The 144,179-nt window shown below is 32.4% G+C and overlaps 4 protein-coding genes and 1 long non-coding RNA gene across 5 annotated transcripts in view; 1 reads left to right on the top strand and 4 right to left on the bottom strand.

Annotated features, from left to right (window-relative positions):
- Positions 1 to 12,671: 12,671 nt before the first annotated feature.
- LOC115885142 lies at positions 12,672 to 13,880 on the bottom strand. Its single transcript, XM_030903939.1, has one exon. It carries the CDS (start codon positions 13,878 to 13,880, stop codon positions 12,672 to 12,674), a length of 1,209 nt encoding a protein of 402 aa, XP_030759799.1.
- A 2,019-nt stretch (positions 13,881 to 15,899) lies between these two features.
- Positions 15,900 to 23,505, bottom strand: LOC115885149. Its single transcript, XR_004050691.1, has 2 exons — positions 23,472 to 23,505; positions 15,900 to 16,258 (listed from the first exon to the last, which is right to left on the bottom strand). It is a non-coding gene; the product is annotated as an uncharacterized LOC115885149 (long non-coding RNA).
- Positions 23,506 to 30,109: 6,604 nt separating this feature from the next.
- LOC115885143 (puromycin-sensitive aminopeptidase) lies at positions 30,110 to 97,708 on the bottom strand. The gene is made up of 12 exons (XM_030903940.1): positions 97,297 to 97,708; positions 84,622 to 84,808; positions 84,272 to 84,380; positions 80,890 to 81,140; positions 78,662 to 78,824; positions 57,498 to 57,643; positions 57,331 to 57,439; positions 50,818 to 50,955; positions 45,147 to 45,801; positions 39,532 to 39,711; positions 39,284 to 39,475; positions 30,110 to 30,561 (listed from the first exon to the last, which is right to left on the bottom strand). Exons 1-12 carry the CDS (start codon positions 97,651 to 97,653, stop codon positions 30,238 to 30,240), a joined length of 2,811 nt encoding a protein of 936 aa, XP_030759800.1. The 5' UTR covers positions 97,654 to 97,708; the 3' UTR covers positions 30,110 to 30,237.
- Positions 97,709 to 100,264: 2,556 nt separating this feature from the next.
- On the top strand, positions 100,265 to 102,623 carry LOC115885147. The gene is made up of 2 exons (XM_030903943.1): positions 100,265 to 100,434; positions 100,576 to 102,623. The coding sequence occupies exons 1-2, from the start codon at positions 100,432 to 100,434 to the stop codon at positions 101,188 to 101,190; spliced, it is 618 nt and encodes a 205-aa protein (XP_030759803.1). The 5' UTR covers positions 100,265 to 100,431; the 3' UTR covers positions 101,191 to 102,623.
- A 15,279-nt stretch (positions 102,624 to 117,902) lies between these two features.
- Positions 117,903 to 144,179, bottom strand: part of LOC115885144 (cyclin-dependent kinase 14) — a 36,143-nt gene continuing 9,866 nt past the window's right edge. Inside the window, exons 3-8 of the mRNA XM_030903941.1 lie at positions 135,683 to 135,774; positions 134,624 to 134,798; positions 128,291 to 128,692; positions 125,193 to 125,401; positions 121,368 to 121,411; positions 117,903 to 118,661 (exon numbers count right to left, since the gene is read on the bottom strand). Coding sequence (XP_030759801.1) covers positions 118,597 to 118,661; positions 121,368 to 121,411; positions 125,193 to 125,401; positions 128,291 to 128,692; positions 134,624 to 134,798; positions 135,683 to 135,774 — 987 coding nt within the window. The 3' untranslated portion in view covers positions 117,903 to 118,596. The remainder of the gene's footprint in view (positions 118,662 to 121,367; positions 121,412 to 125,192; positions 125,402 to 128,290; positions 128,693 to 134,623; positions 134,799 to 135,682; positions 135,775 to 144,179) is intronic.

Here is a 144,179-nt window from a genome sequence, read left to right on the forward strand (position 1 = left end):
AAACGGATGAATTATATCTTTTATTAGAAGAGCTCAATTTTCCAGAAATTGTTGCCATAACTGAACATTGATTAAATATGGATGAGCCTGTATTTGTCAAAAATTACACTACAGTAGCATTTAGATTCAATAGAAATAACTCATCTCATGGAGGTACTATGATAATGTCTACTAACAACGACTTTTCGGCAGTAACTAAGTTCGATACTCTAATATCCGAAAAAAAAAATTGAATTTTCCGTCGTTTATCATAATGCTTTTGACCTCTATATTATTTGTATTTACAGAACACCTGACGCTGACGTGCATATTTTCAGTCAAAAACTGCTAAGCTCGCTTGAATCCCTACCTATAAAAAGTAAATTAATTTTGTGTGGCGACCTAAATATTGACACTTGACGACGTGTGTGTGGTGTGCAGCTAGGGAGTCTCTCCAGTCCATTTTTGTGTGATTCTTTTGGTATACTCATGCATATTGACTAACCAACTAGAATAACTAAAACTGGTTCTAGTACTACCGTATGATCGAAAAAAAACGGCGTCCAGTTGGCTGGGAAATGACAATCGATGACATTTCCCATATAAATTTACATATAAAATGACAGCGATCTTCATTTCATAGCCAACGCTGACGCCATTTTTTCTCGATCATACGGTATATAGACTATGCCGTGTTGTCTTTTGACCCGGAATTCGTTGACTGTAGAGTCCTTCACCCAGATTTCTCTGATCATGAAGCCGTATTAACAAAGTTTTTGCCAAAATCCAAATATCGGTGGTTATGGTAACCACCCGGCCGGATACTGGCAAGCACTGTCCGACTACTAACAAAGAGCACTTTTATCACTTAAAAAAGCATAATTAAAATTATTGGTAGGTTTATAAAAAAATCTGTTATATTTAACGTGAAGCCATTGGGAAATGAAATTTTATGAAATAGATAATGTGGTTATTGAACCACACTATTTCATAAAATTTAATTTCCATGCCACCAAAAAGAAAATTTAATCAACTATTTAAACTCAGCTTTTTCAAAACTGTCCGACCTCTGGCTAATTTACCCTATTTTAACAAATTATAGTTCATATATCGCTGCTGTTATATTTATTAAATTTACCTGTTATTTGGAGAACAAATTATTGTAGTTAAAATCTCAAAGAAAAAAACATATACAAATTTGACCCAGTTCAAACGAAACAAGGCAATTTAGTTGGTATTATTGGTGTGATTTAAACTAAATTTCTTATTTTAGACCTATTTCGATTCCTGTACAATTAATCAAATATCAAAGCATCATCAATTTATGAAAAGTTTATTTTCAGCTGATTCCACAAATGTGACAAAAACTCAAGCGAGACGGCGAAAAGAGGCTTTAATAACCTTCCAAATGGTGTGCTACTCGACCCCTCGTGGATGTCGTGGGTGTCATTGGGTTTCAGTGGGGGCTTCAAAATAGTCGCATCTTATTTCCCCTTCAGAAAATAAAGGATTGACGTGTTTCACCGTTTTGTCCTTTACACACCAGAAATGCCTTTAAATTGTCTTGTTTCGTTTGAACTGGAACACCCTGTAGATCTTTTTACGGATAGGTGATTTACTCTATATGATATAAATTACTACAAGATCATTTAATTAAACAGTTGTTTAGTTATAACATAGGGTGAATTAACCAGTAGTCGTACATATACGAGTGGTCCGACAAAACGTATTTATTGGGAAATAAATTAAAAATATTCTATAACATTTTCTTTGCCTAAATTTCACCCTGAAACCGTTAAAAATTCGGGAAAGTGACTTAGTTTGTGCTTACGAATTTTTGCCTGTTAAAGATGGAGATGCGATAGTTTGTAAGTTTTGTAAGGTAAGTTAAAAATTGGCGCCGAGAGGCACGTATAGCCGCCCATAATAAAATATGTTAATATCTCGAAAACTGCGACTTTGACTGATTTTGATGTTATTATAAACTAGGTTTTTCCCGCGACTATGTTCGCGTTAAGGTGCGTATTCATTATCCGAACGAACGAACGAACGAACGAACGAATGTTTGCTAGTGGTATGGACGGGGACCGTACGATAGAACCGCACGAGAAGACCGGAGGCATTTGTTGGCGAACGCCTTTGATGTACCGACTCGAAACGGATGGTCGAGCGAACGAACGCACGAACGGCCGCATGCGTTCGGTCCCCGTCTAAATATACCTCACTTTCATTCGTTCGTTCTGATAATGAATACGCACCTTTACACCTCGAATAGTTCATGCATTGACTTAAATGATTTACTTTGTATATAGAGCTAGTGACTCTAGTAAGCCTTACAAATGCCCTATTTAAACTATGTTTTTAAGAGTTTTAGAGCTACTCGTATTTCATATGAAAGTTATCAATTGTCGATTTTCTGGGTATTATACAGGGCAAGTCTTGAATAAGTGCAAATATTTTCAGGGCTGGTAGATCTCGATAAAAAACCATATTTTCTCTTTACCGTTTTTCAAATAACTCCAAAATAACTGAGTTATTTTACTTTTAAAATTTCCAAAAAAAAAAAATATTTTTTGCTTAAATTTTGAGAACCACTGCAGGTTTTCGGGTTTTCCTGTCTTGTAAATTTAATCTACTACCTATCTATGTTGCCATATTATCCAGAAATTATGGTTCTTAACTAAAACATAAAAAAAATCCAAAAGGTTTTTCAAAAAATTCCAAATTTTCAAAAAAAAATTCGCGAAAAAACTCATAATCGTGTTTCTGGGGTCAAATATACCTACTACCGCTAAGAATAATTGTACTTATTTAAGACTCGCTCGACAAAAAATCGATATTGTTATTTTTGACTTATTACATATTTTTTACTTAAAATTTATAAAAAGCCGTCAATATTCCAATTTCGAGAGCATTTTTATTCTCTTTAAATATTATTATGTACTTAAGAAACTTCGAAAATTTAAAAACCTTTTTCTTTATTTTTTCAACGCCTGTATATGACTTTATGACACACTTTGTATACCAAAAATAAAACTTTTGATTAGAGCCGGCTGAAATAAAAAAGTAAGAAGTATTTCAAAGAAGTTCAATTTTGGCCACAAAATGTTTTTGATATCTTGCTTTTTTAACACTTTTTTTCAATTTTTTCTAACTACTTCCATTGACTGAAACTAATTATGTATGGTTGGATAGAGGGTGGATGGCGATCTTCCAGGGCGGTTTTTTATTTCTTATTTATATATAGATTATTTTCGAAATCGAACCAAAGTTAAATTCAAAGAAATTTTGCAAAATCTGAAAAAATAAAATCTCTCCAAAATAATAAATAGTGAAATGATTATTTACTCTCTACAGATAGAGCATGGATAGAACCCATACCTATGGTCCCATATAAACTGTATTACTAAAATAAATAGTTTAGAAATATGAAGTTTTCAAATGAATATTTGAAATTTTCAATTGTCACTTTACTTAATATACTCCCTTGATATTTTTTTTATTTTTCATTTCTTTTTTTGGTTTATTAAGAGCACTAATACTCTATTTATAGTTAGTTTTAATTCCTTGAAGAAGAAATATTTCGTTTATATTATTGATGTGTCACTAAATAAACCCTTGTATAAAATTTTATACTGCTAGATGTTATAGTAATGCATTTTCGTACAGCAAACTTTCATTCGCTATTCTACTCCCTAAGATTACAAATTTCATAAAATCGCTTTATCCAAATAATTAACTCATGTCTTTTAAATGATCCTTTGTGCCAATTTTTATGTGTATAATCCAGAGGTCACCAAGTTTTATATAAATTTTTACTAACTTTACCCATTTGGTTGATGAATTTCAAAAATCTCTTCTAATTCTTTTTGTAGGATTTCATTCTTCTAGACCACATAGTAAGGAATTTTCATACAATAAATTGTTCCGACATAATTTTACTCTCTAAGAGGATGAATTTGCTAAAATCGCTTTGTGTAGCTAATTCACTAATGTCGTTTAAACGAACCTTTGTTCTAATATTTATGTATCTAAAACTGGCTGTATGAACTGATCCCTAAAATATCTAAAAACTTGATATATAATCTAACTGACAAACCACTGACAATGACAAATAATTTATTTCTGGAGGTATTGTGTGTAGATGTTTTTCAGGTATGTTTTAATATTTAGTCGATATACACAAAGAAATAGCCATTCAACAATTTAAAAATACTTCATAACAAATCTAGACATATATACCTTTCATTTAAAAAAAGAATGATCAAGATTGGTAAAGAAGTTTCGGCGGGATGGATGTAACAAAAAAACCCTTTGAGCTTTTTATATATATATATATATATATATATATATATATATATATATATATATATATATATATATATATATATATATATATATATATATATATATATATATATATATATATATATATATATATATATGGATTTTGTTGCAAATATTATTCTAATCTTAATTTGAAAACCGCGTTTCGCTAGCTACTGTAATTTTGGAGTTACGATTTTTTAAAATTTTTAACCCCTTCCATACCCCTTACCAACCTCCCACCCCCACCAAAACTAATAGCTAGATTCTCGGGTCTCACAATATTTTTGTGCCAAATTTGGTTAAAATCGGTTCAGCGGTTTTTGAGTTATCGTGTTACAGACGGACAAACGGACAGACAGAGAGACAGAATCCATCTCGACAGTTGTTTGTTTTTGCATCGTGTATTATTCAGTTCTTTGATTTAGTGAAATTCGAGGTGAATTCGGTCGTTTGTCGATATCGAATGGGCTTAAAAATGACTGAAACTAATAAAACTGTTAGGGTTTGACTTAGTTTTTTCTTATACTCATAGTTCTAGCCTTGTTCTAGCAGAAATTCTATCCTAACCTCAACTAATGTCGAAAAACGACGAACGACTCAGGGTCTCACAATGAAAAATTTGTGACAAAATTATGGGTGAAAATTTTTTGAAAAGCGCTTGTTCTTTATCCCTAAACCCATTTTCATGTTTGATCTATTCGAACAGAAATCCTATTTTTGTGTTTAAATTGTGAGTTTCTGGAATGTGTGGTGTTAGAAATTATACGTATATCCTGTGTGCCACTGTGTCACAACTGTGTGATAACTTTAATGTAAACTGTTGCTGCTAGACATAAACTGCTAGACTCCATAAAGGGTAGTATAATCTGGTATAATACCATACGATCGAAAAAAACGGCGTCAGAGGTGGCTTGGAAATGAAGATTGCTGTTATTTTGTATGTAAAATTATATGGGGAATATCATCGATCGTAATTTTCAAGCCAATTGAACGCCGTTTTTTTTCGATGGTACAGTATAAACTGAAAGCTCTTAACCTTAACTCATACAAATAAACTTCTAAATTTTGACGCAAAATTCATTGACATAATATGTAGGTATATTTTAGAGCTATTAATAAAAATATCCAATGAATAACGTCAAAATGTGGCTAAATAAAACTAAATCGCGAACGTTTTTACTATAAACTACGGATGAAGTAAGTATTGTCAAATAAAAGTCCTCATATAATGTCATGATAATGTTCTAAAATATTCTATAATGCTCCCAACATCATCCTTGTATTTCCTATAAATATCCCAAATAATCGTAAATGGCATGCCTAGGCATGTCTTGAAGATGACTTTTTTTGTCCCATCTGGATATCCCATAAATATCCTCCTCTGGTTTTTGGATATCCCTAAGATATTTACTATATCCTTGGTGGATATCCTCAAGATATCTATAGGATTGTGTTGTGTTATATGGGTTGGTTTGGCAGTCTAGCGAGACGGTCGTGTTTTCGTTCGCTGGCGCTACCTGTATTGAGTGTTTGAAACCTTACAACGTAACGACGTGCTAGTTTGCGTGTTCTTGTTTGTTTTAAATATCGACTTGGTATTGATACCATTAACCTTTATTTATAACTATTGAACTTGAGCCTTACGGCGTGCTAAGTTTCCAACAAAACTGGTTGAGTTTGACTTAGTTTTTTCTTATACTCATAGTTCTAGCCTTGTTCTAGCAGAAATTCTATCCTAACCTCAATTAATGTCGAAAAACGACGAACGACTCAGGGTCTCACAATGAAAAATTTGTGACAAAATTATAGGTGAAAATTTGTTGAAAAGCGCTTGTTCTTTATCCCTAAACCCATTTTCGTGTTTGATCTATTCAAAAAGAAATTTTATTTTTGTGTTTAAATTGTGAGTTTCTGGAATGTGTGGTGTTTTTGGTTTGGAAATTATACCTGGATCCTGTATGCTAACTTTAATGTAAACTGTTGCTGCTAGACATAAACTGCTAGACTCCATAAAGGGTAGTATAATCTGGTATAATACCATACGATCGAAAAAAACGGCGTCAGGGGTGGCTTGGAAATGAAGATTGCTGTTATTTTGTATGTAAAATTATATGGGGAATATCATCGATCGTAATTTTCAAGCCAATTGAACGCCGTTTTTTTTTTCGATGGTACAGTATAAATTGAAAGCTCTTAACCTTAACTCATACAAATAACTTCTAAATTTTGACGCAAAATTCATTGACATAATATGTAGGTATATTTTTACTAAATCGTTGCGCGTGTGTTTACTAAATCCGTTTAATTTACCTAATCTCTTTTCCGTTCCGCTGTCATTGACTTTTATTTAAAATCGTTCATTGTTACTACCTAAATGGCTGAGTTTAAGTATGGTTTAAGTGTGATTCCTGACAGAAGGTCGTCTCGGAAAAGGACAAATATAAACTTTACTGTAATGGAGAATGTCGCCGGAACTTTTATTCAAATTCGTTTAAATTTCTATTTTGTCCTGTACTGGGTTAAGTACAGGACAAGTTATAAGACAACAATAAAAATATTCTGCCAACAAAAGTACAGCAATATCAGATTTTTCTGCAGTATCTGTGATTCACCCACGTTAAAATATCTTCATGACAAAGTAACTCAAGTTCAAAAATCGCAAGCCTCTCTAGACACTGTCGAAGCTCTGGGAACCTGTCTAAAGAAGAACAATGATCTCCTTCCGGTCATTACTGAGATGTACGATATTTTAAGTTACCATGACTCCAACTGGAAGAGCTTGTGCAAGAAAGTGGATGACATTCACAGTCTCCATACCAGTTTGTCCGATGGTGGACATGAATTTTTATTCCATTCCATCAGGGACATGAAGCAAGATATTACTTGTCTATTTTACTGAACAAACATGATGAGTCTATTAAGGTCCAAATTCATGACTCATCAAAGGAAGACTTATCAAAAGAGTTGAGTGATTTGCGTTTGAGTGTAAATAGAATGGCACTCATGTTGGAAAAGTTGGCCTCCAGTGAAAAGACATCCAAGAATATTCCTCCAAAGAACATTAAAAGTAACCCACAAATAGAAAAAGTCTAGTTCGACGCAGACTGACCATTCGGATAACAAGGACACAGTAGGTATTACTTCTCCAAAAACCATTACATCCACACCTCACGGATTCTCCAGGAAGGAAGACTGGCATTACGTGATAGAGTCCAAAATCCCACCTCCTTATTCAGCAAACCAGCTTGCACACTATGCCAAGGAAAAGCTTGGAACTACTGTCTTTATCCGATGTTTTCCCTTACTGAAAAATAAGGACAGTTCACACTCTGACTTCAAAATTGGTGTAAGAACAAAAGCCACCTTGAGCAGCTGAAGGACAAAGGTATGTGACAGCCAGGTACTGAAATAGTCACTGCCAATTCTTTTACAAGACCTTTAAAGTTATCGCCGCCAGCACCAGGTACTTCATCCACAGGCTCTAAACACATCTTATCAAACACTGTTGACATCCAAAGTCTACCACCTTGCTCTGACTCGACATCCGTATATATACCGGGGGAGGTCAAATCTGCTAAGATTTGTTCTGACAAGGAGGCTATTGCTGCCTGTAAGTCTCTTGGTCTGAAAAATATGGAAATTGTTGTGGAAGAGAGTGCGACGAAAGATGGTGGGCTACATATGGACCCGTTGACTCCGCCTGTGGTTCGGATGAGGCAAATGGGCGCTATTTGCTATCTAGACTGAGGGATCCTTCCATATTAAAACCTATTGGGTTATTCCTCGCTTATCTCCATGATTAACCCTCAAGTGTGTGTTTTGAAGGGCACACCAACACCAGCATCAAATTATTTATGGCCTCAGAGGGACTTCCTAGTAACGCGGATTCCCTGCGTAGGCTATATTATCGCTTCCACAACGTCTATGGTATTGACTCAGCTAAAGTGGATGCGGATTTTTCTGCCTTCAGGTCCTTCTTTTCGACGAAAAAACTTCAACAGCTTCAGATAATTAGGGACAGTCATACCAAGTATTTCTCCAATGGCTCTCCAAATAAAAATATGTTTTTTAGGTGAAATGACGCTAGCAGAGGATCAAGCACCTCTAGAAAGACTAGAAAAACTAGACGATAGCAAGCTTAGTGTTTTTTTTAATTAATATTCAGTCCTTAAGACATAAAACGGATGAATTATATTTTTTATTAGAAGAGCTCAATTTTCCAGAAATTGTTGCCATAAATGAACATTGGTTAAATATGGATGAGCCTGTATTTGTCAAAAATTACACTACAGTAGCATTTAGATTCAATAGAAGTAACTCATCTCATGGAGGTACTATGTCTACTAAAAACGACTTTTCGACAAGTTCGATACTCTAATATCCGAAAAAAAAATTGAATTTTCCGTCGTTTATCATAATGCTTTTGACCTCTATATTATTTGTATTTACAGAACACCTGACGCTGACGTGCATATTTTCAGTCAAAAACTGCTAAGCTTGCTTGAATCCCTACCTATAAAAAGTAAATTAATTTTGTGTGGCGACCTAAATATTGACTTTGCAGTGTGTGTGGTGTGCAGCTAGGGAGTCTCTCCAGTCCATTTTTGTGTGATTTTTTTGGTATACTCATGCATAATTGACTAACCAACTAGAATAACTAAAACTGGTTCTAGTACTATATAGACTATGTCGTGTTGTTTTTTGACCCGGAATTCGTTGACTGTAGAGTCCTTCGCCCAGATTTCTCTGATCATGAGGCAGTATTGACAAAGTTTTTGCCAAAATCCAAATATCGGTGGTTATGGTAACCACCTGGCCGGACACTGGCAAGCACTGTCCGACTACTAACAAAGAGCACTTTTATCACTTAAAAAAGCATAATTAAAATTATTGGTAGGTTTATGAAAAAATCTGTTATATTTAACGTGAAGCCATTGGGAAATGAAATTTTATGAAATAGATAATGTGGTTATTAAACCACACTATTTCATAAAATTTAATTTCCATGCCACCAAAAAGAAAATTTAATCAACTATTTAAACTCAGCTTTTTCAAAACTGTCCGACCTCTGGCTAATTTACCCTATTTTAACAAATTATAGTTCATATATCGCTGCTGTTATATTTATTAAATTTACCTGTTATTTGGAGAACAAATATATTCAGAAACTTTTGCCAAGGAGTAGTAATAAATTTTAGTGTAGAACTGGATTGTGTCATTTATTATGTTGATTATGTTGTATTTATGTTGAACAAAGAATCATCAATGAACAATAATTGCTTTTTTAAATCTAAGTAAATATTAAAAGTATCCAGAAATTAATAACTACTTTATATATACTTTTTGGAGACTCTTTTTAAGATTGACAAATTAAGAACACAATTTTACGTTATTTTTCAAACTCATATTTTGATCTATGCAAAAAGGTTTACAAGTTACTTCATTATCCTTTTACTAATAACCTACTACAACTCAAACAGTTTCATTTAGATAAATTATTGGAAAATTAAAAAATCCATTTCATATAAGATTCTACATCAAAGCTTAGTATTCAATTGTAATAGATTAGTATTTGAAAATAAATTACATTGTAGGGCTTAACTATGTCATTAAAATTCAATTTTGATATCAAAGAAATATTTTCTCCAAAATTAAGAATATTGTTTGCAATCATATACTTATCTAAAAATTCTGTTTTTAGATAATGGTTGATAGTAGAAGGGTGAAAATTTAGGGTTGTATGTATTTTTAATGCCACATCATAAAAAAATAAAAATAAAAAATTGTGTCCAAAAATAAAAGAAAAAATTGGAGTAACTTAACACTTAAATGTATAAAAATAGATAACAACACTTTTATCAACTGCTTTTATACAGGGTGTCCCAGAAAGAAGTGCAAATATTAAGGGGTGGTAGATCTCGATAAAAGAAACATATTTTCTCTTTATCGTTTTTCAAATAAGTCCAAAGTAACGGAGTTATTTTACTTTGAAAATTTCCAAAAAAAAATATTTTTTGCTAAAATTTTGAGAACCACTGGATTTTTTCTGGATTTTCTTTCTTGTAAATTTAATCTAATACTCATGTTGCCATATTATCAAGACATTATGGTTTTTAACTAAAAACTAAAAAAAATTCCAAAAAATTTTTCAAAAAATTTCGAATTTTGAACGCGTGTTTCTGGGGTTGAACTATACTACCAGTTAAAATATTTGCACTTATTTCTGGGACACCCTGTATAGCCAAGGATGCAAGTGTATTCAGTGAGAAATTAATTTTAAGTTTGGGCACACACACAATTATGTATTTTCTACTTTTTTTCGTTGGACTTTCTAAATAGTCGTAAAAATAACTAGAAAGTGTTTGGTTTGGTTTGGTAATATAAAGGTCCCTGAATTATCTTTTCATAGGCAAGTAAAGTATTCAGTTGTTCTTTTATGTATATTAAACCACATGCATACTTTCTGGTTAGATTTCCTAAGAATTTATTTAGCAAAAAAGTAAAATCACCGCGTATGCAACAAAAAAAGAAGATAAATGGAAGTCGTTGATATTATGTTTGCGACCACTTAAAAAAAATATAGACTACACTATTTACATCTAAACGCGGTCAAATCATTTTTGTACAAATGTTTACTTCTGGGTACATGTTTTGTTCTAAGATTATTAGTGGACTGTAATAGGTATGAGTTTAAAGAGGTTTTGAACTTTTGACACTTTTATTTATTATTTTTCAACGGCGATCGGGCGGCCTTGTGTCTTACTTGAGTTTTGTCTATAAACTGATACTTTCGTCAGCTGAGCGCGGTTGCCTAATTGCTTGATTGTCTGGTAGATGTCGTTAAATCAATTTAAAATAATTTACAATAAAAATACAGAAACTAGACATGCCGCCGACCTTGAAATAATACATTGTTTCAACAAAATACAAACTAAATTATAATCTGATACATTAACATGAATAGAGATCATGAATTCCAACAAATACAAAATAATGCTTATTGCTAATCATATTCCATAGGTAAAGGAACGACCTTTGTTATCGCACGTTTAAAAATGCCATTTTTGGTGCGCACTGACACAACACGCACTAAATTATCACTTCCGGGATGAACAGACACTATACGTCCCAATGGCCAACGCATAGGAGGCTCGTTGTTGTCTTTCAGCAACACTAGGATGCCTTCCTTAACGTTTTTCTTGGCGAGTTTGCCATTTGGGCCTCTGTTGTAATGAATTCAAATAGTCTTTACTCCATAAAGACCAAAAACGCTGTACGAGCTGTTGTAGGTGCTTGAAGTGACGTAATCGATTGGCAGGAATATCAATGTCGTTCGATTGAGGGACTGCGATTAAACTTTCGCCGATTAGAAAATGTTCGGGCGTAAGAGCTTCGAGGTCGGAGAGGTCATTAGTGAGGGGTAAAATTGGGCGGGAGTTTAAGATTGCCTCTATTTGAGTTAGTAGTGTGTAAAAATTTTCAAAATTTAAATGATTATCGCCGAGAACACGCTTTAAGTGATGTTTAAACGAACGAACTGCAGACTCCCAAGTACCACCATGATGAGGCGATTTGGGTGGAATAAAAATACCACGTTATTCTATGCTCTGAGAAATAATTCGGGTATTTTTCGTTAACTGAATCTCGCACAACCTGGCATAATTTAAGCAATTCGTTATTCGAACCTACGAAGTTAGTCGCGTTGTCGCTAAATACATGACCACACAAACCACGACGAGAGACAAATCTTTTAAAGGCATTCAAAAAACCTTCTGTGCTAAGGTCGGTCACGAGCTCAGCATGAACGGCACGCGTACTAAGGCAAATAAAAATACACACATAAGCCTTAATTTTAACTCTATTCCGAGTTTTACCATCTTTTAGTAAATAAGGCCCAGCGTAATCGACACCACAATAATAAAAAGGGCGAGAAGGTACGACTCTTGGTTTAGGTAAAGACCCCATTAATTGATTAATGTCGACTGGTTTGACGCGGAAACAAATTAGACATTTTCTTACTATCTTTCGGACCTCATTTCTTCCGTTGACTATCCAAAATTTGTCTCGAATTTGGTTTAATACAAACTGCGGGCCTGCGTGTAAAAATATAACATGGTAATAATTAATAATTAAATCGACAAAACAATGTTTAGCGGGTAATAAAATAGGGTGTTTTCGGTCATATTTTAAGTCCGAATTTTTCAATCGACCGCCTACACGTAAAATACCTTTATTGTCTATAAAAGGATCAAGACTTATAAGTTTGCTATTTTTTGACAAGATTTTATTGTTTTTTAAAGCCTTAATTTCTTCTGAAAATCGTTCCGATTGAATAATTCTACAAAGAGTTAATAAAGCCTCATCTAATTCTGAAAAGTAAGAATTCCGGTTAACTTGCTATTAGATTTTAAATTATGAAAAAATCGGTAAATATAAGCGACGATACGGATTAGTTTCGGATACGAAGAACATCTAGAAAATATTTCGTTTTCGAGAACACTTTTAACAGCGGCGAAAGAAACCTCTATGTTTTCTTTTCTTACATCGGAAATTGATATTTTGATTTTCTTGGTATCAGGCCATGTTTCGGGCGCTGTTTTCAAAAACGACGGTCCGTACCACCAAAGTGCTTGGTTTTTTAATTCAAGTGGGTCGGCACCCCGAGAAACTATGTCTGCTGGATTGATTTCTGTATTTATGTGGCTCCAGGTAATATCGGCGGTAAGACGTTGGATTTCCGCTACCCGGTTACAAATAAAAATAAAAGTTTTCCACTGGCTAGGCTCTGCATTAAGCCAGTCCAATACGATGGTTGAGTCGGTAAACAGGACAGTATCGTTTACAGGGAAATCTAAAGCTTTTATTGTTTTTTCTAATAAACGAGCTAGTAAAAGTGCACCGCACAGTTCTAATCGAGGTAGGCTCATGGAACTTGACGTTAAAGGAGCTAACCGAGATTTCGCGCATATTAAGTGTGACTCGATTTCGTCACCGATTTCGCTAACTAAATAAATACATGCTCCATACGCAAGTTGTGAAGCATCGGAAAATCCGTAAAGCCTTTTGGGGTTTTTGAAAGACTGGCCTTTTAATACACAACGCGGGATTTGCAACGACTTTAAATTTGGTAATTTACTAACGAAATCTAACCATTCGATCGAAATATCTTCTGGAACATCGGTGTCCCAGTTCACTTTGGAAATCCAAATCTTTTGTAAAATCAATTTAGCTTTAACGATTACAGGACTAATTAAACCCAAGATATCAAAAAGCTGTCCTATCGCGGCTAAAACCGTTCTTTTCGTAATTTTGAAAGTATCGATTTTTATATTATAATTATATCCGATGGTATCCATACTAGGATTCCAAACTGTGCCTAACGTTTTCGTTTCGCCTTCTCCTGGTATACAAAAGTCTTCGTTTGGCGTATAGCCGGAAATTTCTAGAACGCGGTGATCATTGGAAATCCATTTTCGCAAATTAAATCCGAATTTCGATAAAATTTTGTTGATTTTTATTTTTAAGTCAATAGCTTTATCAAGGTCATGATGACCAAAAATTAAGTCGTCCATGTAAAAATTTCATGAAGTGCGCGAGTAGCCAAAAAAGATGCGCTAGCGGTGCCGTAAGTCACCGTATTTAACTGATAATGGATTATTTCCTTAGTTTCATTATCTCTCCAAAGTATACGCTGTAAACTACGTTGTGACTCGTCGATCAATATCATTCGATACATTTTTTCTATATCCGCGACGATTAATATTGGATAAGTACGCATTCTTAATACGACGTCAAAAACATCCCGTTGAACTTTCGGTCCGACTTTTTAACACGTCATTTAAACTAAGCCCAGAATCAGTTTTTTAAACTAGCGTTGAAGACAACTCGTACCTTTGTAGTACTACTACTCCTTTACGACAGCGTGATGGCTCAAGCATACGCACACCTTTCCAGGTTGATCTAATTCCCGGATTAATTTTCGACATGTGTCCTAACTGCTTATATATCTGCTTAAAAATCCGCGTATTGTTGTTGTAAATCGGGGTTTTTTGCTAAACGTCGCTCTAAAGATAATAAACAATTTACGGCAATAGAGTAGGAATCGCCCAATGTTAAATAATTGTCTTTTAGCGGAAGTTTTACGATGAATCGCCCGTCGGAATCGATTTTGTAATTTTCCCGAAAATGTTTTTCACATTCTAATTCTTCGTTACTTAATTTATTTTGTTTATTTTCAATATTTTCTATTTGCCAAAATTGTTGAACGGGAAATTGAACGTTATTATGCAACATTTTATCGCGTTCTTGGTTTAAAGTTAAAAAACAATTAGTATTTGCGTTATTAGTGCGGTGGTTTGTCGTTAATTTATGTATATCTAAAGGTCCTACAAGAACCCAACCGAATTTGGTGTTCTGTAAAATCGGCGCGTTGTCTCCGAAGAGTATTTTTTCACTACTCAAACAACGGAAAAATATTTCGGTTCCTATTAAAATGTCTATAGGCTCTGAATTAAAAAAATTAGGATCGGCCAACGTAATATTTGCGGGCATATTTATTAAAGTAGGATCGAAAGAAACTTGCGGCAATTTTGTAGTAATCTGACTGATTACTAAGAATTCAATTTTAGCCTGGAACGCGTCATTTAACGATTTTATAGTTGTTTTAATTTTAGACGATACCCTACAGGACGCGTTATTTATACCTATAACCGGCATATTTATTTTGTTGCCTGGTAAATTTAATTTATTGCAAAGTTCTTCCGAACAAAAGTTTAATAGCGCGCCACACTTTACCGTCCTGCTGTTTGAATCTAAAATATTTACGTATGCTGTAGCAAGCAAAATCTGCTCGTCGTTTTCACCTTGGCTAGCAGCTGATGCCGTGGCGGGACTATACGGAGCATAGACTTAGAATAAAATATAGACTGAGCATCTCATTCATAAATAGCTGGAAGATGCGGACAGACAACGTCTTGTTATTGTTGTGTTATTGTTTTTGGCTCTAACGAGTGCGACACGAGCGATAGATAGGCTGTCTCCGTCGTAACGGTCGTTTCCTGACGGCTCTGCCGCCCAACGCAACACTGTCTTTTGTTTCTTCAGTGCACCTGCACTCTCCGTATCATAGGCGGGTATTTTTTTTAATTTTAATGAAGCTATAATTCAATTAAAAATATATCGTATTTAAACTTTTTTATATTATTAAGATTTAGGATAAAGAAAATAGTTTAATATAAAGCAAAGTTTAGGACTTAGAAAAAAAAATACGTCTTAGAGTCTAAAAACGATAAAAATAATAAAGTACGTGTTATAGAAGAAATTTTAATAATCGAAATTATTTAATTTTTGAAATTGATGATAAATTATTAATTTAATAAAATATTAATTTTAGTCAAACATTTACAACTCTAATATTAATCAAAACAGGATCTATTCTATAGATATAATAGAACAGAAAGAGAAAAAACTTTATAATTGTTTAATTTTTTTTTCCGGTAAAAGTGATGTCTTATTATGTAAATTAGAAAAAACAGGAATCTGTTCCATTAAAGCAAGCTTTTAGGAAGTGAATAAAATGAAAACTACATTTATTTAACTCGTTACTGTCTTTATTATAGAGTAAGTATAATAATGGTAATGGTGACTATACTTTATTCAATGGAAATATGCACCAAATTCAAACAAATATAAAAGGCATGAGTATAAACAGTATTACTACAGTAATATTGAACATTGGTTCAAAAATATTACATTAATATAATACAATATTACTGTAGGTATTACTGTCAACGTGCAAGCTTGTTTGAAGCTTGATGTATTTGTATGCGCTTGGTACATCTTGGCGTTGGAAAATGTATAGAAAATTATTAAGAAAAACTAGTACGTAATGGGGGATATCTTGATATACAGAGTGGTCGGAATTGTATTCAGGAAACTTTGGCAGCATAATCTGCAAATAAAATCAGTAAAAAAAATAGTATAAATTTATGTCCTAAAATGCTTCGTTTCAGAGATACAGAGTGTAGAAATTTCATTTTTATTTCGCTTTTTTCCAAATAATTTATGAAGAATGTATTGATTAATTCGTTTCCAAATATCTTGAGAACTATACTTGTGGCGAGTGTCAACAAGAGACCTTATTAAGTAAAAAACGTTGGAAATGTAAATTTTTCTCAGTAGTTTTATATAGATACAGACAAAAAGTATTACTCTTCAAATAACTTAAAAAATATGTAGGTGGCGCCCCCTATTAGTAAAAGTCAAATTGACATCTAAATCTAATTTTTCATGTCAAAAAACTCCCAAACGCCAATTTTCGTCCAAATATTGACGTCACTTCAGAAATTATTTGGAAAAAAATCGAAATAAAAATGAAACTTCTACACCCTGTATCTCCGAAACGAAGCATTTTAAAAACTTACAAGTTCATTTTTTTAGAAAGCCAATGCAACATTTCTGAGTTTCAAATAAAGATAAAAAACAGTAAAACATATAATAATAATATGTAAATTATTTTCTTGGATACATACATATATGGCAAATAATAACAGATTGTTTTATTAAAGATTTACGTTTTGGTTAATTCTAAAACTATCTTCAGATTATATGTGATATTACTTAAGTGATATTACATTATAAAAGAAAAAATGAAAATTATACCTTATAATCGAAAAAAAACGGCGTCAGCGATGGCTATGAAATGAAGATCGCTGTCATTTTATATGTAAAATTATATGGAGTATGTATCGATGGTTTTTTCCAAGCCAACTGGACGCCGTTTTTTTCGATCATACGGTATTACAAATTAATAATAGATTAACAGTCGAGAAAAAAAAAGAAAAAACTCTAGGTAAGTACTGGATAAATTTTAAAATGGCATATTTATTTTATCTTTGTTTAATATAAAAAAAACGAAATATCTACCTGGTTTACATAACCCTGTATAATTTGTGAAATAATAATGGACAAAAATGCAAGCGGTAAGAAAAATATTTACAAAAAATATGTACTTGTTTACATTTCTGGACCATTGTTCGTCATTTTTGTTATCATAATGGTGACCCTATCATAAAAACGTATGTTATCGACGCCTATGATCCTTATGATAGGCAGTCGTTTTCACGCCGTGCCTGCACCCCGTGTCCGCTGATGTTGGGAGTAGCGGAGTAGTAGGCTTTGGAAACAGTTGAATGTCAGAGGTTGTTGATTTCGGCCCAGAGAAGACATTGTTTGTCAAGCTAGTTAGAATTATATTTTTAAATATCAATTTCTGTTAAATATATTAATCTCCCGATTACATCAGAAGTGGCGATGAGTTTAATCCAGCGTTCTTAGGCCGTAACGGCGTATTTCTGACTTACTGACGACTATTGACTTGACTTTGACCTTTGAGACTATCGTTTAGTAAAGGCGTCGCGTCGCGTCGGTTTCGAGGATCTATTCGGTCGTCTCAGATACGGGTACCCGTCGCCGTCGGTTTTCGGATACCGACGTCGGATCGGCGAAGCGCGAAAAGAAAACCGGAGGGATCATTCTGCTAGTTCTAATGCTCGAAGATATTAGCGGAAAAAAATGGAATGCTGGAAAGAAGGGTCATATCACCCCTGCAAGTTACAGACTCCGGAAGATAACAGGAAAAGGTAGTGAGCCAACACATTATCTGAACAAATCTCTTCTAAAAGGCATTTTAAAAATGGCTAGAAAAAAAAATCGAGATAAATTAGGTAATTACGAGATAAATTCTAAGGTAGTATTTTTATACAGTAAAAATTGTTGCTATGGAGACAGATTTGAGTTTAAAGTAATTGTTCGGATTTTTCGATTTCGGATTTCGGTGATATAAATCGCCTTGTGGTTCAAGAGGTCTCGAAGAGAGGGCGCTACCGTAGTCGGTTGATAACAGGGGGGTGACAGTAAACCGGAAAATTGGAAACAGTTCTGGCGCGGTCTTACCCAGGCAGAAAGCATGGCCTTCTAGACTGTCCTAGACAAAAATCTGAATATTTCTATATGATTTCTGTCAATTTCAATTACGGAACATTTTTATGCACGTCGGCGTCCTCTTCTTTTGTCTGTGTGTCAGCCATGTGTCAACTCCCGAGGCCTCTGGCAAGGTCGAGCGCCATTTTAATTTTTGCCGTTTAGATTTGATTGGAAGTTTGTTTATGATATTTCGGCTGAAATTTATAAGTACAAAGATGTTTTTTGATATAAAGTTCCTTGTTAACACTTTAATAAAGTATATATGATATTAATTACATGAAGAAAATGATGAAATCGACGTTTCTGCGTGTAATAGGTATGGGCCATATTATATATGTAAAAATAGGTAATATATTAACTGTTTTTATATTTTTTTAGCTTTAAACCCAAGGATCTTGGGATATTCTTTGGCAAGGATTTTTCCGTATCTCTACTTTAAAGACTGATCGGTGATTTTGAGCAATTGAAAGCAAGTTATACAAGGTAAATTATGATTATTGAACTATTATTAGCCTACATTAATTTTCTACAACATGAAGAGAAATGCGTAATTACATATCACATAGGTACCTATTATGTATTTTCATAGCAATAATGCTATAAATCTATGTATGTAGATTATTTTTAAAATACAAATGAGGTATTAGATGTATATGTATCATATTTTTGATTCATTTTATTTTCATTCAAGTCCTGTTTGATTTAATTACAAAAGTCTTATGTACCTATATTTATGTTTTTTACATATTTTTTTTGATTCCAGGTTTTGTGTGGGTTCCGGTTGCCTTTTTCCTGCTTCCAGTTATTTAGTTTTATGCCCGTGAAGCTGTGAAAACATTTATGTATCTTCAAGTTTCTGTAAGTCAATGCACTGTTACTTTACTAATTCACTTTAACACAGCATCTCTGATATTATTTAAATATTCGATATTGATACAGTAGTTTATTGGTTTATAGCTCTTTAATTGTGTTGATTTGCATATTTACATTGTTCTAAATTCCAAATAAATATTTTTGAGTAATTTTGTTGTATTATTTACTACTAGAAAGAGTAAAAAGTATATTAACCCTCATTTAAACCTCCTGAACAGCCCGCCATTAAAAACCGGAAACGGAAATAAATTTCATAATATTGAAATTGTCATGTCTATGTCATGTCAAATGTCCCAGCCGCCATATCTGAAAATTAGTTACCCAGGCAGCCACGCTGTTTCCATAATTTAACATTGACTTGACACTTCTTCTTGTATTTATTATTTTATGGTTGATAAGGGTCGATTTCGCTTGCGAAAGAAGATGGATGCGAACCTCGGCATAAACAGACAGTTTTTCACGTAAAAAGTAAAATTTTATTGTTAAAATGTGGTTAAAATTAAAAGTTAAATAAATATCTATCTATGGTCCTCCTGAGGAATAAAATTTCTAGAGTTGTGTTATTTAGTATATTAGTTATGTTGAGTATGTGTTATTTTATTCTCATTAAACTTCTTGATCAAGTCGAAACGGAAAAGTGGTTTTCAAACATGATTTTTATTTTTGTGTGTTGAAATATTTTGTTGAGCTTTTTAATTAAAAATATTAAACAAGAGTCGAACAGTAATTTAATAATTTCTTATTGTTTATTAGGTAAATAAAAAATATATCAAGTATATACAGGTATATTCAAGATTTTATGTTGAAAGGTAAAAAAAAAAGTCTTCAAAAAGTTTTCAGTTTTTCAGAAATACCGACCATAGATTGTTTCATAAATACTATATAATTTATATTTTCTTCATATACATTTTTTAATTATACCCCATTTACTTATTACTTATTTTATTACTTTAAGTTTAGTTATAGATGTTATTAATATTTCAGCTATATTTTTAATTTTTCTTACATTTTACGGAAACTTTCAACTTTAGGTAGTCTATTATTGCTCTATCAGTGATATACTAGGTATTACATGAATGGTACTTCGTAATTATCTTTAGTGATTAGAAATACAAGAGAGAAATAGTAGATAATATGTAAAATTTAAACTTGAACATTTTTTATGAAAACAAACGTTTATTAAGACATATTAATTTATTATAAACACCTCATAATTCTTCAAGGTAAACACATTTTCGATCTAATATTTGAAAATTCAGTTTAAGATGCTGTTTTTAACGTAGTCTTTAAGAAAGTTATTTTGTTTTGTACCTATTTAGGTATGTAGTTGAATAAATACATGGTTGTAGAAAAGTTAAATAGGTTCCGAACTTCAGGCTTTGCAAATTCACTTGAGAATTATATAAAAAATTCACATAATTTATAAGTACCTATTACATTAGTTTTTCAATTATTATAGTATAATTTTAACCACCTCATTATATTTCAGAGTTTTTCAGTTTAATTCAGGTATTTCACTAGTATTTCAAGAACTTTATTCTTCGTATACGCCATATTTAATAGCAAATAACCCTTCGAGTAGTGTTGTAATATATTGACACATTGTGAATGTTAAAATAGTTGTGTAAAATTGTTAGAAGATGAGAACGATGCGTTTATTAAAGTATACAGGGCTACTTTTTAATAAAAGTGTAATTTCTTGTAATTAAAAAGTAAATGTAAACGTCCAGATGGGTAAAATTCTAGGCACAAGAGTACTATTATATAGTAATTTTCACAACACGCTGTAGATATTTTACAAACAAACTACTAAAGAACGACATAAAATAAATATTCTCGGAAATAACATATTGTTTCGGTAAAAATATGTATACGTATATAGTTAACAAAAATGTCTGATATTTAATATACAACTAGCAAATCCGATTATCTTAATCTTATATAAAATGCATACACTTTTCATATTATGCGTAAACAAAAATAAATAAAGCGGTAGGTACTATATTATTTTAATTTAAAATACATAAACTAAGCTACCTAGGTATGTACTTAAATCTTTATGCGACGTTAATATATGAGTTTTAAAACCCCGAATAAAGTAATCATTTAGGGATACCCTTTTACCTAAAGAAAACGAATACTTTCAATATAAACTAGCCATATCTCACTACCTGAATACTGTTGGACATCCACGTGGAATGGGACAAGTAGAGAGGCATAATCTCTAGTATGCGTAACAAGTTGCATTACGATATCTAGGTTGAAAATGTTTCAAACATGCAGTTTGGATTGTGTGGAATCTAAGCACTAGGAGCAAAATGAGCGTATCTGGATAAGTTGCGTTTATCCCTCCGGGCGTAAATGATAAAGTCGGCGTTAAATTAGTAGCGAATTATGCGAAATATCAAGCGGATTAAAAGAAAAATTGGATGCGTAGCGAACTATATTCAGCGTCAGATCTACTAAGGATCTGCTAAGGATCACTTCGACACAGCTAATAGGATCCAGTCAATCTCCATGGTAGACAGGTTCATTTAAATTTCTAAGCAGCTGAGGATTGGTTGATATGAAGTTAGAAACATCCAAGAATGGTATGCACGGTCAAAGAACAAGTATTGTGGAATAGCTAGGTTTGGCAAGCTATGGACTTGGTTATGGTAGATTCAGACGTGTATTAGGATAGGAAAAAGAAGGAGTAGGGTTAGTTCTACCCGGTACTCTCTTTTTCAAGGTATACGTTAGTATGATAGCTGGAAAAGGCGTGTGGTGGTTGCTAAGGTATGAGTTTACCACCTAGATGCTTTGTGAGTAGGGCGGACAAGACTTGCGAATAGGGATGAGTCCCGGTATTCGGTCTGGTTAGTTCGACCCGGATTGCTCTCTTTTCCAGTGGCTGGAATAGGCGTGGGCCCATAGTTAGATTTTAGGTTTTAGATTTAGAATTTACAATTTAGATTTAAGATTTTAGAGTTGAGATTTAACTTTATTTTGTTGCACGCAAGCTGCAGATTGCGTGTAACACCAATATATAATAAGTAATTCGTTTATTTTACCTTTTAAAATTGTCTTTTGTCCCTGAATAATTTATTTGTCCATCATGAGTTTTTGAGTATTGTTTCTGAGTGAGTTACGATATTTTATTTTTATTTATTTAAGTAGCAAATAAGACGTAGCTCCAGTATGAGCAGTGAACAATCTAACGATATTTTTATTTCAGCTTTTAAAAAATGTCCTTTAAACGATTCTGATTATGTTTCTCCTTTTAGTGTGTTGTAATAATGGTAACAATTGGCTGATAAGGTTTTGTCAATTGGTTTTGTATCAATTGTCTAGTATCAGCAGCAATCAATCTCTAACATATATGTTTATTTCAGCATTTAAAAATGTTTGCCTTTAAAAACGATTCTGATTATTTTTGTCCTTTTAGTGTGATGTAATAATGGTAGCAATTAGCTGATAAAGATATGGCTCAGCAGCAAACAAGCTAATAAATATTTTTATTTCAGCATTTAAAAATGCCATTTTAAAAGATTCTGATTATTTATGTCCTTTTAGTGTGATTCAGAGGAGTGAGGACACTCATAAGTCAGGAATGGCCGAATGTTATCGACGCCTATGATCCTTATGATAGGCAGTCGTTTTCACGCCGTGCCTGCACCCCGTGTCCGCTGATGTTGGGAGTAGCGGAGTAGTAGGCTTTGGAAACAGTTGAATGTCAGAGGTTGTTGATTTCGGCCCAGAGAAGACATTGTTTGTCAAGCTAGTTAGAATTATATTTTTAAATATCAATTTCTGTTAAATATATTAATCTCCCGATTACACGTAGTTATTTCTATACCTGATGTGAAACTATAGGGAAAAAGTAATGTTTATAAAATATTTTAGTCTTGAAAAAAAATAAGGAATGTTAGGTATTTTAAAATGTTTGGTAGCTTGTAATTTTTTCGACTTTCTCGATTGTTTATAGTTTATAATAAGCCTTAAAAATTGTTGTTTCATAATGAAATATCATTATGGAATTCCTGTATGTTATTTTAGATTCTAAGGATGGTTTTAGAATAAAAAGAAACACATTTTTAATAAAAAAAGCATTAAATTAACCGATGCCCAAGAAAATAATGTGTCTACTTATTATGTACTTAATAATGTATCTACTCGTTATATTAATAACGAGGTTAGTAGAAGAACGTACGTAAATGATAAATATAAAAATACAGATTTTCCAGGGTTTATAATTTACTAAATTATTATCTAAATAAGCGCCTTTCTACAACGCCACTGACGCCAAAATAGTAAATTTGACTTACCTGTGGAATGTTGTTCCAGGACTTAAATAGTCCATTTCTTACAAATTTGGCACTGACGAACCATGTTTTATAGTTTTTAAATAAAAAGTAATCAAAATAAACACTAAACCGACACTACACACTAAGAAAATCGAATCCAAAAAATACAAAATCAAAACATCCAATAAAAACAACAATAAATAGCCATGGAGAAACTGTGACAACAAGGTTTTACGACACGTGCTTTACTCTACTATGGCTCTACTACGAGAGAATAAAGAATGAACAGGCGACCCGGCGATTGATGCCGGTGTTGCCAAATTGTAAAGAATTTGTCATTTTTAAATAGTCTCCGACTTATAATTTAGTAGTATAGGGACTATTTAATACATCTTTCTACTATTAAACACTACTTTATTAAAAATACAGTTTTAATATCTCAATATATGTGTATAACAACAAAAAAAATATTAATAATATTTTAGACGTGACAACATAGGCTGGAGGCGAAAGACTCAGACGGCCGAGGTCAGCTGCACCCAGGAGTAAACATGTTTACAAAAATTAATATTGGACCGCGCTTAAATGTAAATAGTGTAGTCTATATTTTATTCTAAGTCTATGATACGGAGCCATGGTACAAAGAATACAAGGTATGATCGATAGCGGCTCCAATTTCGTTCAGTTCGCGCATACCACCTGTGACGTCACTAGGAAAATAATGAATAAATAAAAAATCAAGAAAGTTGACAGGAGATCTGCATTTTTTGGGCTTACGGTTAAGAATTGTTTATTTTTAAGACTTTTTAGTTCGTTTAATTTAATAATTACTAAAACCAGCAGTTTCAAAAATATATTTAAAAATAATAATTATCTATTAACATGGATTTGGACCATAATAGGTAAGAATACTAAATTTATTTCTATATTCGGTATAAAATTGTTTATTAGGTTTTTAGTTTGCGATGTTTATGGTAAATAATTTTTATGTTCATTGCCTCTGAATTCACATGAGGACAGAGATGAGGATATCTATGGAAAAGTAACCACAAGAGGAATTGTTACATCATTTAGAAAATGCCAATGCAGATGAATGTATTGTAATTGTGATAGAAGTAATTCCAAGGGTGAAGTTTATTATAATTAGTGGAAGTAATTCCAAGGGTGAAGTTTATTATAATTAGTGACCTGTGCTTTTCTTTTTATATGTAGATGTTTCTGGTTTTGAGAATAAATCCGTTGAACGACACCCAAAATTTAGAGGAAGTATTTGCATACCCAGAATATGCCCATCAAAGATTATATAGCTCAAATTTCCTTTAATGGTAGGCAATTATTCAATGCAAATTAACTTTTTAAGTGACTGAAATATTAAATAGTTTACAATATGGTATATCATTAAAAATATATTACTTTTAGGTACAATTAGGGCCTGATACATTTCAAAAAGTAGAATATTATTTTATATTAAATGAGGTATTGTACCAACAGTCAATTTATATTAATACCGGAGATGAAAAAATAACAGAATAAATAGTTCTTTTTTTATACTACAAAAATAAACTATAGAATACAACAGTATTTAAAAAAATAAATAAAAAGTTATGTCCCGGCCGAGATTCGAACTCCGGTCTCTCGCTTCCTAGCCCAACTCCTTACGCACTGCTCCACAGTAACTTGCTTAGCGATAATTCAATGACGGTATATAAACAAAAAAAACAGGTTTATAACAATACCTTGACGATTTGAACTGGCGCGCGGAGCGTGCTGACCAATAGCGCCTGTTATCACCTGTGACGTAGCGACCAACCTGCGCAATATCATACCTTGTATTCTTTGTACCATGATACGGAGCCGTCTGCATCTGTGGTCTGCATTTCACCGACAGCCGACCGAGTCTTCCTCAGTTTATGTTGTCACGTCTTTAATATTATCAATGTTTTTTTCTTATTATACACATATATTGAGATATTAATACGAGGGGGGGGGGGTCAGAAATTTTTTTATCTCGGAAAATGTTAAAAATCTGTCAAAAATGTATAACCATGTTTTTTTACATTTCCTACGCGATAACTCCAAAACTAATCAACTTATTCACATACTCTTTTTTTTAATCGATTGAGAACACATAGGCGGTGATAGCTGAAGTAATTAAAGTTCCATAGTGAGTGTATTTTTTTTGGAAAATGGATTAAACTTCAAACATTAACTTTATTGTATCATGATTTTCGGTAAGCGAGAAACTTTTTTATTTGAAGGAATTTTTACATAGTATCTGCGTATCTGCTTTATTTCTAAAGTAAAAATATTGAAAAAGTCTTTAAAACTTGGTACAATCTTCCATTGCTAATACTTTTCTAGTTATCCTAAATGAAATTTACGAAAAGGCCGCGCGCGAGACCGCTAGGGCCTCGCCGGCCGCCCCGAGATTCTTCAATTTTATTTGGTGGCACGGCGGACGCGAAGTTCCGTAAGCCTATTTCTGATTATGTGAATTGTACCTGCAGTTTGAAATTTAGTAAACTCTGTGCGTTTTAAAGTATTTAGTTATGAACTGTTTAATTTGCAAAAAAAACTATAAACCAAAATGATAAGTTTTTTATTAAAAATCCTACTATACGAGACTTAAAAACTATCATAAATGCTGCGAAAAAAAGGCAAGATGATGTTGCTGTGAATATTAAGCCAAAAAGATGATAATATCATCTTTTTAGCTTAATAATTAATAATTATTATATTAAGCCTACCTATATTATATTAACAATTATTAATTATATTAATATATTAATAATTGTTAATTAACAAAAAGGAAACTAGTCAAATATGAGGTTTTGATATTATAATAATGTGTTTGATATGTGATAAAATAGGAAAAAATGACTAACATCCAGAGTTTATATAGTTTATTTTGTACGAAAAGCTTTCTGGATATGACGATTTATTTGCATATGATGCTAAATACCACAACGATTGTTTATATAATCCCAAACAAATCAAGACTAAATTAACAACATTTTTAATTAAGAAAGCATACTATACATTGGATGAATTTTTCACTGACTTAGATAAGCATTTTTGTAATATCTCTTCCCGCTTTTATTGTTTGTGAAAAAAATGTTGTGCTGTTTTCTTGTGTGCTTTTTTTAAATAATTATAGTTTTTGTGTTATAGATAGCATTTATAGCATATTTCACATGTACTTTAATTTCTAATTCTATGTTAAAGTTACTTTTAGTAAATTTTTATGCATTTTAATTGAAAGTAAATTTATTTATAGTAAATATTTATTTAATATTAAATCTCGGACACGCGGTGGCATTTAGAAAAATAACCGGGACGCTGTAAAAAAAACGAGCCGGACGAGGGCAATTTAACAAAATCCCAAAGACGGATTTTTCGAAAAAAAATTAATTCCCGCGCACGATTTAAACTCGGACAATAAATTTGCGTCAATGTAGGGATGGCAATGTTTCAAAAATGTATCGATGTTTTAGAAAATCATACAAAAAAATCGAAATTCAACTATGCGAAGTAAAAAAGAAACTATGATAAAAAAATAGCGTCAAAGACGGCTGAGGAATAAGAGTCAATGATAATTTTAGCTAGGTCAAGCTCTAGACGATATTTACTAAAACTAGAAAGACAAAAAAATATTGTTTCTGGAATTTTAACCCTCCGGAGGTCGCGCGCGAAATTACAGTCCGGAGGTACCTATTTCTCCCGATAAATTGAAAATCTGGAAATATCAGATGCTGCGCCGGCTTAGTATCTTCCTGTCTCTGTATAGTTTATGAGAATTGTACGTTTGCACATCGTTTAGGGTAGTTAGTATCTTTTTATAGTCACATGAGGAGTCCGCGCGCGACCGTTTGTGATACTATTTTTTCATCAATCATTTTATAATGTCGAACAAGGTATGTTATTTTATTTACAACCAAATATGTAATACTGTCATTACTGACTTTTAAAAAAATTGAAAGTGTCAAATTATCTACATTTCTTCCGAGGTTCATAGTTTCTTAGTTGTCGATTTTCGAAAGAAATCAGTACCTAGTAGTTTATTGATTTTATGGAAAGCACTGTTCATTAAAATGTTGTATCCTATGTTATAGGGCTTGTTTTTCTCTACAAGTTCCTGTCTCACAATGTACCGTTTGTGTCCAGGAAGGGTTCATAGTTTCATAGATGTCGATTTTCGAAAGAAATCAGTACCTGTATATTATTTCCTATATTTTTCATTTTGGAATGCATTATTGTAATAAGGAATTTTGGTAATTGGTTTATTTCGTTTTTAAATCAATAACATGTTTTAAAAATCATGAAATTTTGATTTTTCAATTAATTATTTCATAACTACTTGGTCACTTTTGAACCGCTATAACTTTCATAAGTTTATGTTGATTAACCAATTAGCAACCCATCAGAGCAAACTCTTTGCCTTCAATTTTCTCGAAAACCATCGCTCTGGGCGATGTACAACAAGAGTACCTTTTTGTAGGAAAAGGGTGTGTAGTTTTCAAAAAATGAACCCACGTTGCAAAAAAAAATAACCTCAAAAAAGTTATTCACGAAATAACCCCCTACCCTGGCAAAAACTACCCTTTTCGCGTTCCCAAATAGTTTTTTAGTATTACCATTTGATTTAGGGTCAAAATTTATGGCAGAGGATTTTTTTTTCGAAATTTTGTCTCGTTTTTTAAGCCTACAATTTCAAACCAACCGTTTTTTAAATTCGCCCTTTCAGTGCCCCTAACTCCCTTAATATGCATTTTCCGCCCTATACTTATAGAAACTTTTTTTACTATTTTTAGGAGTACTATCACCCCCTGATTTTTTTTACACCATTTCAATGACACCCTGTATAAGCGCAAATATGACGATTGACAGGCGTGACAGTTATCTTCTGTGGTTGTGGTTGATGTTGATGTGAGGTTATGTGATCGAAAATCTCTGGAAAACCTCGCGGAAAATGTTTGTTCTTGTCGTCAAAAATCAAAACCGTTTAGCAAAGGGACGTGATATAAAGTTTCATCAGAGAATTTACCAAAATTTCATCATTAAAGCTGATCAAAGAAGTTAAAGCTGATATTGTAGGTAAGCCAGGTGAGTTTAACACATTTAGGTTGTTAGATATATTTGAACAATTATCTTATTTCTATGATTCATATTTTAGATGCGCATGATAACACATCTGTAGATGTCCCTCCAGTGGTTGTCCAAGAAGAAAATACCAATACATAACGTTTCGGTCAGATATATCACTATTATAAAATTTTAACTGTTCACTTCATATTGGTCAGTGTAACATCTGAGAGAAACATGCTTAATTTAAAAATTAAAGACAATGCCAGTCCAAGGAGGTGTTATATTTTATAATTCACCATTGTATCCCATTTTCATTCATATTAAAAGACATCTTAAGTGCATTGTTAAAATATATCTTAAAGACATTTTACTCAAGACGTCTTAAAGATGTTACGTTTTTTAACATCAGACGTTGGTAAGATGCCTTTAATACGTCTAAAGGCGAAAATAGACGTCTTTGATGTCAGTAATGTTGAAGCAAGTTGTCTTATAGATGTCTTTAAAATGTCACTGTGCTGTCTGGGTCGGGGTGATAACTAAAGACAAGTGGATAACTATTATAATTGATTTTTTTTCATATGGCTTGCGTTTCACAACGCCCTAACAAATCATTTGGTAAGAGATGGCAATCATATATCAGTGTATTGTATGGCATAGTAGATATACGATTGAAAAAAAAACATTAAAGACGGCTGGGGAATGATAATCGATAATAATTTCGGTCAAGGTCAAACCCTAAACATCATTACCTAGCTCATACTCTTCTTTATTTTTAATCGTGCTTACTACCAGTTGGTATTAAGAGTCTATTACGCTGTACTTTCGGGTCGCTCTCAGGGGTCGGGTACAGCGAGTGTGTGGCTGAAGGAAATATATATTATATTTCAGAAATCTGCCTAAGGCTTAGCTCGATCCTGTCGAGTTAAGCCACACCCAAAATTCCAAACACACGTGCCTTGATTTAGGTTCGCAGAGTTTCAGCATTTGCCATAAAATAGCGAGCAATTTGTTACAAACCCATATAAATTATATATCGCTGTAATCACAAGACTTCAATCTATTTCAGTATTGTAACGGAATTTTAAATTATGTCTTTATTTTGGAGGAAATTTAGTCCAAACATAAGGAATATTTTGTTGATGTTTGACCATCAAAATCTTAAAAATAAAGAAGTTGTCTAAAAATGTGCTACAATACGGATATAGTATAATCATATATCTTTAATATCCTTCTTCATTTATTGTGTAAAAATACCTAGCCAGTTTTACATAACAGGTTAAATGCCGGACGCTTATTTTGCTACTTTTTCGGACTAGTGAAAGGACTCTTAAGAATTTTTGACAATCCTACAGAAAGTATAAATTAATATAAAAATAAACTGTAAATTAAAACCGTATAAAACGTAAAAATAGTAGAAATGAAGTAGAATTATACTAAGGAGTATAATGATATAAGAAAAATGTGCTAAATTTGAAAATAGATACACTGATATTTTTTTTTATTTTATATAGTTTTTCTATCCTTTCCAGGCTCATGAAATTCTATAATAAACGATTTCGTGCTAAAGACTGTACTTTAAGTTCTATATTTTTTATTCAATAAATACATAAAATAAAAATAATGTTTCAAGACTAAAAAATCTTCATTTAAAAATTGCCATCTCAACCAACCTTTCGTGACCACGCTGAGGTCGCAGTAAATATTAACTAAGGTACTTCCGGATCGATTCCCCGTCCCTTTCTAGCCATTTGATGTTTAGCTGTATCGTTTCGACTGATTGCTGAACGGTTCTTTCTGTACCGGGCGTCGAATGCTCCTGGAAGAAGCGTTCTACGTCGCGCAACTTTTCCTCGGTCGAGAAGTTCTCGGTCAGATACTTGACGAAACTGGTCAGCAGAGAACCGCTTATGAGCTCCTTGATTTTGGTCCAGTTCGTTTTGAAGAATTCCCAAGCCAGGTCCCGGCCTTTGGCGTTGAGCGACACGGCGATTATGACGAAAACTTTGTCTTGGGTGCGAACTTCATCCTGTAAAGAAATAAATGTATAATAGCGATATAATAAGACCAGAACGGCAATAAAACGGACAAGAAAGATAGTTGCAAATTTTAATCATTCTTTATTCTACATTAAGAAAAGTTGTAAACCCTATCCCATCAAAAACATAGAATGTAAAAAAATGCCGCATCACAATTTTTCCACTATAAAAAGTTGCGAGATCTTATGTAAAACCAAGTCAGTTTATTTTATTACTACAACAATTTTGTTATAAATTGTTAGTATCAATATTTGTCATCTTTATTATTGTAATAATTATAATGACTTGGCAATTGCACCATATGATGTTCTCTACTAATTAAAAAACTTTATTCTTAAGGGCACTGCAGGGAATCCCAAAAAAATCAAGATAATCCGCAAGATATTGCTCAACTTGGACATAGGCTACGGTCTAGAAACCCACCAGCTCACACTGCTGTGCACACAGATTTACTTAATAATCTACCATTTCGATTATTAAGTAAATCTTAACAGCGCCCTTAAGAATAAAGTTTTTTAATTAGTTAGAATATCATATCGTGCGTTATAATAATTATTCATTATAATTATTATAGAAATAAATATGACTAATAGTGATACTAACAATTTATAACAAAATTGTTGAATAGGTGCTTAAAGAGAAACCAAATAAAATAAACTGACCCAACTTTTTATAGTGGGAGAATTGTGTTGCGAGACTTGGCATTTTTTACATTCTATGTTTTTGATGGGATCTCATTTCTTTTTGTAGGTTATCCTCCTATTTTTTACTAGGGTAATATATCATTCAAAATAATATTAAAGAAGTTTGACTAGCAATAGTTCATCAACTTTGAATTATTGTATAAAGTCAGATAATATCAAATGAATTAATTCTAGTTTTCTAACGACTCGTGTTTCCGACTATCGTTATGACTCAAATTTCAACTTTAAAAATGTTTAATTCATGATTTTAACAATGCTTATTCAAAATTATGTTTTTGTCAATTTTATACATATTTTATTCTTTATCTTAAAATTTTATTAATTTTATCTCGAAAACTATAAGAAGTATTACAAAGAAAGTACAAATTATACATTGCTATGGAAACCACCTTTTCATTGTCATCATATTGTCATAATCCATGATACAAAGGAAACAAGGTATGATCGATAGCGGCTCCAATTTCGTTCAGTTTGCGCATATCACCTGTGACGTCATAGCCATACAAAAAAAATATCGATATTGTTCAATTGCCGTTGGACTTTCTAAATACTCGTAAAAATGACTAGAAAGTGTTTGGTGTGTGGAAGTTCTATATAAAGGTCCCCGAATTATCTTTTCATAAGAAAGTAAAGTATTCAGTTGTTCTTTTACTTATATTAAATCACATGCATAATTTCTGGTTAGATTTCCTAAGAATATTGATATTCGTACATTCGAGTGGCTAAATGTATTTTTTATACAGACCGGACCACCGTAGTAGTAACATAGGCAGAACTCGGACGAATTATAGCATATATACTCTGTTTTTTTTCTCAGGTAAGATTTCGACAGACGATGACAGAAGAAAAGCAGATGACGTCCCATACCAATCTATTTATTTTACTAAAAAAAGTTTCTAATAATTTTTAAGTTATCTATGGATGGGTTTAAATATAAATCCGTCATGCGTCGTGTCTTGTTGTTTTAACCAGTTTTATTGGTTTATTTAAAAAATGACAGATCGTATTTCAATTTTATTGGTTTGACGGAACGATGAACGACAAACGGACGCCGATGCGTATGAACTCGCCTTTAGATTTTTGTCATTTTTGACGCTTGTCAAAGTCTTGCCAAATTATTGGTTATAATTTTGTGTCAACTTTTGTTAAATACCCTGCATTTTGAAAGATGATGCATTTTGATTCGTATTATTACGTGTGTTTTGTGTCTTTTGAAGTCAAGTGGAGGAAAAATCGAGTGAAAATTAACTGTAGGCCCAGAGCACAGTTTATGGTTAATACACGCTGCCCAGGCAGAAAGTCTTATACACCAATGAAGTTGCCATCGATAAAGTTTGTATACCATTTCGTCGTAGATAAGTGCATTTCGTATATAAGGATCAAACTAAACACATACTAAAAACTGGAGTAGCTGTAAAATATCGACATCACACGATAGGTAAATAATGGATTTTAGTACTGGTGCAGAAAAATAATGTCAAAAGGTACTGGTTTAAAAAAATTAAGATTAAAGGTAATTAATCCACCTTTAAGGTATAAAATTTGGTAGGTGTTATTATTAATAAAATAGTTGTTGTATTTACCTATGTTGTTTTATTTATACCTGTGGAATATTACAAATTTGTATTTGTACATAAGTTATATTGATAAATATAATCATAAATGCGGGTAGTTTCATAAAGCTTGAAAGTAAATAATAGTTCTTTTTTATATTTTTTTGGTATGTAGTGTCTTGTTCTTGTTTGTTATGTATTAACACATACCGTTTTTATTAAATAAAATAACTCAATTACATTTTTTCAGTTTTATACAGTTTTTTTCACAATATTGTCAAGGTGTATTACTGGTTGCATAACTGCGTACTGCTGGATAGTCGCGGCTTGCATTGAGGAACCTGGCGCATTCGCCAGAAAGTAAAGAAAATTATAGAATTCTTTAGAAAAATCTAGAAACAACTGCTAGGGGGTATATAAGGCCCGCGCTTTGACAGTTGGACAAGTTTTGAAGTTTGAAGTCTAAAGTCTGAAGATAGTCTGAAGTCTGAAGTTTGAAAATACCGCGAAATACCGTTAGAGTAATAGAAGTTGCATAAGTTGTGTTGTAAATAGTATAAGTTGTGTGTACAGAGTGAAACAAATAAATTCGTTAAGTATTTTATCGTGAGTTTAAATAGTGGACCCACGGAATCCGTAACAATTGGTGTCGGAAGTGCGATTCAAGAGGATTTTAAGAAGAAATTAAGTGGATTGAAAGATTTTTAGACCGAATCAGAGTATTTTTATGGTTTGTACAAGGGAGCAAGCGAAGATAATGGAGGAAGTAAGCAAATTATTGGGCGATTTTATGGAGAATATGAGAAGAGAGAAAGCAGAAGAAAAAGACGAAGAAAAATTACGCCGTCAAGAAGAACAGGACCGGCTTGAGAAAATTTTTGAAGATTTGAAAATTCAACGACAACAAGAAAACAAGAAGAACAAGAAAGACTACGTAAAGATAAGGAAGAGGAAAAATTACAACGACAACAAGAAAAACAAGAAGAACAGGACCGGCAAGACAAAATTTTCGAAGATTTGAAAATTCAACGACAACAAGACAAACAAGAAGAACAGGACCGGCTTCAGAAAATTCTTGAAAATCAAGAAATTAGACAAGAACGGTTGGAGAAAATTGTTGAAGATTTAGAAGTGCGTCGCCAGAAAGAAAAATTAGAAGATCAAAACCGATTTAAGAAGAACTTTGAAGAACTGGAAAAAAGGCAAGACATCCACCTTCAAGAAGCCGTAGAAGATCTTGAGGAACGCCTTCAGCAGAAAATGGAAAAATTAGAGATGGATCTACAGAAGACCAAGGTACAAGTAAAGACACCTGGCGTTCATGGAACTGCGAACCTCAAGGCCCCGACCTACGATGGACAAACCACCTGGACGATGTACCACCGCCAGTTTGAAGCAGCGGCTGCTGCGAATGGATGGACTGACCAGGAGAAAGCAGCGGCACTTGTCGTCGCGCTGCGTGGCCCTGCCCTGGAACTCTTGCAAACTATTCCTGCAGCCCAACAGCAGGAATACCAAACTTTGGTCGCTGCACTGGACAGAAGATATGGCGACCAACATCGACGCCAACTTTACCAGGCCCAGATCAAGACACGCCTGCAGAGTTCCGGAGAGAGTCTGCAGGAATTTGAAGCAGACTTACGTCGGCTGGTACACCTAGCGTATCCTGAAGTACGGGAAGGATTTAGGGAGGAACTCGCTGCTCAGTGCTTTATCAGCGGACTGAGGGACAACGAATTACAGAGGGCGCTGCAAATATCCCGATTTTCTACCAGCAGCGAAGCACTGGTCAGGGCGCTGGAAATCGAAGCTGCTTTTAGCGCCATCCCTAGACCGAAGATAGGCTCGGTAACGGTTGAGGAACAGCCAAAGAGTTCCCACAGAACTTTGGAGGAGATGTGTAGAAAATTCGACAAACTATGTGAGCTACTAATAAACAAGGGAGTCAATAATAACCAGACAGAGAACCAGAGAAGATCCCAGGATATTAGGTGCTATAGATGTGGCAGGAATGGCCATATCCAACGGAATTGTCGCATCCAAATGCCATTCCGTTCATCATTAAGAGAACATCGGCATATCGGAAGATCCCAGGACATAAGTTGCTATAGATGTGGCAGGAATGGCCACATTAAACGGGATTGCCGCGTTGAAATGCGATCCCGTTTACCCTTAAGAGAACATAGGCACCAGGAAACTAATACCAACGGGCGAGTATCGGCTGAAGAAAACAGAGACCCTAGGATGTTTTCTATTAGGAGTCTAGGAAAAACCGCTGACAGTTTGGTGATCAACGGGAAGGTCAATGGTAGAAGAATTCGAATGACTGTGGATACAGGCGCTATGGTATCGTTGGTGCGGACTAACTCAGTGCAAGGATTGAAGATGATGCCTCTTAGAAAAAGAGTGTATTTACGTACAGTTACGGGGAAATGGCCGTTGTACGGGAGAGAGGCTTTCATGGAATTGGAGTTAGGGAATTTGAAGTTTCGGCATAGCGTTTAGTGGCAGACATTGAAGATGATTTTATCATGGGTATGGATGTGATCAGTCAACATGGTTTTTCGTTTGATCACCATAGAAACATCCTGAAAATCGGAAATGAGGAATTTTCTGTATCTAAAGAGAAGAGACCAGGAAATATGGAAGAAAGATCATCGAAAATTGTGATGATACCTGGTAATACCAAGAAGACTGTGTTCGGGGAAACTAGAGAAAACCGTTGGGTGCCGTGTAGGACGGGTACAAATTATCGACAACGAGCCAGATCGACGACGAGCTACTTTGGGCAAGAAAATGAAACATCGCGAAAGCACTATCAGAGTAAGGAATTTTAAACTGAGAACTGACGAACAATGGACGACGATACAGTTGAGGAAAGATCAAATGGAAGATCCAGACATCGGAGCAATACTACGGCTCAAGGAAGGTAACGGCGAGAGACCACCGTGGCAGGATATTGCGGACAGAGGGCTCGTTTTCAAAGCTCTCTGGGCTCAGTGGAATTCACTGGTGATTGAGAATGGATTGATAAAGCGCACGTGGGAAAGTGCGGATGGCAGGACAGTAACAACTCAGTTACTGGTACCAAGGAAGAAAGTCACCCAGGTATTGGAAGAAATTCACGGTGGTAAAACTGGAGCCCATCTTGGAGTAAACAAGACCTTGAGTAAGCTGAGAGACCGTTTTTACTGGGTGGATTATTGCGAAGATGTTAAGAAATGGTGTCAACGTTGTAAGATTTGCGCAGCTAGACAAAGACCAAGTACTCGATCTGGGGAAGAAATGGAACAGGATAGCGTTGGACTGTCGTTCGAAAGAATCGCTAGGAAGGAAAGATTATTGGACATTCATAAGGCCGTTAGAAGTAAGATTGCGCTAGCCAGTGACCGGATGAAAGCTCATTACGACCTCAGAGCTAATTCTACGGGATTTCAACAGGACGATAGGGTATGGTTGTATAACCCACAGCGCAAGAAAGGAAGGTCCCCAAAGTTAACTCCAGCATGGGAAGGTCCTTATACAGTCATCAAGAGGATAAATGATGTTGTGTACCGGATTCATCGCAGCCCTAGAAGTAAGATGAAAGTAGTTCATCTGGATCGATTGAAGAGATACCAGACAGGAAACCTTGATCGGGACGATCAAATTTGAGAAGGGGGCAATGTCAAGGTGTATTACTGGTTGCATAACTGCATACTGCAAAAAAATCGTGCATTGAGGAACCTGGCGCATTCGCCAGAAAGTAAAGAAAATTATAGAATTCTTTAGAAAAATCTAGAAACAACCGCCAGGGGGTATATAAGGCCCGCGCTTTGACAGTTGGACAAGTTTTGAAGTTTGAAGTTTGAAGTCTAAAGTCTGAAGATAGTCTGAAGTCTGAAGTTTGAAAATACCGCGAAATACCGTTAGAGTAATAGTAGTTGCATAAGTTGTGTTGTAAATAGTATAAGTTGTGTGTACAGAGTGAAACAAATAAATTCGTTAAGTATTTTATCGTGAGTTTAAATAGTGGACCCACGGAATCCGTAACAATATTTTGAAGTAATCACTTGTCATCTTGTCAATCAAATTTTAAATATATCCTGCTATGCGTTCCAGTTGTACCAACTTATTTCTTTGTAAAATAAAATAAACTACTTTGAAATTAAAATGACAGACACATCTATCACTGTCAAGGATCTTCTCGTTGGACAGACTATACCCGTCCGCCGGATAAAAAGCAGGCGAAAAAATGCGATAAAATAAAAATAGGTACATATGTGATAACAATGTTTCAGAATTTTTATTTATTCGTGTTTTAATAGCCAAAACGAATACATACATAGATTCTCGCGACAGCTCTCGTGTAAAATTTATTTTTTAAGTAAAATAATGGATGTTTACAAAGTTTGTGAGAAAATTCAAATTGTAAAATGGTATTTCCAAAATAGGTCTTATCGGGATATACAAACAATTTTTCCACAAACTTTTGTAAACATTCCATCTTTACCTACTATATCAAGAGTTATTAATAATTTTGAAACACATGGGTGCGTGTCCCCACAAAAACACAAAAAGCCTGATGTGTTGATTAATGAAGAACAGGAGTTAAAGCAAGTGTTCATTTGTGCTACTGCGGATCAAAATCCCACGTTTTCAAGTAATCAAATTGCTGAGGTAACAGATTCTTCACCTAGCACGGTTAAAATAGTCCTTAAAAAGAATGGATACCGATCGTATAAAATGCGCAAAACTCAAGAAATTTTCCATGATGATCAATTTCGGCGTATGGCGTTTAGTGAATCTGTAATGGAAAAAGCCAATTTAGATAAAAACTTCATTCGGTGTATAGTTCTCACGGACGAATCAAGTTTTCCTTTATCGAGTCGTCATAACCCTACACAAGTACGATATTGGTCTCGGGAAAATTTAGATACAGATATTTTGAGGTACGCACGCAATATCCTCAAAAGCTAAATGTTTGGGGTGGTTTTGTAGGGGAGCATATGATTGTCCATTTTTATAGAGGGTAACTTGGGGGGTGGTTTAATTAGTGGACATGGAACTATTTTGTGGCCCGCTAGATCACCAGATCTTACTCCCGATGATTTCTTTTTGTGGAGTTATGTAAAATCCAAAGTGTATGGTCATAATAATAGGGCTAATAATCTGGATGAGCTTCAAGTAAAAATACGAGAGGCTTTCCAAACTATTAACCCTAATATGTTAGCCAATGCCAGACGGGGATTTTACAACCGCCTAGGCTTCTGTCTAGCACAAGAAGGTGGGCTTTTTGAACGCACTTATATACACACGTTATAACTTTTTTTATTTAGAGTAATATTTTAGTTTTTTTTTTATTTTATTGATGTATTTTTTAATTTTGGAAATGAGTTTTAGGTTTAGAGAATTTAATTTATTTTAAATTTTGGCTTGTATACACACTCAAATAATAAATATTTAAGTATTTTTATTTTACATGTTACCTTAAGTGAAGGTAAACACTTAAAATGAAAATAATAAATACTCGGCACTCCTCGCGTCGTATTCCTAGTCTGTCACGACCGACCCGTCCAAGCACAACTGCAACTGCTTACTGTGACCAGTGACCAGCCAACTAGATACGAGGCGCTTCTGCGCTTCAGCCGGCAGTGAATCTCGAGTACGAACGTAAACGGGTAAACGCAAATTCGTCCGACAACCTGCTATGTTACTAGTAGCCTGGTCTTCTCTATATAATTTAACTTTTGTGACAGTTGGTTGTTCAGTTTGTAAACATTCAATTTATTGTTCAAATAAATGAATTTTACAAATTAAATTTTTAAAATTAATGTTCAAATTTGGCGCGTGGACGATAGGTACTCGACAAGGATAGATAAAGTAGAAGCACCGCGTGTGCATCAAAAAAAGAAGATAAATGGAAGTTGTTATGTTTGCAACAGTTTCCATAGTGATTGACGATTTACTTATCCACGTAAGAATATGATCTAGGGCTCTGAATAAAGAAAACACACATGAAATAATTTTGACAGGATTTTACACGCAAATACACCTCTGTGCGACCGTGAATTGTTACATTTATTTCACGGTGAAAATATCGCAGGTCCATTGGGTGGTCAATTTGTCCAACTCTAGTTTGTAACAGTGGGACTTTTTGTATACTATTCTGGCATACTCCGATTCACGAAAACGAAAGATTGCCAGAATACCTTAATTTGTCAAAGACGGTGCAAAATCAATTTTTAAATGTATTTTTTAGAGAGAAAACGTTCTATTATTTTAGGATAGGATTTAAACCGTATTACCAACTGCATGTGAAAAAATTAAAAGGCTACTTAAATAGAAAAATGGTCATGCAAATCATTATGTCGTATCAACTAACATTGAACGTTTCGATAATCTTTAAAACTAAATTCAAAGCGAATTTTTAATGTCATTAAAAACAATTTCAAATCGAATTAAAAACAACTTACCGACATGGCAAACTCCAAAACTTTCTTTAATAATTCCACATCGTTAACCGATCCTAATGACCGACTTATTCTATCCTTTTCTTCGTGTAGATCAGTTGCTCGGTATAGTTTCAAAAGAGTATCAAATTCCTGTTGTCCTCCTGCGTGAAGAACAGCTTTATAGCAAGCAGTTCTCAAGTCAGCAGGCAAAACCTGAAAAGACTCAGAATTACTCACCAATAATAATTAGTTTTTTTAATGGATTATACCTCTTTTCCTTCTACATGCTTATCTAATCTTGTTCTGGCCTCTTCAATAGTTTTAGGATCATTTAGCAATGCCATTCGGCACAAAATTAAACTTCTCAGTAGAGTGTCGAGATGAGTTTCGCCAGATTTACTCTTCCAGCCCAAGCGATTATAAACGTTGCTTAACAATTCCTTTTGGTACTATAAAAAACAACAGTCATTTAGTAAACAAATCTTCTAGTTTAAAATCTGATTTAATTAGACCAACCCCATTACTATAGAAAAAAAAATCAAAAGATATCAGTCTTTTACAATCGAAAGTTTAATATATTTAATTATTTCGTCCAATCAATGAAGAACTAATCTATTGTCCTTTCCGATATTGAGATTATACTACCTAATATACGGGGTATCCCAATATTCTGTGAATATAGAACTGCTACTTATTTTTGGAATTAAAATAAGCTCATTAGACAAACAGCGGTAGTGCCATTCACCAGAAAACAAAGTCTGAAAAACTTGAAAAGAACCCATCTAGATGGAAAGGAACTGCTGCCATCACAGGAAGTCCAATATATCAGAACAACCCTGGACAGTAAACTTCTTTGAAATAGACATATTAAGAACATTACCAGCAAAGCCACAGAGCCTCTCATGATATGCAGAAGACTGGCGGGAAAGAGATGGGGCTGCGCCCCTAACATTTTGCGTTGGATGTATACCATGATAGTAAGACCCATGGTTACCTATGGAGCAGTTGCTTGGTACACCAAAACAGAGCAACGTACAGCAAGGCAAGACCTGTGTAAAGTACATAGACTGGCATGCATCTGCATCACAGGTGCTATATGAGAACATGATTAACAGCAGCAATAGAGATCATCCTAGACCTAACTCCACTGCACATTGTCGTCGGTAGTTATGCCAATTCCACTCCTTCAACTCCCAGTAGATGACAAACCAAGAATTTACAACTTTGAGAAACACCTCACTGTATAATTGAGCAATAAGGATTGAAAGACAGAAACGTTTGCTCAGCACGTAAAAAAACATACTATCAGGTGGTATACTGATGCTTCCAAAACCAAAGCAGGAACAGGGATAGGAGCATTTAGGCCAAAAACTAAATGTTCTGAACCAATAGGCACCTACACCAGCATCCTTCAGACAGAAGTTTACGCTATCGAAAGCTGCGTACAATTTATTTTAGATAGAAACTAATGAAAACAGGAAATAGCCATCTTATCCGATAGTCAAGCAGCACTAAACGCGATCAACTCAGGTACCATCAATTCGTAGTTGATGAACAAATTAGGCAAAGAAAATAAGTCATCCTACTTTGGGTGCCCGCTCACCAAAGGATATCTTCTTCAAATGCCTATCCATTCACTGGATGTTAGCGACCACATGTTGAAACCTGTCTCTATCTCTTGCGGTGTTTATGAGCTCTCCTATAGTCTTCAGACCGGTCCACTGTCTGATGTTTCTCGCCCATGACAGCTGTTTTCTACCTATTCCCCTCTTGCCTTCTATTTTTCCTTCAAGTATGAGCTGCAGAATGTTGTATTTTTCATTTCGAACTATGTGTCCTAAGTAGGAGGTCTTCCGTTTTTTAATTATATTTAATAGTTCTCTCTCCTTCTGCATCATATTGAGTACTTCTTCATTAGTTATCCTATCGGTCCACGATATTTTCAAGAGAGGCCTGTATGTCCACATCTCAAAGGCTTCTAATTTATTTATAGTATTAGTTTTCATGGTCCACGCTTCCACCCCATAGAGCAGGACGGACCATACGTAGCACTTTGCATATCGTAGATGCAGCTGCAGTTGGATGTCTCTGCAGTTTAGTACGTTTTTGAACTTAAGAAATGCTGCGCGCGCTTTTTCTATTCTTGTTCTAATTTCTCGCTCAGGGTTCCATTCCGCATGCAGCCAACAGTACACATGTCTAGTAACTCATTCATATTGTTTGCTAGCAACACGGAGTCATCTGCGTATCTTAGGTTTAATATTGGGATTCCATTAACCTTTATTCCCTGCTCCGAGTCCTCAAAAGCCTCACTGAATATCTCCTCCGAGTACATATTGAATAAAAGTGGAGAGAGTACACAACCTTGTCTTACTCCCCTACGTATACGGATATCCTCAGATCTGAAGCTTTGTGTCTTTACATGTGCTCTTTGATACCAATATAAATTTTCGATGCATCTGATGTCCTCATCCACGTCTGTTTTCCGTAATATCTCAATGAGTTTACCGTGGCGCACTCGATCAAACGCTTTTTCATAATCAATGAAACACATGAACATATCTTTCTTAACGTCTAGGCAGTTTTGTACCAGCACTTGTATGCTGAACAGCGCTTCTCTGGTGCCCATTCCAGCTCTAAACCCAAAGTGATTTTCGCTTACATTACGCTCGCATTTTTTGTATATTCTATTGTGTAATATTTTCAAGAATATCTTGAGCGTGTGAGTCATTAGACTTATTAGTCTGTGGTCATTGCTGTGGCGTGCATTGCCTTTCTTAGGAAGTGGGATAAAGGTCGAACTCAGCCAGCTTTCAGGAATTTGCCCCGTGTCATAGATATGATTGAATACTCTTTGTAGGAGGGAAATGCTTTCATCGTCCAATAATTTCAGTATTTCCGTTGGTATGCCATGCCGTCTGGACCTGGCGCCTTGTTGTTCTTAGCTAATTTAATTGCTCTCTTTATTTCTTCGTTAGTTATGGATGGGCCTGATAGTATCGAATCTGTTGGATATTCTTTTAGATCCTCCCGAAAGTCGTCTGCAAATAGTTTGTTAATGTAGTCAGTCCACACTTGCTTCCTGCTTTCCTCCTCTACTATGATTTTATTTTTTTCATTGACTAGATTTGCCGTTTTACCTGAGGCTTCATACCAAGGGATATAAGGCAATGAAAAAGCAAACGATCTAGGAGCGAACACTTCACTAACTGGACCAGAACCGTTCTGCTCTCCAAGTTTCAACTGAAAAACCTGGAGGACTCATCCGTAATCTGGAATGGGAATCCTCCCACGGTCTAGACATTCGAAAAAGTTCCTCAGAATTTACGACCAAGAAAAATCAAAGATTTTTTCCCCCTTGATTTAAGTAAGAACAATATTCGGATTGTCACGGGGTTTCTAACAGGACACTGTCTCCTCGACGAACACCTCAGTAGGATGAAGCTGAGAAACAACGATGAATGCAGATTCTGTGGGAAAATGGGGAAACACCAGAACACCTTATCACTGAGTGCGCCGAGACAACAACCGTTCGTGCCATAAAGTTTGGTACGGCTGCTGTCGAAGATGGAGAACTGGCCTCTGTGGAGCCGTCTCAGATACTGGCTTTTGTCAAAGCACTGATGAGACTGTATGATGAATTATAATCCGCTATAACAAGAAAGGGGAACACACAATTGATCTGTAAGGTCGCGGTGATTAAGCCCCCTGCTAAACATTCTACCTTCTACAAGCTCATTAGACATAATTTACCTCTAAACAAAAGTGTTTCGTTTGTCCGTTAGAGGGCATCAAACTTTAAAGAAATAAACACATTTTTTAAGAAATTTTAACAGTCGTTCCGATTTGAATGATATTTGGGGTGCCTATATTTTGCAAAGTGCTTTAACATTTGACCCTCACAAAAATCAAGAAATTCGCTAGTACCGGAAGGGTGAAAACTACCCCTACATAAAGTTTAAAAGAAATATTTTCCAACTCCACCAGGTTTTTTTTTCTCTCGTAAAATTGTCCTTCTAGTATTTACAACATTTTTTCTTGTAAGAAAACGGTACGGCTTATTTCGAAGCCGACTTAAGCCTCGGTTTCCTAAAAATCGGTACCGCTAAAAAAATCGTATTTTAAATTTCAATGTAGAATGCCATCTCAAGTAACATTTTAAGTTCCTTCAGGTTATATATTCTCAAGGTTAGTTATATAATGGTTTAATAAACGTCTCATTGGTATCTTACAGTGTTTTATTTGATTTATATAAGTGTAGCGTTGGTTACTTATCACTTATAGCCTTGTATATATATTTTTAAAGTAGATCAACCTAAGACGTTTATGGACTAAGACTACTAGATGGCAGGACCGGTTTCCCTACAGAAAAATATTTTTTGTTACTCTGAATTTTGAAGCTACCAATAAAAACAGAAAATAAAAATCGATAATTTTCGGACTGTGCCAATTGGTTACTAATCGACCAGATACTTTTTGTCTATTATATATGCTATAAAAGCTGGCAATTATACAATTCGACCATTGTAAATACCCGACAAATTCTTCAAGACCGACGAGGCCGATGCTTCTCACTGATAAGAAATAAAAATGTTTGTTTAGATAATTTTCGAGGTATTTTTTCTTTCTGAATGCATATTTTAAAGTATTTTATATTCTTTGTCCCCTTGACCTATTATCCTGGTATGGAAGTTCTGTTTCTTCTAGTTTTAAAAAATGTTCTTATTTCTTTTTTCTTTGTAGTTGTAGTGTAAAATTAGATTAATTTATTAAGTTTAATTATAGTGTTTAGTGTAGCATGTTAGTGTAGTCTACTAAAAATAGTTTAGTAGTGTTTTTATAGTTTATTTTGTAGTTAAGTAGTAGGTGAAGGGATAATTTTGTTATTTTTTCTTTTTGTTTGATAAATTAGTAAGTTTGATAATTTGTTCAGTGTAGAATACAAGAATAAGTAGTTGTGTAGTGTTTTTAAGAGATTATATTCGTTTATTTTCTAGTTGAGTAGTAGGTGAAGGGGTATTTGGGTATTTCTTCTTTTTGTTTTTCTTGTAATAATTGTAGTAGTTCTATTAAGTATTGTGATAGATACACTATATATTTTTTCAACTTCGTTGAAAAGTGCGTTATCATATAATCTTGGTTTTCTGGTAGCAGAATATACGAAAAAAAATCTGATCAAATTTATTTGAAATTAAATCAATCTAGCCTTATTAATAGGCCCATGCAATTGGTTCACCTCTTCCGATCCCTGAGTTTGCATAATTGTCATATAAATAATTTTTAACATTTTTTTCACTATGGGGGGGGGGTGGTCATAAGGAAAGTCATGTTGGAACCACCCTATTGATGCGCGACCAAACCAAACCAAACCTTCTCAACACCACTATATAACTATTATATACCCCTTTTCAGTTTTATAGCGGTAACTCGATAGGTTATATAAAGGTGTTGAGAAAGTTTTCAGGACTTTGGTTGCACACCTGGGGGTTTATAACTGTTCCTATGGTAACCAAGGGTTACCATAGGAACAGTTATAAAATCCACCGTTTAGGGCATATAAGTGTTATAATATAATGGTTACCAATAACTCACGACAACCATTCTAAATGCGTTTAGGTTGTATAATATGGTGTTGGGAAGTTTCCTAACACACTTATAAAACAAAAAATGCTTCTTGGGATGGCCAAAAAATGAAGCACTAGCGGAGAATGCACTAAGCCTGTACTTACAACAAGAATATTGGCAATTTTTGACCTGTAGAGGCATAAGCAAATGTGAATATTTATGTCTTTAATTCACTTTTTTATAGTTTTGATGATTAACAATGTATGTAGATTTTATTACAAACACGTAAAGTTCCCATAAAAGATATTTTTTTACTTACATTTTCGTAACTCTGCCTATATTCCGTTCCGCCCAACAGTTGCGATAGCCTGGCCAATATTCCGTTGATAGAAGACCAAACGTTGTAGTTCGTCTCACCCTCGAAAGCTTTCAGCAACTTCAACGCTTCCACCGTACCCGTGTGACCGGCCTTGACCATAGCGAACAAATCATTGATGAGTCCCAACCTGTCCAGAGGAGGTAAGGTTTGGTCCCTGATAGCCGGCAATAAACGCTCCAGCATTTCCGGCGGGTACCTGGTACGGTAAAAACCGATCGTTCCAGGATTGACTTTTATCCAGTCGGATTCACTTACGTCCGGTACGAACAACTCCGTCTTGGGTTCTTTCAGTACGATCGAAGCGACCTCTTTACCGGGGTTTTTGGATGTGGATATTGAAACGGGGGCCATCCAGAGGTAGTTTTCGGAAGGAGGTAAGCCGTCGCTGGTAAATTTACTCTGGGAAAGGGTAAGAGTTACACCGCCTGGGGACGGTCGGCTGTCTACTGTCACCGCTGGGAAACCTTTTTGTTTCGTCCACGTGGACATGACTTCGGCCACGGGCTTTTTGCTCGCTTCTTCCAACGCTTCCCAGAGATCTTCGGTAAACGTATTTTTGTACTGATGTTTGGTAAGGTACAGATGCATACCTTTCCTACAAAATTAAACAAGGAAAATTAACACAAATTACTGAATGGGCTATGTCAACTTTAGAAAATAGTAATTTTTTGAAATTTCACACCCTAAGGGGGTGAAATTAGGAATGGAAGATGTATCAAAATTTGTTAAAATCTGTACTAGGAATATGAACCTTAGTAAGTGACGTAAATTGAGCACTGAGAAGCGATTTTTGATAATTCGTCCTCCAAGGGTGAGCAATTAGAGGTGACGGGTTGTATATGTTACAGTAAAAGTTCGAAATCAGTGATTGTTAACAATTATTGCTAGTACTACGACAGTAAAAGTTCAACAGCTATTTTTTAAACCAACTTTTACAAGTGAATGCTAGCATTCCCTGGACGATAGCAGTGAGTTTGAAAGATTCAGTTAACGCCACATGTTGTAAAATCTATACTAATATATAAAATCCTTAAGTGGCTGACTCACTGATTAATCACGATCCTGCTCAAACCACTCACCGTAAGAAGCTCAATTTTGGCATACAGGTTGATTCTAGGGTGTAAAGGTTCGATAAGAAGGGATTTTTCGAAATTCCAGTTCCAAGGGGGTAAAACCTTCAAATTTTACAATATTTTTTATTTAAAAAACGGTCAAGTTTCCGAAAAAACACGTAATATTTTTTGTTTTTTTACATATTTTAAGATATTTAAAAATGTATACACGGTATTTCGAAAAATCTGGTCATTGATTAATCACGATTCTGCTTAAAGCCTTTGACGTAAAAGGCTGATTTTTGGAAAACGGATTGACTTTAGGGTGTAGAGGTTCAATAAGAAGGGATTTTTCGCAACTCGAATTCTAAGGGGGTGAAACCACCCCTCAAATATTAGAATATTTTTTACTTGAAAACCGGTGAGTTTTTCGGAAAAACTTTTTAACCCGTATATTTTATTTTGTTGTTTTACATATTATTTTAAGATTTTTTAAAAAATTATACAGGGTGTTTCATAAAATAATACATTGAGTAATCACGATTCTGCTTAAACTGCTTGACGTTTAAAGCTGATTTATGCCAAACGGATTGACTGTGGGGTGTAGAGGTTCGATAAGGAGGGGTTTCTCGAATCTCAATTTCCAAGAGGGTGAAAACGCCTCTCAAATATTACAATATTCGTTATTTAAAAAACGGTTAGTCTTTCGGGAAAACGCTTGGACACGCATAATTTATATTGTTTTTTTACATATTTTGAAATTTTTAAAAAAATCATACAGGGTGTTCCAAAAAGTTGGGTAATTGATTAACCACGATTCTGCTTAAACGGCTTGACCCAGAAAGCTTATTTTTAGCAAACGGATTTTTCGAAAGTCAAATTCCAACGAGATGAAACTACCCCTCAAATATTACCAAGTTATATAATAATATCGCCGTATTGTTTTTTCTCATACTGACATAAATGTGAGAAAATTTTATCCAGTTTGTATGTTAATGGAAATTCTTACCTTGCTTTATCATCACCATTACAAATGATTAATTCGACGCGAACGAAGTCGCGGGTACACGCTAGTATATGGATAAATAAGGATATGTTGAATAGGCAATATAAGGTTAACATTAAATTGGACTAAACGTTGGCAACAACAGACATCTGGCGTAAATTCGCTTTGTTTTTTGTGGTTATAACATAATAAGTATATGATATACAGTATGTCCCGGATGATTGAAAAACTTTTTTACTATTGGCATTTTGAGAAGAACGCCTTCTTAATAAAAGTTTTTGCTTGTTCTAAATGGGTAATCCCGTTTAAACTCTTCCAAATTTCCATGCCGTTTTAGAGGAAATTAATAAAAATATGAAAATATAGGTAGTTTTTTCTATAACAAAACTATTAATTATTTCTATTTTTTCTATATTCAGAATCTCGCAATTAGTGGAATAAATTAGTGGTTTCAATTACACTTTATACGTTTTTTGTTTACAATCATTCACAATGTCTAATGGTGAGTTTAGACTTGAGCACGCACGAACTGAGCGTGCGCGCACGGCATTCGTTCGCGCTCTCGGCTCCGTTCAAAATAAAAACTTATTTTTCGACGAATGAAGTGATCCACTTGTGCGCGCACAGCAGAGTTGTGTTGTCGAAAATAATGGACGACCAAGAAATAGTCGGGGCTGCAGTCATTACTATGCACAGCTTAATTATTAAAAAGAAGAAAAATCGAAAACATCGTCGCTGGTGGCAAACCCAAATTTTTAGAAATCGGTATAATTTACTGCAACAACTTAATGTCTGAAGAGGGCTATGATCAGTTCAAAAACTTTACAAGAATGACCAGGCCCGACTTTGAATATTTACAAAATTTAATAACACCAAAAATTACGAACAAAAGATACAAATTTTAATATAGTAATTTCTAGTAGTGGGAACTATCGAATGAATAATATCGAAACATTCGATAGTTGCAATTCATTCGAATAATTCGATAGTTAGTAAGAAAACATTCGTTGAAAACTATTCGAATAGAAATTATCGAATAGATCCGTCATCTGCCTTGAAATATCGTATTCTAGTAATTCGGCAGCAAAAACCATTCATTTATAAAATTCATTCATTTATGAAATTCATTTATTCGTCAGGATCGATTATAATAAAATATTAACTGAATTTTAGTTGTCGCCCGTCGACGTAGGTTTCTTTCCGAGAAACCCGACAGCGGTCGGTGGCAATGCTATGAAAGAAGCCGGCATCTTTGATTTTTTGCGGAGTCAGATAAAAATAAGGACACATTTTTTTTATTGAGGTGCTAATATTTACACAGAAAATACATTATGAAGGGCACTGTTGCCATATTTTGGTATTAGTTGATATTAGCAAAGAATATTATTGTCTGGCTTTAGTTAGTTAGGGCTGGTTAGGGATAGTATGTCTATATATTCTGCATTTTTTTTATTAATATTCTGTTGTTACACTGCAATAATACTTGTTATTTTGGATATAGGAAAATGATTTTTAATGTTTTTAAGCAAAGGCTGGTTTAATAAATAATAATAACAGTAATAATTTGTTATACCTATTAACAACAAAATTTAAAATCATTTAATATAAACATTTTTTTAAGTAGTAGCAAAATATAAACAACAAATTAGATGTCAAAATTATTTATATTATCATATTTAAAAATAATATAGTCTCTAATTTTTTTGGCAACGTTGGTTTATTAAAGAATAATAATTACAGAACTAATTTGTTATATTAACAACAAATTTAAAGTCATGAAATATAAACATTTATTAATTTTCTAAGCATGCAGTGTAATGGAAGGAAAATATAAATAAAAAAATAGAAAATTATTTATATTAGGTGCTTTATATTACTATTTAAAAATTATATATACTTTTACTGGCATTTACTTTAAAAAATAAATGAAATATTTCTTCGCAAAAAACTACATGTAAGAGAATTAGCATAAACAAAATACAAACATCGTTAACATTTTTTTTTTAAATTGGCACGTGTAAAACTTTCATTTTAATTTTCTCACCCCATAGTTTGAGTTCACCATTTACTTAACCACATTACTTAAATATGATTATTAAGTTGAACTAATTCATATTATTAAAACATCTAAAATACAAATATGTATTTATAAAATTAGTTGTAAGTTCATCTCATCTCTCTTAAAAATTGCTACTTCTCAAAATTTCCAATTAAAAAATAGACCATATACCATATAAAATTAAATAATCGAAAGATCGGACTACGGAAAACCACACAAATTTTCGGAAAAATTTTGACCACATGCACATGCACACAATCGTCAATAAATAAAATTAAAAAAAAACTACTGTTTTAGTATTTTAAATATTTTAATAAACGCAAAAATAGCACAGTATTTATACAGCGAAGTTATAAAAATTTGGGAGAACTAATAATGCACTGACGCACACAAAAATCAAACGAATACTAAATTTCATTTATCAAAAGCATTCGATAGTCGTGGTTCAACGATAACCATTTAGTCGCACGGCGAGGTTGTCACATATGCTTTAGTATAGAAATGAATGAATGATTTTATTCGAATAAAACCATTCGATAGTTGAAATCATTCATTCAGTAACCATTCGATAGTCTAATTCATTCGATAGTTCCCATCGCTAGTAATTTCATTAATATCGACATATTCAATATTAGTTTTATTTACAAGGTTTTGCCATTCGATATTTTTTTTTTGGTTTTTTAATAATACGGACTTTATTATTTATACGAATAGCACGGACCAAAAACCGACACCAGACGGCTCACGTTCGCGGCGCTCGCGCACGTACAGATTCAGAGTGAGCGTGTCTAAACGCACCATAAAAACACAATTAAAATTAATAGAATATTCTAGAAACAGCTTGCGGTAGTCAGTTGTATCAGGTTGTATTCATAGAGGGAGTCTAATATTTAGCTTATAAAACAGTAAACTTTTCATTTCTAACCACAATTTTTCTTGACGGATGATAATCAAAAGCCAAAATGACATTCCGCGCAAATTTTGAAGTATAAATAGTGGAAAAGTTAAAGGTTTGTTACCTTTTTCTACTAATTAAAAATAACTACCACTAATTTTGCCGATCTGAATGCTTACATTCAAATTAAAAGGACAAACTTCTACGCTAATTGAAGCCACTAATTTATTTCACTTACTGCGAGGTTCTGAATGAAACTTAAAAATCAAAACGCGTTTCTATGGTAATTTACTTTCGTTTTCATTCTTTGATAGTTTGTTATTGATAAAATTGTAATTAATGTCACATTTTTGCTGTTTTAAAATGTTATAGAAGCACAAAATTTATTTAGTTCAATGCTACGGAAAGGGTGATAATATTTATCGGAAAATGTGATACTTTAACAGCGAAAAATATGACGTTAATCAAAATTAATAATATCCATCTATGAAATAATGAATTCGTAATTACATTGGAAACGCTAATTGGTACCAATAAAACATTATTTATTATTAAAATATCTATGTACAATGTTAAATATGATGGGAAAAAAAGTTTACCTAAAATCTTCGTCGCCAATATAGTGATGCAACATTCTGATAACACTGGCGCCTTTGTTATAACTGATATCATCAAAAATTTCATCTATTTCACGGGGATTTCCCACTGGAACCTCTATGGGATGAGAGTTGTCCAAACTATAAAAAAACATTATGCATAAATTCTCTATAGTGTGTTTCAAAAAACATGTGCCATCTCTCGTGAGGAGATTCTTCACGTAAAAATAACGTTTATTTTTATATCAACAAACGTCCGATTCTGCTTTGATTCGTAGCTACAGGGGGTTAAAGTCGTTTTTTTCAATTTATTATAATTTTCTTCCAAGTGCTTTTAGTGATTTGAATGAAATTTTGAGAATCAAAGTTAATATAACTGCCACTTATTTTAAGCCTAAAAAATTGTCGACAGATTTAACAGTAGCGTGCATATGGGTTATCACTGGAATACTTTTCTAAAAAAATCATGACTGTCGTTGACTTTTTTCTCTTGTTAGCAAAATTGTGAAGGCCGTTAGATTTTGTCGATAGTTATTCATCACGATTATTAGTAAAATGAAAATAAAATTAATAAATTATTTATTTAATCTAATTTTTTATTCAATTTTATTAAAATTTATAACACTGATGTTCTGTGCTACCTACAGCAAATTCAAAAAGAAATAATAGTACTATTTAAGATAATAATTACAAAGGACCTATTTTTTAAAAGTTTTAACATCCATTAAATTTAAAAGTACGCATTTCCGCAACCATGTTTATAGGAACTTTTTTTCATATTTTTTGATAAGGAATCAATGAGCACTGAGCACTTATTTAGCTCTTTGGTCAGTTAATGACATTACATTTTTTCAAGTTTGCATTAGACTTGAATTAGTGATGGGATCACTCGAGTGAAAAATACTCGGTCGTCCGAGTATTCATATCCTCGGCATGTCTCGAGTATTTTTGTTGATCCTTGAGGATTACTCGGCACGCAACTAACATCGGGTGTGGCGTACCGTCCTCGCTGTCGCGACGATACAGGTGATTTTACGATTTATGCTGAAACCTTTTATACAGGGTCCGGCAATAGTGCGTCGGGCATTTGTAGCTCCTTGAATAAAAAACTTGAGAATTTTGTTTAAGTGCAAACCTAAAGTATGTATCAGGATGTATTTCAGGAAAATATTTTAACTTCTATAGGGTGGCTCAAAAAAGTGTGAGTGAACCTGGATGATTTTTTTTAAATGGAACACCCTGTATATTATTGCATTTTTGGATTCCTTTCAGATCACTTTACATAACTCTAAGATATGAATAAATATATTTCTATAGTTTCAGAGATATTAAAAAATAAATCAAAAATATATATTTTTCAGCCCTTCTTAAAAAAAATATTAAAAATACAAGAAGTGTTCTGAAATCAAAACCATATTAGGTATGTACTTTAGATGGTCTGTTCCTACTTTGCTATAAATATGGTAATCGTAAATCATACATGATGTTCATTATTCTACGCCAAACTTTCTAAAATATAAAAAATTTTTTATTTGTTGTTTTAAATGGAACACCCTGTATATTATTTTTTTATTAGATGGAGAATTAAAAAATGAATATTTTTTGTATTTAGAGTATTTCAAAATTTTTAAGGGTTTCGCAGATACACGCAGTATTATTTCATATGGCGCTTTCAATGGTAAAATACGAGAGAAAAATCATTGGGTGGCTTTGATAAAATTTACTGTGGAAAATGCCATATGAAATATAAAATTGCAAATATCTGCGAAACCGTTAAAAATTTTGAAATACTTTAAATACAAAAAATGTTCATTTTTAAATTCTCCGTCTATTGAAAAAATAATATACAGGGTGTTCCGTTAAAAAAAAAGAAGAAATATTATTTTATATTTTAGAAAGTTTGGCGTGGAATTTTGAACATCCTGTATGATTTACGGTTTTCATATTTATAGCAAAGTAAGTACAGACCATCTAAAGTAAATACCTAATGTAGTTCTGATTTCAGAACAGTTCTTGTATTTTTAATAATTTTTTTAAAAAGTGCTGAAAAATATATATTTTTGATTTATTTTTTAATATCTCTAAAACTATCGAAATATATTTAATCATATCTTAGGGTTATGTAAAGTGATCTGAAAGAAATCCAAAAATGCAATAATATACAGGGTATTCCATTTAAAAAAAATCGTCCCCATCCAGCCACACTTTTTTGAGCCACCCTATAGAAGTTAAAATATTTTCCTGGAATACATCTTGGTAAATACTTTAGGTTTGTACTTAAACAAAATTCTCAATTTTTTTATTCTAGAAGCTACAGATGCCCGACGCACTATTGCCGGACCCTGTATAGAGGACAGAGGATAACCCATATATATTCTTTATCTATGGGATAACCGTTTAATCACTTGCTCGCATATCGCTCGCAATAATAGTCGGTTTTCAGAGTAGTAACCTGGCATTTTTGAACAGAAACACATTACTTATTTTTGTTTTGTTTTGTTTAGATGTTAGATGGGATATATTAATTATAATATTTATTTAAATTATAAAGATTTTTTTTCCAGACTTTATATTTTAAAATGTATAGTTTTTTAACCATTGATATAATAATAAAATGTTTTTTCTGTGTAATAATTCAGAATTGAAACATTTGAAAATTCATAATACGTCAGTTTTCGACTTTCAAAATTCCATTTGACAAAACCACAGTTGTTTATTTGGGTTAAGGCTTTGGAGATTTTGCTTTATTTGCATTTTTAATTTTCAATTTACGTGTTTTCTTCTAAAAAACATTTGCTTGTAGTTGTACAAGGTGTCCCACTAAGAATAGCTCTCGGCTGTATCTCGGAAAGAATTAGCCGTAGCGGCTCCGGAAAAAAATATTTATAACTAAAGAGGCTATGGGAAATTGCTGGAAATTATTTTCAAGTTTGTAGAACGACCGCTAGGGGGCGCAACTGCAACAGAAAATAAGAAAATTGAGCTTTTACACAATTTTGGCTAGATAAGGTGTACTATAAGTAACAGCTTCATAATCTTCAGTAAATTTTGAATATTTCTTGTTAGAGCCATTTTCCCCTATCTACCAAAATAAAGTGGTGGGGGAAGGTTAGATCTGTTTTTATTTGAATATTAATAACTCTGGACTGGATGATCGGAATCCAACAAGCGAGGACTCGTTTAAAAGAGCGTTTCATACTCTATATTGTACCATATAAACAATAATAATAAGCTTTTGAACGTAGACGCTAGGGGACGCTGTCTTACAATTTAACAAACATGCGCGTTTTTTCAAAAAAATTAAATGCAATAGTATATGTAATTTTATCTGATAGTAAAGAGTAGTAAAAGCTTAAAAAGTTAGCGAAAACCACATCTTGATATATTCTTTCAAACCGAAGATATTAGCAAAATTATAATAAATACCAAAAAATAAGCCCTTAATTACCTTATTTTTACAACACGGTATCAGTAGCCCCCTTGATTATACCCATTCTAAGCTAAAAATAAGATAGAAACAGTTAGTTTATTTTAAAATCGACGATATACCAGTATTATGGTATTCTGGTATTTCGTCGATTTTAAAATAAACTAACTGTTTCTATCTTATTTTTTGTTAGAATGGGCCTAATCAAGAGGGCTACTGATACTGTATTGTAAAAATAAGGTAATTAAGGGCTTATTTTTTGGTATTTATTATAATTTTGCTAATATCTTCGGTTTGAAAGAAGGTATCAAGATGCGGTTTTCGCTGACTTTTTAAGCTTTTACTACTCTTTACTATCAGCTAAAATAACACATACTATCGTATTTAATTTTTTTGAAAAAACAAATGTTTGTTAAATTGTAAGAAAGCGCCACCTAGCGTCTACGTTCAAAACCTTATTATTATTATTTTTATGGTATAATGTAGAGTGAGAAACGCTCTTTTAAACGAGCCCTCGTTTGTTGGATTCTGATCATCCAGTCTGGAGTTATTAACATTTAAATAAAGATAGATGTAACCTTCCCCCACCACTTTATTTTAGCAGATAGGGGAAAATGGTTCTAACAAAAAAAATCCAAAATTTACTGAAGATTATGAAGCTATTATCTAGGCAAAATTCTGTACAAAATCTATTTTCTTATTTTCCATAGCAGTTGCGCCACCTAGCGGCCGTTTTACAAACTTGAAAATAATTTCCAGCAATTTCTCATAGCCCCTTTAGTTATAAATATTTTTTTCCGTAAGCCCTACGGCTAATACTTTCCGAGATACAGCCGAGCGCTATTCTTAAGCTCCGTGCACTGAATAGGTATCGGCGAGAGCGAGCGGCACGTAATTTTCAGTTTACGTTGAAATAAATGTAAGCCCGCGCACCGCATCAGCTCGGTGCGCTCGGTGCGCTCGGTGCGCTTCGAGCTATCGGCGTTACTCGCGCCATCAGGCAAAATCAGAGAATGCATGGGAGGGGGCGAATAGTCTACGCCGAGCGACTCTTTTTAGTGGAGCGGTTTTACATTAAACATGTCCGATGAATTACTAATCGAAAGTGTACGAGACCATATCATACTTAATATGCGGTTTCTTATAAAAATTTCTTACAAGCACGTAACCTATATTGTTTACTACACTCATTCATTTCATGGTCATCGCTGATGCCGTTCCAATTTTCTTTGACTTTTTTATTATATTTTAAGTTTTTAAAATCTTGGTTTTAAGTCAGTAGTGAATAAAACGAAACTTGTGTTTACATTTTGTTTAATGATTAACGTTTCAACTAATTTTAATTCGGTCTTCTTTAGAATCTGTAATATACAATACAATTTTATCACTAACAATGTGTTTAATATATATTTTTTTCTTACCACAAACGTAGAAAATGATTTATACGTATATTATAGATTCTGAAGAAAACCGAATTAAAATTGGTCGAAACGTCAATCATTAAACAAAATGTAAACACAAGTTTCGTTTTATTTACTACTGACTTAAAACAAAGATTTGAAAAACTTAAAATAAAAGCTATATATAAATGTGTGTAATGACACTTATTTAGATTAAAGAACTAAAAATAGAAGTTTTATTTGACTATTTTTCATATTTAGCTTTATTTTTAAAGAACAAATTAAACCCTTTTGAATTATACCACATTTGTTAAAATCGGTCAAGCTAAGAGTCATGTAGTATATTTTATCCCCATCTTCCACTCTATTTCACTAATTTTATGTGGTTTGTTAAGATCTAAATATATTAATGTGTGTTTGGTTAAGATCTAAATAATATTAATTTCCATCATAAAGTATAAAATATAAAAAGTTGAATAAAAATATAAATAGTAATAATACTTTATAATTTTTTGAAATGCCGAATGAATTTGACTAAATTTGAATAAACTTCTCCTCGTCTATGCTCAAATTTATGCTGGTGACGTACTCTCGACCGCCGATCGCGGCTCCAGTGCGCGGCTACAATCGACTTTCCGACCGGTCGTGTCGGTCGCGCCGCTCGCACCGCTCGCTCTCGCCGATACCTACTCAGTGCGCGCGGAACTTTAGTGGGACACCCGGTACGTTGGGAGACTATATTCTGATGAAAGTATAATCGAAATTTAGTGTGATGGAACGTAGATATATAAAGTGAATGATTTGTGGAATTTGCCAACAAGAACAATAACAATAATATTGCTGTATATTTTATTTCATTTTTTTCAAATTTATTAGGTACTACAGTTTATTTTCGGTGAAAGTACGTTATTAAAAAGTAAAACAAAATATATTTTTTTATCTCAATGACCGACCTTAAAGCTTTAAAAAAAATCGTATTTTAAGTAATAATAATATAATATAATCGTAATTTATCTCAAGCGTCCATGGCTGTGTTAAAAACACTAATTCATAATCAAGAAGCCTTGGAAAATAGATTTCATCGTCTAATGTTTTTCGTGTGAAAAACCGTGGCCGGTTAAAAGATGCCCAAATCGTATTTTTAATCATATCTCAATTTTTTTCAAATGGAACAAGGGTGACTCATTAGCATATTTGCATTTATTTAAGATTAATTTGGTACCATCGAGTCAAATTGTCGTTATGAACTGCATGTTACAATTTCAAATAAACCATATGCGAGAATGTCAAAAATTGACATACGATATGTCATTCTATTCAGAGTGTCATTTTCTATCTAATAAAGTAAAAAAAACACCGAGGGTGCCATTTAAAAATCAAAAGTTGTAGTCATTTCCGATAAAACAGGAAGTAGCCAAAAACAATTGAATACGTCAATTAATCCTAATTTATGTAACATACTAACATATCAAATAACGTTTTTTTTTATCTAAAAAAATAAAAAAATTATAGGGTAGACAACTTTTGAGACGCACCAACCTCCTCCTAGCCCAAAACCCTCTGTAGCTACGAAACAAAGCAGAATCGGGTCTATGTTAATATTGAGTATATAGAAATCTCCTCACGAGAGATAGCCATTTAGCTTTCTGAAACACCCTGTATAGTCTGTATAGTGTTCTTTTCTGTTACCTATCTAATTCTAAAGCTCTTATATATGATTCGTTAACGAATTGTGTCCAAATATCATATTCGGGAAAGAGGTAGTTTACGCATAAGAATTCCACGAATGAAGCATAACCTAAAATTATTTGTTGTAGATAAAAGAGTGTTTGTATATTTGTATAACCGTCTCTTACCTTCATTTAACCATAAGTGTGTCCACCATTCCATAGTGACTAGATTTCCAAACCACTGGTGGGCAAGTTCGTGACCTACTACTAAAGCTACATATTGTTTACTTATTGCAGACGTGTTTTGTGGATCTACCAAAAGGGCCGTCTCACTGAAAAGAATAAAACTATATAATTATCAATCATAAAAAAATAATAAATATTTTTATTTATTTATTTAGTAGTTCACAAAAATGTTTGCGAACTTTTTGTTCGCATTTTTTTGCAAATCTAGGCAATAGAACTAATTAGTAAAAATAGAAAGTAAGATTTTTTGGTGACAAAATAATTCCAACAACTTTAATGAACCCAGAAATGACACCAAGACATGTGGAAATTCTTTATCAGCCACCTGAAGGAGTTGACGTTACAGTAATTTTGTCTTTTACAAAGAGTCCAGTCTGTCCTATTTATAAATCATATTGGCCACAATCATAAATGGTTATTACACAAATTAACTAAAATAACTATGTATTAAAACAATAATATAAAATCATGACATTAATCAAAACAAATTAGCAACTAGTTAATGGCTAAAATCTCCTATTTTGTAAAAATAGGCTGGTTCTTTCAAAATAACATTGCCTAACATTTGGTTGGTTTGCAAAATAGCTGGTTAGTATTAAATAAGTAACTAATAAAAATAAATTTAATAGTAATAAGTATAATTTTTAGCTGTAACATATAAATTATTTCTATTCGTTCAATTTAAATAATGTAAACCGACTTATTTATTACACATCAAATATAATTACATGTTTTGCTTTTATTATAAATTCTTGTGAGGATTAATTTGCACGTTATTGTATATTGATTACACCCTTATTTTTTTAAAACGATATATAATTTTTTTTTATATAAAATATGATATTCCCGTGGAATATCCGGGTATATTTTATTTCGTTTCGCAACATTAGAACGGATAGAAAAAAAATCTAACTGTTAGTTTTTATAGCTATTTGTTGATCTTCTATCAAAGAATAAATAAATAATTATTAACATAATATTTTTACAATCAATTCTTCTCTATAAAAATCTTTTTTATACAGGGCGTAGGATATAAATATGTCTATAATTCGGTTATAAAAAAAATTGCAATTTTTTATATTTGAACAAAGCTGAACAAAGAAAATATTAGCAAAAACATTATTTTTTTCTACTTTTAATTAATAAAAAAGAAAATAAAAAGCAGATAGTTTTCACATGCCTTTTGAAGGATAATACAGTCTGCACATTAGGGTGCACCAAAAAAAATATATATTTTTTCTTTTTAGTTACCGTGAAAATAACGTTCAGGATAATGAAGAAAAAAATCTGGTAAAGTTTGAGCTTTTAATATTAATATTAAAGGGTGCCTCGTGGTGATTTTCTATTTCCCATTTAAATAACAATGGGAAACAATTATTTTTTCTTTGGAATTTTATTGGGCCCTAACAAATCAGCGTTTTGTAAAAATCAATACATATTCTTATAGGAAATTGAACGGTCTTCAAAAAAGGTCTCATAAGAATTTTCTTTTAATCGACTCGTTTGAAAGTTATTGAAGCTTTAACCTTCATTCACATTAAAATTCAAATCGTATATGATACCGTCCACAATTTTTTTTATATTTTATCACGAAATGGCTCTAAAACATAATATTTTATGTTTATGAGCCAATATTTCGTGATAAAATATAAAAAATTGTAGAAGTTGTTATCATATACAATTTGAACTTTAACCTTCAATATCTTTCAAACGTGTCGGTTAAATGACAATTCATGCCAGACCTTTTTTGAAGACCGTTTCATTTCCTACAAGAATAGGTATTGATTTTTACAAAATGCTGATTTGTTAGAACCAGGGTTGGGTAGGTAGAAAATTTGATATATTCTACCGTATTTTCTACACGTAGAAAATTAATTTTCTACACCAACTAATTTTCCACATTTTTTACATGTCCAGAAGCAGAAAATTAGTTTTGTATATTATAAGCTGTTTTTTGAGTTTGTATTTAATTCATAGGACTAATAACGATATCTCTAATCGTTATTTATTATTTAACAAATGGATACCAAGTAGTATGCCAAAAAAAGCTTAATTTTAAGTTCCATATTATTTTAAATAGATATGTACCTACAACGGAAGGATCCGTGACAGTGACTGTTGTGTTATTATAATTTACAGGCATATCGTATTTTCTGTCATTTTTTGGATGTCGTCTGGCGAAATCTTCCCTGATTTGTACACGCTATAGACGAAATTTACAGATATTTTTAATTCTGGGGAAGACTAGAAGAGACAAAGAAAAAGACAATGGTTCGCACACGTAAAACGCATGGAAGAAATCAAACTACCACGCGTAGCTCAGGAAGGGAAACCGGTGGTAAGAGACAGTCTGGAAGATCTCCAAAAAGAGGGAAAGACAGTTGGCAGTTCACTTCTCAAGAACATCTGAAGAGGCAATCTTACCCATCTTTACTTTTACTTTTTAAAACTAACAGATCAACTGATCTAAAATAAGCAGAATAGGCTAGTCAATCTGGAGGTTGAGGTAGAAAAAATTAGTAACCAACCGATCTCAACGGGAATGTGTAGATAATGATCACCTATTTAACCCCTCAAAAGTTCCATTCGGTCCCAGTGGGGGAAGTTCGATAAAAACCGCTGCCATCTTGGATTTGTTCGTTTTTTTCAAATATCTCCGTTTGCATAACTTTTTTGGAAAAAAACTAAAGATATGTTTTTTGTAGATAATTAAATTTAGAATATTTTACCTTCAATTATTTTTTTTTTCTAAAATAAATAGTAATAGAGATAGAGCAAGTTTTTAGTATACGTTTTATAATTTTTCCAGTTTTTTAAACCAATCAGCTATAATTTTTGCGTTAACAGTATAATGTTAATATAGACAAACCAGGTATAAATTTAAACATTAAAACAATTAAAAATAACGTTTAAATATTATTTATTAAATAAAAATATTGTTAAAAAAAATTATTATTAAATTAAAGTTATTAAATAAAATCTACTATGACGTCATCCTGAGCGTCATTTTCGTTCTCAACTAAAATACAAAAGTTTGTGCAGCTGATTCCGTACACACTTTGAAGAACATTTAAGACCCAGTTTTCTACAAGAGCAATTTTTAGAGCACGGACTCTGCAATTGCAAAAAAATAATTTTAGTAGGTCACGAGGCGCCACATCTGTTGATTGTATAGGTGTCAGATTGCCTTTTTGACCTTTCTTCCATCCATATTGCAACTTGTTACCAATCCATTCTTGAGTATAAAAAATACAACTTATCACATTTCCCTATGCCCGCTACACACGTAACGATATATCGTAGCGATTTAAAACTGCACAGATAAATCGAATACCCCTAGTGTCTCCACATGTTGCAGATATCTGCGTCGATCGACAGTTCTCTACAGAAATTCGCGCGGAAACATGTCATCGGCAATAACAGAACTTGATGAAGATGCATTCGCCTTTTAGGGCTTGATGCTATGCTTAAAGAAAAAGATGTCACGTAGAGTGTGGTGTAAAGACTGGCTTCTAAAACGGAAGTCATACTCTCATATAAATTTATTAAATAAATCATTTGATTTGATTTGCCAAAGGCAAGTTTCATTTCTATAAACTCGTCCAATTGCTTTCCACGGACATGTGCGTATTCTGAGTTTGTCTAATAGCCTCTCATAACTTGAGCGATCGTTCGGATCGATCGTTGTCGCCATCTACACGTAACGATAAAACTGCTCAAATGCAATCGACAACGGTTTATCGAATAGAAATTGCAACTGCCGCCGATCATCTGTGCAGATGAAAATATCTGCAACGACTTATCATACATACGTTCGATAAAACTGTGCAAATTGACTGTACAGGGTGAGTCAACGATAGAGTAAAGTCCATTATCTCATTTGTTTCGAGGTTAACAAAAAAATATTAAATATAAAAGTTATAGAGATGGTTAAGATACACATTTTAAAATTATTATACAGTATACAGGGTGCTTCCAAAAAGTGTGGCGAATATAACATATGTTTTTTTAAATGCAACACACTATTTTTTATTTTATTTTTAGATTCCGCGTAAAATTCCATAACTTTTTTATATATAATGTTATATACCTAAAATTAATAGTTTTTGTTATATTTAAATTTGTTTAAACAAATGTTAGATTGCAGTGGGTTAAAAAATTGTCAATGATGGCATTGATTCTGAAGTTGGACAACTAAAATTTGGTAGGAGAATTTTATAGAGATATAGAAAAAGACCTATGTAAAGATATTTTAGTTAGATGTTACAGGGTGTTCAAAATATATTTAGGAATTTCAACTACTTAAAATTAAGGAATTTCAATTTTTTTAAATGGTACACCCTATATATTATCATTTTTTCTGACAGATTTTACCAAACTCTTCAACTTTTATTAAGAATGTCATATACCTATTTTTTATTAGTTTGCGATTTATACCAATTTTTATCCATATTTTTAATACAATTGCGCTATAACATCATAGTTGCCATGACAAAAAGTAATAATTATCACAATTTCATGTCTGTTAAGCAAGTTAAGAACAAAATTTGAATTGTAGTTTAATTTGTTGTAATAAGTATAAATGGTAGAGATAATAGTTACAGATTTTCTTAAAATGAATTAGTCAATGTGATTGATATACACGAACAAGCTTAGAAAACTACATTTTTTGGTTCAGTACTATATATTATATAGCACTTTGCTAAGTACTATAAGAATAGATGTATATTATCTAGAAAACATCTTCAGTGTGTAATGGGACGGTTTCGCGGCAGTAGTAATATTGGCTTTACCAAATGAATTATAAACCAGAATTACTACGAGAAAAAACGTTACTGTATGTTGAAGAAAATTCATATATCAGTAGTATTCAGCAATTAGGTAATCTAGTATTACCCTAATCTGTGGCTATTCGCCCCGACGAAAAATCACAAAAAGTGTCATCTTTCATAATATAGAAATACACCAAGAAATTCACTACTGCGATTTAGTTTATTTGAGTAAAGTTAATTAATTTTAACTAATACCAGCAATTGTAACTAATTATGAAGCTACTTGTTAAAGGTAAGTAATAAATAGTTTTGTTTTGTCATGACAACTATGATTTTATAGGGTAATTGTAATGAAAATATGGGTAAAAATAGAAAAAATGGGAATAAATCGCAAACTATTAAAAATAGGGATATGACATACTTAATAAGAGTTGAAGAGTTTTGTCAAATCTATCAGAAAAAATGATAATATATAGGGTGTTCCGTTTAAAAAATTTGAGATTTTTTAATTTTAGGTAGTTGAAATTAATTCATAAATATATTTTGAACACCCTGTATCATTTAACTAAAATATCTTTAGATATATCTTTTTTTTCATTTCTATAAAACTCTCCTAGTCCAAATTTTGGTACTCCTACCAAATTTTGGTACTCCAACTTCAGAAACAATGGCACCACTGACAATTTTTTACCACACTGCAATTTAACATTTGATTAAATAAATTGAAATATTACAAAAACTATTAATTTTAGGTATATAACATTATATATAAAAAAATTATGGAATTTTAGGCAGAGTCTAAAAATAAAATAAAAAATAGGGTGTTGCATTTAAAAAAACATATGTTATAGCCGCCACACTTTTTGGAGCACCTTGTATACTCAATAATAATTTTAAAATGTGTATCTTAACGATCCCTATAACTTTTATATTAAACATTTTTTTGTAAACCTTGAAATAAATGAGATAATGGACTTTACTCTATCGTTGACTCACCCTGTACACATAAATCGCTACGATAAATCGTTGACGTCTGTAGTGGCCATTAGTAAATAAAAAATAAATATATTATATTTTCTTAGTTACCTGAATGTGTGTCCTGAGTAAATATGGAGTTTTGCAGAGTTCTCAGTTGGAGGCAAATTAGCTAAATTAAAGGTAGTCAAGGGCTTGTCTTGATGTAATCCTATTGTATTGAGTATATCTCAGATGGTTAATATGTTTAATATGGCTTGGGCAGTGATATAGCTTTAAAAGATAATTTAATTCTGAATGAAACAAGTCATCTTTGTTAGCATTTTTTCAAAAAATACGTTGAGGTATTGACAAAGATCATCTTTTTTCAGTACCAACAGCCACATTTTTGACTTGTATCAGTCAGGATTAAATTATCTTTTAAAGCTATATTATTGCCCTAGCTATATTAAACATATTATATCTGAGATACACTCTATAACAATAGGATTACATCAAGACAAGCCTTTAAGACTATCTTTAATTTAGCTAATTTGCCTCCAACTGAGGACTCTTCAAAACTAAATTTACTCAGGACATACTTTCACGTAACTGTAAAGATATATTGCTATTGCTATTGCTATATTTACCAATGGCACCGAAATAAATTTATTTAGAGGTCATTGATATTTACTATAAACTAACTAAATATTTTTGAATATTATTTATATTTTTTATTCTTTGACATTGTAAACATTTATAAATGTTTATTTTAAACAATAAGACTGACAATAATATTTGTATAATGTTTTGTATTATCTTTTGTTTGTTTGTTTGTGTATCTTGTTTGTTTACTTTACCTTTGTCTACAAATTGTAAAATTTTTTGACAATAAAGGCATTTATTTATTTATTTATATCTATTATAGGAAATGTTATAAGTTGTATTTTTTAGATTCCGGAATGGATTGGTAACAAGTTAGATCCTTTACAATAAGGATGGAAGAAAGATCAAAAAGGCAATCTGACACCTATTGAATCCACAGAATATGTGGCGCCTCCTGAATTGCAAACAGAGTCAGTGCTCTAAAAATTGCTCTTGTAGAAAACTTTAAGTTCTTCAAAGTGTGGTTAGAGCTACGGAATCAGCCAAACTTTTGTATTTTAGCTGAGGATGAAAATGACGCTCAAGATGACGTTATAGCAGATTTTATTTAATAACTTTAATTTAATATAATTTTTTTAACAATAATTTTATTTAATAAATGATATTTAAACGTTATTTTTAATTGTTTTCTTGCTTAAATTTATACTCGGTTTATCTACATATATTAGCACTATACTGTTAACGCCAAAATAATAGCTGATTGGTTTAAAAAAAATAAAAAATTTATAAACCGTATAGTAAAAAATTTCTCTATCTCTATTAGTATTTATTTTAGAAAAAAAAATGATATAACATAAAATATTCTAAATTTAATTTTCTACAAAAAACATATCTTTAGTTTTTTCGAAAAAAGTTATTCAAACGAAGATATTTGAAAAAAAAACAAAAAAATCCAAAATGGCGGCGGTTTTTTTCAAACTTCCCCCACTGGGACCGAATGGGACTTTTGAGGGTTTAAATAGGAGATCATTATCTACATATTCCCGTTGAGATTGGTTGGTTACTAATTTTTTCCACCTTTACATATAATACTCGGCAACGTTTACTGGCCTAGAAGAACAAGAATTCGAAATACTCATATATCTATATACAGGTATATATTTATCAAAATGGGCAGAATTACTGAATAACAAAATTCACCGTGAGATAAATCGTTATCGTTGCTAAATCGGACTGTAATCAAATGTGAGTTTTGGAGCATATTTTTATTCGGAGTTTCAAATTTATTAGATAAACTGTGTATTCCACATAAAATATTTTATTTTCAGTTAGATTAGGTTAAGTTAATATAAATCAAATTATATTATGCATTTAAAAATGTACATAGGTATCAAATTTTAGTAAGTGATAAGCCTTTAAATTATAGACATTTGACATTTTAAACAGGTAAGGACAAAATATTGTAATCGCAAAACATTTTCCGATGCACGTCATCAATCATATCGACATTGACACTAAAGTCGATAACCTGACTGAATGACATTTTGGCAAAAATGTTTAAATTTTTTGTATAATTTAAGATATCGAGCAGCTCTTCATTTTACTTTATAGAGCAAATGATTGTAAGAGATATTTTATTTAGATTAAAGCTGCAAAAATTAGATTAAACCGAATTTTATTATCGCTATATTGGTCACATTGCGCCATGTTCAGCAACGTTGTCGTTTATTATTTGAGAATTATCCTAATATCAGTCATTATTTTGTATAATATCATGCTGTTGTTGAATCTTTGTGAGTAATTCTCGTTTTTTGCCTATTTTCATAGTCTTTTTTTAAAAATTGTACTTTTAAGCACAAACAGTTCTTTTAGGAACTAAATTTTCGAGTATTTGTATTGCATATCTTGAAATTCTGTGTTGGAAATATGCCGAAGCATTTAAATAATCGAAGCGAAGAGCTTTTAACTTCCCTGAATTCACTATTTTAAACGAGAACGTGATAATAAAGGTCCTTTATTACCGTTGACTGCACACAGAGAAGTAAGTTTAATTGATAAGCACATTATACCAATTTCAAAGTTATTTCTACGTTAGATTTTATTAAATTCTGTGATTATTAGTTTGTGCATTAATATCACCCTCTTACTTGTTATTACCACTTATGGCGTTGTAAGATGTACACCAATAAATAAATAAATATAACCCATAATTTAGAATAATCTTCATAATGGACTAGTTTTTGCCAATATGTAATAAGTAAAATAAGGTATAAAACAAATAAATCATTTAATTACTAAAATATTAGTTATTAAATTAAAAATAAAACGTAAAAAACTTTTAAAAATGATATAATAAATATATTGTTTGTCAATTTTAAATTAAGATTCATCTCCTAAATCCATCACAATCTGGCAGCGTTGTCGATATCGCTTGTCGCTCAAAGTTGATCACGTGCATCGGAAATTGTTTTGCGATTACCATATGTATGTTACGCATCCCGTATAAAGAAGTTTTTTTTCTGATTTGAAAGGGAAAGACGTGCACTTCGCTAATAACGGTAAATATTTGTATGTTGTAATTGTTGTGTATATTCAGATTTTAAATGAGTAATTAACGATCCCACACTATCTATTATAGCACGAAGAACAAAAGCATCTGTACATACATACATCTACATAAATTACTGTTGTATTTTTTCAAACTTAACAGAACTCATTGTTTTTATAACAAATATAATTAAATGGTTTAGTGTTTATTAGCAGAAGACAGCTATTTTACATACCGATTGTATGACTGCAAATTTTATATTACCTACAGTATGTCCCCGGATCGTCTTTACAAGACGATAAACTTTTTTATTGACATTATTGAGAAAAATGTATTCATTATAAAAAAATTTGTTTATTCTAAAACTGTTAATCCCTTTTATACTTTTCCACATTTCCATATCGTAAAAACAAAAAAAAAATGAAAATATATATAGGGAAATTAAAATAACTTTGGTTGCACATCATAATACGACCACCAGCAAACTCCATAAGACGACGCATGGGGTCATTGATGACGTGCACCGAAAGTTGTTTTAATTTCCCAACTCCTACAACTAGCGTTTCTATGGTAATCAGCAACAGATTGTTATTATTAATTTATATCAATGTCATACTTTTTGACAAATGTTTAAGGCCCAGTTTTATACCTTCCGGTAAAACTGAAAGAATAACATTTTAAGTTTAAATAGATACAGAAAGGTCCACAGACTTCGAGACATAGGAAAAATCAAGTCCATTTAGCGTGTGTCGCAATTTTCACAGTTTAAAAAATTAGTTTTGACATTAATGTATGGCCAGTTACACCGCGATATTTAAGGTCTTCTTAGCTTAAGTCGAGTTATAACTGTGACTTTTTCTTTAAAAAAGTAATTAATATGAAACTAAGAGAATAAAAAGTGTCCCTATTCATTTATTTATGTTTTTTTTATAGCAACTGCAGCGACTATGAAAAAAGCTGTGTGGTTTTCATAGAAAATAAGGGCACCTGTAATTCATTTGAGAATGTTATAAATCGCTAAAAGAGATTTCAAATCTCTAGGATTTCTATTAATATTAAATAAATTTTATTAAAAATTGAACTAAAATTGTTAGTATCATTAAAAACAATTCAAATTCAAAAATCGTATCAGTCAAATTGCCTCATTTAAGGTGAATATTAAAGTAAATATAAATACAGCTCATTCTAAGCTCTACTCATCTTTAAGAAAAATTTAAATCATTGGTGCAATTGGGCCTTAATGCCATTTCGAATGAATAATAGTATTAATAATGTACCTACATTATAATAATAATACATTTTATATCATAGTGTGTATTAAAACTACTAAAACACTTTTAAATTGGTATTATATTAACAACTTTTGTTTTTTTAATTCAAAAAAAATGAAAGTAACAAATTTCTCAATCAAAATATTTGCGGTCCTGAAAAGGACCTTTGTTTTCTCATGTTCGTCAAGATAGGTAATGGGTAAACGGTAAAAAAACAGGATAATGAAATTTAAATTACAAAAATTGTTCAAAAATGCATCCCTCTTGCATTAAACAATAACCCAAACGATCATAAAGTCCCCTCTCTCCTCACATTGGATAACATATCAGGGGAGACAGTGTCAAAGGCATTAAATATTTTCTGCCTTAACTGCTCCAAGTTTTGAATTTCTTCATGGCCGTAAATTTTAGATTTTATGTACCCCCATAAAAAGAAATCATTCACCGAGAGGTCAGGTGACCTGGGCGGCCACAAGATGGTTCCATGCCCACTAATTAGTCTATTGCCAAAAGTATTGTTTAAATATTCTTGCACAATACGACCATTGTGTGCTGGACATCCATCTTGTTGCCACCAAATATCACCAAATCTCTCGCCAAATAATCGTCGAATCGCCGCACAGTGCTTCGTCCCATGGACAAAAATCGAAAAAAAAGTTAAAATTTACTAATATCTGAATATGTAATTTTATACTTATAGCAATGTTCAACCATCCTGTATATTATTTTTCATAAACAGCGTTTTTTGTTTGCAAATATTTTCACTAAAAATAAATTTTGCGATCATTATCTTATCAGTAAAAAGAATAACATTCATAGTAGTTCTGTATATTAAGCCACTATGGATATTATTAAACAAGGTATGTACTTTAAATTTATTTCTAAACAAGTTCATGATTGTTTAGTTTTTATTTATTTTTTAAGATGATTCTTAAATGGGTATAAAAATTTTACGTTTTCAAACTTCAAAAAGGCATTTAAAAAAACATATCAAAACATATCGTATTTATTGAATATTTCTGTTGTCATATTCATATGCTTTTAATTTTTGTATAGTTCACCTGCGTCTGCTTGCAACGAACTTTATTTTATAATACTTTTCAGATGGAGTAAAATTGATAAGCAATGCCGATCTGGTTTATACTTGGCTTGAGCATAAGGACAAGAACTGAAAATTATTTGTATTTCAAAAAATGTGTCTATTAAAGAGGTATCTATTAACATCCGAACCCCTCATACCAACAAAAAGGAGAGTAACAACGCGAAAAAGTAACATATTAGAAAATGATGTACAAAAATATCTTATGTGAGGATACTTCATCTACCTGTGATTTGGATACTATAAATTTGGAAGATTCTGTCAGCAGTGATTCTTCTGAATCAGAGTAGTTACGATCTATGCATTTTGTTGTCCTAAAGTAAATTTATAGTATCTTAAGTTTTTTTTAATTAAATATAACATTAACGTTTCTTTTTCATTAAAGAAAAACATTTTTATCTTATATTAGGCTTATATTGTAGGAATCATGTTCTAATGATATTTCAATTCTTTTTTATCACAGGGATTTATTTAATACTTACACCGTTTTCATACTATAAATTATTATTTCCTTAGATGGAACACAGCTTTTTCGCAACCAACATTTTCATTATTTATAAGATTTTTTTTCATAAACATGGGACTAAGAACATCATCATTTAATACAACGAGAGTACTCATCATTTGTGTCAAATAAACCTAGTTTGAATAAATTGCATACAATAAAAGATAAGTTTTGCATTTTTGTCCTCTAGAGCCATATGTTCGAAGCACTGTGCGCCGGTACAATTTGCTGTTGCAATAAATCCAGATATTTCGCAGTATATAAATTGCCCTCAATAAAAAATGGTCCAATAACGTGTTCCCCTACAATACCCGCCAAAACATTTAGTTTTTGTGGATATTGGGTTCGCACATTATAAAACCTATGCAAATTTTCCTTTGACTTGCGTGGAGTTTTGCCGATTTAATAAGGAAAAGGACAACTCATCAGTAAAAACAATTATTCTCCTAAGAAAATTTTCGTCAAGATTTACCTTTTCCATCATTATTTCGCAAAACTCCATACGGCGAAATTGATCGTCGGGGAAAATTTCATGAACCTTTCTAGCTTTTCTTGAACGACAACCACGTTTTTTGAGGACCCTTTTAACTGTTGTTGTACTTGAATTTACTGCTTCAGCAACTTGTACACAGCTTCTATTTGGATTTTACTCAACTGCAGCGCATATTAAGGCTTCTGTTTCTTCACGAGAATTATCTTCAATTTTTGGTTTCTTATGCATGTGGGAAGTAACGCAGCCATATTTTTCAAAATTTTCTTTTATCCTGTGAATGGAGGCTTTTGAAGGCACCGGCCTATTCTCGAAAGCTTGTCTGAATCCCGTTTTTATTTCTTCAATCGACTTGTTCTGATAAATCCACTTAATTATCTGAATTTTTTCATTAACGTGATACACATCCATTTTTAAATGCAATTCAAAAATCTGAGATAAATAATTTCGAACTTATCAAGTTTAAATAAAATGAAATTAAACGTCAGTCTAAACAAAACTGTCTTTTTTGAAAACTTGTCAAAATTTGGACACACGCTAAATGGACTTGATTTTCCTGTCTCGAAGTCTGTGGAGTTTTCTCTATAGTTAGTAGTAAAGTAGAAGCGTTGTGGCGTAAGCGTGGATTTTGAATTATCGATTTAGTGACTAGACACTAGTATCTAGACATAGTGACACGAAGTGACAATAAATATTTCTTGTCACATCAAACTAGGTAGGCACATAAAATCTAGTATGCGCTAATAATCTAGTTATAATATTAAGTGATATATTAGTATTACAAATGACCTTTGACAAAATGATTTGATAAATTTTAAATTAATTAACGTTCGAGTTTATTTTTGAATGATGCCCTCTAACATAGACAAACAAACCACTTTTGTATAGAGGTAAATTGTGTGCAATTAACTTATTTTGATTCCAATAATACGTAGTTATTCTATCTCCAAAGAATATTGAGACTCCCTATATATTTTGTAGGTTAGCTTTAGAAAAAAATATATTTCCTAAAAACTAAGCGAGGTGATGTTTTTACAAGAGACAAAAAATGTAGTAAATACTAGAAGACAATTTTAAGAAAAAGAATTGATTGTCGTTGGAGTTGAAAAATATTGCTATTAGGATTCATACAGGATGTTTCAGAAAACATATGCCATCTCTCGTGGGAGATTCCCCACGTAAAAATAAGATTTATTATTCATATCAACATAGGTCCGATTCTGCTTTGTTTCGTAGCTACAGGGTGTTAAAGTCTTAATATTTTTTCGATTTATTATAATTTTCTTCCAAGTGATTTTAGTGTTTCGAATGAAATTTTGGGGGTAAAAGTTACTATAAGGTAAGTGCACTAAAAGCGGACATTTTAAGGATATATTTTATTGTTACAGCCTATTAAACGCCAGGAAAAATATTTTGAGCATGGTAATGCACAGTTTCAAGGCCTGTTTTTATGAAAAAATATTCACTTTTGATTAAATAGTATTTATACACTAAGAATTAAAAACTAGTGACCACTGCGGGTTACCCAGTAATGAACATAGCATTTTCATGTTTGTCCATTAGTGGACCCACCAATAGTGAACATTATTAATGCCAACCATTAATCAACAAAAACAATAATTAATAAAATCAATAAGTTTATTTTAAAAAAATTCTAAGTATATAAAATACAATCAAAAAACTTTTTTAAAAAATATTATTACATTACATCTCTTTAACATTTAATGGATGTTTAAAAATATATCTAAATCTTTCTCCTTTAAGTGATATTTCCGGGTGTGAAACAATGCCGAGAATTTGGTTAAAAAGAATATTTGAAACATCTTTTTCATCTACCACAAATTCCTTGTTAGCGGTATCGTAACTCTCTTTAAACCCATCACTTGTACCATGTCGTCAACTAAATCATCTAAATTTTCTACTACGCATAAGTAAATAAATTCGGTTGTATTTCTTTTTCCTCCCATAAATTTAACTAATATGAAATCACCCTCTTTTAAATCATCTTTATTAACATTTCTAATATCTTGCGTTATTTCTTCATTATGATCATTAACATTAATTTCCTCTATTTCAGAATCATTGACTTCATCCATTGAGATAATTGATTCACTGGAACTGGATAGCTGTCTTATACGTTTTTTCTTTCCTTCTGCAACCATTTTCTTTTTTTCTTCTATGACAAGTTTTTTAGCTTCTCGTAGCTGCTTCCTTTTTTGTTTCTCTTCTTCCTTTTTCTTTTTTAGTTCCTCTTTTTTATGCAGATATTGAATCATTTGAGGTGAAGTTACAACCGCGGGTATTTTTACCTTAACTCTTTTTTTCTTAGGATCTGTGTGAGCTAATGGCCAGGTTAAGTTTTTTTTAAATGGTGTTGGTATATAAACATCAGATTCCACAAGACAATCTAACACTATCCCAGTGTTAGATTGTGTTATTCCAGTCGAGGTGGATGGAAAGCTTGGTGACGTATGAGAAGAATTGGTGGAGAAGTTTTGACAAATCTGCTTTACTGGTGTATGTTGGTTGCGCAATTCATCACTATTTCGATTTTGTGGAGATGCATTTGGATGGATTTTTTGTGGTGGTTCTTCTATATCGTTGTTCTTTTTAGAATTTACTTTCATGTTAGATTTTTTCCACAGTTCATATAATGATTTATCTTCTATTGCACCTTCCAAACTTTTCGTTAGTTTCTTTAAAAGCCCTGAACTTTCTCTACTCCAATTTGTTTTTTTTTCTATAAATTAAGGAACGTTTCCAGTTCCAAATTGTTTGGCGCATGAGTAGTTTTCGGATTATTATTAGATCGGGACGGAAGCTTAACTTGGTTGGGATCCCAAGGAACCAACCCACATTTCTTAAATCCATTTTCTATTATTTTTGGTGTAACATAAGGTAAAACATTTCTTAATATTTTTGGGAACTCTGCTTTGTCTACCTGTCTTCCCCCATTTTGCATCCTGAAATGTTGCACTTGTTGTCGCCATACAGTTTTCATTGTATGAAAAACTGCAACATCCATAGGCTGTAAGACATGCGTAGCGTTAGGGTAGAGTGCAATCAGTTCTATTCCATTTATGTGACAAAATTTACTTAAAGGAAGAGATACATGGGAGGAGTGTCCATCCATAAAAAAAATCACCGGAAGGGATATATTTTCTTTTTTGACCCACGGCAAGAAGATATTGCATATATATTCGAAAAATATTTCCTGAGTCAGATTTCCCTATCGCCCATTCGCTAGGCATTGCAACTGCGATGTTTTGTGGTATTCTGACAAAACGATAAACTATCATAGGTGGTGCTAACTGACCAGCTGCATTAGCAGTATAAGCACTGTAATGTTTTCCTTCTCATCGGTTCCTGCTGAAGTATAGATATTTTTACTTCCTTTTTGAGCAAGTACTTTACCTGGTTTAGGATTTAAAAAGAAAGCAGTCTCGTCAGTATTAAAGACCCGCCTCGGATTGTCTAAAATAGTGGTTAGTTTATTTTGATCAATATAACTTTTTACTTCCTGAAAGCAGTTTGATATTTCTGCCTCTGATACTAAACGTCTACTTGTAGTTAAATTTTGACTTGTTCTTAGGGAAATATTTGGATGCCTTGCACAAAATAAATTATACCATTTTCTACCTGGAGTTGTTTTCCCGCCAAATTTAATGTTATATTCAGTTGCCAGTTTTTTAACGCTATACATCAAGGTTTCTTTGGAAAGAGGAAAACCAGCTTTTGACAAAGTAATAATCCAGTAAGCTAACATATTCTCTTGCTCTTCACTAAATGATGTTTTAGGGCCCATTTTAGTTTTAGCAGGTAAGTTTCTCTTATGTTTCCCCATAAGTGTTATTCGGGGAATCCCATGTTTTAGAGACGCAGCCCTATATGACATTCCGCTTCTAACGTCCGATAAAGCATTTGTCATGCTTTCTTCGGAGTATTTTAAAATTTTTTTAACCTTAACCATACCTAGACAAAAGAAAAAAAAATTCCAAACAGCACCCATTGTGGACAGTTTTATAGTGGACATGGGATGTCCACCATAGGTTCCTGCTTTCGTATTATAAAGAAACTCTTAGCCATCTAAATAACATTAAAATAACATTGTGTCCCTCCTAAAATACTTTAAAATTCAGTTGTTCCTATAGTGAACATGTCATGTCCTCAAAAGGAACATTTATTGTTTAGTGTTCCTAAAGATGACACTCCCTTTATCTAACCTTAAAATTGTTATTCAACAAGAATTCTACTGAGAACTAAATAAAATGAATAATATTCTTTGAGGGTAATATGTCATATTTTGATTATTATTAAAATCAAGATATAAAAAAAAGAAAAAGTTAGTACTTACTGGTTAATTTTTTGGTAACAACCGCTTGTAAAAAAGAGTCAAAAGGTGCGTCATCAACATAAAGTGTCTTTGTTCAAATGAGGTTATGTATAAAGGCGCGGGAAATGTACCCTGTTAATAACGATGTTAGACAGTGGTGCCAAACTGTTTATTTTTTCATGGAAACCTATGACTGACTTGTTTTAAGAAAATGAAAAATGAGTGTCCACTATAGGAGCTATGTCCATTATAGGTGACTTTACCTTAAATGCGACATATTTTAAAGCTAAAAAAGTGTCGACATATTCACCAGGGACGTGCATATGGGTTATCACTGGAATATTTTTTCTAAAAAAAAGGATGTACGCCACTGAATATTTTTTCTCTTGATAGCGAAATAGTGTAAACAGTTTGATGCCAATTAAAAGGTGTTTCTTGATATTTTGTTGAATTCGGCCTCCCTGATGAGATAAATGCAATTTTATTAATTTGCCTTGATCCAAGTCTGCAAAACATTTTAATATCATTTACTAGCGAAAGTTTTAAATATGTACTCATTCTAAAAATATGAAAAAAATTCCTATAAACATGGGTAGGGAATGCAATCCCACACCGAAATCTCAATCCCGCAAACCCGCGGGATTAAAGCAATCAATACCGCGGATCCGCAAAATTGCGGGATTGTAAACAATAAATGCTCTTCTTTTCTCTCTCCGGTTTTGGGATGCGATTTGGACCAGGTTTTAGACGCATCTATTGTGATTAGGATGCTATGTGGTTTTCGAAAATATATTTAGCGAATTCTCGTATACAGAGTGTTTTATAATAGTGTACAAATTTAGCCAAGAATTTTTTTTACCGAAAATCTAGAATTTTTGAAAAATCGAAATTTTAACTATGTATGCTGTACGACTAATCTGTATTGAAATTAGAAAAAAACAATTTGGTGTTTTTTTTAATTTTTTGTTTTAAGGAAAATACGAGTTTTTTTTCGAAAAAATATGCATTTATAGTCATACATTTGGTCCTAAATGGTACAAAAGGCATTGTACATTTTGCATAGGCCCACAATATACTATAGCGTAGGCCCACAATAGTGTATCTTAAACTAGTTCAACAGAAATTTGAACCGATGTATACAGGGTGCTCAAAAAATATATTTAATATTAAATAAACTTAAATTTTATTATAATTTATCTACTTATTTTATAAATAAAAATATTATTCTGATGTTGAAGGTTTTTTTTCAATTTGTGTTAGTTATCTGCTTTTAGATACACTCTATATCAATAATTTTTTGGCATATGCAGAATGTACAAAGCTTTTTGTTCCATTTAGGACCATCGTATGACTAAAAATGCATATTTTTCGAAAAAACGTCGTATTTTCCTTAAAACAAAAAAAAAATAAAAAACCGATCAAACTGTTTTTTCTAATTTCAATACAGATTAGTCGTAAAAATTTCGATTTTTTAAAAACTGTAAATTTGCGGTAAAAAAGATTCTTGACTAAATTTTCACACTCTTATAAAACACCCTGTATACGAGAATTCACTAAATATATTTTCGAAAATCACATAGTATCTTAATCACAATAGATGCATCTAAAACCTGGTCCAAACCGCATCCCAAAATCTTTTTTAGTTCAAGAGATATTCAACTTTAAATTTACCCTAAAATTTTGCTTGTCCGGATAATTATGTCCGGCAGTTTATTTGACGAAATTGTCCACAAGTACTAGTTAAACGCTTTTCTTCACTTACGCACGCCAGAAAGAAATCTAACAACTAACCTGTTTATTTCATTTATTTTTAATGGCCAAGCCGTAAGGGGAATCCCCTGGTGTCGATCCCGCAGATCCCGCACGGTAAATCCCGCAAATTTGATCCCGCGGAATCACAGAGGGATCCCGCATTTGCGGGATTGCATTCCCTAAACATGGGCATGAAAATGCATAGTTTTAGAGATACAAGATGTTAAAACTTTTTTAAATTATTTTTTTTGTAATTATCTTGAATATAATTATTTTTTTTAATTGAAATTGCTGTATGTTGGACTAATAGTAAAAATAACTAATACTAATAATAAGTAATAATTATTAAGTAAAATATATAATTTATTAATTTTATTAATTATTGTGATTAATAAAATTGCGTTTATCTCATCAAGGAGGCCGAATTCAACAAAATATCAAGAGATAACTTTTAATAGGCATTAAACGGCCTATTAAAAGATTTAGACATCAAACAATTTAGACATCAAAAGAAAAAGGTCAGTGGCGCACACGTTTTTTATAAAAAAAATATTCCAGTTATAATCCATATGCACGTCCCTGATGAATTTATCGACACTTTTTTAACATTAAAATATGAAGCACTTATGTAACTTTTACCCTCAAAATTTCATTCGAATCACTAAAAGTACTTGGAAGAAAATTATAGTAAATCGAAAAATGATTAGGATTTTAACACCCTGTAGCTCCGAAACAAAGCAAAATCGGACCTATGTTGATATGAAAAATAAATATTATTTTTACGTGAGGAATCTCCCCACGAGAGATGGGACACGTTTTTTGAAACGCCCTGTATAGGGGTGGGGGTAGTTTCACCCTTCCTGTACCATTTCTGTTTTTTTTTCAAAGTTAAATGTTAAAGCACCAAACAAAACATAATCACTCGAAATCTTTTTCAAATCGGAATATCGGTTGTTAAAGTATTTATAAATATGTTTATATCAGAACCTCAAAATTAGTTGAATAAATTAGTGGTTTTAATTATTAGAGTAGAAGTCTGTTCCTCTAATATAAATGTAAGCATTCACAAGGTCAAAATTAGTCGTAGTAATCTTCAATTAGAGAATAAGGTTAACAAACTTTTAACTTTTCCACTAATTATACTTCAAAATTTGCGAGGAATGTCATTTTGGCCTTTGATTATCATCTGTCAAGAGAAATTTGTGGTTAGAAATCAAAAGTTCATTGTTTTATAAGCTAAATAGAGTCTGTGAAACGAATAACTTTGAATTTGACAGTTCTCGCGGGCTTTTCTAGTGTTAATTTTATTAGGCTAGCAATTTGCAGCCATGCTGACGCAATACCGTCTCTCGTAATGCCGTCTCTAATAGAACAGCTTCGGAGCAAGATTTATGACGTCACGCTAGTTAGACTCTACAGATTAATAAGTATGTTGTAGAATACATGGAAAAAAATATACATAATATACAGTTAATAAATACAATATATATATACCTATTTATAGTAATAAATACTTTGGCAAATAAACTATAAACCATACAAATGCAGCAAATGTTTTACAATATACAAATAATGAATATGTACATAAGATAATGGGTAAAATGTAAAATATATTTTAAATTTTGGGGTTTGAAAATCTATCTAATTTAACAAAAAACATTCAATATCTACTAATAGTGATGTATTATTATTTGCATTCACAAAATTTATATGTAATTTTGCAAGTATCAATGTTCGAAAAATGATATTTGCAAATAATACAATATCATAGCAAAAAAGTCGCCAGCGATGGCTATGAAATAAAGATCGCTGTCATTTTATATGTAAAATTATTCTAAAATTTTTGATTTTCTTGGGATTTAGGTTCGGGAAAAAAAACGCTGATTATTATTATAAAAACGCTGTTTTCATTTGGTTTTTCATTATTTTTTTTTGGTTCAAAAAAAAACATTTTAGTATAACCAAAAATACGAGGAATAATTATGTTTTCCATGTATTCTACAACATATTTATTAATCCGTAGTATCTAACTAGCGTGACGTCATAAATCTGGCTCCGAGGCTGTTCTATTAGAGACGGCATTGGTCTGATAATTGGAAATGTCAAAAGCTGATGACATTTTACTTTTGACAATTATGACATTTCGTGTTGATTTTTGCAAGAACTGTAAAAACTGTCACTTGTTTTATTATTTTCCTTTTCTATTTCACGAAAGAGTTACCTATCTGATTCGTTCAAGCACTCAATTTAAAGAATATCAGTAACTTTTTTGATAGAGGGATTTTATATTTGCCATGTTGGTAAAAAATAACGGTCAAAATTCAAAATTATTCATTTTATAGACTATAATACACTTTATGGATACAACTGACTACCGCAAGCTATTGCTAGGATATTCTATTAATTTTAATTTTGTTTTTGGAACATTGTGAATGATCATAAACTAAAAAGTATAAAGTGTAATTGAAACCACTAATTTATTCCACTAATTGCGAGGTTCTGAATGAAGCTTAACAAACGAAGCACTTTATTGGAAGCGCGGAATATTGAAACACACTGTAGTGTATGTAGCACACATATGTAGTTTTCGAAAAAAACGCTTTTCTATAAAATATTCCAAGTTAACAAGTTAATATTTAAGGTTTATTTGTAACTCGTGAAAAATAGGAATTCTCGTACAACTCCGTAGAACATTTTTTTAATAATTACCACGACAAACTTATCAGTATCATAAGATTAATTTATGATCCTGTCTAAATAAAATGTTTACATACCGATATGTGACCAAGCCCCAATTTTCCATTGCGCCTGCACTAAAATCTGCTATTGTAATTAGATCTATTTTTGGCAGCGGGTAGGCGATATTGAAGTACTCCTTGTAATAAGGAAGTACTTTACTGGCTATTTCTAAAGCAAAACGCCCCTGTTCCTTTTTGCCTGCAAATAAAATTCAAAAAATTACTAAAAGATTATTTCAATAACAGTTGAAACAGTTACTATAATTTTAGCATAAATTAAGGTAATAATTATCTACTATTATGTCTATCCTAGTTTTGATGTATTCATTGGTTTTTAAAAAGCGCAAAACTACTAAATGTTCTTTTCAAATAATATTATGTCTTGTTATCTTTCTGGGTACGTTTGTAAATATATTTCTGATGTTCTTGCGCTATTTTTGTCAAATTTGTAATAAAGTTTTAACATGTCGCGTTTTTCTTTCAAATGTCCTTTTTCAAGACGCCTATTGAATAAAGGATTTTTACAAATTATTGACGTTGAAAAGCCACTATACATAACTTGTAATACATTGTTAGAATCGCAATGAATTTATCTATTTAGATATGTAAACACTAGAGATGAGCAAAACTGCGATTCTCCAATCAGAATTGAAACCGCAATTGCGATTTTTGAATCGCTGCGACTGTAACCTGCGAGAGTGCGATTTTAATATTTAAATATTGTACTAGGCATTCTATTCAGAGTGCCATTTATTATCTTATCTCTATTATTATACACATTAATGGACAACTTTGTTCAAATTTAGTCATCTGCAACCTCTAGGTAATCCTTTGGCAGCACCGCCATTTTCACTTGTACAGCAATAGCGGCAAAACTGGTAATACGTCCCTGCTTGCCTGTCGGTGTTAGACGGCTTTCCATCCTAGCTTTTTTCTCTCCTTGCCGGAGCAGAGTTGAGAGGTTCTCGCTCCCTCTCTTGCCCTTTAGTCTCATTACTCTGCTCTTTTTCGAGGAGTGTTTTCGCTTTTGCTTCCTCTGGAGCAAGTCCTTTGTATCCTAGTCGGAGGTCTAGGATCTCCATACTTCTGTTCCGCTAAGACCTATTCTCAGCGGATCTTCTAGCCCGCCTGGTCCAGCAAGGTCCCTTGAAACTTGCATTGATAATGTGCCCAGTGTTGCTTGAAGGTTTCCTCACAGCTTCACCGGTGGTGTTTTTTATACTCTCATAGTGTTCCGACGAGTCGCTAGGGTTAGTCGATCCACTTCTACAGAGCCCCGTATATAGAAGTAAGGAGTGAAACAAAGATAGAGGTAATGACGTGGATAAAGAAGTAAGGACAAAATACAACGGGGTGTCCCTTGGTACCCCAAGTTGAGACCAGTTAGTAGAGATTAGTCTTCTATCTAGCCACGCATCCCTTTGACCTATTCCCGCCATCATAGGATTTAGGTTTTTGGTGAGGTCGTCTCCTCTTGGTCCGGGTGGTTAAGCCAAGACCCACCCACACCCTCTACCCGTGAGCCATGACCACAGAGAGTGGAGGGTGCCCTGGTATGACGGATAGGATATTCCCATCCGGCATCGTTATACGTCTTGGTGTAATTACCTGGCCATTACAGACAGGGACTAGACAGTGAGATGCTCCTTAGACTCACCCAAAGTGCCAGAGGAGAAATGCCACTTTTGAGACATAATAAAGATGTAAAACAATTTAAAATGACGTTGATATTATTCCCGCTATTAATTATTTGACCGGCCTTAGGCCTCGATTTTTATGATTTTTTATATTTTTTTATCTAGAGACTCAAAAGAAAAAACTCATTCTTTTCAGTGGATACCGTTAGTTTAATGTTGAAACACGACTCCAAATAATATGAATAAAATTTGAAAAATTAACATTACCTTTTGGTGTGTACACTCTGACTAATACTCCACTCACCCAAAGTGCCAGAGGAGAAATGCCACTTTTGAGACATAATAAAGATGTAAAACAATTTAAAATGACGTTGATATTATTCCCGCTATTAATTATTTGACCGGCCTTAGGCCTCGATTTTTATGATTTTTTATATTTTTTTATCTAGAGACTCAAAAGAAAAAACTCATTCTTTTCAGTGGATACCGTTAGTTTAATGTTGAAACACGACTCCAAATAATATGAATAAAATTTGAAAAATTAACATTACCTTTTGGTGTGTACACTCTGACTAATATACTTATATACCTTAATAATATGAATAAAATTTGAAAAATTAACATTACCTTTTGGTGTGTACACTCTGACTAATACTCCATCGCTGGACCGATCCTCTACATAGTCGTATTCTCCGATCACAACAGCCACAAGATAGGTAGACATAACGGGAGTTTTCTCGAAGTCGTATCGCACTGTATCACCCTTAATTTGCTGATCTTTAACAGGCATATTGGATAGAGCTACTAAGTTTTTAGGTACTACTAGACTGATATCGAAGGTAGCTTTAAGGGCTGGCTCGTCCCAACAGGGAAAACACCTGGAAGATAAGAACGTATCTCAAACATAATTTCAATTCTTTAAAATTGTTAAAATTCCGGCGATAATTAGATTATCATAATTGGCGCAGATGGTTTTATAGAAAATATCTTCAATCGAGGCTAGGTGAGTTTTAAATAAGTGCAATATTTTCATGGATAATATAATATTTTGACCGCAGGAACATGTCTATGAGTTTATCGCAAAAAAAATAAAAATTTGGAATTTTTTGGAAATTTTTTTAGTTGTAAAACATAATTTCTTGATAATATGACAACATAGGTAGTAGATTAAATTTATAGAAAAATATACAGAAAAGATCCAGTGGTTCTCAAAATTTAAGAAAAAATATTTTTTTCCAAATTTTCAAAGTAATTTAACTCGGTTATTTTAGAAAACGGTAAAGAGAAAATAAGTTTCTTTTCTCGAGATCTACCAGCCCTGAATATATTTGCACTTATTTAAAACTCGTCCTATACAGGGTGTCCCAGAAATAAGTGCAAGTATTTTAAGGGGTGGTAGATCTCGATAAAAGAAACATATTTTCTCTTTATTCTTTTTCAAATAAGTCCAAAATAACGGAGTTATTTTACTTAGAAAATTTTCAAAAAAATTGAGTTTTTGCTAAAATTTTGAGAACCACTGGAACTTTTCTGGATTTTCTTTCTTGTAAATTTAATCCAATACCTATCTTTCCATATTATCAAGAAATTATGTTTTGTAAAACTTGGAAAATAAGTTGTTCGTTATAATAATGCTTTTCTTATTCACTATTCTATAAAGAATATGCATTCCTCGGAAACTCTCAATTTATTTATCTAGTAATGCTAAAACACTATTTTAAAAGCCGATTAGAGGCAATAGTATGAGCCATTGGCAAGCAAAGTAAATATTTGTGATCAGGCAAAATTGTGATGTAAGAGGAGGCTTAGCTTGCCGGCGGGTTAGTAGTAGACGGGCCGGAGGTCTCCATAATGCTTCTCGATTGACACGATGCGGCGTTGGAGTAGTGAGGTACCCCAATTAGCCTATTCGATTGGGATGCGAATCTGTTTAGCGGCAGATTTGCGTCCGGGGAAGCCCCTATACTATTTCAGGTGACACTAGCTAGTTGCTGAAGATGATTAACCAATAGATCCGAATAATATTAGAATTAGATGGAAGATATGGAATGTGATATATTGAATAGAATATCAGTAACTAGGGGCGGGTAAGTTTTACCCTCGGGTGAGTTTTACTATTTAACTATCAATTTTATCCAGATCAGTAAATGTTTGTTTTGTTATTTTCATGTACAGGGTGTCCCATTTTGGTTGAAATCATACGGTATCTCCGCTATTCGTGAAGATAGAAGGGTGCGGTTTGAATAAACCTGTGCCACTTTTTTGTCAAACGGAAGATGTCGTAAACAAAATTTTCATAGCTCTCTTCGTTTCTGTGTTACAGGGCCTTCTTGAAAATTTTGTAATTTACGACACCCCCTGCATCTCTGTTATTGTTAAAGGTATCAAGAAGGTGGAAACTGTTTATTGTAGAACTTTTTAGGTAGAATACAGTGGCGTAGTCTGTTATACTACGAAAAGAATATTTTTAAAGATATGAACTAAAGTTATGTTTTGTTAAATGGAACACCCTGTATATTTATAAATTATATGATCTGGCTTGCCATAAGCTTCTCAGAAATATATATCACATTTATTTTCATTATTTAATGCAATATTTAAAAAAATATATTAAAAGTTAAAAGATCAAATTTATTAGTAGGCCATGATTGATAATAAAAGACACTAAAGAATTATTAAAAGTATACTGCTATGTGTCTCTTGTTTTATTTAGAGAGCCACTAATAAATTCTTTATATATTAGCCTTATTAGGGAAATTTAACTCTCTACCGCTGCTTGTAAATCTTGGAAGCTATCGTAGCGGGACTTTTAAATATTCCTTTACCTAATTTACGTGAAATATACTTTCAGCATGATGGGGCTCCCCCTCACAACTTAACTTACAATAAAAATATTGGAATTTTGTTAAATTATTATTTCTCAAATCAATGAATTGGAACTAATGGATTCATATAATGGCCTCCCTTATTCCCGGATTTGTCAGTTCTTGATTTCTGATTATGGGGATTTTTGAAATATGAAATATATCGTGGCAACTAACACAATGTCGAACACCTGGAAAATGCTTTAATAATGCAAGCTTTTAGATATTTGCAAACCCATCCCATTATAATAAATTCCATTATAAAAAAAGAAAAATGTATTCAGAGATTCAGGGGTAACAGTTTAAAAGTAAAATATATCAATTCCAAATAAAATTTTAAGATTTTTATGACTATTTTAGTAAATACCATTTTGATTTTTTGTTATTTATCACGGCCTACTAATAAGAAAATGATATATTTTAAATATTGCAGTAAATAGTGAAAATAAATATAGAGTGATATATATTTTAGAGAAGCTCATAGCAAGGCGGATCATATGATTTATAAATATACAGGGTGTTCCATTTGAAAAAACATAACTTTAGTTCATATCTTCAAAAATATTTTCTTCGTAGAAAAACAGACTACGTCACTGTTTTCTACGTAAAAAGTTCTACAAGAATCAGTTTTCACCTTCTCGATATCATCCATAATGACGGAGATACAGGTGCTGTCCCAAATTGCAAAATTTTCGAAAAGACCCTGTAGCTCAGAAACGAAGAGGGCTATAAAAATTTTGGTGACAGCATCTTGCGTTTGACAAAAAAGTGGGACAGGTTTGTGCAAACCGCATCCTCCTATCTTTACTAATGACGGAAATACCGTCTGATTTCAACCAAAATAGGACACCCTGTACAATGAGAGTCTGCTTGCCAATGACCAACTAAATGGATATTTGAGGTAAATTTGCATTGTGAGACCCGGTTGAGTAAGCCCCAGAAATAAGCGATTTTACAGTTTTTTAACAAAAAACTAAAAAAAATTTCAAAAAATTTTTTTTTTCGCGAAAAAACCCTCATAGGCGTGTTTCTGGGGTTGAACTATACTACTAGTTAAAATACTTGCACTTATTTCTGCGACACCCCGTATAGTTGCTGCATTATATCAGTAAATCTAAAAATTGTTTTTTTTTTATTTTATTTACCTTCTTGCATCTGTAGCCTCAAATTGAGTCACAATTGCGTAGGCGTCTTCTCCATTTTCATTAACATATTTGCTTTTGTACAGACCCTTCATTTTATCATTAACATCACCTAAAGAATAAAAGTCAACATTTAAAAAGCCGTTCCGTGCACCACTTTAACATGCACAATACACTTAGCCCACAGAAAATATTAATTTTAGGAGAGGAATCTTCCCACAAGAGCACATGTTTTTTGAAACACCCTATATACTAAATATAAAAGTAATAAGCAAGACAGCTTTATCCATTAGGTAATGTGATAAGAAACAAAATTAGCAATAAAACGCGGATACGTTTATAAAAATACATACCATTAAAAACGATGTCCAGACTATAAGAACCAGGATAAATGTGTGTGTCGAATTTAAAGGTGACTGTCTCATCGCTCTGATTAACTTGAATATCTTTGGGAATGAAAACTTTATCGCCCTTAATCTCAGCAGAGTCTATTTTCAAGGCTGCAGCGTTCAAAGAGATCTCGTCTGTAGAATCAACGACCTGAAAAAATAAGAAACATAAGTATGCAATAAAATGGCATATACAACGTGGCCCATTAGTCCAATATTGTCGTTGGTGACAAAGATATGAAAAAAAGTTTTATACCAAATGTTGCCTGGGTTTATAATGTCACATATCCTAAAAATACTTTATTGTATATAGGGTGTCCAAAAAAGTTATGATAAAGTTTTAAGTGTTTTAAATTGCACCTCCGATTTTTCTGTACATAATTGGATTCAGCATAACATTCTGCATATTAAAATAAAACACTAAATCACCACAATACACCAAAACACTTACTTTTTACACTGGACGCGCGTTTCGCTAACTATGTTAGCATCATCAGAAGATGATTAAAACTAAAATAAAAACACATTAAATATTGCGATGTTGACGACCTAATAAAATTACAAAATTTAAGTTAAATTCACTCTAGTTTTTAACCACTTTTTGAATGTAGTGTTTTTAACCAAAGTTTCAGCAAATATGAAATAGAGTAGCAACACACACCGCATAGTGCAGGAAATAAAAATAGAGTACTGTATGCAAAATTTTATGCTAAATCCAAATCTGTATAGAAAAATTAGTAATAAAACTTAAAACTTTATCTTAACTTTTTTTGGGACACCTTGTATACAACAAAATAGTTTTACGGTAAAATGATCATTCTATATAGGGATATATCGCCCTAAATTCAATTGGCGTAAATGGTAAATTAAGAAAATACAGTTAAATAGTTTGTACACAAATGTGTATCGCGGGTCGGAAGAGGATGCTCATTTATAAACCATCTATATAAAATTTTTTTCATATCTTCGACAACGACGAAGATTTTGGACTTCCTCGCACTAACGGGCCACCCTGTATGTAGTCAAAAATTTGAAAATAAACATGTTTCAAACAAAAATCAAAATGTATTAACTCTTGGGATCTCGAAAACTACAGAAGATACGAAGATGTTCGAATTAGAACTTTGTAGTGCATTAAAATTTACCTAATAATATGTCCTTCAGAAACATTATATTATTATTTTATTTATTAATATTCCGAGTAGGTCCAGAGATATTAGAGAAAAACCGAAAATTGAAGATTTTGATTTTATTCTTTTCTGACATTATTTGAGAATGTATTCCAAAACTAAAAGCACATTTTTATTGCCACTTTTATCCAGCTATACAACAGTGTCGACTGTGCTTCAGATTTGTCATTCCACGTTTCTTATTTTGACCACCACCAATAAGTTTGTTTTACATTTTTTTATTACATATAAAAAAAAAACGCTAAAATTCAAACTTATATCCCATCCTATAACATTTGTATAGCTATCCCCAATAGTGATGTATCGGCATTTGAGTAACGCGATTTTGGAGCGGTATTTTGTTGTAACGTCGTGTCGGGCTCCACAACGAATCATGAACCTGTTACTGAAGAACGACGATCATAATGACAAAATTATAAATTATTTATAATTTGCAAATAAATTATTTATAATCGCTCTTGAAGTTAGCTCGAACCGTAGTAACCGCATAGCGACGTGTTTAGCTCCAGCCGTCGCGATTTCGTCGGTTGCCAACAGTAGTATCAGGAACTAGTATGTCCGTAGCGCCGGGCGATCTCGATCGGGACGTGTTCGCTCCAGCCGTCGCGCTCCTAGAGTTGTAGTTATGTAGTTCCCTGTCGCGAACAGTAGTAACTGCTGTAACTGGGCATCGACGCTCGACCTCGGCGGCGACCTACTTCACTCCAGCTGTCGCGCTCCTGGAGTTTTAGTTCCCTGTCGCGAACAGAAGTAACTGGTCCCTGCTGTAACTGACTATCGACGCTCGACCTCGGCGGCGACTTACTTCGTTCCAGCAGTCGTCGCTGGAGCGCTTCTAGGGTTCCGTTTTCGCCTGTCGCGATTTGGTCGGTTACTATTGGCGGTGGTGCTCCCGTCGCTACGTTACTTTCTAAATAGCGATTTTTGGTATCTACTAGGCATGGTATATTTATAAAATTGCGTTGTTAGAAAGATGAAACGTAAAAGCAAATAAAATAAAAATGAAACCAACCAAACCAAACCAAACCGGTCACCAATAAATAATTTTTTTGACAGTGTTCAAACTTTGTTCTTGATTTTAACATTAAATATATTACGTTGCAATATAATATATTTTTGTATTTCTCAGCATCGAAAATTTTAAAAAATATAGGGCCATTTTCTATAAAGTAAACACCGCTCTCCATAGGCGTTCTATTATATTCAAATAAATTAAGGAGTGTATTTTAGTATATGATTGATAATAAATACATGTTAGGTAAATAAACCTTTTTACAAAAATATGAATAAATAAAGAAGAAAATATGATTGAAAAAAAAAACGGAAACTTGTAAAGCCACTCTCAATTGATTAAAAATAAAATCCTAATTAGAGTAATATAATCTTTAATAAGAAAGAGAATTACATTTAACTAACATATACGAGAATAACGTAAGAATGATTTTACTTCTAAATGTTCCCACCAGTAAGAAATATATGTAGATAAAAACATAGATCTAGATAAAAAATTTAGCATATGTATTTATATATGATGGAATAATGATTCTAATTATGTCATTTTTTTATTTAAGTTTTCAAAGCAAACATATTTTAAGAACAAAAGATAGAAAAATGTAATTATCTTACAAATGTGTTTTTTTTTCTTTAAATTTCAGCGGTTATAACGTGGATCAGAAGAATATAAATCTAAATTATTATTGGAAAAAAAAAAAATTCTTCACTCTGAATAGATAGCGAATAAAAAGTATTGAATACCAATAAATGGACATGTACATATTTTAAGTCAATCTATTCGTGTTTAAATAATAAAAACAACGTCAGTTTAGGGAATAGGGCATATTTTTATTTTATTTTATTTAATAGTTTAATTTCTAAAATTGAAACCTAACGTATTGCCACTGTCATAAATTCTTCTAGTCATCCTGTATTGTTTACAAATTTGTGTATGAAATTGTTTATGAATTTACACGGGTACATAGACAACGGCAAGGTTGGGAGTAGTTGCAGTTTGTGAAAAAGGTGGTGGAAAAGTCAATAAATCTCAGCAAAATGTATTTTGAGGTGGAGAATGTAGAAATGAGTGGGAGGGGGGTTAATCACTGCGACTTTACAGATCTATTGTCTCCCCCTTTCTTGAGTTATCACAAACCGGTTCACAACTCATCACACACACTGTGATTCACAACTCATCACACAGTTCCAGGGCTTTGACAAAAGCCAGTATCTGGGACGGTTTTATAGAGGGTAATTCTCCATCTCCAATATCAGTTGTACCTAAAGGCGGGTTCTCACTTGTCAGTTTCGCTGACGCAGTCTGACTGATTCATTATCAATGAAAAATAAAAATCAACGATTGTATTCACACGTTTCATGTTTTGCTACATTCAGTATTCAGTTGGTCCAAACATTTTAACGTGGTGATTTCGTAGACATGAAAATGGTTAAAACAAAATTGAAACCAGGTGTTCGCGAAGTTTGTTTACAATTAGCAAATGAATTACAGAATATTCTGATGAATCAGAAAAGAAGAAAACGTAGTGGTGGTGGGTCAGGTCCTGGATATTGCGAAGAAATAAACGGGATGCTAGTGAAACTATTAAAAGAATTAATTAACTTTAACTTGTAAACTGAACAAATCACGAAAATGTAGTTCTCACGCTTGAGTTTCTATTCATTATTCGATAATGATCAGTCAAAAATGAAAAAAAGTAGAACTGGTTTTCACTTTAACTGAAAGTACGAATGTACTGATGATTTAAGAGTCCGACTCTGGTTTTTTAAATTTTATTTAACCTGATTATATTCATCGCAACAATATTGATGAGCGCTAATTAACATTGAATAAGGAAAACCGAGCGAATTGAAAGATTCAAATAAATAATATCCAGGTCAGCAATTTTAAGATATTATTTTGAGGGTTGGAAAAAATCATGATTTTTTTTAAAAAATCAGATTTATTTGATTTAAATCAGATTTTTTTTATTTAAATCAGATTTTTTTTATTTTAATTCAAAACAATATTTAAATCGGATTTCCAAATGACTAGGACTTATTTCCAATTAAAGTCCTATCCTAAATGGCTAAATCTTTATAACTCTGCCCGTTATCGATAACATTAATAATTCTAGTGTGCGTTTTGTTATTTTTCCACATCGGCCACCAATATATTTCGCAAAAAAGTCGCTCCCTTAAGATCAAAAGGATTTTTTTTCAAACGTCTCAAAAGCATTCATTTTTGTCATTTTAACGCCTAGGTATAAAAGTAAAGCACTGTTAAGCCTAAGCACAAAAGTACAAAAATATATTATTAAACTGATATTAAGTGTCAAATTAAACGAGTGTACAAATTGTTGCTCGATTACTGTTTATATTATTTGCAATGGTTGATTTGCAGTAATTGATTAAAAATGATTTGTAATGTTTTAAAAAAATAATATGTATGTTCTATTAGGAGTAAAATTGGCGCCGGGAGGTACGTATAGCCGCCCATACTAAAATATGTTAATATATCGAAAACTGCGACTTTGACTGCTTTTGATGTTATTTCAGATTTTGTTGCAAATATTATTCCTAATCTTAATTTGAAAACCGCGTTTCGCTAGCTACTGTAATTTTGGAGTTACGATTTTTTTAAATTTTTAACCCCCTCCTATACCCCCTTACCAACGACCCACCCCCACCAAAAACTAATAGCCAGATTCTCAGGTGCCACAGTATTTTTTTGTGCCAAATTTGGTTAAAATCGGTTCAGCGGTTTTTGAGTTATCGTGTTACAGACGGCAGACAGACAGACAGACAGACACCACGAAAATATTTTGTGAAAAAATGGGAGCCATCTTGCCAAGATGGCTCCCAAAATCGGTATTTTGTAAATATCTCGAAAACTATGCGTTTCTCGTAAAAATTTGAAGAGAGCGAAATTAAAGAGAATAAAATTTCCTATAAAAAAGGTTATATGAAAATTTTCGCTAAAGTCAACCGTTTAGGCACAAAATCCCTGGAATTTTTACAATTTTGCGTAAAGTATGATATGCATAATATAGTCGATTTTCCGAAATCAAATGTCGATTAGTGTTCACTAAAACTAGTTTTAGTTTAGTTTCTTCAATTTTGTCATAAAACAGTGGCGTATCATTAATTCGCTCATTAATTTATGAATAATTAATTGTCGTGCTGGACAGCAATCATTGCGAACTTACCACCAGGTTCAGCATTGGTCTGGTTGTACCAAAGATGCCTATGAAGAATGGGGTTGGAAGAAAAACAGGCATTACTCCAGTCACAACGTTGACAGTTCCAGCTCCAAAATCCCTATTGGCATTTTTATCCTGTAAATGCAAAACCAACAACTGTGGTAAAGCCTGCGGATGCAGAAAAGCTGGATAAAAATGTTCAATGATTTGTGCATACTGCAATGGGAAATGCTGTGACAACGTCACTGAAGTGTCACCCGACGAATCCGATGAAGAGGAGTTGAACTTGTAGATGTCTGTAGATATCCCTCTGGCGGCTGAAGATGAAGAGTTGGACGAATTGAGAGACCACCCTGATGAGCCCAGCACAGCAGATACGATCGACTTTACATCAATGACCCAGGTCCGTCAGGCTTGTGCAGATAAGTTAAAGTTTTTAATTTACCTAGTAGAGTAGGTCTCCGGGGAGACCACGTTAAAATAAACGCGCCATGTACTTTACCTCTTGGGTGGTGTGGAAACAAGTACCTACACATTTTCAATAATTAAAATTAATTATTCATAAATTAATGAGCGAATTAATCATACGCCACTGTTTTATGACAAAATTGAAGAAACTAAACCAAAACTAGTTTTAGTGAACCCTAATCGACATTTGATTTCGGAAAATCGACTATACGTAATATATCATATTTTACGCAAAATTGTAAAATTTCCAGGGATTTTGTGCCTAAACGGTTGACTTTACCAAAAATTTTCATAGAACCTGAACCTGAAGAAAAGAAAATTTTATTCTTTTTAATTTTGCTCCCCTCAAATTTTTGCGAAAAACGCATAGTTTTCGAGATATTTACAAAATACCGATTTTGGGCGCCATCTTGGCAAGATGGCGGCGCCGGCGGCTAGTCTAGAAATGTGCATTTTATGGATTTTAGTTAGGGACCCCAAAACCTATAAACCTGCAAAGTTGCAACACTTCCGGACTTTTTTCCAAGCAAAAATCCCCAATGACTGAACTATTATTATAGATTCTCGGGAATGAAGATATAATCTCTATATCAGAAGAACCTAGTTCTGGCACTAGACTGCGAATGATATGTATTCGAAAAGCGAATTTTTGTCACTTATACATAAATTTAAAAATAAATCCCTGCGTTTAGCGGTCTAATGGATTCACACGACATTACTTCAAAAATCGGTCCAACATTTAAATTGATGATTAGATATTTTTATATAGTTTTATAACATTTACAATTACTTTTCGATTTATTATCTGTTATATCTTTTATAGAAATATTTTTATAGTTTTTAGGACACATTTTTATAACTTTTACAGTTATTTTTTGATTTATAATAAAGTTTTAATAAAATTATTTTTTTTTTATTTAAATCGATGATTAAAATTAAAAAAATCACTTGATTTAAATCACGATTTAAATCAAATGATTTAAATCATGATGCCAACCCTGATTTTTTTTAACTTTTTTGTTTTGTGAATTTGAAATCTCAGTGTGCGATCTAATAGTATGCATAATATTAATCGAAGTTATTAAAAATACATATATCAACTTTTACAAATTAGTTTCTAATTCTCTAGATGTTCAAAAGGGGTGCCACCCTCCCTATTGCACACATTTATTTTTCGTTCAATTTTATGTATAGCCCTTTCAATAGATCTTCTTATACTTTCGAATGCATTTTGTACACTTTGTTGTAAATGTTGAGGTGTAACAAAACCTGAAATATAAAATGCAGGTTCGTATTTAAAAAAATTAATTTGGCCTACGCATCTCACAAATTATCAGCTAATTTGAAAATCTAAAAAAACATCAGATAGCCCTGATAAAGTGGCTATGAGATTGTGTAATTAGTTTTTTGATTTTTTAAAAAGTAACCACAGGAAAAAATAAAATTGATTTTCAAAAAAATTCTAGGTGAGCCACTTTTTAAAAACAACCGGTTGGTATATCATAAATTTATTTTGTAAGAGAATTTTTCCATTATAAAATAACATTACTAAAAATATTTCCATTAGTATTTTTCGAAATTTTAACTATTTTATTAAAATACCTACGCTGACCGCAAAAGGAATTTTTATTGTCGGCATTCCTAAAGTGGGTAACGGTATTCTGAGAAAGTAACGGTACCCGAACCCTTATATAACACCGCAAACAGATAACCCACTGGTACGCCCCTTTTCAGAACAGTTACAATAAACAAAACGATCTACAAGGTAAGAAAAAAATATGCCAATGCCTGGTTCGTATTGCAGTATTTTAATATTTACATTTATCACGAGTCAATAGTCTCCAAAATATTACGCTAGTTTCAGCTGTGTTTCAGTAAGGTTTTAATTTTAATTTTTTGTACAGGGTGGGTCAAATTGGACGCTTTTAAAGGGAAATACACTTTTCTATAAGAGATAGACAAAAACTAATATCGGTGTCTGGAGCTCAATTTTCATCAAAAATATAATGGTGAAAACCGTACATCGATATCTGTTACCGTTTCAGAGTTACGGGGTGTTTTTCAAAAATGCGCATTTTTGACAAATCGCTGGACCTTTTTTCCTATGGAAAATTTTGTATTTCTATGAAAACATTTTCAAAGCACCTTTTTACGTAGAATTTAATGGTTTAAGTATTTTTTTTTTAAATTAATAATTTAAGAGTTATCAACAGAAAAATTGATTTTTTATTTGGGACACCCTACATATTTTTAATTAACTGAAAAGAACTTAAAATTATCTTTCCAAAAATATAGCACACTTGATATATTGTTATAATCCCCTTCGAAATACAGAATTTTTAAAAGTTCACCACTTTTAACTAGTAGGCTTTGAACCCCTTATTGATGATATGCCCCTAATGAAACTCGAAAATATATTTTTTCAGCAAGACGAGGCATCGCCTCAGAACGCTGAAGTTATCAGCAAATTTTTGCAGCCAATTTCAAGAATAATTGAATAACTAACCAAGTTCCCAGCCGTTGGCCGTCGAGGCCGCCGGAGTTAGTGGCTATGGATCTAATCGTATGGATATCTTTGCGGAAGAATAAAGGTTCTTATGTTTAAATTGCCCGTATAATCTAGACAAGAATTAGAAATACTTGGCAGTTATTAGAGGGTTTCTTTCACCCCCACTAGGTTAATGAATTCCGCGAGAAATATTCAAAAACCGCCCTGTCTGTCCATAACAGAAGAGGGTCGATATGTTGTAGCAAAATTACCTGTAGCAAAATCTCATGTCTTCGTTTGCTATTTATTTTTATTGTTATTAGATATAGTTTAAATGTCTTGATGTTGGTCAAATATAGTTTAAATTGTTATAAAATTCTACATCTCTCATTGCAAATATTATTTTCGTTTTAACTGATGCTCACAGCTAGAATTTTTTTGCATTACAGCCGGCGCCGTTCAAAGCCTACTTATTTAAAGTGGGCGAATTTTTATAAACACTATATCTCGAAGAGGAATCGAGCGAAATATCAAGTGTGCTATATTTTTGGAAAGGTAATTTTAAATTCTTTCCAATAAATTAAAAATATACAGGGTGTCCCATATAAAAAATCAAATTTTCTGTTGATAATTCTTAAATTATTAATTTTAAAAAAATTATACTTAAACCTTAAACCATTAAATTCTACGTAAAAATATGCTTTGGAAATGTTTTCATAAAAATACAAAATTTTCAATAGCAAAAAAGTTACAGCGATTTGTTAAAATTGCACATTTTTGAAAAACACCCCGTAACTTCGAAACAGTAATAGATATCGATATGCGGTTTTCACCATCATGTTTTTGACAAAAATTGAGCTCCAGACACCGATAGTAGTTTTCTTCTCCTATAGAAAAGGGCGTCCCTTTAAAAGCGTCCAATTTGACCCACCCTGTAAAATTAGCAAACATCGATAAGATATTATATCATGTAAATCATGTTCTACTCCAATGTCTGTTCATGTCCTTTATCTGTTATGAAGTCATCAAAATAAATATAGATTATGCAGGTTACAAAATTAAACAAACGTAACGTTACAATTATATAAACCAACAGCAAACCGAAAATAATAAACTCTAAGAGACAACTATGTATAACTTAATATTTATGTACCATACAAAAACGACGTTACATTTGCTGTGGAAATAAAGATCGCTGTCATTTATATTATTTGTAAATGAGGGTAAATCAGTGTACAGGGCCGGCAATAGTGCTTTGGGCATCTGTAGCTCCTAGAATTTTGTTTCAGTGTAAACCAAGTATGTACGAGGATGTATTTCAGGAAAATAATTTTTTAACTTCTAAAGGGTGGCTCAAAAAAGTGTGAGTGGATCGGGATAATTTTTTTTTAAATGGAACACCCTGTATATTGTTGCATTTTGGCTTCCTTCCAGATCACTTTACAGAATCCTAAGATATGAGTAAATATATTTAGGTAATTTCAGAGATATTCATAAACAATTAAAAACCTTAATTTTACAACCCTAACCTTAATTTTCAACCTTCATTAAAAAAATTATTTACAAATAGGTACAAGAATTGTCCTGAATTCGTCCATGGAACACCCTAGCTAAGTCGTATCCCAAGCTAAGTCGTATATTATTTTTTTTATTGGATGGAGAGTTAAAAAATTAACATTTTTTGTATTTAAAGTATTTCAAAATTTTTAATAGTTTCGCAGATACACCAGTATAACTTCATATTACTTAATTTTCAACCTTCATTAAAAAAATTATTTACAAATAGGTACAAGAATTGTCCTGAATTCGTCCATGGAACACCCTAGCTAAGTCGTATCCCAAGCTAAGTCGTATATTATTTTTTTATTGGATGGAGAGTTAAAAAATTAACATTTTTTGTATTTAAAGTATTTCAAAATTTTTAATAGTTTCGCAGATACACCAGTATTACTTCATATGGCTCTTTCAACGGTAAAATACGAGCGAAAAATCATTGGATGGCTTTGATAAAAATTTACTGTGGAAAATGCCATATAAAATATAAAACCGCGAATATCTGCGAAACCGTTAAAAATTTTGAAATACTGTAAATACAAAAATTGTCCATTTTTAATACTTAATCTATTGAAAAAATAATATACCTACAGGTTGTTCCACTTAAAAAAAAACGAAGAAAAATTATTTTATATTTTAGAAAGTTTGGCGTAGAATTTTGAACATCCTGTATAATTTACGATTACCATATTTATACCAAAGTAAGTACAATCCATCTAAAGTAAATACCTAACATAGTTGTGATTTCAGGACAGTTCTTGTATTTTTAAAAATTCTTTTAAGAAAGTGTGAATTTGGCTTGTAGTGTATAGCGTAAGTGACGAAGCGTAAGAAAACGTTGATTGATAAATACGCGTCGCTCACACCGCCCGAATCGCGCGCTATTGTCTCCCACGTAGGAACGGAATGGATCGGAACGTATCGGATCGGAACGGAATGGAATGGAAATTTTGAATTACCGCACTTTAGCGCGAACTTCCTGGAAAAAAATGATTAGTACATATTTGAGTAATTTACGACTAGATTGGCTTGGTTTAAGTTTTAGTGTGTGTTGTTCTTTTGCGACGGATACTTCAGACGAAGAATTTGTGACATTTTGGCATTTTCTTTTCATTTGTTGATTATGATACTTTTTATCACTCAATAAATAAATATGTGGAATGTGGATAACCACGAATAAAATTAATCAATTGTTCTTCATTCATCGTATCAACAAACACAGAACGGCGCGGCGTGCTAATATAACGTTAATATAAATAACTTCCTCTAACCTGTCTAAAATTCTTGTGTATCGTGCGTATTTGTAAACATTCTATTGAAAACCGGAGGGGGCTGTGGAACCACGGAAAAAATTCGCTCGGCAAGCAATCCCAGCAATCCCCCTTCCGTTCCGATCCATTCCTCGCGGCTCCGATCCGCGGTAGTGGGTGGCCTCTAACTTATGTAATTATATACTTTTTGAAATTTCCGTTCCGTTGCGATCCGTTCCGATCCATTCCGTTCCGCGATAATGTGCCTCCTGCTTAAAGCCTTATATGGCTGTGAGGATCGTCGGTCGTTCGGATTTCGCTTTGAATAAAAAGATTAGAATTTCGCGTAAACAAGTAAGCCCCGTCCACATTATCCGACAGCAAAAAAAAAGACGTTAACTTTAAAAAATGATGCAACTTCAATCAAATTCATTAAAATAAATATAGATTATTATGACGAAACACTGGCTTTCCAAAAAAAGTAATTGGTAGAATAATTGAAGAATACAAAATTATTCCTAACTACAGATTTATATTTCTATTTTAATACCGTATGATCGAAAAAAAACGGCGTCCAGTTGGCTGGGAAATGACGATCGTTGACATTTCCCATATAAATTTACATATAAAATGACAGCGATCTTCATTTCATAGCCATCGCTGACGCCGTTTTTTCTCGATCATACGGTATATTCTAGCAAGAGTTCTACTGACAAATGACAAAGCATGAAGAAATTATTAAAGCAAAAATTTCGTATAATCGAAAAAAAACGGCGTCCAGTTGGCTTGGAAATGACGATCAATGACATTTCCCATATAATTTTACATATAAAATGACAGCGATCTTCATTTCATAGCCATCGTTGACGCCGTTTTTATTCGATCATACGGTATATTTAGTACCGTCCGATCAAAAAAAAACCGCGTCCAGTTGGCTTGGAAATGAACATCGATGACATTCCTCATATATTTTACATATAAAATGACAGCAATCTTCATTTCATAGCCATCGCTGACGGCGTTTTTTTTTCAATCATACGGTATTTAGTTTTTAAATTTTATGTACTTACCGAGGTATTTACGTTATTTTAAGTGATATAAATAAAATTTAAATGAGATAAAAATCGCCTAAATGAGTAAGCAATTTAAAATTCAGATAATATGTATCGACTGATTCCTTCAATATTTGTAGCTAAATATAAAATTACGTACAAATATTATTTAGTCCATTTAATTTGCTTTATTTTACCTGTAATAGGTACCTCTACAGTCCTGCATTATAAATAAATAATAACCTATTAATGCCAGGGTAGCTTTTTAAAAATTAATAGGATGATTAGCAAAAAATCGTATTTTGGTTAACAGCGGTTAGGTTATGTCCTAAATTTTATTTTAAATTTAATTCACTGAAGTAATGATGGAATAAATTAATTATGCACACTGCAGAAAATTCTGGGGTAGTTCTGCCGGCATATGGAACCGCATGTTGGACCTACCTCAATTCTTATGGAAACATCCCCTTTGAAAGTTAACGTCTTAAAATCTGGTACCAGGCTCAATCTGTAATGTTTCGGTTTTACATTTGGTGGTAATCTCTGAAAGGGTTTCGTCGCTTCAGGCATCTTGTTCGCAATTTGAGTGACCGAACTCGAAAAATTTCTCGCAACACCGTTAACCGAAGAATACAAACACTGCCGATACCCCACTGACACAATGTACGGGCTGAGGCGGTCCGTTCGAAAGCGGTGAGGGAAACGGCCGGATAACGGTACTTCTTTCCAAGTGCACCAATTTCTCAAAGAACCCGTTGGGCGACGAAAGGTACTGAATAGGCGGACAATACTGTTTGACATTGAAAACGACACCGGCTTTCTTTTATTTGTGGAAAACGGTTTATTTTTCAACCACGACATTGAAATATGATTGAAATGTTGAAATTCACACCTGTATGTTATGCAACCAACATTACTAATTTCATGTCAGATTATTAGGCAACTAAAAATTCATTCTCATTTTTTCAAGATATCTTATTAAAAAGGGAAATAATAAAATATGTAGGTATACAAATTTTCAAGAATTTCTGACGATACATTTTAACATTTTAACAATAATTCTGTAACTTATTTGTAAAACCCTAGCCGAGGACATAAACAAACTAATCTGTGAAACTAATCTACGTTCTAGAATATATGACTCCTCAAATGCGCAGATGCATGCATCAAACCTGCTGATCGCCATTATGATTTTTATTAGTCATCCAATGCCTTCTATTAAAAGATCAGCCTACGGGCGGACTTTTGTTTACTTCATCAGCTGTACATACTTAGATATTGGGTTAGATTCCGTTTCATATTTTGTCGGTTGATTTTTGGTTTTAACTCTTTGATTTTTGGTATTATTTATTATTGTAGTGCAAAAAACTAATTATTTTGGTGTTGAAGTGACATAAACTACTACCAGATATATGGTCACTCGGTTTCGCACAAAAAATAGAAATTTTAAAAAATTACACGTTGTGCAAGTGATTTAACCTAAAAGTGCCCATACATTTTTTACTTATCGTGATTTTTGTGTGTGTTTTTTAAGACTCTAACAATTCATCAATAAAGCTTAAGTGGAGTGTGTTATTGGTGCTATGCCTCATCTTTGTTGTGTTCCTGGTGGAAAGGATGGTTACTAAGGATAGTTATTATACTAGGCAGCCTAAAGTGTCCGGAAGAGCAAGAAAAGTGGGTACGAGTTATAAATCAAGAGAATTCTATGGAAAATATCTTTAATAAATTTAAAAATAATATTCTCCCATGATGGTATTAATGAATACTGGACAATTATGTTTATTTTATTCATATTGTGGGAGATTCCACAGTGTCCAAGTGTTGTTGGTTCAGCTTCGATAGATTCAAACACGTAAGTAGGTATTATGATCTAGGGAAAAATAAAGAATATGTGTATTAAAGATCATGAAAAAGATTATTATTTTGAGTTCAAATTTTAAAAAAAAATTTTGTAAAGACAAGACTGATACAGTTTAAAAGAAGAATGTGTTTTTGTTTGATAATATATAATGTATGTTAAGCATAACATATATTTGTTCAGTAATTTTTAATGAATAGTATTGATTATTTATAATACCAAATTAATATCAAATATTTAAGTGATGGCTGAATACAATATGAATAAAATAACAATAAAATTGGTATATTTGCATAATACAAAATTAAGTTTTAAGAATAAAGGTGTTACTAAAAATACTAAGAAATTCATATTTCTTTGTTTTAATTGGTCTAATGTTATTTACATTTTACGTAAGAATTATACCGTATCATCGAAAAAAATCGGCGTCTAGTTGGCTTGGAAATGAACATCGATGACATTCCCTAAATAACTGTACACATAAAATAATTAACTAGAATTTTACAATCTTGGAAAATTTGATATTCTTTTGAACCTTGATTCTAAATATTCTAAATTTTTTGATTTTCTTGGAATTTAGGTTCGGGAAAACGCTGATTGATTTTTCATTTGTTTTTCATTATTTTATTTGTTTAAAAAAACGGTTCGGCTAACATTATAGCCTCCATCAGTGTTGTGTCATATGAAAAAATAGTGTCGAATATAATCCAAAAAATTGCATATAAAATATGCACACCACGCACATAATGTTTACTGCGTACTCCATAGTCAATGTAGATAATTTTAGTGTTAAGAATAATAATTTTAAAAAATATGTGGTCATCTTTTTGATAAGTTTATATTAGTTTATTAATTGCAGTAAACATTATGAGGTGTGAATTATATTGTATATGTAATTTTTGGATTATATTCGACACTATTTTTCTCATATGACACAACACTGTGAAGGCTATAGTTAGCCGAAACGTTTTTTTTTTTAAACCAAATAAAAAATAATGAAAACCCAAATGAAAACTTAATCAGCGTTTTTCCCGAACCTAAAATCCCAAGAAAATCAAAATTTTAGAATAATTTAACATATAAAATGCCAGCGATCTTCATTTCATAGCCATCGCTGACGCCTTTTTAGATAATATTGTATTATTTGTAAATATAATTTTTCGAACATTGATACTTGCAAAATATACATATAAATTTTGTGAATGCAAATAATAATACATCACTATTAGTAGATATTCAATGTTTTTTGTTAAATTAGATCGATTTTCAAACCCCAAAATTTAAAATATATTTACATTTTACCCATTATCTTATGTACCTATACATTATTTGTACATTGTAAAACATTTGCTGCATATGTATGGTTCATAGTTTATTTGCCAAAGTATTTATTACTATAAATAGGTATATATGTTGTAGTTATTAACTGTATATTATGTATATTTCATTTAAACTATATCATTTTTAAAATACAAACCAAAAAATCTGAGGAATAATTATGTTTTCCATGTATTCTAGAACATATTTATTAATCCGTTATGACTCCTCAAATGCGCAGATGCATGCATCAAACCTGCTGATCGCCATTATGATTTTTATTAGTCATCATTATTTGTGTACTGTCACTGTTTGTAAACAAGGCATTTTTTACCAAAATTTGCATCACAAAACAAGTTAAAGTGCTGTTCGGTGAAGTATAATGCTTATTATTGCCTTCCATGGTAAGTTTCATAATAACATCATCTCCCGTGGTGAAAATCTAGTGGAGATATTTACAATAACAATGACCTTATTTCAAGGTTCATTCTGTTCTTTAAATAGCATGGACTGTACACGCTTCAGTATATTTTATTTAATTTTAGAACGAAATGGAAGAAGAAGACACAAAATTGTTGGGCTGCTTGCAAAAGCTCGAATTAGAAGCTCCTAAACGTAACAATATAGATTCCAACGACAACCCATTCAGGAGAAGATCAAAATCATTATCAAGCATTACCAATTTAGCTCAAAAGGCATGCGAATGTGCGCGGAAACAATCTGCTGTGAAGAAAACCACATCTTTTAAACGTCAAGGCAAAAAAATCCTACGCGATCCTGTGTTACGCATTGTAAAATTTAAAGGTGCACATAAAAAATCAAAAACCACGACTGAAAAACTATTTGGGCATTGCTCTAAACATACCGAAAAAGACTTTAAATCGCTGATAAATGCTTGTGAGCAGCTCAGTTTGGATACTGCAGCTATGAAAACACGTGAGACATTTTCTTCAGAGAGTTTTCAAAAAGCTCGAGGTGCATCGCTAGTTCAAACTAATTCTAAAGTTGATCTAAACAGTTTAGCCAGTTGTTCACACCAAGCAAGAATGAATATAAATCCACCTTGTGATGTGACAATCGATGAACTGGCAAGTTATTTTGAAACATCGGTACATATTCCTAAAAAAATGAGCTCCATGGCAGAGATGATGTATATTTAAAGTTAGAGTATTCTCAGTTTAATGTATTGTTTGTAAGTTCTTATGAAATTACTTGTATTAATCTCATTAGTTTTCTTGGGTTTAAGAGTCATATAAAATTATTAAACAAGACTCATGGCTGGTTCATACTTCATACTTACAACGTTAATTGTAACACTAAGCCTAATCTCAAGAACATGAATCAGTGTAAATGAGTGGTTCAATTACCGCGATCTTAACATTAGCATTAGTCCTAACAGGTTAAAAATATGGGATATTTTATATTTTAAATTAAATTGCCCATGCTCAAAACTTTTAAATAATTTTCATGATATGCCAAATTTGAGGGTTTATAAATGTTTATAATTATTATATCTATTCTTTGGTCTAGAAATAGTTAATGTGTATTTACAAATAAGGAAGTTAGTCTCCGTCAGGGTGCAATGATTTAAATGAAACACAAAGTTACACTTGCTGAAAAATAATTGTCAAAGATAGGTATAACAAATTTAATAATACATATCCTGATTTTTGAAGTTACATATTTCGTTATTTTGTGTGAATCCATTAGACTTGGCAGATGGCAGAGATTTATTTTGAAATTGTGCTGAAAATCCGGTATTTGAATACATTTCATTTGCAAACTCTAGTGCAGAACTAGTTTCTTCTGGTGTTAGGTTATATTTTTTTCCCGAGGACTGGAGTGTAGAGAAGAAAAACCAAACCATACCTCTACACTCCATAATCTGCCATAATCAATGTCAAAAAATGAGCTGGTGTCAGGCTGTTTTATACCATTTTTGAAACAGATGAATGTTGATCAAGCCAACTTCTGCCTTCCCTAATTTATCTTCTAGTTCATTCCAAATTTCTAGCGACATTTTGTTCTGCAATAAGTACCTACCTACTTATTAAATGGTAGGTACTAATTTTATTCTTATGACATTATTATGTATTTCAAAAAAAAATCCCTTTGCTCTAAGCGGGCGATTTTTTTTGCGAGAATAGGGGCATCGGCAAAGTTTACTGAATAAAATATATCGGTGATCGATGTGGAAGAACGACACATACCGTAGAAATGTTAATATTATCGATATCGGGCAGAGTTACGCATATTTAGCCATTTAGGATACTATTTTAAATAGAAAATTGATTAAAATAATAAAAATGTTTTTTTAAAATATTGATTTTTTTGCACCGTGATCTCCATACTTCTCTAATTTTAAAAATGTTTGTTAATCTGTGTTAAAGCAAAACATTATGTTTCATATGAACACAGGCACATACTAGAATATCATTAAGACATGTTGTGGAAATATGAACAGCTTTTCCATGAAGTATGGACCAGCCATTAGATCTCTTGATCATTTTTCACTCTTAAATGAGTTTTTCAACTGTAATCTACTGTTTTTCATTTGAGAAATCTATTTAAATTAATAAAATTATGAACTACATTTTTTTTATTCATTTTATCCTTGTTTATTTTATACAGGGTTGTTCACCACATACGACACGGAGTATTGTAGCTAAACGATTAAATTTTTACAAATTGTAAGTTTTGGGTTTGTTGAAGGACTATTAGATCTACAATTTAAAAATATTTTTACAAGATACAGAGTGTATCATATGTAAAAAATATTATAGTTGTATTTTTTTATATGGAACACCCTGTATATTATTCTATTTTTAGATTCTTCGGTTGAAATAAAGGTAAATTTGATTAAGGTTTATCACACTTAAACCTTATCGTTTTTGAAATATTTTCAATTTTATGAAATTGCAGTAAAAAATTTAAGGCTTCATTTCTCCAAGGGTATCAAAGATTTTAACACTAAATATTTACTGAAGAATATTATTGTTCAGATATTGTGTTGCAATTATAAACAAAATACTACCTTATATAGCGTGTCTAAAAATTTATATTAAATAATTACTAGCTTTAAACAGCAAAAACTTGTTTAATTTAAATGGAACACTCTGTATATCTCGTAAATATTTTACGAGAATCAGATGCACAATTTAATTGTCTATCAAATTGTACTATACCATTTTTTACCTATCTCTTCAAGTTTTCGTAGAAAATGCATTTTCTTATAATTTAGACCTCATTTTTTATCACTATACCCATGGAATATTGACATTTTAAATTATTTTTAAAGATGTAACAAACTTTTAAAGAGTACCAGGTAAATATTAGTATCTGTCGATATAGTTCGCTTATTTAGAAGTGTCTAGCCCCAGCAGGCAACTATTCAGCTTGATCAATCAGGTTGGTTAGCGTGGTTATTTGGAGGGTGTTGATTCATTTGTGTTTGGTCAAAAACTCTAACGTGATTGGTCGGGCTTAATAGTTGCCTGCTGGGGCTAGACACAACTGCTTATTTCATTAAAAGATAAAAAACTGTTTAAATATTTTTTTGTTAAAGAGGACCAATTAATATGATCCTAGAATTCAAACTACATTAATTGACTGTTTACGTTGATTAATAATAATTGCTCAAAATACTAAAAAAACTGAATTTTATATGTGTATTTAGACAGTGTGGTAAAAATTAACACCTTATACATTTTATTTAATTTTTTGACGAATTCTTATATAATAGAAGGATAATAGAGACGTTCATTTTCTTAACTTATTATTATATTAATTTCTGAGTCATATCCACATTTGTTAAAAATAATTTATTAATTAAAACAATTAAGTATGTAATTAACTAATTTTTGGGCGGAAATAATGATGGTAGGTATCTTAGATTAACAATGTAGGTATATTAATAATTAGTAATAATTGGTATACTCTTTTACAAAGATTTAAATAGTTTTCTTTTTGTAAACAAATGGGCTTGCAATATTATTAATTTTACCATCTGTACATTTTCTACATACCTATGTATGTTGCTTTAAAAAAATCTAAAACGTCTATTTCATGATAAATGACGTCTAAATTATAAGAAAATGCATTTTCTACGAAAACTTGAAGAAATAGGTAAGAAATGGTATAATACAATTTGATGGACAATTAAATTGTGCATCTGATTCACGTAAAATATACAGGGTGTTCTATTTAAATTAAACAAGTTATTGCCGTTTAAAACCAGTAATTATTTAATATACATTTTTGGACACTCTGTATAACGTAGTATAATTGTTATTATTGCAATACAATATATGATCAATAAATAAACTTCAGTAAATATTTAGTGTTAAAAACTTTGATACCCTTGGAGAAATGAAGCTTTAAAAAATTTTTCTGCAATTTCACAAAATTGAAAATATTTCAAAAACGGTAAGGTTTAAGTGTGATAAATCTTCATCAAATTTACCTTTATTTCAACCGAAGAATCTAAAAATAGAATAATATACAGGGTGTTCCATATAAAAAAATACAACTATAATATTTTTTACTTATTTGGGACACTCTGTATCTAGTAAAATTATTTTTAAATTGTACCTTTAACAAGGAACCCAAAACTTACAATTTATAAAAATCTAATCGTTTAGCTACAATACTCCGTGTCGTATGTGGTGAACGACCCTGTATAAGGCGGACTAAATGATAATGGAGCTGAAGAAAAACCAAATATTTTATACAAAGACATTTATTAATATTTTTTAATATTCTTATAATAACCTTATATAAACAACTATTCCTATATACAACATAACATCAGTACAGTGACTAAACTGCACTTTTAGTAATTTTAAAACAGGTCAAAAACCATAGCCGATTCCATTTCTATACAATTTGTATGAAATATTTTGAAAATACTGATATAACTTTTTCGTTACGATGTTCGAATGGAAGTATTTGAAATTGTTTATAAATGGTTTCAGAAGATTTTTGACCCGTTTTTGATTTTATTTTCCTCAACATATTGAAAAATAACAAACTCTCCATCACAAAAAGAGTAGTTTTTCACATCGAATTTTGACAATGAACGAAAAGTATACAAATAATATTCCTCTATTGTTAAAATTAACGAAAACCAATTTGTTGTTGTTCAAATAACCAATCACCAAAAAAATATTGATTTTATTAGTGAGTGGAAAAAAACGTATTAAAACAAATATTTCCTACGAAATGAATGTTCTAATTGCCTTAAATAATGATCAATCCTTTTCTAAAAATAAATTTTAAATAGGCAACCTATAATAATTATTAAAAGGTTTATTATAAGTTGCCTAAAACTGAAAAAGTTTTTATCAAACATGATTCAAAATTAATTTGAAACGGCGCAGCTGGAAGCGTGCACATGGAACAATGGATGTGAAAAAACAGCATAAATGTAATTGCTAAGTTTTCGTATATTCCGGAACTCGTACTGTGTAAAGGAACACTTTCTTAATGCTGAATAGGGTATTCCATTTTGATGTGTTTCATGGGGTTTCTTGCTTATGAGTTGAGATAGAAAGTTACAGGTTCGTGGTGATGAGAGCGAAGATGCCGCATAGCATTATACACTAAGATTCAAAAAACAACGGAAATATTTTTCGTCAAGTTTAAGGGGTATATTTTTCTTATTTTTTAGCCCTATTTTCATGATTTTTACCAAACTATATATAAATCTATCAACTTTAGTTCATAAACACAATTTTTTTTAAACTTTAGTATTTGGCTGATTATACAGGGTTAATTAAAGGATTGGTTTTCACCTTGTGTAATAATTTCGTGTATAACTTTTCCTAAAACGTTATTTTTCAGATCCAGAACCATGTCTCCTGAGCATCTTGTTTATTGACCCATGACAACACATGCCTTGGTTGATTTTAAGAGCGAAATGAGCATGCCACCAACAATTTGCAATTTTAAAACTTCCACCCTTAATAATCTTCCAATTTGCAGTTAAAAATATGAAAAATCGGGGAGACACGTCAATTTTGTTGTAAGCGGGTCACCTTAAATAAATATTTTAGCCTTTTTCTTTCAATCGTTTTTAAAGGCGTTTAATTCTCTTTTCAGTGGTATCCTACTTTGTTGCTTTTTGTCCAGGGGTTTCCGAATAATCGCCTTTCAAAGTTGCAGAAACATGCCTGCATTGAGATTTTGATTTTCAGGCTATAGTGCTTACACAAAAATTATTGCAATGGGACTCCTGGTAATACAAATGATTAGAAAATTAGTAGCCATTACATTTTTCAAGGGGGTCGAAATTCGAAATACTAATAAACAGGAAACATCATAAACATTAACGTTTAATTTCTCAAATTGGAATGAGTGGCAAATTCCAGAGGAGACATGGTCCTCCCCTGCCTCCCCTGGAATTCGCTACGGCCATGGGTGGCACGTGTGAAATTTTGTTTCGGGATTGGCAAAGTAAACTCAAAAAATTCGCATCAAGTAATCCTAAAAAAAATTTGAGAGTATCTACCTGGTTAATTTTGCGTTACTCGGAAACCTATGGACAAAATGCAACAAAGTAGGATACCACTGAAAAGGGAATTAAACGCCCTTTAAAGCGATGTGCCACTTGACCCCCATTTCCCATTTAAGATTGTAAGTCCTAGGGGGTTGAAAGAAAAGGCTAAAAATATTCAATTAAAGTCCCCCTTACAAATAAAATTGACATGTATTTCGATTTTTTCATATTTTTAACTGCAAAAGATATTAAGGGTAGGAAGTTTAAAAAATTGACACAGTGTATATTAAACTTTAAAAACGTTTAAGAAATGCGATACTTGGTTTTAATATAAAAATTAGTAGTAACACTAACACAGTTAGCCTGGGCCAAGATGTCAAGAGAAAAAAATATATAAACTTTAGTGCTTTATTTTTAAATGCGATACCACTGGCTTCAAAAATATAAAAATTAAAATCGCCGACGTACAATTGAGGTCTCTACACAAATTTAAAAAAAACTTTTCAAGTTTTTTTTTTTTTTTTAATAATAAACAACGACCATCATCACCAAAAGGTATACTTACTGTTGCCCCCCTCCCACTGTTTCTAAATCAGGAGGTGTCTCTGCAAATTTAAATAAAATAAAAAAAAAAAAAAAAAAAAAAAAAAAAAGCAAAAATTTTTTCTAATATTTTAGTGATAAAATTTTACTTTATTATCATAAGTATTAGTAAACAAGTAAAACTACAAACTAACAATTAAGGAAGTACAATTAATAACTTTAAACACACACTGAATTTAGACTAAAAAGGAAGAAAACAATTAGGTACTAGCTATAAAGTAAAATAAATAAACCAAACATGGTTACTGTTGTAGGAAGAAACACTCCTAAGGAGATTTTTTTGATCTCGGATTTGAATTAAAGTTTTTTGAGAACAAAACTTAAAGGAATGATGCACCTGCTCTGAGGCTTGCTCAGAGTAAAAGCCCAATGTTTTCTGTGAAATACTAACAAAATCCGGTATATGGTGAACAACAGCGAGAATTTTTTGGGGTGAAACTGATTTTACCAATGTCTTCATTTTATCGAAAATTCAGGGAAAATATATAGGCATCATAATTGGTATCAATATATTTTCCAGAACAGCTGGCTACCACATCATTGAAGGCACAAAATAGCTATTTATTTGTTGTCTAAAAAGTAAGCAAAGGGCTTAGTGTCCAAATAACAATAATAAGATAAAGATTTGTTACAAAGTAAGTATCAGGATCTAGTGCTTTAAGGACGTCAACTTTTTAAGCAAGTTTCTGCATTATTTCCATTAAATCTGCTGTAATGATCTAATTGTATCCCAGAACTTCTTAGCCAGCTTTCAGCAATTTCCGGAAAGTCCTTTTTAGAGAATCGTATATTTTTTTGTACAACTCCATCAACAAAATGTAACTCCGGCGTTGGAATATAGTTGATAATTGGAAGATCGTCATCACCAGTTATTAAAGGAATGTTGACCTGGTCTCTAAAAATTAATTAAAGTTTGCAAAAAATAACTATTAAAAGTCAATAAAGTAAACTTAGCAGTACACTTACTGTGCTTTTTCTTTCTTTAAATTTCCTTTTGTCTCTATAATGCTCCATTTGGAGATATCTTTTATGGATCTTAGTTCTCCCCTTGACTGTAAATTTTTTGAGTTAACATCACACCAAACACATGGATGGCATGATGATGAAGATTGAAGGCCCAATATAATCATTATCAACTTTAGATCTGCGGCAAATATATAAGAACTGACTCCACAAATAGTATAGAGTTGCAAAATCTCAAACATTGCTCTAATATTTTTGTAGGTTTCTATTATTTTGGGAGCCAATTCTATTATAATAAGTTTGTTTATTCCGGTACATTTATGTTTTTCTTGTTTTATTTCAGGTTTTTAAGCAACAACATAAAGACAGACAAATTTTTAAAGATCCACCTCCACTATCTATGCCTAGTTTTAAATGGAAATCATCAATAAGTTCACGTCCTTTTTTAAACAAATGGTATTTCCACCTGGCCAGGCAGGCAAATTGATCAAAAAAATCTCCACTTAAGGGTGTTGCTTCCTACAACAGTAACTATGTTTTAAAATTTATTTATTTACTTATAGCTAGTACCTAATTGTTTTCTTTCCTTTTTTAGACTACTAAATTCAGTGTGTATTAAAGTTATTAATTTTACTTCCTTAATTGTTAGTTTGTAGTTTTTCTTGTTTACTAATACCCTTATACTTATGATCATAAAGTAAATTTATCACTAAAATATTCAAGAAAAAAATATATATTTTTGCTTTTCCATTAGATTAAAGTTTATTTCTATTTAAATTTATTGCGAGAGACCCAACCTCCTGGATTTAGAAACAGGGAGGGGGCAAAAGTAAGCATACCTTTTGGTGGTGATGGTCGTTATTTATTAATAACAAAACTTTTTGCGCGCTTGTTACTTTGGTTGAAAAGTTTTTTTTAATTTATTAATAGAGACCCCAATTGTACGTCAGCGATTTTAATTTTTATATTTTTTGAAGCCAGTGGTATAGGCATTAAAAAAATAAAGTACTCAAAATTTATATATTTTTTCTTGACATCTTGACCCAGGCTGCTGTACTATGAACTAAGGATGAAGTAACCAAAAAACTTGTAGAAATGCTCTAGTTTTTGATCTTATAGATATTTTTAGTGACGCATATCTGAGATACAAGGGATTACACAAAGAATGATGTGTACTATATTATGTAATTATGGCATCTATAAAAGTCAAACTATTTGGAATATCTATATCTATAAGGGATAACGCGTAAAACATGCGGTAATGGGACACCCTGTACAGAACTACGAGTTCCCGATTAGCGCTTAAAACGTATATAAATTCACAGTTACAAAAATTGAGACGGTACATTCGGACGTTCCGTGTGGGGGGAGCTGTGTGCACTGCGGCGAAAAATTAGTGCCATTTGGTTGCTATATTTACGCCCATAATATTATTAACACCGTTTTCCATTTTATTTCTCACTATCTCTGTAATTAATATACGCTAAAATCAATTCGTACGTAATCGCTACAATAATAATACATCTTTTGATCTAAATCAAAAACACAGCATATTCTTTTTGGTCTATTACCTCCTTTTTACAACTGTTACTTTTTCTCTATAGATTCATTTAGGCCTCTAATAGAAAGGTGCGAATTCATATTAACTCAACAAAATCCCTAAATCTTTTTGGACTCTACAATCTATTTAGTCTACTAGCCCTTTGGCACTTATTTTCTCTTAGAGTTGTCTTATTTGACGTGCCCGAGGGGTATTTACAAAAGTAAAGTTATTGCAAGCAAAAGATCTAATCAAAACCTTTTTTCCTGTTAGAAAATTAATTATACTCAACAAGGTATTTCATTTTTGGCTACTACAGGGTATGGTAAAAAAGTTCGCAACCAATGAGTTTTACTAAATAAAAAATTATTTACATATCCGTGAACTGTCAAATTAAGAAAGTCCTCCTTTAATAGGGAAAAAGTAGGCTTTGTGCATTTCCGTTTATGTCGACCGCATAATTCAACTTTTTCCAGATATTCAACTCTCCCGAAACAACATTTTTTAGCTTTACAGTTTCTCACACCGAATTGACGAAAAACAACAGTGGATTCAAGGAGTTCGACGAAACAAAATCAAAAGGTAAATAGGCATATACTATGAAAGAATCTACATATATATAAATGCTAATGTTTATCTGTGTGTCGTCTCTACTGAAGTAACGACTTGCTCTAGGAAGTTGCTTTTTACTAAAAGATAGCTAATTGGCTTTACTAGAAACTGTCGTCGCCAGTTTTTTGTTTTTGTTTCCTTAATTAAAAATTGAATGTTTTCTTCCTGATGTGTCGTGGCGGATGCTTGGGCAGTGGTAAATATAATTTACAGCCCAATAATGGTATACTTTTTTAATCGCTAGTAATTAAATGTTTATGAACATCTTCAAAAATTATAATTATGTACCTTTAAAAAATTTCGTTATATCCGAAATATCCTCAATTATGACCCCACTAGCAAAACCGATGCTCGCTACCGTAGTTAAACTCATCTAAAAAGTTTTTTAGCTGGAATAATAAATTATAATACAAATTGAACCTTTTGAAGATAAAAATATTTACTTTTTGTTTATTTTAAATTTTCAAAAAAAAAAAAAAAAAAAAAAACATTTTTAGAATAATTATATAATAAATGTTTTGTATTACTCGCTATTTTTAAACCCGTATATTTGTATATACCAGTTGTTTACGATATTCTACGATAGTGGCAGCACCGGCGGAGAATGCACCAAGCCTATACCAAACTTGTTAGATACTTAAAACCAACATATATTGTCTTTTTTTACTTAGTATTTACCCAAATTATTGCAAAGTCAAATAATGCTGATGCTTTGTTTTATTTTTTTAACATTTATTGTAGGACAGTAAAATAACATTGCTGCATTAAAGATTATTTTTATTAATTCATTAAATGTACTTATCCTTCAGACAAAAAAAATCAAAAAATAATCGAAAAAAAAAAAAAAAAAAAAAAAATGTATATATATTTATGCAGAATGGTATATAGACGTAAAAATCAAATTCGGAAGAACTTTATTTTGACTATTTTCATTCTAAAAAAAAAAAAAAATTGACATTTTTTGATATTTTATCATTTAAAGAGGATTATTGTAATTCACCGCGATGAAGCAGTTATGATAGTGATATCTGCCGCGACGGTAACAAATGTTAAATGTTTTGTGATATTAGGTATGTTGAAATAATTCCTCATAAACTATTTTTCGATATATACAGGGTGTCCCCGACTGAGCGTGCATTAAAAGTTTCTAGAGAACTACAATATCTAGATTGGAGATTTTTTGCATATCATTGTTTCACAACGAGATCTATCGATTAAAAATATTTTCAATATGGCGGCACTTTCGGAAATACCAAGTTGACAGCCGCTTTCTTATTTTAAATGGGTGCCTCCATTTTTATTACATACTTAAATTCTCTGTAAAATTTTATAAATTTTGATATTAAACACTCTATATCTAACATTGACCGTTTTTGATAAAACTAAATTAATTTAAAATTTTTGAACGAAAAAAATTGCCTGTCAAAAATATGCGTATTCTCTAAACGTCAAATTGAGCACATCCACTGTGCCATAGAGAGAAAACACGTGGCTATCAATTTCAAAAATTAAATTGTTCGAATGTCATATGATAATGACCGCAGCTGTCATAGAATTGAGCGATTAAAAAATTGTCATAAAGCATTTTTTCAAATGGAAACCCGCTTTTTTATTTCACTAGTGAAAAGGCTTTTCAATTCGTTACTTTTTGACTATACATGTTCCTATACCTAAAATAAATCGTTTTTAAGTTATTGAAGATTTAATTTTAATGCGTATATTTTTCTTGATTTTAACCAGTAGCCTTTGACTTTAAACGTGAAGTGATGTAAAGAAATATATAGACCTGGCCAGATTATATTGTGACGCTTTGTTCAAAAAGCAGCAACATTTCAGAGCCAAGTTTGCGCTGTTTTTTTTTCGATCATACGGAATATTATTAATATCAACTTTAGATATCACTAAAGAGCGAAAATACGAGACATATTTTTATAAATACACTTTTTAAACTCTTAAGCAGGCAGTATTTATAATATAGGAAATTCAAATAATTTGTTTTCTGACAGATGGAAATAAATTGTCTGACCGGTTGACACTTAATGTCAAAGGAAGCTAGATAAAATCAAGAAAAATATACGTTTTCAAATTAAATCTTAAATATCTTAAAAACGATTTATTTTAGGTACAGGAACATGTATAGTTAAAAAGTAACGAATTGAAAAACCTTTTCATTAGTGAAATAAAAAAAGTGGATTTCCATTTGAAAAAAATGATTTATGATAATTTTTTTATCGCTCTTTCCATGACAGCTACCGCCATTATTATATGACATTTGAACAATTTAATTTTTGAAATAGATAGCCACATGTCTTCTCTTTATGCCACAGTGGCCGTGGTAATCACTAAATTTGACTTTTAGGCTATACAAATTTTTTTGACAGGTAGTTTTTTTCGTCCAAAAATTTAAAATATTTTTTTCTCAAAAACGGTTAATGTTAGGTATAGAGTGTTTAACATCAATATTCATAGAATTTTACTTAGAATTTAAGTATGTAATAAAAAATGAGTCTAGAAACTTCTAATGCACGCTCAGCCTGGGACACCCTGTATGTCCGATGGACGTTTATTAAAAATATTTCCATTTGTTGAAAACTTTTTTGGCACACCTTGTATAATGTATTTATGTACAGGAGAATAATTTAACAGAGCTATTCAGAAGGAAATCTATTCTAATACAGAAATCACCACAGATGTCATTGGTAGTAATCACACCGTTTTAAGACACTTAACATCTGTTTACAGTGTCACCTGCTCCATAAATATGCTTCTTTACAGACTTACACTTTTTTTTCAATTCGTTTTTTAGCTACTGCCTTATCCACAGTAACAACATATTCCAGTAGCCATCCTAATTATTTTATGCATAGCTTATTTTTTCAATTAATTGAGCACTATGGAAGGAATGGGTTCGCCATTTTTTTTCACACATATTTGGTCTAGTAATATCTAAATGCATATTTTTTAAAATCACAGATTATCAAAGAAAAAATAATTTGTTTCAATTGTAGATGTATTCATAAAGATATACTTAAAATTTGAAAGAGGAAAAATAATATAAAAATGTTTGCTCAGATAAAGCTAAAAATTAAAAAGGAGACAAAAAATTATATAAGGTTTAAATAAATAAACGCAAAAAAGTATGTTTTTTATATAATTTTTTTTAGTTTGGAGTTTCCCTAAGTGAAGTAGCTGTTGTCGATAATCTTGTGGTCTTGGTCACTCTGTACAGGGTGGTCGAGATTGGTCTGTTTTAACAGAGAAACCCTATTTCCTGACTAGATAGAGCAAAACCGACATATATGTCATGGGCTCGATTTCTGAGACACGTTTAGTGGCGTAAACCGCCTGTTGATATTTTCACTGCCAACTGAGATACGGGGTCTTTTTGAATTTTTTACCATTTGGAAAATTGCCCATAACTTTTGTATTTCGCGAAATAATAATTCTGTAAAAACGTTCTTAAGGCACTTTTTAAGCACAATCCAGTGGCGTAGTCAGTTTTTCTCTATGCTTGGAAAGGGTTAAACGCCAACATTTTTTTAAGTTCATAGCCAACTATGATTTCAATTTAAAAAATTATATTTTTTATTATTTCTGACAAAAAAAGCAAGTATAGAAAAAAACTGACTACGCCACTGGATTGTGCATAAAAAAGTGCATTAAGAACGTTTTTACCAAATTTTTTTATTCCGCGAAATACAAAAGTTATGGGCAATTTTCCAAATGGTAAAAAATTCAACAAGACCCCATATCTCAGTTGGCAGTGAAAATATCAACAGACGGTTTACGCCATTAAAAGTGTCTCAGAAATCGAGCTCATGATATCTATGTCGATTTTGCTCTATCTAGTCAGGAAATAGGTTTTCTCTGTTAAAACAGACCAATTTCGACCACCCTGTACAAGTAAATCATTGTGTATGGAAAAGTCGAAAAATTCTGTTATTTTTTAGCATAATTTTTTGGCGCTTATTTATTTACACCCTGTATTAAAACAAAGTTAAAACTCAGAATCTATGGACAATATTTGTACACAAAATATAAAAGGGCACTTCTTACTTATATTTGACTAATAAAAAATTACTTCTGATCTGATCATAAAACAGACACAATATTCGTTCACTGTGGTTAAAGTAGGTAAGTATGTTTTTTACCTACAGAAAAAAGAAACATCAACTCAAGAGTACTTTATACAGACATGTATCTAAAAATTAATGTACAATAATATTAAAATTTTAATATTTAGCGGGAGAATGTTGAAAATTAAGTTTGAGATGGCACAAATGAAAAGTTTAATTTTAAAACTAAACATTTTTTAAGATAATATAGATCAAAAGAACATTATTAAATCTGCAGTTGGATATACTAAGCATAAAAAACAATATTTCTTTATGCGTTAAACTTATCTTTCTAAAAATTGGTAGTCAAAAAAAATATCACAAAATCAAATCAAATATCATTTATAAATATGTTGCATTTCAAATAATTTTTGGAAAAACTGGGGAAAAATATTGGAAACAATATTTCAATATTTGCAGTTAGTAGATTAGAATAGCAGTAGTACATTAGAATTTGACTGCTATGATAATTTATAAGGGTTTAAAGAAGTTTCAAATACTGAAACTATATTTGCGTTTCAATTGATAAGAGAAGTTATAATACGCTATTTAATAAATTAAATATACGTATCATAAAAAGCATTTGATAATAATAAAAAATACAAAAAAAGTTGCAAATTTTATCAGTTCTGTTTTGGTTTGGTACGTGAAAAATAAAGTACATTATTTATAAAGTTCTTCAAATATAGCAATTCAAAAATGTTAATACATATTTTCATATGTATAAATAATAAATACTGACATATTTATACCTATATTAAGAAACATAAGATTACAGAAAATCAATGTATGTATTTTAAAAATATATTTAAATTAATTTTGGTTAGTTTGTATTATGGAGGGTAGAGGTAAGGGTAATCATCTCTTATGGGATTGCTAGGTTGCTAGCTTGCTCTTATACACTCAGATGCAAAAAAACGCAACGGAGAAAATTTTGATCAAATTTAAACTATTACATTTTTGTTATTTTTAGCCCTATTTTCATGATTTTTTAGCAAGCTGTATATAATTATATCAACATTAATTTGTAAACTCGTTTTTTTATAAACTTTAGTATTTGGCATATATATTATACAGGGTTAATCGAGGGGTTGTTTTTTACCCTAACTTTGACACACCCTGTACAATAATTTCGTGTGTAAATTTTCCTGAAATATAATTTTAGGGTCAGAACCATGTTTCCTGAGCATTTTGTTTTTTGGATCATGTCAATAAATGCCTTGGTTAACAATATTGCAATTTTTTCAATTATAATTTATTTTTGAAGTTTTTTTTTTCAATATCACAGGCAGATTTGCTTGGCAGGAAGCTAAGAGGCATATATTTGAGGTCGCGAAGCGTTACCAGCTTCATTAAATGAACTTCGCTTGGTGCTTTTAAGGACCTGTTTCCTAAAGAAAAATGGGAAAACATAACGCAATATGATGTATGCAGCCTCAATGACAGTATGAATAAACGTATACAGGCATACAGTTATAGCGGCCAGGGGAGGCAATACAGTACAAGTATTAGGGTATTTTTTACATTTTTTTTCTGTTTGACTGTATCGTTAGTCTTTAACATATTTTTTTTATTTAGTATAGAGTATCCGATGCAGCGTAATATGAAGGTACGTTTACACCGGCTGCGCCGCCCCGCGCCCAGAGTTGTTAAACTACACGTAGTAATTAATAAACTACATTTACTACATGTCACAAGTAGTTTGGTTTGGTTTGGTTTTTTAAATGTCGAGAAGTAAATGTGTAGTTTATGTAACTAATGACAAATGTAGTTTTTTTAAATAACAGTGAAAACATAACCTAAAAACTTTGTTTGTTGATCAATTTAAAGAAATAAAAAATCTATATTTTGTAAATTTGTTCCTTATTATGTGATATTTTTGATACTTAGTAGTTAAAAATTCTTGGAAGACGTCGATGTGTCCATACCTGGCTCCATACCTTCTGGGAAGAGGGGAATTATGAAGTTGTGCCTTTAGATGTAAAAAATCATATATTCTCCTGGAGAATGTCTATGGAGAATTTCTCTATAAGAATTTATAGTTTATTTTGTATTCAATGTTACTTTGTATTTCGTAGAAAATACACTTTTGTTGAAAAAAATTTGTGTTTTTTTCTGATGTTGTTTAACTTATAACAAATATAGTATAACTTCATACTTCCATGATAAGAATTTGGCTTGATTTTTGTTTAAGGTCTAAACTGTTTATGTTTTACTATATTTTTGTAGGTAGTTTTTAACGTAGTTTTTGTGTAGTTTTTGAAGGTAGTTTTTAAAATTTTAAAACGTAGTTAATACAAAAAACTACGCGTAGTTTTTGGCGTAGTTTTTTGCTTCATAAACTACTTAACAACCCTGTCCGCGCCCCGCTAAACATTTTTTTAACATGTACTTTTGAAGTGTATTTTTTTAGCGCGCACATAAGTATATGTCAAAAATATGGTTTGCCCGACGCAGCGCGCCTACCCTAACGCACCTTGACGTTACGACTATAGTCACCAAAACCATCTCGTCTTTTTAAAAAATTACATCAAAAGTAATGATAACTGAAAAAAATGCAAATTGATCGTGATCTGTTCATTTTGCTCTTAAAAATTAACCAAAGCATGTATTGACGTGATCCAAAAAACAAAACGCTCAGGAGACATGGTTCTTACCGTAAAATTATATTTCAAGAAAATTTACACACGAAATTATTGCATAGGGTGTTTTAAAGTTAGGATAAAAGAAACAACCCCTCGATTAACCCTGTATAATATGCCAATTACTAAAGTTTACAAAAAAAACGGAGTTTACGAATAGTTAATATAATTATGTACAGTTTGCTAAAAAATTCATGTAAATAGGACTAAAAATAACAAAAATATAACACTTTAAATTTGACCACAAATTTCTCTGTTGCGTTTTTTTGCATCTGAGTGTAGATTGTTTGAAAAAGTGGTAATTTAAAAGGGGAAAATAAGGTAGGGTTTGCCAACCGTGTTCTATTTCAGAGGACAGTTCTCTTTTTAATAGTACTGTCCTCTTTTCTCTCACATATTGAAACCAAAATGCTTAATTAAGTTGTTAATTTGGCAACAATGTGTTTTCGCTACTCACACTCGAAAAGAAATCTTTATGTGGAAGAAATATTTGTGGAAGCAAGATATGTTTAGCTTTATTTGTAGCTTATGTTTTGAAATAAAAAGTGTTGTAGAAAAGCAGTCATTTTATTTTCACAAGTTTTGAGTAAAAGTATTTTTAAAAAATAAGAAAGACCATCAATCACATAGCGTTTACATAACTTTTGGGTAAATTCTTGACAGCATTTGCACGAGGTTTCAAAAAACGTTTCCCCCGCGGCGCTTTTTTACCCTCTTGTCCTCTAATTTTTATTTTGAAAGTTGGCAACCCTAAAATATAAAGGTTTACTAAATGACCACAGTAGCACTAATAAGGGATCAAACTGAACTTAGCGATTATAAATAAAGTGCAGTTAATAAAAAAAGAGTGCCAAAACTCGCCTTCAGAAATCGCATATTATTTCCTGTTCTAAAATCCTAATTTTTTGGCGTCTCTTTCAAATGTAGAACATTTGCTACAGCAGCGCCATCTTAATTGTTCCCTCTTTGATGACTACTTTTCAATACCTCCATAGTTTGTATTATATGGAATAATTTCTAAAATATAGCACTGCAGAAAGTACTCTGTAGTTTATGTTTTTTTTTGTTTTTGAATGCATCTAATAAAATACCTTACATTTGCAACAATTTATCAACATTATAAATGGTTGTAGTAAAGAATAAAATTTCTGAGAATGTTTAAACTTTTTTCCCATGTGTGTCCAATAACCTTGAATACAATATCTTAAAATCTAATCAAAATGTGTACCCCTTGTAAACATTTATTTTTTTGATTATACCAATATGGTTTTATGACATGTACTCATTTCGTGTGCTGAAAAATCGTTACAAGATGAAGGCATTTAAAAGAAATCAGCGAATGTGCCTAGCAATGAAATTTTGCATCATTTGCATACTGCATATGCATGAACTAAAGAACGCATTCGCAATGCAAAATAGAGCGTTTTAACTCAAATAAACAACCTATTGAATCAGTTAGTTTATCATCAGACGATGTACACAGAAACGATGATTGTATAGGGTGATCAGAAGAAACATGAGGCGATGCCGGAAAGGGCGGGTCATTGCTTTTTGTGTTTGTGCTTGCTTCTTGAACGATGCTTGTTCAACTGTTCTCATTTGATGCCCGAGTATTCTTCTGGGTACAGGTGTACTCCCTCCACAGTGAATATAGACGCATCTGTAAAGAAAAACAACAGAATTAAAATCAGAACAAATTCTATAAATAATTTCTCGTGAATAATTTTATACAGTATTTTTATATAGTACATTAATGCTTAATGATATTCTTATTAGCCTTGTTTATATATTAACTATACTCTGTTTTTTTCTCAGGTAAGATTTCTACAGACGATGACAAAAAAAAGCAGATGACTTCCATACCAATCCATTTATTACACTAAAAAAAGTTTCTAATATTTTTTAAGTTAACTATGTATGGGTTTATAAATAAATACGTCATGCGTCGTTTCTTGTTGTTTTTAACCAGTTTTATTGGTTTATTTCAAAAACGACAGATCATATTTCAATATTATGAACTCGACTTAAGATTTTTGGGAGTTGTCAAAATCAGGTTATAATTTTGTGCCAAATTATGTCAAATAGAAATGATAAATATTTTGCAAAATCGACTGTGTTGTTAGTTGTGTTTCGTGTTTTTTAAAATTATATGGAGGAAAACACGAGGGAAAATTAAGTGTTGACCCAGACCATAGTTTACATGTGGTGCACAGAGACCGCCAGAGACTCAGTTTGCCAGAGACTATGGCCAGAGAGTTGTATTAGCCACAAATAAAGTTGTATACCATCTCGTATATGGTACCAAAAACTGGAGTATCTGTAAAATAACATCACACGATAGGTAAATAATAGATTTTAGTACTGCAGAAAAATTAAGATTAAAGTTAATTAATCAAGATTAGATTTTTCCAGTTTCATACAGTTTTTTTACAATATTTTGAAGTAATCACTTGTCACTCAAAATTTAAATATTATTAATTATGCGATCCAATTGTACCAACTTATTTCTTTGTAAAATAAAATAACTACTTTGAAATTAAAATGACAGACAAATCTATCACTGTCAAGGATGTTGTCGTTGGACAGACTATAGTTATTCAGAGTCAGTTAGTTCTGGGAGTTCACACTGATAGATGGCTACGAGAATTGCATCGCGGGTCTTTCGAAAATTTAGGAAAAAAGTAAATACATAGGTTAATAATTTTAAGCAGGCATATTGTCAAGGTGTATGGCGACATCTGTCGGAAGAGCGTAAAACCACTAAGCATGTTTACATTGTCAAGAAGCCTGGCGAATTGAGTAGCCGTCATCTCTTAGACATACGTGGAAAATATCGATGTTCTAAAAGGAATTTACTGGAAGGAAAAGGGAATGCTGCAGATAATTTCCGAAAGTTCTCGAATCAGCCGTTACGGTATATAAGACGCTCTCCGCGCTCGACAGTAACTTTAGTTAGGTTAGGTTTGGTTTGGTTTGGTTGGCGTTCTGTAAAATAGCGAATTGTGACAAAATTGGCGAAGGATTTTTAGTTGTGTGTTGTAATCAGTATAAATTGTGTGCATATAGTTGGAAAATAAATTCGTTAAGTGTTTTATCGTGTGTTTTGAATTAGAGGACTCACGGACCCACAATATTTTACAAATTAAAAAAATAATTCTGAATTAACAAATTCTATCATCAAATGGGATTTTGTCCTCACAATAAAATCACTAGTAACATATCCATTCCTTCCGCCAACAGATACTGCTTCAGTTTTCTTGGTAAAATAATAAATACTTACTTATTAACCTTATTGTAGATAAATTAAATAAAAATAACCTGTTATAAATTTAAATAAAGTCTATAAACTAATGTCGATGTTGAAAATAACTAGTTAGTGTCACTAGAAAATTGCCATGGCGACACAAGCCATCTTGATTACAATTTTATTGAAAAATCGCTTTTTATTCAAAGTCTGAGCCAGATAGGTATAGAAGAAAAAAAATAGCTCTTTCAAACTATAATATAGTTTGAAAGAGCATTTAAATCTCCTACGACTTGTTTAAAAAAATACATAGTGTTTTTGACGTAACGAGTTTTTAGGCTCTGGCTTGAAAGTCAGCATAATAATTAATTCTGAAAAGTAATGTACAAGGTGTTGACAGACTTTTTTATTATAGCATGCATATTTAAATATCTTTAAATATCTCAAAAACCAAAGCTTTTAAACATATTAAACCCTTATAATAAATGCCTTATTTTATGTCCAAGAATCCAAAAACGAAATAAAATACCGGGTGTGTTCCATAAGAAAAAATATAACTTTGGTATGGATCTTAGTTCTGACACACCCTGTACATTTCAAATTAATTTTAAATTATGCACATTGTCTTCCCACATATACCCATAAAGTTTTTTGTTTCTATATCTTTCCGTTTTCGTATTATCAACCGAGGCGAATGAGGTGCGCCACCCTGTATAAGACAGTTATACAGTGGTATAGTTTGTCCGACAATTCAGGGATGATTTGGTTTGGTTTGGTTTGGTTGGCGAGTGTGGATTGGATTTTTCGGCGAGTGTAAGAATCTTATGTGATCGTTTGATTGGAACTATTAGATTAGTAATCTTTGCGCCCTGATTTCAGGGGTAAATGTTTTAAAAGGCCCGAAAATAGTCTTATGAAAAAAGTTCGAATTACTGGAAGGAATGCCCGTTCTATAGAGTATTCGGACTATTGAAGTTAATACTGTATTAAAAAAGCAATAATAATAATCATTTATTATTGACTTTAAATATACTCTTCTTTATTTAAAAAATTCTAACTACTTAGAAATTAGATAAAATACAGTACTAGAATCACTAAATAATTAAAGATAAAATTACTCACCGTCTGGAAGTTCTAGAAGCTTTCTTGGGAGTTCTTCAAAGTATCTGTAAAAGTAAATTATAAAGTTACTAATGCATAATGTGTAATAATATAAAAATATTATTTTAAGGGTAACTGGTATAGAATATTTTTATAAGAATAGTATTTGGTGGTAATACAAAATTAACAACTTTTTTAGGTCCAGTGTTAATGGATTTCAATTTTATTGGGTTTATATCTGAAATTACTACTACAGGTATGCAAAAAAGTTCATATAAACATATTCTCATACATTCAGGGTTCAAATAAGTTCTAATTTCACATTTTTCATAAACATTAATTTTGGATATAAATATATTATTTATTAAGATATAAAGTTGGATATTTTTTTTTGGAGTTTGTTCATCATCATCATCACGCAGCCCCCTTTCACGTCCATAGTTGAACATAGGCCTCCTCCAAACGTCTCCAGTTCTCGCGGTTTTTAGCTGTTGCAATCCAGTTAGTTGTTGTTCGTTTCAGGTCGTCGGTCCATCGGGTGGGAGGTCTGCCTTGGCTACGCTTGTCGGCTCTTGGTCTCCACTCTATAAGTTTTTTAGTCCATCTCCCGTCTGCCATTATAGCAATGTGTCCAGCCCATCTCCTTTTTTGTTTTATGATTCGCTGGATAATGTCATCCACTCCCGTACGTCGGCGTATCTCTTCATTTCTTACTCGATCTCTCAAAGTCAGGCCAATCATAGATCTCTCCATCCGCCTCTGTGTCACTCTCAATTTTTCTGCGGTTGCTTTTGTTAGAGTGAGTGTCTCTGCGCCAGAGGTCAAAACCGGGAGGATACATTGGTTAAATGCCTTTCTTTTCAGGTGTATTGGGATATTTGCTCTAAAGATGTCCCTCATTTTTCCGTAAGCCGCCCATCCCAAGGTAATTCGTCTAGCCAGTTCACAGGTTTGGTTATCTCTGCTTATTTTGATCTCATGGCCCAAGTATACATATTTGTGGACTAATTCTGTTCTGTTGTTGTGAATTTGTATGTGTTCGCTGGGCACCATATTAGTCATTATCTTAGTCTTGTCAAAATTTATTGTTAGTCCAATCTCGTGTAATGCATCGTTAAGTTCTTGAAGCATGTCTTTGATCTCTCCCAGACTATCTGACACTATAACGATATCATCCGGAAAGCGTAGGTGGTTGAGTCTCTCTCCATCGATAACTATTCCTTTTTGTTGCCAAACTAGCATTTTGAATGCATGCTCAAGAACAGTAATAAACAATTTTGGCGACATGGTATCGCCCTGCCTAACTCCCCTTTTTATTTTTATCTGGTTAGTTGTGGAATATAGATTTACAGTTGCTGTAGCATTGTCATATATGTTTTTTATTATGTTACAATATCGATGGTCGATTCTACATTCTTGTAGCGCTGTTAGGATGGCCGGTAATTCTACCGTATCGAACGCTTTTTTAAAATCGACAAATATCACTGCTAGGGGACGATTGTATTCGATGGTTTTTTCTATTAAGGTTTTTAAACACTGCAGATGATCGTTGGTACCAAATTCGGAACGGAAACCAGCTTGCTCTTTAGGTTGGTAGAAGTCCAATTTTGCCTCTAGTCTATTTGTTATAATTCGGGTATATAGTTTTAAAGATGGTTAAGAAGGCTAATTGGTCTGTAATTTTCCAGGTCTGCTATGTCTCCTTTTTTATGTAAGAGGATAATTATTGAGTTATTCCACTTTGTAGGGATATTTTGATTTTCCAGACAGAGATTGAACAGCCGTTGAATATTGGTCATTAATACTGTTCCTCCCATCTTTATCGCTTCTGTGACGACACCATCATCCCCCGGGAGCTTTATTGTTCTTCATATTTTTTAGAGCATTGTAAATTTCACTTACAGAGATTTCCGGAACATCCTCAGAACCCTGATTTTGAACCTTTCCTTGTAGGTACTTTCTCGAGTCTAGAGTAGAATGGTTGGTGTATAGTGTTTCATAGAATGTTTCCACAATCTGTAATAAATGTTCTCTATTAGATGTTATATTACCATTTTTGTCCTTGAGTTTGACGATTTCTTTTTTTCCATTAGTGAGCTTGCGTCTCATTATTTTCATGCTCTTATTATCCTCGATAGTTTTAATAATTTTTTCGTTTCTGTGCTTTCTTATGTCTTTTCTGATTTCTCTTGATATTTCCTTATTTAGTTTATTCAAATCACCTTGACTGGCGTGTTTGTCGCTTTTCAATTTCCTTCTTTGTTCCATTTTGCGTTGTGTTTTCAAACTGATCTTTTCCTCCTTCAGATTTGTTGGGCAACATTTCTTTTGGGCTTCCGTTATTGCTTCTACTATTATATCATTTAAGATATTAACATCGTTTGGTGATGATATGTTTTGAAGGGTTTGAGTGATGTGGTTTCCGAATTCCTGTATACTTCTCGGGTGTGTCCATGTCTTACTTTGTTTTTTCCTTATCATTTTGTGCCGTTCGTAATTGGTGTTTAATATAATTGTGGCTCTCACCATTCGATGGTCGCTTGATTTTGCAAATTTATTAAGGACCGTTACATCTCTAAATATGTACCTTTTGTCAGTGATAAAGTAATCGATTTCGTTTTTCGTTCTGCCATCTGGGCTTTTCCATGTCCATCTGCGGTGGGGTTTCTTCTGGAAGAAACTGTTCATTTGAAACAAGTTTTTCTCTAATAGGAAATTTAAAAGAGTGTCACCACGATCGTTTCGTCCTGGGCTTCCAAAATTGCTTAAGGCAGTTTCTGATGGATCTAATTTCGTTCCCAGTTTGGCATTAAAGTCACCGCATACGACAGTGAAATGTGTATGGTTATTTGAGATAGCTGTACATAAATCATCATAAAAAGTCTCAATCTCCTCGTCTGTATGTTCTGTTGTTGGAGCGTAAATTTGAACTACTTTTAGGTTATATCTAGGGTTTAAAAATGGCGTATATTACTCTAGTGGATACTGAGTGGATGATTTTCAGGCTTTCTGCTAGCCTTTTATTTATGAAAAAACCTACACCTCCTATTGACTGGTGTTGTTCTCCATTATAGTAAAACAAATGACCAGATTTTAGGGTCTCGAGACCTTCACCTCGTCTCCTGACTTCGCTCATTCCGACATTCCGACAAACTCTGTCGGAATGTCGGAGTTTGTTCACTTATGTTATAAAAATAAGGGTATTCTATTTGAAATAGTAGAGACAAATATATAATTTAGTTTGTACAATTATTAGTTTTGAGAACACTCTTATAGAATACTTTTAATTCGAAACCGGTATAGTAATATACGGTATACAGTATAGTAATATGTTATTGTTAGAATATAAATTTTAAGCCAAATTCACAGAATCTAAAAATCCATTTGAAAATATACAACTGTGTGTATAAATATTAAATATTTCGACTTGTTGAGACACCCAAAGCAGGAACAGTAATGAATACTGACTCTGTTTTCTACAACGCCCAAGCCTCGCAGACCAAATTACGGATCTCTACTGAAGCTATCTGCATGCTGCCAACAATCTGCCGAATTAATTTTGTAGGCAGACAAAAAACATCTGGAGAAGCGGCGCTACAAGTTTATTTATGCTATAGTAGTAGCGTTTAACAATGCAAAGTATTAAAATACTAGTTTTTTTTATTCAAAACTCTATAAAAATCAGTACCATGTAATTCTCAAGAGGATTTAGTCCTGTAGTTTTAATTTAGTTCATTTCGAAAATGTTTTTGTATCTTTTTATATCAACACACTGTATAAAAATTAGTATCAACTAATGAGTGAAATCTTAGGCATGTCTATTAAATACAACTAAAATAAACTCACTTGTGTTGCATCGCCTCTTCGGCTCCCAGTCTTTTGGTAGGGTCCAGCTGCAATAACGCAGTAGCCATTGCCTCACCAAATGATACGTCGTGTAACCTCGGCCAGCACAAACCCAACCTTCTCGGTTTATAGTTCCCTAATTTGTTGGGTTTGTAGCCAGGAAGTCGCGTGCACCCTTGCCAGTCTTCTTCGGTCGGCGTACCCAGCACCTGTTCCAGAAACGCAAATAGGTTTTAATTAACTACAAAATAGTTTGTTTCAGTAGATTCATTCAGTAGATTGCAAGCATGATGCATAGATTCTTATTGCATTCAACTGCAATAAAAATGAATTCAACTGCAATAATTTCTGTCCTATATACATGAATACAAGTTAAAAAAATCACGAGTGCAAGTATATTTGATACCAATTAAACTTTTAGTTACGTAATCGAGGGCGCGATTTTTAAAATCATTGTTGCCAACCATGAATGTATTCGACGTCGCGCCGTTCTAACTGGAATTTAAATTTCCCGCTGGAGATTCAGGTGGTAGCTCTGCTGTAAAAAATGTCAAGTTACCACATTTATTTATTTATTTCCAGACATTATCATTCGTTTTGACACTTTAGTTTTGTATTACGAGTTTTTGGTTTAAATGATTAGTGTTGTAATACTTTAAGCTTAAAAATGTTTACTAGCAGACCTTGCAGTCGAACGTTTTTCTTTTTAGAACCTCTTTTAGTGCAAGTGCTGCTTTTAGTAGAAGATAGCTTAATAGCCGTAAAAACTCATCGCAACTTTGTTAGAATATTTTAAACAGAAAAGTGATAGTAATGACCCTTAAGTGCTGTTAAGAAAGTGAGTTTTGTTGATGTAAATAATGATTGTTTATATATTTATAATTAATTTATTTTTGTTTTCTAAAATAGTTTGATTAAAAGAAAATATGTAAAAGTGGACTACGCTGTGCCGGTCAAGCTTAATCACGTGACTAAAAGTTTATTTGATATGAACTATAGTGCACTAGTGCAATGCGGCAATGATTAGAATAGTTATTGGCGGAAGCAGTACCGGGAGAATTGTTAGCTCAGGAGTTTGGAACACCATCAGAAGAAAAATTCCACTCCTCCAACTCCCAGTGGATGTCATACCAAGACATCCACTGGGAGTACAACTTTAAGAAACACCTCTCTGTAGTATTAACCTAATCTAACAACAAAAATAATTGTTCGCTTACAATTAAAAGACCATATCATACCGTGCTATAACGATGCTTCCAAAACCAAAGCAGGGACAGGGAGAGGAGTATTTGGGCAAAAAACTCCGAACTAATGGGCACCTAACCCAGAATCCTTCAGGCAGAAATCTACGCTATCGAAAAATGCGTTCAATTCATTTTAAATAGAAACTATCGGAAATAAAAAATAGCACTAAAAACGATCAACTCAGTAACCATCAATTTGTTCAGACAGTCAGGTGGCATTTGGGACGCTTATGAGCCCAAAGTTATCGTCGAGACTCTTCTGGAAATGCCTGGGTGAACTGGGAACTCTGGCACGAATGAACAGAATTAAATTATTCTGGGTGCTGGGCCACAGCGGCATCCAAGACAACGAAAAGCCAAGGATGAGCTAGCTAGGCAAGGATTATCGGCATCCTATCTTGGTCCAGAGCTAGTACTGGCAATACCCAAATGTATGGCCCGTAGTGGATTAAAACTCTGGATAAGGGAAAAGCAGAATGTGCACTGGAGGAACAGACAGGGGCACAGGCACAGCAAGGCCTTTATCCGTGGACCTAGCTCTAAAACTACAGAACAACTGCTAATACTGAGAAGGAATAAAGTGCGGATTACAACAGGTCTCTTGACGGTCGCTTGACACATGGCTGTCAAGTATTACCTGAACACCCAATGATACTCCGGAACACACAATGTTTGCTTGTCCAAGATGGGAACAGGAAAGATGTGAGGCACGCATGACGATTGGTGGCAACATCTCCGCAGATACCTTCTTAAAATCGGTAACAGAAAGAAGAGAAAACTTTGAAGCCATCTCAAAACTGGCCCAAAATATACTAGAGGCAAAATACAGCGAAGAGCAGGGGAAATGAAACAAAAAGAACAGTCCAGCGTCTTCTTGAGGAGATGCGTCCAGCGGGTCCAGGTAGACGTGGCAGGAGCGAGGGGGTGATGTTTAGTGGGTAGTGTCCTCCAGGCAGCTTAAGGAGAGATTGAGTCCCACACTCCGTAAGTAAAGGTATTTTACACCTCCAGAAAAAAAAAGAATGTCCAGAGAAGCTGAACATATTACTACTCTCGGTGCTAGCCCTCGGATAGAAGGTAATGAAAAAGCAAACGATCTAGCTAGAAAAGGAGGAAACACTCTACTAACTGGACCAGAACCGTTCTGCTTCCCAATTGGTAACCAACTTAAAGCAGAAGTCAAGAACCTGGACAAGACTCCATCCGTAACCTGGAATGGAAATCCCTCAAAGGTCTAAGACACTCGAAGAAATTTCTTAGGACTTTCTTAGGATCGAGAAAAATAAAAGATTTTCCTATATAAAAGAGACATTAGAGATATGAAAGTGCATTATTAAATTAAACGATGAATTTGCTTTTGCCAGACATTTTTTGTGCGAGAAAACCTAAAAACAAAGATCTTAAGCAAAAAAAATTATGGCGGAGGTCGACATTGTTTTCATTTTAAAATCCACACATAGACATAGACTATTTTTGTTTGGTATTTTGTTTCCTCACATTAGTCAGTGTTTCACTAGTCACATTTAGAAACAGTGGCTGCTCAAAACGGGAACATTTTGGACACAAATTGCAAAAATGTTTCGAAACATTTAGTCTAAAAGCTTTGATTCCGCATCGAAATATTTCAGGAAACGGCTAGTACCACCACATTGGAAACACATGTAATAAAGCCATATAAAATATATAGGTTTCGAAAATGTTTCCTATTTGTGGCATACCGTTTCCATTTTGTCCCAAGAAACAGACACGATTATTAGAAACATTACCTAAAATGTGTCCAAAAATGCCTACTTGGGACAGAATCGCTACTTCTGTGTGAACACTGACGTGTAATTGACGTGTTACCATTCTTACCTTAAATATCTTATCCAACTGATCGTAGGTGTCCCGCACCCCAGGAAAGATCGCCGTGCCCGTTATCATTTCCACGAATATACAGCCCACGCCCCACATGTCTAAACTGGTCGAGTACTCCGTGGAGCCGAGCAGGACGTCCGGCGGCCGATACCACAGCGTCACCACTTCGTGGCTGTAGGTGTGGCTGGGCACCGATTTGGCCCTGGCCAGGCCGAAGTCGGCCAGCTTCAGTTCGCCGATCTCGGAGATGAGCAGGTTCTGCGGTTTGACGTCCCGGTGCAGTACCAGCCGCTTGTGGCAGTACGCCAAACCGCGCAGGAGCTGGAAGAGGAACAGGCGCACGTTGCGCGGGTCTAGGCCGCCGAAGTACCGTTCTACGTACTGGGAGAGGTCTGTATTCTAAAAGGAATTAAATAAACGTTAATAACGGTTTAAGGTAGGGTTGTCAACCGTCCTCTATTTCAGAGGACAGTCCCCTTTTTAATCGTACTGTCCTCTTTTCTCTCACATACTGAAAAAGTCCTGTTTTTTTCACACCAAATCCAAGATATAAAAAATAATCGTCTATTACCAAAATGCTTAATAAAATTGTTAATTTGGCAACAATATGTCTTTCGTTACACCCACTTTTTGTACAGAAATGACATACTTATGTACAAGAATAATTTGTGGAAGCAATGCGTCTTTAGCTACTATAGCTGACTATATATTAACTTATGTTTTGAAATAAAAAGTTTTGTAGAAAATCGTTTGTTATCATTTAACAAGTTTTGAGTATAAATATTTTTAAGTAAGCAAGAAATACCATCAACCGCATAACATTTACATAACTTTCGGGTAAATTTCTGACATTCGCGGGAGGTGTTAAAAAATGTTACGCCTATGGCGCGGCACCTTTTTTAGGATTCCGTACCCAAAGGGTAAAAACGGGATCCCTATTACCCTTGTTTATATATTCTTAAAGTTGGTCAACCGACTAGACAAAATGTGCTGCTAACTGGAGGACAAATCGTGAACCTTTCGGAGCGGAGTCAAAAATATCGGTTATTTTCGTTATTTTGCTCAGAGTAATGTAATAATATAGCCCGGGTATCTGCGAACTTTAATAGTGATCAGCTGATTAAGAAATTTAAACGAAACTTTTATTTTACTGTAAACTGTGGATTATTTTTGCCTGTTATTTTAAGAATTCTAAACTGTATTAACAAAGAAATTATTATTTCGATATGTTGGTACATTATTTATAATTTATGATAATTTTATGCTAATTGGCTGTTAATTAATATTTAAAAAAAAGTTACATACCTATTTTAAGTTGATTTAATGCAGGTTTATAAAAGAATCATTCCATTCTTAGATTATTTTATTCTAAATTGAGTGCTGTACGAATTTTACGATATTTTTTTTTTTGAAAACATAAAACTTTTTACATTTTTGATGCTAACTAATTGGCATGGTATTATTGTTATGGAAATTAGCCAAGAAAGAAAAGAATTGGCTATAACTTGTAATTTTTCGAAAAAAAGATATTATACCTATCACTGAAAAGCTTAAAAAATGGCGCTTTTTATAAAGTCATGGCCAACTATGGTTTACTAAAAAAATATATGTTTGTGTCATATGTCAAAAATGACAGACTTTAGAAAAAAAAAACGGAAAACACAAACTCATTAGGTATGTGATTATCTACAACTTTTCTCTGAAAACTTTTTGTCTAAAATACCGTATGATCGAATAAAAACGGCGTCAGCGATGGCTATGAAATGACGGTCAATGATATTTCCCATGCCTATAATTTTACATATAAAATGACAGCGATCTTCACTTCATAGCCATCGTTGACGCCGTTTTTATTCGATCATACGGTAGATTATAATGGAATTAGAGACAAGTTTTAAAATAGCCAAAATTTGTTTTTTTTCGAAATATCTAATAAGCCTTGAAATTCTCCGAAAAATCCGAAAGGCGCATATTTATGACCCCACAAAACTGCAATTCTTTCCCCATTAACCGACTCTCTATCTCCAGTAGTTTCCGAGATGCCCATAGAGAACATCGTAGGAAACTCACCCTGTATAGTATTTTGAAACTAACTATTGTTATTATTTGACTAGTTTAATTTGATTAATAAGGCTAGATTAATTTAATTTCAAATAAATTTGATCAGATTTTTTTTCGTATATTCTGCTACCAGAAAACCAAGATTATATGATAACGCACTTTTCAACAAAGTTGAAGGAAGATATAGTGTATCTATCACAATACTTAATAGAACTACTACAATTATTACAAGAAAAACAAAAAGAAGAAATACCCAAATACGCCTTCACCTACTACTCAACTACAAAATAAACGAATATAATCTCTTAAAAACACTAGACAACTACTTATTCTTGTATTCTACACTGAACAAATTATCAAACTTACTAATTTATCAAACAAAAAGAAAAAATAACAAAATTATCCCTTCACCTATTACTTAACTACAAAATAAACTATAAAAACACTACTAAACTATTTTTGGTAGACTACACTAACATACTACACTAAACACTATAATTAAACTTAAGAAATTAATCTAATTTTACACTACACCTTCAAAGAAAAAAGAAATATGAACATTTTCTAAAACTAGAAGAAACAGAACTTCCATACGTGCAACCAGGATAATAGGTCAAGGGGACAAAGAATATAAAATATTTTAATATGTGCATTCAGAAAGAAAAAATACCTCGAAAATTATCCAAACAAACATTTTTATTTCTTATCAGTGAGAAGCATCGGCCTTGTCGGCCTTGAAGAATTTGTCGGGTATTTACAATGGTCGAATTGTATAATTGCCAGCTTTTATAGCATATCTAATAGACAAAAAGTATCTGGTCGATTAGTAACCAATTGGCACAGTCCGAAAATTATCGATTTTTATTTTCTCTGTTTTTATTGGTAGCTTCAAAATTCAGAGTAACAAAAAATATTTTTCTGTAGGGAAACCGGTCCTGCCATCTAGTAGTCTTAGTCCATAAACGTCTTAGGTTGATCTACTTTAAAAATATATATACAAGGCTATTACTAAGACTTCGCTGTCCGTCCGTTTGTCCGTCACAAAGGTCTATCTTATGAACCGTTATAGCTAGACAGTTGAAATTTTCACAGATAATGTATCTATGTTGCCGCTATAAGAACAAATACTAAAAACAGAATTAAATAAATGTTTATAAATAAAAAAGTACTTTCACTAAACATTATCTTTTAAGTAAGAATTTTACATAGAATCTTTCAAGTCCTCGGTGGCCGTGTGGTTAAAGCGTTAGGACTTTACGCTGCTATGACGTTGGAGCCGTAGTAAGGCAGGTTCGAATCGTAGTCAAGGCGACTTTTTTTTAATCGTTTTTTTTAATTTTTACATATTTATTTTTATTTTTTACATATCTATTATTGATTAATACCATTTTTAGTAATTGTATTAATCTGTTATCTGTGTTATACTGTTTAATGTAATGTTTTTTGTCCTGACATGTAATGCTTTTACTTAATGAGTTTTATCAAAAAAACACAAGAGATAAAAAAGTTTCTAAACAAACTAAACTATCCAAATTAATTTTTGCTTGTGTGTGATAAGATTTTTCTTTAAATTTCGTTAACAAGAATGATAGGGGTAGTTTATTTCAACCCCTTCCACTCATTTTAAAAAAGTGAAAAAATTACCAGAAAGTGTGTTTTCATAACAGTAATGCTTCCATAAAATTTCATTAGTCTATCTCTTCGTTTTCAAGATAAAAAATAAAAACATTATTTTTCCGCCATCTTTGTACCGCGATATCTATCTAATGGTTGACTTTTGTCCCAACGTTTACAAAGCAAACTACCCTTTATTTTTAACGAGGAATCACCTCCTGAAGTTTTTCGCATTTGTTTTGAAACACCCTGTATAAGCGAAATTTAAAAATGCTACTAAATATCTTATTAAAAAAAATGTATCACAAAACTAGACAAGGTAATAGAATATTTTTCATGGTTTCGTTATATTTTTTTTTCAAACGTCGAAGAAGTATGAATTGTTGCGACGTGATTGATAATATAAAATAGTTATTTTTGTATCTAGTGCGCAAAGTGCTACTTCGGTGATCGATACTTGAATTTTTTAACGAGGCGTAGCCGAGTTGAAAATTAGTTGAGATCACCAAAGTAGTTCGCGGACGAGTTGCAAACAACATTTTTTCTACAAACTAGTAGTGGGAACTATCGAATGAATACTATCGAAACATTCGATAGTTGCAATTCATTCGAATAATTCGATAGTTAGTAAGAAAACATTCGTTGAAAACTATTCGAATAAAATTATCGAATAGATCCGTCATCTGCCTTGAAATATTGTATTTCTAGTAATTCGGCATTTATAAAACCATTCATTTATAAAATTCATTCATTTATAAAATTCATTCATTTATAAAATTCATTCATTTATAAAATTCATTCATTTATAAAATTCATTCATTTATGAAATTCATTTATTCGTCAGGATCGATTATAATAAAATATTAACTGAATTTTAGTTGTCGCCCGGCGACGTAGGTTTTTTTCCGAGAAAGCTGTCGGTGGCAATGCTATGAAAGAAGCCGGCATCTTTGATTTTTGCGGAGTCATATATAGATAAGGACACATTATTTTTTTATTGAGGTGCTAGTATTTACACAGAAAATACATTATGAAGGGCGCTATTGCCATATTTTGTATTAGTTGATATTAGCAAAGAATATTATTGTTTGGCTTTAGTTAGTTAGGGATAGTATGTCTATATATTCTGCATTTTTTTATTAATATTCTGTTGTTACACTGCAATAATACTTGTTATTTTGGATGTAGGAAAATTATTTTTAATGTTTTTAAGCAAAGACTGGTTTAATAAATAATAATAACAGTAATAATTTGTTATACCTACCTATTAACAACAAACTTTAAAATCATTTAATATAAATATTTTTTTTTAGTAGTAGCAAAATATAAACAACAAATTAGATGTCAAAATTATTTATATTAGATCCTATTTAAAAATAATATAGTCTCTAATTTTTTTGGCAACGTTGGTTTATTAAATAATAATAATTACAGAACTAATTTGTTATATTAACAACAAATTTTAAAATCCTGAAATATAAACATTTATTAATTTTCTAAGCAAGCGGTGTAATGGAAGGAAAATATAAATAAAAAATTAGAAATCAAAATTATTTATATTAGGTGCTTTATATTACTATTTAAAAATTATATTTACTTTTACTGGCATTTACTTTAAAAAATAAATGAAATATTTCTTCGCAAAAAACTACATGTAAGAGAATTAGCATAAACAAAATACAAACATCGTTAACTTTTTTTTTAAATTGGCACGTGTAAAATTTTCATTTTAATTTTCTCACCCCATAGTTTGAGTTCGATAACCATTTATTTAACCACATTACTTAAATATAATTATTAAGTTCCAACTAATTCATAGGTATTATTAAAACATCTAAAATACAAATATGTATTTTTAAAATTAATTGTAAGTTCATCTCATCTCTCTTAAAAATTGCTACTTCTCAAAATTTCCCATTAAAAAATAGACCATATACCATATAAAATGAAATAATTGAAAGATCGGACTACGGAAAACCACACAAATTATCGGAAAAATTTTGACCACCTGCACATGCACACAATCGTCAATAAATAAAATTAAAAAATAACTACTATTTTAGTATTTTAACTATTTTAATGAACGCAAAAATAGCACAGTATTTATACGGCGAAGTTATAAAAATTTGGAAGAACCAATAACTGACGCATACAAAATCCAAACGAATACTAAATTTCATTTATCAAAAGCATTCGATAGTCGTGGCTCAACGATAACCATTTAGTCGCACGGCGAGGTTGTCACATATGCTTTAGTTTACAAATGAATGAATGATTTTATTCGAATAAAACCATTCGATAGTTGAAATCATTCATTCATTAACCATTCGATAGTCTAATTCATTCGATAGTTCCCATCGCTACTACAAACATTAAAATCGGAATATCCCTAAAAATTATTATTATATTATTGCTTAGAAAAAGAAGCGTGAGCTTGGAATGTATTTTTTTATTACTGAACATCGTCATCGATTTCCTTTTAGGTCGTTTTAATACTTGGTATTTCTGGTGCTTGCCGCCGTGGGGAACTTACTAAAATGACGGTCGATATCATAGAAGATAAAGATTCAATTTTGATTGTTAAAGTATCCGATACAAGAACAAACATAGACAAATATAGTTAAAGAAACGTAACTGTTACATAAGTATACTCACCACATATTCAAAAACAAAAGTAAGTGTTTCTCGCGTATGAACGATGTCGTGCAACGTGACGATATTGGCATGTTTCAGTTCTTTGAGGAGGGAGGCTTCACGTATGGCGGTGAATGGAGCGCCTTCCTCCTCTTGCAGTCTAATCTCTTTCAGGGCCACCACCTGGTTCTGTAAACTAAAAATATGACATTTTACTAATATGTTTCGTTGCCGGACAGTTGTAATTTTCCGCCAAATTTTTGCTCCTCCCTTAAATAGAGGATATATTGAAGAATATATTGAAACTTGAAGAGATAGGTAAAAAATGGTATAATACAATTTGATAGAAACTTAAATTGTGCATCTGATTCTCATAAAATATACAGGATGTTCCATTTAAATTAAACAAGTTATTGCCGTTTAAAGCTAGTAATTATTTATAACGAAATTTTAGACACTCTGTATAAGGTAGTATAATTTTTATTATTGCAACACAATAACTGATCAATAAATAAACTTCAGTAAATATTTAGTATTAAAAACTTTGATACCCTTGGAGAAATGAAGTCTTAAAATTTTGACTGCAATTTCACAAAATTGAAAATATTTCAAAAACAGTAGGGTTTAAGTGTAATAAACCTTTATCAAATTTACCTTTATTTAAATCGTAGAAACTAAAAATGTAATAATATACAGGGTGTTCCATTTAAAAAAATACAACTTTGATATTTCTTATTTATTTGGGACACTCTGTATCTTGTAAAAATATTTTTAAATTTTAGCTCTAATAGTCCTTCAACGAACCCAAAACTTACAATTTGTAAAAATCTAATCGTTTAGCTACAATACTCCGCGTCGTATATGTGGTGAACAATCCTGTAGATACAATTTAATAAAGTTTACTGGAAAATATTATAGAAATGCCTGATATATTTTATGTTATTATTTTACACTGATATTATTCTGATTATTCACTGATGAATATTTTATGTTATTATTTTATATTATTTTTAAATGAATCAAATCAGCCATGTTTTATGAGTTCCCCTTACCGAGGGCCTGTTGTCAAAATGTACTTACTTGCTAAATCCTTTGTACACAGTGGCATAAGATCCCTCTCCTAATTGTTCTAACTTAATATAGGCTTCGGATTTGCCGAAAGGCGAGTCTCCCTGCAAAAAATTAAATTATAAATTACATAGAAATAACGTAAATAAATGAAGTATTGTAACAAGACTTGTTACAAGATTTGTTACTTTCCATTAGGGTAGTAATATTGTTACAAGACTTGTTACTTAGTACATAACACTCTAAATTAAAATTTAAAATGCTATTTTTTTAATTAAAAATGTCAAAAGTTGATATATGCTATGCCATTCTATTCAGAATTTTATTTGGTATTTTCTATCAAATGAAGTAAAAAATACCAAGGATGTCATTTAAAAATCAAAAATTGTAGTCGTTTCCGGTGAAACAGGAAGCGAACGAAAATAATTGAATACGTCAATAAATCCTAATTTATGTAATATACTAACATACCAAATCGCGTTTTTTTATTTGAACAAATAAAAAAGTTATAGGGGTGAGCCGCTTGAGACGCACTCGGTATTTCTACAAAAAAGAAATTAAAAAATCCGCTTACATTCAAAACATAATTAATGAGTAAGTCAAGCAAATGTCAATTATGTATTGTATTTATACGTACTTATTTCAAAACTATTAGACCAGGCAGAGCTATAGTCAGAATATTTCTGGAATATCACGACCGAATGTTTTTACAATTCGTTTTTAAAGCTATAAGCAAAAAATCGTCTGTAAGCAAAAATTCCTGCATGAATGGTCTTCGTAATAATTTCAAAGATGTTACCCTCTGTCATTTAAGTTGTAGGTTTATGAAATATAAGTAGTAATATCACAGTATATATTAAGTTCATAAAAGGAAATAGAGAAGAGAAAATGCCATTATTTTTAACATTGAATACGTTGTCTTCGAATACTTTTCGAATATTTTTGAATTAACACGAATGAAAATTTTTGAGAATCGAGAACATTTCGAATATTTTCGTATTCGAATACTTTTGAGAATCGAATACATATCGAATCGTTTCGAATTTGAATACTCTTGCGAGATCGAATACATTTTTTCGAATTACAATACTTTTGACAATCGAATGCATTTAAATCACTTAGTATTCGAATTCTTTTAAAAATCGGAAACATTTCGAATATTTTTGAATTTGAATACTTTTCGGAATCGGATACATTTCAAATCCTTTCATATACGAATACCTTTGAAAATCGAGTACATTTCAAATCTTTTCGTACACGAATACTTATGGGAATCGGAGTCATTAGAAATCCTTTAGCATTCGAATACTTTTAGAATCGAATAGATTCCGAATCATTTGAAATTCGAGTCCTTCTGATATAATCGAATATATTTCGAATATTTTCGTATTCGAATACTTTTGAGAATCGAATGTATTTGGAATCCTTTGATTTTAGAATACTTTTAAAAATCGAAGACATTTTGAATATTTTTGAATTCGAATAGTTTTGAGAATCGGATACATTTCAAATCCTTTCGTATAAGAATACCTTTGAAAATCGAGTACATTTCGAATCTTTTCGTATTCGATTACTTTTGAGAATCGAATACATATCGAATCTTTTCCAATTTAAATGCTTTTGCGGAATCGAATACACTTCGAATTCGAAAACTTTTGAAAATCGAAGACATTTCAAATATTTTCGAATTCGAATACTTATACCTTTGGAAATTGAGTACATTTCGAATCTTTTATTTTTATATTTAATATTTCGTATTATAATAGAATACTTTTGAGAATCGGAGACATTGCAAATCTTTTCGTATTCGAATACTTTTGAGAATCGAATAAATTTCGAATTCATTCGAATTCGAGAACTTTTGATAATCGAATACATTTCGAATCCCTTCGTATTCGAATACTTTTGAAAATCGAAGAAATTCGGATATTTTCGAATTGAAATACTCTTGAGAACTAACAACATTTCGAACCTTGTCGTCAGGGTTCGGAAGTAGTTAATTAAGACGTAATTTATACCTGATTAACTACGTGTAGTTTTTCTTCAAAAACTACGTCTTTTCCTGTTCATTAACTACATGAAAACTACGTTAATGGACTAGAATTATAAATTCATAAACAACAGAATATAAAGGATAACACAATATATTAAACTTATTATAAAATACGAAAACTCAAAACATTAACACATTATGTGTTTTCTAAAGCTTCAACTTATTATAACCTCACCTCAAACCTGCCTCAAAGCTTTGATATTTGAAAGTTACATGAATAGGTTACAAAAACTACACCCTCTACATAAACTACATTAACTACATGTAATGTAGTTTATGTAGTTTTTAAAAGTAACATGTAGTTTTCTGAACCCTGCTTGTCGTATTGGAATACTTTTAAGAATGAATACATTTCGAAATCGAATAGTTTAGAGAATCCGATTACAATTAATAGAATTATTTGAACACAAGCATTTAGTGATTCATATAGAGGATTCTCGAGATGTCAACTCCACTGTCGTTTTCGAATTCAAATGATCTGGTTGCTAACTGGTTTGGTATTAAACTTTTTGATATATTGGCGAATTTTGCGATATTTAAGAACAATAGAACTCATGTAAGTACACAAGCATTTAGCACCAAAACATAAAATATTGATCTAAAATTCAAAAGAGTGGCGCCACGAAACTCGCCGATTCAAATTTTAATTATTTTTAGTATTCACGTACATAGTGGAGAATTGAGTGTATTCCGAATACACTCCAGAATCGAATACTTCGATTATATTATGTATTACAATAATCCCTTAAATAGGACGGCAAACGTATTTACTAAAAATAGTATTAACTAAACGTTCTCCAGAAAAATAGTATTAGTCAATTAAACTACAGAGAGGCAATTTAGATATCGCCCTTTTTAAGCATACCTCATTCTATTTAAAGACGCAAAATGGCCACATTACATGACAAAATACTTAAATACAAAAAGATCGCATTATCTTATGCAAGCTAAAAAGCCTTCCTTTGCGTCGTACTGCTTACAAGACCTGTAATTCTTATTGAAAAATAATGTTCTTGTATCTATACGGGTTTACCTAATTAGGCAAATTACTTCTCCATTAACTGATTACGGCTACAACGGCCAGACCTATCTAACGGGGGTCGATATAGTGGACGCCTCGATTAAATAAATATTGCGTTCTATGGAAAAAGAAACACGCCAACGGTGAATCAATGCGTAAGGTAAGCAGCCATTCGTAAAAGAGGCCTCATAAGAGGCTTCATATTACTTAAGCAGCCATTTTAATTCATTTGCTCAATTAACATTGGGGAAAACGACTAGATATAGAAATCAAAATACATAAGAGAAAAAAATTACGTTGTATTTATAAACTAGTTTCGTTGATTGAAGAAATAAGAAGATGCGCAACCTTATGAGCGATTTCGTGGCACAAAACATGTCCGAGATAGTCATCCGGTAGATAGATATCGGGTAGCTAGCGTTACCGTCAGCCTCTCCGAAATTTAGTTTGGCTCTGCGCCGTTGCGCGCTAATAGTCGCTTACAGCACAGCGGATAAATAATACTGTACCGTAGCTCTGCTTTTCGTCCACAGATTTCCAACGACGACTACTGCAGAGAATGCGGAGAGGAAGAAGAAACCATAGAGCACCTGCTGTGCCACTGTCCGGCACTGGAATACCTACGCGACGGACACTTTAAAACTTTAGGACAAGGTTTTTAGGAGAGAATATAGGAAGCAGCAGAAGCCAACATCAGGACATTGGGAACCTTGCAAAGAGCTGGAAGGGCTTTAACGCAAAGAAAGAATGAGAAGAAGGTTTGGTACAACAATATAGGGATATCGCAATGGACCCAAGGCTTCCGAGTGAGGGATCAAACATGATCCCAAACCCCAGCAACCTAACCTAACCTAAGCTAAATCTAAGCCTACGGCGTATTTTGATTGCTATTACCGACAGCTGCAAAAAAACAAAAAATTAAAACAGTTCGGAACGCGTGAAGCACTCTACTCCCTAAATGTAATGACACAGAGGTGTAGAGACATGAATGTGAATGTATTTGCATGCGTCATAGACTATCGTAAGGCGTTCGACTGTGTTAATCATCAGAGGATGATCAAAATTCTAAGAACAACCGGAGTTGACGAACAAGACCTACGTTTCATATCAGAACTTTATTGGTATCAAACGGCGGTAGTTGAGATGAAGCAGTCAACATCGGAAGATATACAAATCTATCTGTGCGGATGTACATCTGTGTGGCAAGGGACAAACACTCGAAGAAGTGACCTCAATAAAGTATTTAGGAACAAACATCAATAGTCACTGCGACCCGAAAAGAGAAATATTTTCAGGAATCGAGCAAGCGAGAAAAATCTTCGTGAGTATGAAATCATTTTTTACAAGACGAGACCTCAGTGCGGAACTCCGAACTCGAATGGCCAGATGCTACGTCTTCTCTGTGTTACTCTATGGATGTGAGAGCTGGACACTGGATTCACAGACCGAAAAGAGAATAGAAGCCTTCGAAATCTATGTGTACAGACGGATGCTGCGAATATCAAGGGTACAAAGAATCACCAACGATGAAGTGCATGTAACAGCGCATGCAGAAACAAAAAGCGATACTGAACACCATCAAGGAAAGATAAATGCAATACCTGGGTCATGTGATGAGAGGTGATAGATACGAAATACTGCGCTTCATAATAGAGGGCAAAGTGCAAGGGAAAAGATCAGTAGGAAGACGCCAGAACTCATGGCTAAAAGATTTAAGGAGATGGTTTGAACGCTCGTCTGTGGAAATCTTCCGGGCTGCAGTTTCCAAAGCCACAATTGCCATTTGGATCGCCAACCTTCGGCAGGAGAGGGCGTGATAAGAAGATTATGTTAGCATTGTTAGCGAAACGCGCGTCCAGTGTTAAAAGCTAAAATTGAAGTGTTTTAGTGTCTTGTGGTAACTTAGTGTTTTATTGTAATGTTATTACACCAAAAGTTCTAACCCCCAACTGTAATTTATTTATTTTAATTGGATTCTTTTAACATTTAAATAATTAACCTTTTAGTTCACGATTAAAGCACTAGAATTTAAAAAAAATCATCTCTATTAAAGCTGACCGTTAGCCGCATTGATGCTTCTTTATTATTCGCGAAAAGTAAAATTTGCGTTAAAAGCTCGTTTGTAATCGAAACCGCTATCTCGTTTAAAACCTTGAAACGCATCCTTCTGCTCCCTTTTCCTTTAATTAGACTCGAAAGTAAATACCGGAGCCCCTAGAGAGCTTCCCAGGGGGGCAATCGAGACAAAAGACCGGCGAGACCGCCTCCCTTTGTGAATCAATCCCATGTTTTGTACAGTTTGGACGCATCTTTTAACCCGCATCTTTGAAGGCTCCTGAAATTTGCATGCGATACAAGGGTTTCTATGCGTATATATTAAAGGATAATTTAAATTCAACCTTAAAATAACAGCAGAACTTCTAATAGATTAATTTTAGTGCGAGAAGAAACTCATACACCAGAAATAACCAAAATTCAAATTTGTTTGACTAATAAATAGATCTAAATCAGTGCAAAAGGCTAACAACCAGTTCAAAATATAAGAAAAACGTCAATAACTTTAACAAAGATTGAACTGGAGCATAAAATGATAAAAAAAAATATGAAGAATGGAACAATAATCTTGCGAATTTCATTGAAATATATATCACAAAAGAAGACAACAACGTTCGAATCTCTTATATATCGCTAAAAATATATATTTCTGAATAGGATTCCTGGTTTGTGACAACTGCGATTTTTCACTTTACTGATTTCTTTAAATTTTATTGCAAGCGTGGAGGTATTTTTAAGATTTGATAAATAAAGGTTTCGTATAAAATAAAACGTCTAACATGTTTTTATAGATATAAAAATATTGTTACTAAAAAATTTTAGTAAATAGGATTCCATATGATTTTGATTTAGTTTTTTTGTTCTATGAAAACAGAAATTTTAAGCTTTTTTTGAACCCGATTTCTAAAGCAACAATAATATTATACAATAGACAATTGGATTAAACAATTTAATATCATAATATCGACAGGTATTATAGGTTGCAAAATAAAAAGCACCAAAGCTTGATTTTCATGTGTCCGTTATCTGTTGATACGATGCACAGTGCATCGAACAATGCCCAAAAATAAAGAAAGCAAGTTTCAATTTCATGCAAAAAAAGTGCGTAATCGATGATTTATAATACAACTGAAATTATAAAAAACATAAAAAACCGGTTTTTGTTGCGGTTCATTTCTTATCACCCGCGAAACTTATTGTTTGTGCGTGGAAGTGCGCTTAAAAAGTGGAAAGGTTTGCAATTAACCCCCTGGAAATTATGGAGGACATAGATCAAGGTGTGTACTTTAAAACATATATTTGCTTTGGGTGCTGGCTTACTTGTATTTTTTTCCTATGCTTAACATGCCATCCTAAATCAATACAAATTTTTTGGTTATCTATTTATAAATTGGATTTAAAAAAAATCATGAAATATCACTTTGTAGTTTAAGCGTTTTCTTGTCGCCTAACAAGTTTAAGCGTTTTCTTGTCGCCTTCTAAGTAAATACTTAGAATTCATATCATGTAGAGTTTGTCTGCTCCTACTTGCTCTTTACTTTTTTATAAACGGTTTTATCTATTTTTTTTTCTAGTCATTCAATTTTCACCAACTTGTTGTCGACCCACTGATACAAAATTTGGTACACACCTTTAGTTTTGATAACAATTCAATTAGTTAGGTACCTATATGTATTCAGTATCTTCAAAATGGCCACCACCACAAAATGGCGTACTACATATTATTTTTAAACCCCATTATCCAGTAAAATTGTATGGCCGTATAGAGCACGAAAATAAAAAAAATCCGGACAAGCTGATTCTTTCAGGGTTTGTCAGCGACTGTCTTCTGAGTGTAAAATGAGAAAAATCGGAAAATCACTTTTTAGTGCGAGGCGAAATAAACGAGTTAAAGGGAGGTTCAATTATGATGAATCACCCTGTACGTGGATTTTTTTGTCTTATTTATTTTTTTCTTAGGAAAGGGTCTTGTTTTATAACTTTAAAAATAAAATAATCTTTAGATTAATTTTTTCAAAAATGATCACCAGATTTTCCTAAATTATTAGTTTAAAAACTTCCCAATAAGGCATTTTGAGTTAGTTTAAAATATTATATATTGTCTGAAAATATATCCTTTATGGTTTTATATTAGATATTACATTTTATTTTATTTATTTTCAAAATTATGGAAATAAAAAATATCCAGAATTTTCTGACCTTAATTTTGGCCTCAAATTCTTGATCTTCAACCTCAAAAACCTTTGGGTACTAAATTTCAACAAAATCGGATGCATAGTAATAGCGCTATGATTTTTGTCCCGTCATCCTATATAATCTATGCACTGTGCGATGGTCCTGATTGGTTCTAACGTTTTCGCGCCACTTTTCATCCGTAAATTTTTTACTCCAGCCCGTCAACGGAGAAAGATCGTACGAAAACGGACGTTTCGACACGTTTTTGATAAATTTAATCTAACCTTAATAAAAATATAATAGTACAAGAGCTAGCACCACAAAATAGAAATCAACTTAATGATTTCTATTTTGTGGCTAGCACCATCAGGAAAAAAATATTAAGTTCATTACCATAATGAGTTAACAATAAAATACATTGCCTAACCTTGTTTACAGAAAAAGTCCCTATTATTTAAGTACAGTATACGGGGTGTCCCAGAAATGAGCCCCAAAATTTATGAACTTCATTACAAGAATTAACTTTCTTAAAATTATCTCTCGAAAACGTCGCTAGCTCTTATCCACCAATCACAAGCAAATCGTACTATACCCGATGAATGGTTTTAGTGCAAAAAAGTGCAAAAATGTTTTGCACATTTGCATTTTTTTGCTTCACCCGATTTTTCTCTATTTTGTAAAAAAAGTGGTGGGGGATGTTTAAGCATTTTTTACTTTCAAATGTTGATATATCCTGTTTTGTAGATGAACCGATTTTATTAAACTTTGTGTAGAAAAAAGTGCTTCTGCTTATGCCCTCTCTACTCTTCAAACCATAGGTAAATTGAAAAACAAAACCAAAACAGAAAATCCAAACTAAACCTTTGTCAATAACGATTCTCTATTGCGCATCAACGGAGGTGCGCAATAAGTTCGCATATCATTCTCTATTTAGCGGGCTGTAAGCACTACAGTGGCTAAAGGACGGTCCACACTTGCTATATAACACTGCTAAGTAATATAACATGTTCATATTTAGCAAATTTCGCTGCTATATAACTTGCTAGATGTTATCCATTTGTAATTGGTAAAGATCAAAAGATGTTGCGCAACACTGCTATTGTAACATGAAACATCGCGTCCAGACTTGCTAAATTTCTAGTTTAGCCGCTCATATTGCCTGTAGGCCCAGGGGCGTACGCGACAGAATCTTAGTGTGGTGAGCT

Source organism: Sitophilus oryzae, unplaced genomic scaffold, assembly GCF_002938485.1.
Source record: "Sitophilus oryzae breed Bouriz unplaced genomic scaffold, Soryzae_2.0 scaffold_375_pilon_pilon, whole genome shotgun sequence".
In the NCBI taxonomy this organism is placed as follows: Eukaryota; Metazoa; Arthropoda; class Insecta; order Coleoptera; family Curculionidae; genus Sitophilus; species Sitophilus oryzae.

Coding starts and splice junctions, on each gene's coding strand:
- LOC115885142 (XM_030903939.1), bottom strand. CDS start 13,880: ATGGACGACTTAATTTTTGGTCATCATGACCTTGATAAAGCTATTGAC.
- LOC115885143 (XM_030903940.1), bottom strand. CDS start 97,653: ATGTCAAACAGTATTGTCCGCCTATTCAGTACCTTTCGTCGCCCAACG. Junction 84,809..97,296: donor ATGTTTCCATAAGAATTGAG/GTAGGTCCAACA, acceptor TTATTTTTTCAG/GTCGTTGATTCTACAGACGA. Junction 84,381..84,621: donor TCTGGACATCGTTTTTAATG/GTATGTATTTTT, acceptor TTTATTCTTTAG/GTGATGTTAATGATAAAATG.